We start from the raw sequence: 144,179 nt of genomic DNA on the forward strand, positions 1-144,179 counted from the left end.
GATATTTTGCTGTTTTGTTTTCCCATTTCATTCCAACTACACTTTATATGCAATTTCAAGTAGCTCAGAAATAGTTACATTCCTTAGCTCCATTTACCTTTTAAAATTTAGAGATGTCAAAAAACAGTATAAACCAGTATAATAAACATAAATCCATCAGTCTATTTTCCTAGATCCAAATCAGTTAATATTCTAGCAGCTTTTAAACACCTCTTCCAAATTCACATCTATCATAGCATTTTAACAATTTAAATGCTTTTCTAACAACATAAGCAATCATTCTAATGTGTAAAGATGCATCCTAAGGGGGAGCAAGGTGGAATTTTAGCAGTGGAACCGGTTCCCATTTTGTAATTATCTCACCAAACAAGATTCTTTTGGTACCAAATATGAATATGCAAACTAAAATACTGAGATCAGATGTGAAAACCATATACCAAGTTCAAATATGCAGATGGATCACAGTTACATCAATTTAAGACAGTATCTCAATTTCTGCATTGCACCTTTGGGCTGCTTACTGCTCAGCCAGGTGGAGGTACCTCTGTGTCTCCCTGGCAAAAAAATCAGTGCGCACTGGAGCCCTCAGCACCCGCCGAGCCGGACTGAGCAAGGCCTTTTTTGTTTTGTTTTGTTTTGTTTTGTTTTTTAGTGTCTCATCTGGTGCGCTGCAGCTGTTATTCCAAAACCAGGATTCTTTACATGGTGTGCATATGGAAAAGCCAAATCCAGCACATTGAGATGAGACACAGCCTGTCACAGAGTTGCGCAAGTCTGAATGCCGGAATAAAGGTAGCATGCTAGAGAAAAAAATAACAGCTACCTCACACAAAATTTTACCATCACATTCACGCAGTAAAGAACTAAATTACTCATGATCACAAAATGCACATTTTGAGTCAACGGATTCTCATGATTAAACAGACTGTGAACTTATCGTACCATGTAACAAAGACCTACCAAAATTGCAACATGCTTAAACCGATACCCACAAAGAAAACAGGTTAATGAGGAAAGCATCTTGCAGACTTTAGCAAGTTTACTGTGACCTGTGTGTTATCAGTTAACTCTCTCTCAGCTTGTTGACGTTCAAACCGTTCCAGCTGTAAAACTGTCTGCAATGATCTAATGATCTCTTGTAGAGATTTATGTTGTCCTGCTCTTCTCACCTTAAAAACAACATTAATTACAACAAGGTGTTATACTTCAAGATTCTATTCCCTGGACACTATTCCCAATCATTTAACTTATACCGCAGCCACCATTAATTACAATATTTTACAAGATCTTCCTTCCTTATAATTCCGAGTGCTTTCCTAAGTTTTAAAACACCTCCCAATACTGATTTTTCAGGAACACAACTGAAAACAATTATTCCTGACCCCATCTTGCAAGTGAAAACCTTGAGAAGGGGGAGGGAGGGGTGCTGCTTGCAGCACGACTGGGAAAAATGGGGAGAGAGTTTTACGGCGCACTTAAAAACAACTAGTAAAACAATTAACTCGCATTCCTAACAAGCTGCTTGATTTTCAGAGAGGCAATACACAGAAATAAATAATATGTACTGAAAAACTTGCAAATAACATGTTGATAGCAAACATTAGCATTCTCTACTGCTAATTTCAACACCAGTGCTTCCTTAGCTTCTAAGTTTTCAACCTCTTTATTGATGGCCTCTTGAAGATGGTCAATAAATTGCATGTAATTCTCACTGGGACCCTGATTAATAGCTGCAAATGATTTGGCTGCATTGTTGGTTTCAGGCACCTTTATCATAGTTTGATATGCGAGGTCTGTTGACTGCCTCAGGATTTCAGAAAGTTATCGTGCCTGTAGTTGTGGTGTGTCAATTCATGTCTCTTCCAGAAACGCACAGGGTCCCGTGGTTTAACTGTAATCGAAACTGGGGGTAAATCCTAGGTTTTTGGTAAGTTCAGTTTACGCTCTGAAACTCTACCCTTACCCTCGGGAATTCAGTGTGGGAGGGAGGCGGGGGCAGGTTGGGGGGACCCAAATCTGTAGGAATTACGTTATTTGGCTTAGTCTGGCTCACCACGGGGTGGTCCTCCCCACCTAAATCTCCAGGCAAGGGGGAATAGGGAAAAAAAAATGTCCATTTTTTTCTTCCACGACTGATAGCGGCGGGGCAGAGGGTTGAACTGTGATCAATGGCGGTGACGCAGACAGCAGAACAGCGGTTGATGATGGTAGAGGAGAGGTTCGAGCCGTGATTGATGACAGTGGAGCAATCGTCCGAACGTACTGCTCTGACCGGTGCTCCGAGGGCCCCTCCCGAGACCCTGCACAACCCAACGCTGTTTTTTCATGTGAGTCTTTCATAGCTTTTATCTGATCTCGGGGCCACACATATGTATACGACTCTTTCATAGTTTTTTTCTGATCTCGGGGCCACACATACGTACGCTCCTCCTTTATTCTTTTTAACTTTCCAAGAAAGTGCCGTGGATCCTTATCCGTGTCAGATAATATGGACTTGGACAGTTTTGACAAAGCTTAGTAACAGGGCGGGTCGGAGCAGTACTTAATCTTGCTTTTTTCTCCGAATCTGGCCCAGAAGAGCCAGGAAGACCATCCCCCTCCGCCGCCTCTGCCTGTTGCTGTTTTATCTCTTTCAGAGTATCTAATAACAAGCGCCACATCGTTAACAGTTCAGTTGCTTCCTTGGACCCTTGGGTAGCACTATCAAACAATTTATCTCCCAAGTCCATCCATTGTGACACACTAAATGCTGTCACAGGATTAACCTCTAAACCTTGTGATTGCCCCATAGTAACATTTTTCTTAAAGTCAGTTCCGGAAGGCTAACACCCTGCTTCTTCAGAAGCAGCTTCCATGTGGATAATATAGTACCCTCTTCTTTAGATAAGTTTCACCCCCCCTGTTCCCGGTAGCTCACCTACTCCTTAGCGAGGTGTCTTTTCAATCGATCCGGATCTACGCCAGCTCTCCTCGGCTGCTCTCATCAGCTGTACCAGGCTCCGTCTCCACAGCTCTTCTTCAGCTGTTCACAGCTTTCTGCTGTCACCTTGTTAGGCGAGATCCTCTTCAGGCAGGATCACGTCGGGGTCACCATATGTCGCGGTTGAGACGGACAAACGACATGGACCAGGTTCTTTCAAGATGAAAGTAATAGAGTGCCATTTATTGCTACAAGTGCATTTTTATACAATTCTACCAGTTCATGTGTCTTTTCACTATTGGTTACAAGTTACAGCACTAACATCTCATTGGTTAATTTTTCTATCATCCATGTTATTCTTCTATCCCCTTCTCTCTCATGGGTACGTCTCTCCTCTCTCCGGATACTCCTTTACTCCCATCCTCCTCAAGGGTAAATCTTAATATCTCAAGGCTGATCTCTACTCTCATATTTTCTGTCAAGGATTCCACAGACCTGCTGCAGTTTCCCACAGTCTACCTTGCCCAGCATCTCAGAAGACCCTTCTGTTGTTGGGTTGCTGAGGGTCAAATAACAGCAGATGCTGATTCCTACCAGGACAGTGCACTGTCAGCAATATTGCACCAATTGAGACTCTCTAATTCCCATCCATAAGCTGATTCATTGACTGGAGAGCCAAGGAGTGATCAGCAAGGCTCGTTCACCGTTTACCAGTTCCATATCACCGGTGCAGAAGTCCAATGGAGAGTGGAGGCAAAGAGTAGAGTATCTTGGCCTGAATGAAGTCACATGAATGAAGTGCTGCCATACTAGACATGCTAGAACTTCAATACGAACTGGAGTGAAAGGCAGTCAAGTGATATACCACAAATGATATTGCTAACGCATTTTTCTCAGTTCTTTCGGCAGGAGAGTGCAGGTGATAGTTTGCTTTCACTTGGAGGGGCATCCAGTACACCAGCACTACCAATTGCCGAAGACTGATCAAGAATGCATCTAAACAGGGTGAAGCTCCAGAACACCTGCAATACAATGATGACAACATCATGTGGGGCAATACAGCAGAAGAAGTTTTTGAGAAAGGGAAGAAAATAGTCCAAATCCCTCTGAAAAACAGACACTACGTGTCTGAGGGTGTTGTCCAGTCTCTTCTTGAACACTGTCAGGCTTGGGTCTGTAACTCCTCTTAATCTCCTGCAGGCTGAATGAACCAAGTCACTTTACAGCTCCTCTCCAAACCCTTCACAGGTCATCCCTGTTGCCCTTCTTATAGATTGGGACAACGTTTGCCAGCTTCCAGTCTTCCGAGACCTCTCCAGATTCCCAGGTGCATTGAAAAATCATGGAGAGAAGTGTCACAATGACATCAACCAGCTCTTTAAGCACACTTGGATGAATCCCATCAGGCCTCATTGACTTGTAGGGATCTAGTCTGAATACCAAAACCTGTACAAGTTCTGGATTGTTTGGGAGTTTATCATTCTTGCAGCCATGGTTTTCTAGCCCAGGGTTATGGGGGCCTCCAAGTCTATCATCAGTGTCAAAGACCGAGGCAAAGAAAGCATTAAACATCTCAACTTTGTCTATGTCCCTGTTAATAAGGTGACCATAGTCATCAAATAACAGCCCAATGTTATTTCTAGTGTGCTTTTTGCCATTAATATATTTCAAAAAGCCTTTTTTTTATTGTCCTTCACAGTACTGGCCAGATTCAATTCTAATTGAGCTTTGACAGCACAAATTTCCTCCCTACAATGGTGAGCAGCAGTTCCATCTGAATATGAGGAAAACTTCTTTACCTTGAGGGTGACAGAGCACTGGAACAAGCTGCCCAGAGAGGTTGTGGAGTCTCCTTCTCTGGAGACATTCAAAACCCGCCTCGATACATTCCTGTGCAATCTGCTTTAGGTGTACCTGCTTTAGCAGATGGGTTGGACTAGATGATCTCCAGAGGTCCCTTCCAACCCTAACCATTCTGTGATTCTGTGGTTCTGTAATGTTACTATAGATGAGAACCTATCTAATGTCTCTAACTTGCAAACAACATACACAATTTAGGGCAATCATTCTTTTGATTGCAGCAGCAGTAAACGAAATTCTTTTACTGGCTGTTTTATTAGAGAAAAGGAAGTTGCATTCATTAAGTGCTTGCTTACACACACACTTACACCTAGTTTTAATTCACAGCTTTGGTTTTCTAAAGATTGTGAATGTAGGGATAACTTATTCATGTGAACTAAAATAAAATTAATTATGAATTACAACTTATTGATTTTCTTTGGTGTACTTTAGTACACCAAAGTTTAATCTTTTTCTGCTTAAACAGTATCCATCAGAGAAAGTTGAATGGCAGTATCTGAATGGCAGTGTTTAACACTTCCATATAGAGTTTAGACTCAACCAATCTTTCTTCCTGTTTTGTTTGTACTTTCATTATGCTAGGAAGTAGTATTTATGAAATAACAAAACATGGTGAGATGCAAATTTAGGTCCAACTAAAAGGCATATGATCATGTATTTTTAAGCAGTCAAAGGAGAAAAATACTTTGAAGGCAATCCTAAAATTAAAAACAAAAATCCAGACTTGAAACAGATTATATGCATTGACGTGCCATTGTGAGGTTTTTGCATAGACAGCTATACTTCTAGCGGCTTTTACATTTCATATAAGATCATCATATAATATTGTTAAAAACTACTGTTTTAAAAATAATTTGGGTCTGTGGGGATGTCACTATTTATTGCAGGGCAAAAATAAAGTGTGGCAGATGCTCTCTATTAACCCTGCCCTCCCCAATAAGGAAAGGGAAAAGGAGGAAAAGGAAAAGAGACTTACAAGTTGGACAATTATAACAGGTTTACTATAATAACAAGAGAAAGAATGCAAAATATACAAAACCCATATTGAATCTCCCAAATGATTTTACAACCCCTCATTTGTCGAACATAGGAGGTCTATCAGCGACCTTGGTTACTATATCAATAAAATATAAACATGGGCCTTTTCTTCATACCTTTCCTACCATTAGCTCAGTAAAACTGTAAACAGCAGGTGTTATCAGCTCTGGAGAGGACACTGTCTGAAAAACATGCAGCCAACTTCAGAAAAATACAGTTACTTAGAAGAACTTAGGTGAAAGGAAAATTCACTAAAAGAATTTGCTTTAACCAAATCCAGGACAGGGGATGAAGACTCCAATGAGCACCATGAAATGAAGAAAAACTCAGGAATGCCTACAGTCTACTTAGGCCCCATGAGTATGATGGGAGTGGGACAGTGATACTCCATGCACCTTACAAGAGAATGAGAGGTGAGTACCTGCTATCTGCAGCCACAACATTTGACTTTGGATCAGGCTGCAGTGGAAGGCCACAGTGTGCATTAAATGCCTCTTACATCCTAAGTATCAAGTGAGGACAGGATATATTAACTATGTCTTATTCTTTCCCTTTTCCCCCACAATATAAGAACAATATTTCCTCAAAGGATGATAATAAGTGGTATTTGCCAGAGAGGCATCTTCTAACTGAGCTAAGATCTGTATCTACTGGACTGGGACTAAAAGACTTCTCAGCCCCTTGGAGCATATTAATAACAAAAGACAGGTACACATCTCAAATTCCTGGATTCAGCTCACAAGTTAACAGGGCAAGATATATGACACTTGGTCTGGTTCTGTCCAATCTTTATATAATGGAAAACATTTTCAAACTGGTAGTTATCAATTTCAGGGTGACCCTGTTGCTCTCATACTTTTGTGTCATGTATTTCTGAGGAGTGCTTACTTTAGAGCTGACAAAGATGCTAAAAGTTGACTGCTGTCTGCCCCATGCTATGTACACAGAGCACTTCAGAGCTCTCATCTACAGAAGTCAGCCAGAGGACTCTGCTTTTGTTGGTTCTTTGCTTTCTGTATGGCTGAGGTTTTCAACTCTGAGTCACCAATTTGCCTCCAGGCCAGAGTTTGTAATGCAAGTCTTGGTGCCAGGTTTTTGTACATTCTCTTCTGCCTCTAGTCAGGATGAGGAAACTTTCAGAATAATTATCCAGTTTTAAAGACAAAAAGTAACAAATGTGTATACAAGGAGCTGTAAGGTTCAATATAGGCTATTCCCTCATACAGTAAATGCAAACACCAGGCCCAAGTTTGGCAGTGATTAAGAAAATTCTGTAGAGCAAAAGAGAAATACATCTGTATTGGGGAAAACTGTTGTGGTGGGAAAGCTGCCCTCTACACATTACCACCCACAAAGCCATATGGGGATTCCATGGATAAATATGTGACTGCTAGCGAGAGCTGGGTGGGAAACAATCTCTATAGCCCAGGAAACATTTCAAGATTTCAAGTGTTCCCACTCTGCACCAAGGAGGCTGACCAAACCACTGCTACCACTGGAATCAGATGGGTGAGTGTTTGTGTCCAAAGTAAAATATGTTACAAAGCAAAACAGATTGTGACAAGATATGTTTCAAAATCCACAGAGTTAGGGAAAAGAAATCACACTTTCTCATTACTAGAGTCTGAGAGCAAAATAAGAATAGGAAAAACCTAATCAGAGTCCTGGTAGCCTGGCAAAAATAATATACAGGAGAATGGACAAAGCCCAGAAGAGCTACAGTACACTTCCCCTTTCTCTTTTCAAATGTAAATTCTTTAGTGTGATAGCATCTGGTCATTGGATAGCTTAAGACGGGGGTGAGGAAATCCCAAATGTCATAGGGCACATCCAGACCACCGTAATCAAGCTGGTGGCCTGCACCCTGCTACCTTCTTTCTCAATGGCCCTGTGACAGGAGCCACAACAAAATGTGATTGTTCCTGACATATGCTCTTGATGAAATCATAAATGTAATTCCATTCTCAGGTCAAAGGGATGTTGATGTGAGGTCCTTCAGTGCATCTTTGCTTGTCACTCACTCTAACCAAAAATTTTCGTCATGGATTGACAACTACATTAGCAGACTGTCCATGAAGTATTTGATACCAACAAATACTCTTGAAAGACAAATTCCATTTCATGCAACTTAAAAGCAATTAAAATATTTCCCTTACATGAAGGCAACATGTGGGAAACTGCAGCGGGTCTGTGGAATCCTTGACAGAAAATATGAGAGTAGAGATCAGCCTTGAGATATTAAGATTTACCCTTGTGAAGGATGGGAGTAAAGGAGTATCTGGAGAGAGGAGAGATATACCCATGAGAGAGAAGGGAATAGAAGAATAACATGGATGATAGAAAAATTAACCAATGAGATGTTAGTGCTGTAACTTGTAACCAATAGTGAAAAGACACATGAACTGGTAGAATTGTATAAAAATGCACTTGTAGCAATAAATGGCATCTATTACTTTCATCTTGAAAGAATTTGGTCCATGTCGCTTGTCCGTCTCAACCGCGACAGCAACATTCAGACTGACATGAGAAATAAAAAATATCCATGAGAGCTTCACAAGGCTACTAGGTGGGAGAGACAAATTCCCTTGGCATAATCCTATGATTTTTCATTGATAGTAAATAGCAGAACAGGACATAAACTGAGAATGATGCAAACAACAATGATGATAACAGGTGAATTTTCTGCATTTTAAACGGATATTGATGGCAAAAGCATCGAATTTAGAAGGCTTCATAGAGAAAAATGATGGCTTCACTTACTACACTATTACTCCAGCTACTATTCAAGACTGTTTCTCATGCAGACATGTAAGGTGATTATGTTATCCTGCTACATCACATTCAAAGCACTACAAGATTTTTATTGCTTCCTGTGCTTCCAGAAAATTAATTAGCTTATGTCACTATAGCTTTGAAAACTTGAAGTACAAACACTAAATATTATTCCATTCAACAGGTTGATTAGTATTATGCTTAATTTCACAACTTTGATACTTCAGATAATATACATGTAAAATTCAGGATGAAGAGGGTTTTTTTGGCTGGTGAAGTATGCTCGCTCTGTATTTCTTTGGCACACCTTGTACAGAAAACAAAACAATGCTTCAAAGTCTCCTGATCTATAAAAAGGAAGAACAGACTGAAGAACAGTCTTCCCTAAGGATAAAAGACACTGTGGAATGCTGTGTGAAGGTAATGCTGCAACATCATCTCAACTAAATGTTCCTCCTGTACATACAGGAAAGAAACAAGCAAAGCACATTGATGAACTTGAGTGTCTGATGTACACAATGCAAATATTTTAGTAGCAGTGAAACACTGTCCAACTCTTCTAAGCTTTCAGTCCAGTTTAGGAGGAACCCTAGGCTGTTACATAAATTTGGTGACATCTGAAAGAAGTGGTGTGCTCAGTGAGACAGACAGATTTTGCATGGGAATATGTTGTATTAGGAAAGTTATAAAGCAGCTGGAGATTTAATACAGAATCTGTGATGGACAAAATCCAGGGCTACAGGCTGTGCTACTGCCTTCCCTTAGTCACACCACCTGTACTCAACAAACACATGCAAGATATTAACAATGCAATAATTAGTACACATTCCTGTCTGCTACTTAAAACTTCATTCCCAGATGCTGCTTTGGTCTAATCTCAGTTTTATTACTTTTGATGATTCCCTGCACTTCTTTGTGGGAATGGCAGGATGTGCAGTTCCAGCTAAACAGCCTTTGACAGGTTATACAGAAGTATGTTTTTTATGAGTGTAAGGAGTGATAGCCCAGGCCAGTGAGAATGATATCTCGGGTTGGAAGACCGCCCCCGTATGTATGATGTGTGAATGTTGGGCCTGGGCATGTGAATGAGTGGGTCGGAATGCTGCCCACAAGATATGCATGGGAATGTGACTGAAAACAGTCACAATATGAGCGTGATGTGTTTGGGATAACATTTTTTGAAAAAACACCCTGTGTAACCTCTTGGTCCAGCCCCGTATCTGTAAACCTATAAATTGAAAACTGTTAATAAAAATCAGCTCAGCCTGGCTCAACTCTGCCTAGCTCTACTCTCGCTGCTACCAAGAACTCTGTGCTTGTGTGCCTCAGTCTGCATCTGTATGAATTGTTCCTCATTGCTGCACTACTTAACACCAGGCTCCACTGCTATTCATTAGACTCAAAAGTGGTTAGGCAGACACTAGCTGAAGCCAGGTTTCTAACAAGAATGCCCTTGCATTCATTTCATGTGGCTGAATTCCATAAATTACTCTAATTCCTTCCTCCAAATCCCCTAAAATGTATGTTTGTACATGTGCCCTTGTGGCCAAGAAGGCAATGGCATCCTGGGGTGTATTGGAAGGGGGGTGGTTAGTAGGGCGAGAGAGGTTCTCCTCCCCCTCTACTCTGCTCTTGTGAGACTGCATCTGGAATATTGTGTCCAGTTCTGGGCCCCTCAGTTAAAGAAGGACAGGGAACTGCTTGAGAGAGTCCTGTGCAGAGCCACGAAGATGATTAAGGGAGTGGAGCATCTCCCTTATGAGGAAAGGCTGAAGGAACTGGGTCTCTTTAGCTTGGAGAAGAGGAGACTGAGGGGTGACCTCATTAATGTTTACAGATATATAAAGGGTGATTGTCACAAGGATGGAGCCAGGCTCTTCTCGGTGACAACCAATGATAAGACAAGGGGCAATGGGTGCAAACTGGAATATAGGAGATTCCACTTAAATTTGAGAAGAAACTTCTCAGTGAGGGTGACAGAACACTGGAATAGGCTGCCTAGGAGGGTTGTGGAGTCTCCTTCTCTGGAGAGAGAGCAATATATGCTCTGAAGTTGCAATATATGTGAGCAGCGTGAAGTTATTTGGCATATCTTTCTGGAGAGCAGCTATAAATCCTTGAATGTGCAAAAAACTATGCACATTTGGACACTATCAGTGGATACCAAAAGGCTTAGCTTCCAGCAGCAAAATTTTAAAGTTCTTTTAATTTAAAAAAAATATGAAAGAAAATAGTTCATACAAATACAAGCTGTCAAGGCTTGGCTTGAATTGATCCAAACAAAATAGTACTTTAAAACATTGATACTTGGCTCTTTTCTTATCGCTACAGCAAAATATGCTAAGTAAAAGGGGGAAAAAAAAAAACATTACCTAGTTTGCAGTAACTGAAAATATTCACAGTAAAGCCAGAAATTGTAAAGCTTAGCAGATGTTGACTTTAACAAAAGGAAACATGTAGAGCGAGATAAGGACCAAGCAAAACAAGTCGATTCAATGTGAATCACGCTAAGCCATTTATTACAGAAACAAGTCTCCTTATATACGTAACTATATTCTAATCACGCGTCCACGCTCCAAACATGGATTCGTTAAATGAGGATCGTGGGCTGTCCATGCGCTGGAGTCCCACTGATGATACGTCCGATGATTCATGCCACACCAGGACCCCGGTGATTGAGGAACGCCCCTCTTTCTCACAGCAGACTCTGTTCTCGAAGTGGCCTTGAGATACCTTTGAGCCTGACTAATTCAGCAACAGATCTTTATCTATCAAGACACATCCACACTTCCCCCTTTCTTTTCCTGAATTAGTCAGGCCCCTTAAACCGCACGGTGCATCATTTTTGAAATATACTGCAACATAGAACACGTGATTAACAACATAATTACAATTACATATAATGCAGTTAAACCTTACGTAATAAGATCAAACAACTACCTGCCTATTCTTAAAACCTTAATTCTACTATGACAACCTTATTAACACACTATTTTAATAGATTCAAAATAACCAGACAAGTTAATACAATATATTCTCTTAAATTCCTAAAAGATTTATAACTGCACAGTTTATAGGGTAACATACTTAATATCATCAGCATATACTAATAATTGAATTAATATCTTAAAAGTTATCTTAACCTATTTAAAAGATCAATAGCTTAACCTTAATATCCCTTCTAAAACTTTATCAGTTGCTGAACTTAGATTACTATGATAGAGATATCTCATAATTTTACCTTATCTATGCATTGACTATCTAATCATAATATCACCCTTTTGGATCTCCTGCTGATTGTTCAAATTGCCATTCTCCACAGAAGGTACACCACCTGCTTGCTAATAGGCTTCTAGACCACCAGGTCTGCGAGCATCTGTAACACTGAATTAGGATCCATGGTTTACATCTGAAACAGTCCTCACAACTTATCTCCCTCCTGTCCATCTGCATCCGTTGAATCTTTGTTGAATCTACTTCAATCCTCGGCCTGTAATGACACAAACATAACCTTTTCCCCAGGTTATCAATTGATGTGGCCTTTTAAATTGACTAGTGATTTGACCATAACTAATGTAGGTTCTTTCTGATTTAGCATGGTTTTGGGTCATACTTGCAAAGTATTTCATCACATACAATGCTTTTGACAATTGGTTTTGTGGTGCTTCCCCTACTTCCCCCCCTTTTTCTTAAAACAAACAAACAAACAAAAAAATTCAGAACCAGATATGTGCGTTGGATCTTGACTACGTACTCAAAATCACAAATCAAATTTAGAGGTTCCTCCTTAAAAAGCTCTAAGTAATTTAAAGCTGTGCCAAGTTCTGCTAATTGGGTTGAACCTTCAATAATTTTTACAGAATGACGCCAATTGTTATCTTCACACCAAACCACTACAGCTTTATGAGACTTCCCAGAACCATCAACAAAAACTTTGCAAGTATGTAGGATCAGACCAAATACAAGTATGGCCTATGACCTGATGTTAAAGACTTGCAGGTTCTGCAGCAATTTACATTTAGGCGTGTCAAAAGCTGTGCTGTTAAGAAAACCAGCTAGTGCAATTTATAAAGACATAGATTACAAATAAAAAAAATCAGAATTAAATCTCACAAATGGTACATATATGACAAAAGGATCATGGCCTATTGAAACTTAAATTAATTCCCTGCATTTTCTTGATCAGAGTGACAATTGGTATAGAACAGTCGGTATATCAGTTGGCTAGCAATCTCATCATACTGTCCCACAATAGCCACAGGTTGGTTCTATGGTGTAGCTATAAACAGACAAATCTGCAAGTCCAATCGAATGCAGCCAGCCTGTAAGGTTGTCATAAATTTATTCCTCAAAGTTTCCAACTCCATTTTGGCTGTCATATTTATTGGATATTGTTTTCCCTTACCAGATCGAAGTCCTGTTTCAGATCTATCAGTGTAGTATTTGCTTTATTGAAACATTGGCTGTTAATACTAGTGGAAATACAGCATTTGAAATTTCATTGGAGATTTCTCACTTGCAGCAAGCAGATCTGCGCCATCCAAGAAGCTTCTTGTAGGCCATGCAACTAAACAGAATTCTCAGAAAACGGTATTTGAGCTTACAATTTACTTAACAAATCTTAACCTAAGAAAGGTATAGGACTTTCTGGCAACTATAAGAATTCATATATTAAACTTTGTTCCAAATTTGGCATTCCATTGGTCTCAAAAAATGGCCTTTCTTTCGTTCTCTCCCATGACCTCAAAAACTAGCATGGTGAATTTACTAAGAAGTCTCTTACAACTAATTACCACAGAATAAGTCTATCAACAAATTTTTGGTTTAATTTTCCAGTTTCATTAGAACTATGGGTCTGCTAAGGATGCCTTTAAACTTCACCCTCGGACTGCTCCAGTCAGTATTACATCACTGCAGTCGGGGGGAGAGAGAACCCCCCTTTCACTGCTTTAAAAGCAGGCAGCCAGGTTTTTCCATTTTTTTTTTTGTTTCTTTCTCTTCTTACTGCAGTTCAGATATAACCAAGGTCACGCAGCTGGCTTATCTCAGTTATAATGAGCTGCACACAGGCCTGGGATATTTTGCTCTTTTGTTTTCCCATTTCATTACAGCCATAATACACTTTATATGCAATTTCAAGTAGCTCAGAAATAGTTATATTCCTTAGCTCCATTTACCTGTTACAATTTAGAGATGTCAAAAAACAGTATAAACCAGTATAATAAACATAAATCCATTATTTTATTTTCCTAAATCTAAATCAGTTAATATCCTAGCAACTTTTAATTACAACCTCATCCAAATTCACAGCTATCATAGCATTTTAACAATTTAAATGCTTTTCTAACAACATAAGCAATTACTCTAAAGTGTAAAGATGCATCCTAAGGGGGAGCAAGGTGGAATGTTAGCAGTGGAACCGGTTCCCATTTTGTAATTATCTCCCCAAACAAGATTCTTTTCGTACCAAATATGAATATGCAAACTAAAATACTGAGATCAGATATGAAAACCATATACCAAGTTCAAATATGCAGATGGATCACAGTTACACCAATTTAAGACAACATCTCAATTTTTTGCATTGCACCTTTGGGCCGCCTACTGCTCAGCCAGGTGGAGGTACCTCTGGGTCTCCCTGACAAAAAAAGTCAGTTGCGCGCTGAAACCCATCCGCACCCACCGAGCTGGACTGAGCAAGGCCTTTTTTTGTTTTGTTTTGTTTTTGTTTTAATGTCTCATCTGGTGCGCTACAGCTGTTATTCCAAAACCAGGATTCTTTACATGATGTGCATACAGAAAAACCAAATACAGCACACCAAGATGAGACACAGCCTGTCACAGAGTTGTGCAAGTCTGAATGCTGGAATAAAGCTAGCATGCTAGAGAAAAAAAAAAAATAACAGCTACTACACGCAAAATTTTACGATCACATTCACGCAGTAAAGAACTAAATTACTCATGATCTTCTATATTATCACAAAATGTACATTCTGAGTCAATGGATTCTCATGATTTAACAGACTGAACTTATCGTACCATATAGCACAGACCTACCAAAATTGCAACATACTTAAACAGATACCCACAAAGAAAACAGGGTAATGAGGAAAGCATCTTGCAGACTTTAACAAGTTTTCTGTGACCTGTGTGTTATCAGTTAACTCTCTCTCAGCTTGTTCAAGTTCAAAGCACCCCGCCTGTAAAACTGTCTGAAATGATTTAATGATCTCTTGTAGGGATTTATTTTGTCATGATCTTCTGGCCTCAAAACCAACATTAATTGCAACAAGATTCTTTTTTCCAGACACTTTTCCCAATCATTTAAGTTATACCGCAGCCACCATTAATTACAATATTTTACAAGATCTTCCTTCCTTATAATTCCGAGTGCTTTCCTAAGTTTTAAAACACCTCCCAATACTGATTTTTTAGGAACACAACTGAAAACAATTATTCCTGACCCCATCTTGCAAGTAAAAACCTTGAGAAGCGGGGGGGGAGGAGGGGAGGAAGGCACAGGGCTGCTTGCAGCGAGAATGGGAAAAGTGGGATAAGGTTTTACAGCGCACTTAAAAACAACTAGTAAAAAAATTAACTCACATTCCTGACAAGCTGCTTGATTTTCAGAGAGGCAATACACAGGAGCACATAATATGTACTGGAAAACTTGCAAATAACACATTGATAGCAAACATTAGCATTCTCTGCTGCTAATCTCAAGAGTAGTGCTTCCTTAGCTTCTAAGTTTTCGGCCTGCTTACTGATGGCGTCTTGAAGATGGTCAATAAATTGCATGTAATTCTCATTGGGACCCTGATTAATAGTTGCAAATGATTTGGCACCTCTCTCATAGCTTGATATGCCTCAGGATTTCAGAAACTTATCGTGTCTGTAGTTGCGGTGTGTCGATTAGTGTCTCTTCCAGGAGTTGTGAGACACCTGCCCCCCTCGACGAATCCCCATTTTTCTGTCCTAAATGACCTATAGCTGTTACATTTCACACAGTTCTTTTGACAAATTATCTGACTCCAGTTCCTTGGACTCCTTGGTCTCCTTAGGGTCGTGTGATGGTATGGGAGGCCATCCACTCCGTAATTTTCCTTCCCCCGCCCCAGATTGCTGAATCAGTGCCGCCGGCACAACAGGGGATGGAGTGGGGAGGGGGTCAAAAGACACGATCCGGGTAAACTTCACAGTCATTTTTAGGTTTGTTATCAGGCTGCAACGCTGGAAAAATTCTGGCAACGGTAGCCCGCTCAGCCTTAAAGTCTTTTAAGGTGGAAATTTTAAGCTTCCATTTAGTTGCTAGTGATTTAGTTTCTTTATCATCTCCATTGCTGACCCTATTCCATAATTTCTGCCTTTTATCATCCCAAAGTTAACGTTTAAAAGCCTTCTCGTTTTCTCCTGGGTAGCCTTTAATTCTATACCGAATTAATAGTCCACATATGTTACTTTCTTCTTATTTAAGTCCTCTCATAGAGAGAATAGGCAGGAGGAGTTTAACTACGGCTTCTTCCTCAAAGGATTTATTTTGCCCCATAACTTCACTCTTCCCTCCTCCCGCTCCCAGCCGCTCACCCTTTTACGGTGACTTCTTCAACAACGCGGAACGTCCGTACGCCTCCGCCCGGTTCTCAGTCCAGCTGATCCGCCTCCGGCTGGGCCGCTCTAGGCTTTTCCCCAACTTCAGTGGTACGCCGTTCAGAGTATCACGTCGGGGTCACCAGATGTAGAGCGAGATAAGGACCAAGCAAAACAAGTCGATTCAATGTGAATCACGCTAAGCCATTTATTACAGAAACAAGTCTCCTTATATACGTAACTATATTCTAATCACGCGTCCACGCTCCAAGCATGGATTCGTTAAATGAGGATCGTGGGCTGTCCATGCGCTGGAGTCTCACTGATAATACGTCCGATGATTCATGCCACACCAGGACCTGGGTGATTGAGGAACGCCCCTCTTTCTCACAGCAGAGTCTGTTCTCGAAGTGGCCTTGAGATACCTTTGAGCCTGACTAATTCAGCAACAGATCTTTATCTATCAAGACCCGTCCACAGGAACAAGGCTGGTATTTTTGCCTACATAGAAATCTTTCTAGAACTTGAATTTTATTTTTTAATTTTTATTCAGTGAAACCCAAACTAGAAAACTAATGCTCAGAAGAATGGGTAGTATATGTCTAGGCTGACAGCACAACAGTTGCATGAGCCCTATACAACTGCAGTTGTTGATTTTCAGACAGCTTTATTTGAAAATGGCTTAAATACATTGTATTTTCAAATTTTATCCTACTTTCTTTTTTCCTAGAAGAGAGTTTAATTTCACCTTCAAACTTCAGAGATATTCCTAGCTACAATTTCAATCTGTCCCTCTCTTTTTCTGAGAAGTAATTTAGAAGAGTGTTGTCTCGCATTGCACAATCAATATGAATTTAATAATGGTGCAATGTTTTAACTTCTGTTACCCATAATGAGCAATTTTACAACACAGACATTTCACATCATCACAGAATCACAGAATGTTAGGGATTGGAAGGGACCTTGAAAGATCATCTAGTCCAATCCCTCTGCCAGAGCAGGAGTATGTTGTGTTTGAAGATACATCTTACACTGCTCTACTTACTGATGGGATGGAATAAACAAACAAAACCAACAAGCCACTCAAATTCCTCAGATTGGACAATGACTAATTAAGTGTTAATACCCAGGAAGGGTGGCGAACCAAACAAGGAATGAATGGAGCTCATTTGCCACACTCTTAATCAAAAAACTACTTATGAAACATATGACTGGTCATCTTGATAAGGGAAAAATAAAAAACAAACATAATTCATAAAAGCTAGGCTGTGCAGAGTTTGTCCAACTGAAAGTGCCTGGGCAACTTCAAGGAGACCAAAGGTGATCCTGCAGACTCCTCCATCCAAGTGATATTTATCCACAAGAAAATTATTCAAGTGACTACAACAATGTTTTGAAATAAAGAAAAAGATCTTTTAAATTGTACATGTACATGTAGGATTGAGTGCACCCTCAGTAAATTTGCGGATGACACCAAGATGAGTGGTGCAGTTGACACACCTGAGGGAAGGGATGCCATCCAGAGGGACCTGGACCTGAACAAGTTCAAGAAGTGGGCCCATGTGAACCTCAAGGCCAAGTGCAAGATCCAGGCAACTCCTGGTATCAATACAGTCTGAGGGATGAAGGGATTGAGATCAGCCCTGCAGAGAAGGACTTGGGGGTACTGGTGGATGAAAAATTGGACATGAGCTGGCAATGTGCACTCCCAGTCCAGAAAGCCAACCGTATCTTGAGCTTCATAACAAGAAGCATGGCCAGCAGATCAAGGGAAGTGATTCTGCCCCTCTACTCTGCTCTGGTGAGACCCCACCTGTAATACTCCATCCAGGGGTAATGGTTTTAAACTAAAAGAGGGGAGATTCAGACTAGATATAAGGAAGACATTTTTTACAATGAGGGTATGTATGGAAACTGTGGAAGAGTGGTGAGGAGGAGAAATGTAAACATGCTCAAGTGACCTGCCGCTGGGGTATAAAGAAAACACATACATCACACTAATTGTTTTACTGACCTTGTGTGCTTGACAAGTAGAATCTCTGTGTAAGATAACATAGGCCTGACAGAAACTCTAAGGCACCTTATCGTTGTGCCTGAGATTTCTGCTTTGTTGTGAGAAAGAGCAGAGCACACCAGGAGGCTCCATCTGCTCTAAGCCTTGAAATACAGGTGAACGCAGCCAGCCCAGTGATCTTCTACCAGGGCTGAACATTTTCAGTGCCTGCATCCCTGCTTGCATTGCCTCTGGCCGGGAGCTCAGATGCTACTTCGGAGATCCCCTGGTATCGAGGTAACTAAAATAAATTTGCTCTTCACAGTTACATCTGTGGTCTCTGGCTCTTCTTGCGACCCGCCTGCACCTGTGCTCACATTTGGTTGGCAGTTGCTAGAAACAGCCATGCTGTGGCTTTTTAAAAAAACATTGGGGACAGGGGAGGCCTTGAGGGTGACTCCCCATGTTTTGGGATGGCCCAGTACGGAGCCCTGGACCCCTGTGGCTTCTCTCCTATATGAAATGGCTCTGCCAGAGGCATGGCCAGAGATTGATGAAGGGGCAGTTGTTACCCCCCAAGTAATTGACACGGCCATGCTAAAGTTTCCATGGAGAGTGGCTTGTAAGTCTTCTCGCAAATTAGCGGGGAGATTGGGATGTCTATTTGCTGCTGGTCTTAGATCTCTTAACCATGAAGCTGTTGTATTACAGAGTAAAGTGGCAGACTTAGAGAAGGAAGTTGTGACATTAAAGGATGCAACCAAGACTTCAAAAGAGGCAAAGATGATTGTGCATGAAATAATTGCATCTCAATCAGAGTGATGCTCTGGGCTGCAGGATAAGGTGGACTGTTTGGTAGGGCGTATTGGTAATAAACAGCAGGATAAACATGGGACAAATAGAGTTTGCAAAGAACAAATTTATTTTAGTTACCTCAAAAGGTCAGGTGAATATGGCAGATGAGGCAGAACTTTGTAGACCAATTTGTTCCACTTTTGAAACATTGCTCATGCGACATGCAGTTGGGTGTTGTCGTGGAGGAAAATCAAGCCCTTTCCATTGACCAATGATGGCTGCAAGCGTTGCAGATTTCAGTGTATCTCACGGATTTGCTGAGCATCCTTCTCAGATGGAATGGTTTCACAGGGATTCAGAAAGCTGTAGTGCATCAGACCAACAGCAGAACACCAAACAGTGACCATGACCATTTCTGGGTGCAAGTTTGGCTTTGGAAAGTGCAATGGATTTTCTTTGCGGTCCAACCACTGAATTGGTTGTTACTGGTTGTCGTATACAATCCACTTATTGTCCCACGTCATAATCTGATTGAGAAATGTTTTGTTGCATAAAATAAGAGAAGACACTTCAAAAGGACGATTTTTTTTATTTTCAGTCAGCTCATTAAGCACCCACTTATCGAGCTTTTTCACCTTTCCAGTTTGCTTCAAATGCCAAACGACCTTAGAATGGTCGATGTTGAGTTCTTTGGCAACTTCTCATCTAGTTATAACAGGATCAGCTTTGATGATTGCTCTCAATTGGTCGTTGTCAGCTTCCAATGGCTGGCCACTATGGTCCTCATGTTCAAGTCTCTCATCTCCTTTGCGAAACTTCTTGACCCACTGTACGTTCGTTAGCAGTTCCTGGGACAAATGTGTTGTTGATGTTGTGAGTTGTCTCTGCTGCTTTACGACCCATTTTGAACTTGTGATTCTGTGATTTAGAGGCGCATGAGCAGATCCTGAAGGGGGTTGTGGGATTCAACAGCACCTGGCAGCTCTTGCTAGAGCGGTTGATGTGTTGTGGGCATTGCCATGGTAATGGCGATTGTCGCGGTTGAGACGGACAAACGACATGGACCAGGTTCTTTCAAGATGAAAGTAATAGAGCATCATTTATTGCTACAAGTGCATTTTTATACAATTCTACCAGTTCATGTGTCTTTTCACTATTGGTTACAAGTTACAGCACTAACATCTCATTGGTTAATTCTTCTATCATCCATGTTATTCTTCTATCCCCTTCTCTCTCACGGGTATATCTCTCCTCTCTCCGGATACTCCTTTACTCCCATCCTTCTCAAGGGTAAATCTTAATATCTCAAGGCTGATCTCTACTCTCATATTTTCTGTCAAGGATTCCACAGACCCGCTGCAGTTTCCCACAAGCGATCACACCCTTGTCCCAACCTTGAAAAAGCCTCAGGGAGGGCAGTGATGTGTTGCTGCCCACCAGGCACTGGGAAGTGAGACCAGCGTGTGAAGCGAGTGAGTACCACCCACACTGTGCTACAGCTGCGAGTGTGGTAGCTCGTGCAGCAGTGTGCAGAGGTTCTGTCCCTCCTTGCTTGGTAGACCATCTCACCTATTTGCAGTCTCTCAGACTGCAGCTTACCATGGTGTCCTCCAGACAGAGAGCTTGTCACAAAAAGACTGTGGCAACCCAGACGGAGGGCCTGCCCCAAACTGTAGCTGTTCAAGTCTCTGGCTGCAAGGAATGCCAGAGCCTGCTGCTGTTGGGGGAGGAAGGCCATCATTCCACCTGTGTGAGACCTGTGTGAGGTGTGAGCAGGTGCAAGATCTGCTCATCATGGTGGTGGAACTTAAGGAGGAGGTCAAGAGACTGAGGACCATCAGGGAGCGTGAAAATGAGATTGACTGGTGGAGCAACTCCTTGGTGTGCTATCCAGAAAGACCCCAGGGAGATACCCCCCAAAAGGTGCTGGATCCCCCACCCTGTCGGACAGAGGGGGGACACCTGGGACAGCCCTTGCCCTGTTGCTGTTGGGCAGAGGTAGGGGACCAAAAAGACAAGTTCCAGTTTGGTGTCACGGGCAACCCCTCTCCCTACCTGCTTTGCTTCCCCAGGTGCCCCTCCATAATAGGTTTGAGGTCCTGGATCTTGAAGGACAGGTATCACAGTATCACAGTATGTTTGGGATTGGAAGGGACCTCAAAAGATCATCTAGTCCAATCCCCTTGCTGGAGCAGGAATGCCTAGGTGAGGTCACATAGGAAGATGTTCAGGCAGGTTTTGAATGTCTCCAGAGAAGGAGACTCCACAACCCCCCTGGGCAGCCTGTTCCAGTGCTCTGTCACCCTTACTGAGAAGAAGTTTTTTCTCAAATTTAAGTGGAACCTCTTGTGTTCCAGCTTGATCCCATTACCCCTTGTCCTATCATTGTTTGCCAACGAGAAGAGCCTGGCTCTATCCTCATGGCACTCACCCTTTATATATTTATAAACATTAATAAGGTCACCTCTCAGTCTCCTCTTCTCCAAACTAAAGAGACCCAGCTCCCTCAGCCTTTCCTCATAAGGGAGGTGCTCCACTCCCTTAATCATCTTTGTTGCCCTACGCTGGACCCTCTCCAGCAGTTCCCTGTCCTTCTGGAACTGAGGGGCCCAGAACTGGACACAATATTCCAGATGGGGTCTCACCAGGGCAGAGTAGAGGGGAAGGAGGACCTCTCTTGATCTACTAACCACCCTCCTTCTAATACACCCCAGGATGCCATTGGCCTTCCTGGCCACAAGGGTACAGTGCTGGCTCATGGTCATCCTGTTGTCCACCAGGACCCCCAGGTCCCTTTCCCCTACACTGCTCTCTAATATGTAATTTCCCAACCTATACTGGAACCTGGGGTTGTTCCTGCCCAGATGCAGGACTCTACACTTTCCCTTGTTAAATTTCATTAGGTTATTCCCCACCCAAGTCTCCAGCCTGTCCGGGTCTCGCTGGATGGCAGCACAGCCTTCTGGCGTGTCAGCCACTCCTCCCAGCTTGGTGTCATCAGCAAACTTGCTGATAGTACACTCTATTCCCTCATCTAAATTGTTAATGAATATATTGAACAATACTGGCCCCAGTACTGACCCCTGAGGCACTCCACTAGATACTGGCCTCCAACTAGACTCCGCACCATTGACTACCACTCTCTGGCTTCTCTCCTTAAGCCAGTTTGCAACCCACCTCACTACTCTATTGTCTAGACCACACCTCCTCAGCTTAGCTGTGAGGATGCTGTGGGAGACTGTGTCAAAGGCTTTACTGAAGTCAAGGTAGACCACATCCACCGCTCTGCCATCATCCATCCACCTTGTTACATTCTCATAAAAGGCTATGAGGTTGGTCAAGCATGACTTCCCCTTGGTAAAGCCATGCTGACTGCCCCTAATAACCCTCTTATCCTTGATATGCCTTGTGATGGCACAAAGGATAAGCTGTTCCACTACTTTCCCAGGGACAGAGGTGAGGCTGACCGGTCTATAATTACCTGGGTCCTCCTTCTTGCCCTTTTTGAAGACTGGAGTGACAGGTAGATGAAGATGTGGTGGAAGGCCCACCTATGAGGTCACATAGCAAGAAGCAGTTGACTCCACACCTCAAGACTGCCTCTGATAAGAAAGAAAGAAGGGTAACTGTAGTAGATAATTCCCTTCTGAGAGGAACAGAGGGCCCAGTATGCAGAGTTGACCCTCATCATATGGAAGTGTGTGGTCTACCTGGAGCCTAGATCAAGGATATCATCAGGGCACTCCCCAGTCTGATGTACTCAGTGGACTACTACCCACTACAGATGGGGAGGAAGATGCATCCTGTCGTCTGAGGGGAATGAAGAAAGACTTCAGGGCCTTGGGACAGTTGGTGAAAGAGTCTGGGGCGCAAGTGATTTTCTCTTTCCTCCTTCCATTTTTGGGTTATGACGTGGGATGGAACAGAAGAATCCAGTCCATAAATGCTTGGCTACCAGACTGATGCTACAGGCAGGGCTTTGGATTCTTTGATAACAGCTGGTTTTATAAGAGATTCTGAGATGTCTGAGATTGCTGCTTTGTTGTGAGAAAGAGTGGGAGGCTGCGCCTGCCTGAAGCCTTGAAATACAGGCGAGCTCAGCAGGCCCAGTGATTGTCCAGCAGGGCTGAACTCGACCAGCGCCTGCGTCCCCGCTTGTGTCATCTCTGCCTGGGAGCTCAGGTGTGGTTTCGGAGATCCCCCAGTAGAGAGGTAACTAAAATAAAACTTGCTCTTTGCAAATGCATCCGTGGCCTCTGGCTCTTCTTGTGACGTGCCTGCGTATTGTGTACACACCAGTTCTCTCACATACCTAATACCTCTCTCCATAGTAGTCCATTTGGTTGAGTGGCATATGATATCATCTTTTAAAGGGTACCTGATTTTTACTGCTGACAAAATTCTCCTCCAGAGGCTTTGACTTTGTTTCTTCTTTGCAATTGCCTTATCAATGCCACCATATCTGGCCAGGGATCCCAACTGACTGGCTTCACTGACATCTAAGTCCAAACTATTAGCCCCATCGTCCCAGCATCAAATGAGCCAAGTGACAATTGGCTTGCTTTCACAATGGCTAAAGTCTTGTTTCACAGTCCTCAGCTCCTTCAGAGATAAGGAGCGTTCTATTAGCTCGTCCTTTGCTGGTCGCTTTGTTTTAGAAGGACCCACTGGTTGCTTTGCTATAGAATACAGGGGTAGCAGTGGATGGAGTTTAAGAAGGGCTGTACTAGGAGCTGTAGAAGGGCCCCCTTCTTCCTCCTCTGATTCTTCTTCATCATCACCTTGTTCTATTCCAGAAACAACCTCTCACAGAATTCTGTTACCCTCACAGTGAGGGTAACAGAACACTGGAACAGGCTGCCCAGGGAGGTTGTGGAGTCTCCTACTCTGGAGACATTCAAAACCGGCCTGGACGCCGTCCTGTGTAACCTCATGTAGGTGTTCCTGCTCCAGCAGGGGGATTAGACTAGATGATCTTTCAAGGTCCTTTCCAATCCCTAACATTCTGTGATTCTGTGATTTTCTGTGATTATGTGAATATGAAAATCTCTCAGATTTGCTTTTTGCCTAACATAATTTCCATAATCTAAAATAAATATAAAATAAACAGCATGTAGTAAGTCACTAGCAAAAAAAAATCAAGCGAGAAAAGCACATTAAAATGATGTATAACATAACCACATTTATTTAAGAATGTATTCCAATATCAAACAGCAAATTTCAACAATGCAAACCTAATAGATTTAAAAGATTGTTATGTTGCTGCTCTGAAGAAGCAGGAATGAGGTGAGACAGAAGTAAACTGCCATTCTTTAATCTCACTGTCTGACCTTTCAACCATTCTTCAGCTTATTCCTGAACACTCCAAAGCGTAAAGCTGCCTCTTCAATAAGAGTAAAGAAAATGGCATTTGAATGTAAGAAAACATTGTAACGAGATGGAGCTAAGCAGGTACTTGCACATTCACTTCTCTTTTTTGCAAAGGAGAGACTCAAGGTCTCCTCATCATGCTATCCTGGGCCTTGAAAAGCAAGTCTTATGGCAACATGGCACCCTGGAAAGCACTGAATCAGACAATGGAACTCATTTCTGAAAAAACTTTATAGACACCTGGGCCAAAGAGCATGGCATTGAGTGGGTATATCACATCCCTTATCATGTTACAGCTTCTGGGAAAATCAAACAATACAATGGACTGTTGAAAATTATACTGAGAGCAATGGGTGGTAGGACCTTCAAACACTGGGATACACATTTAGCAAAAGCCACCTAGTTAGTCAACACTAGGAGATCTACCAATTGAGTTGGTCCTGCCCAATCAAAAGTTTTACATACTACAGAAGAGAATAAAGTCCCTGCAGTGCATAGAAATAATATGTTAGGGAAGACAGTTTGGGTTACTCCTGCCTCAGGCAAAGGCAAACCCATGCGTAGGATTGCTTTTGCTCAAGGATCTGGGTGAGCTTTTGGGGTAATGCGGAAGGATGAGGAAGTCCAATGCATACCTCAATGCTGGAAAGTAAAATGTGGGAAAGCAAGATGTGTGGTTCCAGCCACCTGGATGATAAAGGAAGATCAATATTAACATGACCATCTGGATGGTCAAAGACATAATACTAGCATAATAATATATAAAGGGCCTTGGACAGATTATTTTGAAGTATGTTTCTCATAACTGTAAAAAGTTATAGCCTAGACTTGCAAGAATGGTATCTCGGGCCGGATAACTGCCCCCAAGTGCATGGGATGTGTGAATGTCCTTTTGTAAACATCTTAGTCCAGGCCCGTACCTGTAAATCCTATGAATTGTCAATGGTGAATAAAGAAGGTGGCCTAGGTCAGCTCTCTGTTTGGCCAGGCTCTGCGCTCCTTCCTGAACAAGATCTCTGTGTCTGCATGAATCTCTGTCTGTGTCCTGGTATGCATCTTTGCTAATCGCCGCAAATGGTGCCCCGTGTGAGTGTGTGACCCCTGGAGGCTCTTCATCGAGCAGTGTGTTTGGCGGCGACCATGCAATCCGATGGGTGATTAAATTTTATTTGTAGCTACATTAATCCCTATGGTATAGATAGGGGCAAGCAGTCCTCGTTGAATGAGAGAGCTGCGGGATTGAGTTAATATGGGGCAAGCCACTTCTCAGGAACATAAATTGTATTTGCAGGTTTTACTGCAGCTGTTACGTTCTTCTGGGTATCGTATGTCTGAGAAGCAGGTAGCTTCGCTCCTGGTATGGGTGAAAGAGCATTGTGCTTGGTTTCCGAGTGAGGGGACGTTTGACAGTAAAATTTGGAAACAGGTCGGGGAACAGCTACACGCACAAAAGAATTCAGTTCCCAGTAGTTTACATATTACTTGGAGATTTGTGTACTCTGCACTATTGCAGTTGCAGTTGGCAGAGCACATTCTGCAAGGGCAAACAGGGGAGGATGGACAGAAAAACACAAATGAGCAGGTTGCTAATTATTTGAGTCTTAACAGCACCATCCTTTTGAGTCAGGCTCTGTAGATCTCGAAAAAGAGCCAGTTCTATATCCATCATTAATGCCATCACAGCTGTGTAAAGATAAGGCCGGAATTTGTGTGGAGCTGGGTCAGGAGTCTAAAACTCTGCCCTCAGCACCTCCTTTGCCTGATTTTAATGATCCTTATACAGCACACAGTAACCCCTTCATGACTAAGACAGCAGAACACAAAGGGGTGATGTGAAATGCCGGGAAAAGGCTATGGAGCATGGCGATTTTTTTTTCACCTTTCCAGTTAGTTATAAACCATAACAACCACCAGAACATGACGGAATACCTGCTTCTGTGTATTGCCTTTCTGAAAATCAAGCAGCTTGTCAAGAATGTGAGTTCATTGTTTTATTGGTTGTTGTTACAGTTGTTTCTTTGTGATATTGTTTGTATAAGTGCACTGTAAGCCTTCTCCCCACTTTTCCCACTCGTGCAGCAAGCCACTCCGTGCTTCCCCCTCCTCCCTCCCTCTTCTCATGGTTTTTATTTACGAGATGGGGTTGGGAACGACTGTTTTCAGTCATGTTCCTAAGAAATTAGTATTCGGAGGTGGTTTAAAACATAGGAAAGCACTTGGAAATATGAGGAAGGAAGATCTTGTGAAATATTGTAATAAAAGGTGGCTGATATGTAAGTTCGATGATTGGGAAAAGTGTCCGAAGAACAGAACCTTAAAGTATAACACTTTGCTGTTTCTAAAGCAAGAAGAGCAGGACAAAAATCATTGATCATCGAATCATTTCAGACAGTTTTACAGGTGGAATGGTTTGAACTTCAACAAGCTGAGAGAGAATTAACTAACACACAAGTCAAAGAAAACTTGCTGAACTCTGTGAGATACTTTTCCTTATTAACCTGTTTTCTTTGTATCTGTTTAAGCATATTACAGTTTAAATAAATCTTTGCCTGTTACATGGTACAGTAAGTTCACAGACTGCTAAATCATGAGAATCCGTTGACTCAATATGGACATTTTGTGATTATACAGAAGATTTTGTGATTATACAGAAGACCATGAGTAATTTAGTTCTTTACTGTGTGAATGTGATGATAAGATTTTGTGTGTGACAGCTGTTACGTTTCGTTCTAGCATGTTAGCTTTATTCCAACAGTCAGACTTGCGCAACTCTGTGATAGGCTGTGTCTCATCTCGATGTGCTGGATTTGGCTCTTTTGTATGCACACCAAGTAAAGAATCCTGGTTTTGGAATAACAGTTGTAGCACACCAGATGAGACGCTAATAAAAGCCTTGCCCTGTCCAGCTTGCTGTGGCGGCGGGGGGGCGGGTTCTGACTGGGCTCCAGCACACACTGACCTGTTTTGTCAGGGAGAGCCAGCGGCACCTCTACCTGGCTGGGCAGTTCAAAGGTGCAATGCTAAAACTGAGATATTGTCTTGAATTAGTGTAATTGTGATCCGTCTGCATATTTGAACTTGGTATTTGGTTTTCATATCTGAGCTCAGCATTTTAATTTGCATATTTATATTTGGTACCAAAATAATTTTTTGGGGGGAGATAATTACAAAGTGGGAACCGGTTCCGCTACTAAAATACCACCTTGCTCCCCCTTAGGATGCATCCTTACACATTAGAGTAGTTGCTCATATTGTTATCTAATAATTTTGAAACCAGAAAAGAGTTTAAGTAGTTAAACTCTGATTCGCATTGAATTTGTGTGTTTGTTGGAGGTATGGGAAAGAAAACTAAATGCTATGATGGATGAGAACTCGGAGGAGGTTTTATTTAATAGTTGCTGGAATATGACCTGATTTTGATCTAGGCAAATTAAAGTAATCGATTGATGGTTAATATGCTGTTTATTGACATCTGTAAGAAATTGCAAAAGGTACATGGGGCTTAGGAACGTAACTATTGCTCAGTTAATTAGAATTGTATATAGAGTGTATTATGGCTGGAATGAAATGGGAAAATAAAAAAGCAAAATATCCCAGGCCTATGCTGTACTGTTTCAACATAAATTTCAGGCCTGTGTCAAGGTGCTAGATAAACTTAGCTCCCTGGCAGCTCTCAGGCAGCTCCCACTTAGCACCAGCAATTAACGTCACCTGCATGGCCTTGCCTGTATCTAAAATGCAGAAAGAAGAAAAAGAAATAAAAAAAAAAAAAAAAAGAAAAACCTGGCTGCCCACTTTCAAGGCAGTGAAAGCGGGTTTTCTCTCCCTCCAACTGCAGCAATGTTGTAATACTGAATGGAGCAGTCTGAGGGCGAAATTTAAAGGCATCCCTAGCGCATCTGTAGTTCTAATGAAACTGGGAAATTAAACCAAAAATTTGTTAATAGACTTATTCTGTGGTAACTAGTTGTAAAAGACTTCTTAGTAAATTCACCCTGACAGTTTTTGAGACTGTGGGAAAGAAAGAAAGACCATTTTTTGAAACCAATGGAATGCTAAATTTGGAACAAAGTTTTAACAGCTGAATTCTTGTATTTGCCAGAAAGCCCTATACCTCTTTTGGGTCAAGATTTGTTAAGTAAATTGTAAACTCAAATAACGTTTTCTGAGAATTCTGTTTAGTTGCATGTCCTACAAGAAGCTGCTTGGATGGTGCAGATCTGCTTGCTGCAAGTGAGAAATCTCCAAGGAAATTTCGAATGCTGTATTTCCACTAGAATGGGCAAGAAAAGATTTGGTAAAGCCAACACTACATCGATAGAAATGAAAAAGGACTTCGATCCAGTAAAGGAAACCAATATCCAATAAATATGAGAGGCAAAATGGAGTTAGAAACTTTGATTAATATATTTATGACAACCTTACAAATTGACTGCATTCGATAGGACTTGCAGATTTATCTATTTATAGCTACAACATAGAAACAACCTGTGGCTATTGTGAGACAGTATGATGAGAATGCAAACAGACTGATATACTTGTGTCCTGGTTTTGTTAAAAACAAGTTTCTCTTTCAGTGAATTTTGCCTGTCAGCTAAAGCCTTCATAGTAACTGCATTTTCCTGGAGAACCAGACACATGTTTTGGTAAAACCTAGCAATGGAATGCAAACTTATTGATAAGCATGGATGGACATCTCGCGAGAGGGGCGACAAGAAACAACTGACCAACTGTGTATAACATTCCATTCACGTGAATACTTCATATAAAATGGGAGATCACGAGGATCTCGGCCCTTCTTTTCCCTTTTCCTTCTGCTTATGGCCGACATTAGGAGAGGACTTTGCTAGTCGTCCCTGCGAACTGAGGCCTAGTGAGAGACTGAATCCAGCTCTGGTTGGCTGTGGAGTCTAATCCAGGACTTTGGGTGCCAGCTCTGCAGTTGCTGAGACTTTCAAGATTGGTTTTGTATATTTTGTATTATTTTCTCTATTCTTATTAGTAGCATTAGTAAAACATCTTTAATTTTTTCCAACTCTCTTCTCTCTGTCCTTCTTTTTTCCTCCCAATCGCCTCTCCTGAGTGGAAGGGGGGAGAGGGAGGGGCAAAAAGGGGGAAGTGGGGGGGAGAGGGGGTTAACAATACATCTGCCAGGGTTTTATTGTCACCCCGCAATCTTAACCCTCGACAGATAATTGGCGCCCAACTTGGGGCAAGAGAAAGGGGTAAATCTGGAGATTTTTGGCTTTTCTACTGCTCTGACATACCTTTCAATTTTCTTGGCACGGTGCCAACTCATAGAGTTGTGATACTCGTGCGTCTGTTTGCTTCGGATATTATTTAGTGGTATTAAGGCAAAGTGAATTCCACTGATTTAAAGATGTTATGGCTTAAGTTGTATCAGTTATTTTCTGCATTGTGCTCACTGATTCCATATCTGTGTTGGGCTTTCTTTTTAAATCGAAGTGTTCATTATATAACAACAAGGAACTGGACAATGCTCATGATGATACTGTGTGGTTTGGCACTGGTTTATTTCATTATACTGCAGCTGCTAATGAATTTCTACTCGCTTCTGCTTTACCTTGAAAAGCCTCCAGGAGAGATTAAAGAGCCGTACGGCTCTGTATTTGCTAATTGGTCAAGCGAACCTTTAGAAAGGCTGACTAACAATACTTACGTTTTTTCACTAGGACAGTTCACAAATGTTTTAGAGAATTTTGAATATCCTTGGAGTTTTGATAGAACTGTGATGGTGTTATCTGGTTTGCTGAATGTGTGTCAGTTTGTGCTTCTGTTAAGAGAAATGGCATTTAACAGGAGGTTTGCGTCTCTTTGTTGTCCTGAGATTTGCGGTGCGTCTTCAGAAGCTTTAGCAAAAAGCACTCCGAGCCGCTCGAGAAAGAGCAAAACAGTGAAAGCTGCCGTTGCAGCTGCTGCCCCCGCCACGGCGCCTTCGCAGGCTGAAGGTACAGCTCCTCCGCAGAGTGCCAAGGTCACTTGTGATAACACTAATTCTGCAGCCTTAAAGGCAGCCCCCCCTTCTTCACACACTGGGCACTGTTGCCGCTGTAACCATAGCGATCACTGTGACAGTCCTTCAGACTCTGGAAATGAATCAAATGATGGTAAACCCATATCAGCATCAGTTGCTGGTTGTAAGAAAGTCACTAGAAAGACTACCCGTGCAGCAGATGCCAGGGCATAGGGCCAACATCAACCCAAGGGGCACCATCAGGACAGGGAGGAGATGAAGTGACCACCACTCGGTCCTTTTCTCCAGGTGAGCTGAGAGATATGCGAAAAGACTTTAGTCGTCGTGAAGGCGAGAATATTTTAACCTGGTTGCTCCGATGCTGGGACAATGGGGCAGATACAATTGAACTGGAAGGTGGTGAAGCCAGGCAGCTGGGATCTCTGTCAAGAGATTCCACCATTGATAGGGCAATTTCAAGAGAGTCTAATGCCACTACTCTCTGGACCCGACTCTTGGCAGCTATGAAAGTAAGATTTCCCTACAAGGAAGACTGTATATCCAAGTTAGGGAAATGGAATACTATGGAGAAAGGTATTCAGTTCCTGAGAGAATTAGCTGTGTGAGAGATCATCTATTTTGGACCAAACAGCCAAGAGGGAACAGACCCAGATAGAATCAATTGTTCACAACCTCTGTGGTGCAGATTTGTACAAAGTGCATCACCTGCATATGCTAAGTCATTGGCAGGAATGCTCTGGTCATCTAGAGTTGGACAAGATATTACTGAAGTGATTGAGCAGCTCCGTGACTTTGAGGACAGCCTTGCTGGTTCTCTACGGGCTTGTGTCTCTGCTGTGGAGAGACTGTGTGAAAAATCTGATGACTGGTTTGAAAAGCTGTTGCAAAAAATCAAAGAACTCAGAGAAGACATGTACCATTCACGACCTGCACAAACCTATGTTTCAGCTGTTAGGAAAAGGCGTTTCCAATCTCGAGAGAGAGGACAGAGGCAGCCCACAAAAAGAGGTTCACTGTGGTTCTTCCTGCATGAGCAGGGAGAAAACATGAATAAGTGGCATGGGAGACCTACCTCAGAACTTCAAGAACGAGTACGTGAGATAAAAGGAGAAACTCCTAGGAAGGTGGCTGCTCCAGTTTACAAAAGGAGCAGAAGAGATTCTGATTCTCTTGAAGGAACCTCTAATTCACACCCAGAGACTGTGCAAAACAGAAATTAGAGGTGCCCTGCCTCCAACCAGGTGGAGGAAAGGGATAACAGAGTTTATTGGACTGTACAAATACGATGGCCTGGTACAACACACCCCCAGGAGTACAAAGCTTTAGTGGACACTGGTGCTCAGTGCACAATAATTCCTTCTAATTATAAAGGAACGCAATCCATCAATATTGTTGGAGTGACTGGGGGATCCCAGGAACTGACTGTTGTAGAGGCTGAAATGAGCCTAACTGGAAAAAACTGGCAAAAGCATCCCATTGTGACTGGTCCAGATGCTCCATGCATCCTTGGCATAGACTACCTTAAGAGAGGGTATTTTAAGGACCCAAAAGGGTATAGGTGGGCATTTGGTATAGCAGCTGTGGACACTGAGAAAATTGAACAGCTGTCTCATTTGCCTGGTCTTTCAGATGATCCTTCTGTTGTAGGACTGCTGATGGTTGACGATCAGCAGGTGCCAAGTGCTACCATGACGGTGCATCGCCGGCAATATCCCACCAATCGAGACTCTTTGATTCCTATCCAGAAGTTGATCCATCAATTGGAAAGCCAGGGTGTGATCAGTAAGACTCGCTCACCTTTTAACAGCCCAATCTGGCCAGTGCGTAAGTCTAGTGACGAGTGGAGACTAACTGTGGACTATCGTGGCCTGAATGAAGTTACGCCACCACTGAGTGCTGCTGTGCCTGACATGCTAGAACTGCAATTTGAACTGGAGTCAAAGGCAGCTAAGTGGTATGCTACAATTGACATTGCTAATGCATTTTTCTCTATTCCTGTAGCAGCAGAGTGCAGGCCGCAGTTTGCTTTCACCTGGAGAGGCATCCAGTACACGTGGAATCGCTTGCCCCAGGGGTGGAAACACAGTCCTACCACCTGCCATGGACTGATCCAGACCACGCTGGAGCAAAGTAAAGCTCCAGAACACTTGCAATATATTGATGACATCATCGTATGGGGCGACACAGCAAAAGAAGTCTTCGAGAAAGGTGAGAGAATAATTCAGATTCATTTGGATGCTGGTTTTGCCATAAAACGAAGCAAGGTCAAGGGACCTGCACGAGAGATCCAGTTTTTAGGAATAAAATGGCAAGATGGCCGTCGTCAGATCCCAATGGATGTGATCAACAAAATTGCAGCAATGTCTCCACCTACTAATAAAAAGGAGACACAGACTTTCTTGGGTGTTGTAGGTTTTTGGAGAATGCATATTCCTGACTACAGCCAGATTGTGAGCCCTCACTATCGAGTGACTCGTAAAAAGAACCAATTTGAGTGGGGCCCTGAACAACGACAAGCCTTTGAACAAATTAAGCGTGAGATAACTCATGCGGTGGCCCTTGGACCAGTTCGGACTGAACTAGATGTTAAAAACGTGCTCTACACTGCAGCCAGAGATAATGGACTTACCTGGAGCCTCTGGCAGAAAGCACCAGGAGAAACCCGAGGTTGACCCTTAGGTTTTTGGAGTAGAGGATAAAAAGGATCTGAGGCCAACTATACTCAAACTGAAAAAGAGATACTAGCAGCATACGAAGGAGTTCGAGCTGCTTCAGAAGTGATGGGTACTGAAGCACAGCTGCTCCTAGCACCTCGACTGCCAGTGCTGAGCTGGATGTTCAAAGGGACGATTCCCTCTCCACATCATGCAACCGAAGTTACGTGGAGTAAATGGATTGCACTGATCACCCAACGAGCTCGAATTGGAAGTCTCAACCGTCCAGGAATCTTAGAAGTGATTACAGACTGGCCAGAAAGTAAAGACTTTGGGATGTCTCCAGATGAGGAGGAAGTAAAACGTGCTGAAGAAGCACCACCGTATAATACTCTTTCAGAGACTGATAAGCAGTATGCACTGTTCACAGATGGATCCTGTCATCTTGTAGGAAAACATCGAAGGTGGAAAGCTGCTGTGTGGAGTCCCACACGACAAGTTACAGAAGCCACTGAAGGACAAGGTGAGTCTAGCCAGTTTGCAGAGGTGAAAGCCATCCAGCTGGCTTTGGACATTGCTGAACGAGAGAAGTGGCCAATACTTTATACTGACTCATGGATGGTAGCAAATGCCTTGTGGGGGTGGCTACAGCAATGGAAGAAAAGCAACTGGCAGCGCAGAGGTAAACCCATTTGGGCTGCCACACTGTGGCAAGACATTGCTGCTCGGCTAGAGAGCCTGCCTGTGAAAGTTCATCATGTAGATGCTCATGTGCCTAAAAGTCGAGCCACCGAGGAACATCTAAACAACCAACAAGCAGATCAAGCTGCTAAGATTAAAGTAGCTGAGGTGGACTTGGACTGGCAACATAAAGGTGAACTTTTCCTAGCTCGGTGGGCCCATGATGCTTCAGGGCATCAAGGTAGAGATGCAACATATAAATGGGCTCGCGATCGAGGGGTGGATTTAACTATGGACACTATTTCACAGGTTATTCATGAATGTGAAACTTACGTCGAAATCAAACAAGCAAAACGGTTAAAGCCTGTATGGTATGGGGGGTGATGGTTCAAGTATAAGTATGGAGAAGCTTGGCAGATTGATTATATTACACTTCCACAAACACGTCAAGGTAAGCATTATGTACTTACAGTGGTGGAAGCAACCACCGGATGGTTGGAAACATATGCTTTACCTCATGCTACAGCCCGAAATACTATCTTGGGCCTTGAAAAGCAAATCCTTTGGCGACACGGTACGCCAGAAAGAAATGAATCAGACAATGGTACTCATCTCAAAAACAGTATTATAGACAATTGGGCCAAAGAACATGGTATTGAGTGGGTATATCATATTCCATATCATGCACCAGCTTCTGGGAAAATTGAAAGGTACAATGGTTTGCTAAAAACTACACTAAAGGCACTTGGTGGTGGAACCTTTAAAAACTGGGATTCACATTTAGCAAAAGCCACTTGGTTGGTCAACACTAGGGGATCAACCAATTGAGCTGAGCCTGCCCAATCAGAAATTCTACGGACTGTAGAAGGAGATAAAGTCCCTGTAGTACACATGAAAAATATGTTAGGAAGGGCAGTCTGAGTTACTCCTGCCTCAGGCAAAGGCAAGCCCATTTGTGGGATTGTTTTTTCCCAGGGACCTGGCAGCACCTGGTGGGTGATGCTTAAGGATGGAGAAGTTCGGTGTGTACCTCAAAGGGATTTGAGCTTAGGTGAAAATATGCAATACTGAACTGCATGATATGAATTGTCATACTAACGGTGTTTAATAAGTGTCTTTCAGATCAAGACAGTGATGATGAAACAAGAGCTAGCTTCTTTGAGTGGCGCCTGACAACTTCTTCGAAGTTGATGTCTTTAACCCACAAACAGTGGTCATGAAATGCACTTGTACTATCTTTTCCTGCCCTGGGAGACTGTTGTGACAAAATGAACTTAATGAACTTTTCAAAGGATGGTCCACTGATTAAGATTAATTACTCCTGGGTATATATGTACATATGTGTATATATATATAGTAGTAGGGATTAATTAGATTGTATTGATAGATTGTATTGATAAGGTTTAAGCATTCAGTGAATGGCATATTATAAGGGGTGGAATGTCCTGGTTTTGTTAAAAACAAGTTTCTCTTTCAGTGAATTTTGCCTGTCAGCTAAAGCCTTCATATTAACTGCATTTTCCTGGAGAACCAGACACATGTTTTGGTAAAAACCTAGCAATGAATGCAAACTTATTGATAAGCATGGATGGACATCTCGCGAGAGGGGCGACAAGAAACAACTGACCAACTGTGTATAACATTCCATTCACGTGAATACTTCATATAAAATGGGAGATCACGAGGATCTCGGCCCTTCTTTTCCCTTTTCCTTCTGCTTATGGCCGACATTAGGAGAGGACTTTGCTAGTCGTCCCTGCGAACTGAGGCCTAGTGAGAGACTGAATCCAGCTTTGGTTGGCTGTGGAGTCTAATCCAGGACTTTGGGTGCCGGCTCTGCAGTTGCTGAGACTTTCAAGATTGGTTTTGTATATTTTGTATTATTTTCTCTATTCTTATTAGTAGCATTAGTAAAACATCTTTAATTTTTCCCAACTCTCTTCTCTCTGTCCTTCTTTTTTCCTCCCAATCGCCTCTCCTGAGTGGAAGGGGGGAGAGGGAGGGGCAAAAAGGGGGAAGTGTGGGGGAGAGGGGGTTAACAATACATCTGCCAGGGTTTTATTGTCACCCCGCAATCTTAACCCTTGACAACTTGGAACGGAATTTTTGCCCAGTTCTTTTCATAAAACTATTACTGAGCCCCTGGAATTGATTGTTACTCTGATAAAAAAAAGGCAGAGAACAGATTCAGGTTTTAGTAGGCCGTGATCCCTCTGTCATATATGTACCTTTTGTGAAAGCAGATTTTGATTTTTTTCATTCACAATCTCTGTCCTTGCAAATTGTGCTAGCTGATTTTCTTAACAGCATAGCTTTTGGCATGCCTAAATGTAAATTGCTTCAAAATCTGTGTGTCTTTGATATCAGACCACAGACCATACTTGTATTCAGTCCTATCCCAAATGCTCGCACAGTTTTTGTTGATGGATCAGGGAAGTCTCATAAGGCTGTTGTAGTCTGGCGTGATGATAACGATTGGCATCATTCTGTTAAAATTGTTGAAGGCTCAACCCAGTTAGTGGAACTTGGCGCAGGTTTGCATGCCTTAGAGCTTTTTAGGGAGGAACCTCTAAATTTGGTTTATGATTCTGAGTACGTAGTCAAGGTCCTACAGCGCATCTCCTCCACTTTTCTTAAAGAAATCTCACAACAGCAACTTTTTGATATGTTTGTATCTTTGCATTACAGCTTCGCAAACCCCCACTGTTTGTTACTCATATACGCTCTCATACAATTTACCAGGACCCATAACTGAATGTAATGCAGTTGCAGATTCTTATACTGTAGCTGCAGTCCACTTCCAGTCTGCCAGGGCTTCACATGCTTTCTTCCATCAGAATGCTGCTGCCTTAAAAAAGATGTTTGGTCTCACTCTCAAGCAAGCGAGAAACATAGTGCACTCTTGCCCAGAATGTCAAGGTCTGGTTACAAGCTCGCCCTCCCTTGGAGTTAACCCTCGCGGACTCTCAGCTAATGACATTTGCAGTCTGATGTTACACGTTTCATCTTTTGGCCATTTGAAATATCTACATGTTTCTATAGATACTTTTTCAGGTATGCTTTGTGCATCTGCGCATACAATTGAGAAAAGCAGAGATGTTCAGTGTCACTGGACCTGCTGTTTTGCTATGCTGGGAGTGCCACAACAGATTAAAACTGACAATGGTCCTGGATACACTGCTAGATCCACACAATATTATTTACAGCAGTGGGGTGTTTCACATGGCACAGGTATTCCATATTCTCCCACTGGACAGGCTATCATTGAACAAGCACATTCCCCATTGAAACAGATGTTATTAAAACAAAAAAGGAGGAATATGACATCTCAGGAACAACTAGACAATGTGATATATGCTTTAAATTTCTTGAATCGTACTATGCCTCCCTCCTCTATCGCAGCAGTGGAAAAACACTTCCGTGTTCCAGATTCACTGTCTCAGAGACCAAAGGTTTTATACCGGGATCCCCTATACAACAGTCAGTGGCAAGGGCCTGTAGAACTAATCACCTGGGGGAGGGGATATGCTTGTGTTCTTCTTTCAACAGGACTGAAGTGGCTTCCTGCAAAATATGTTAAACCTGACTATGAGCTGGACAAACATGATGCAGGACCTAATGCCAGAGATAAAGCATCTGTCCCTGCAGCAGAGGGCAACAAAGAAACAGAAGAGACCAAAGGAAGAAGCACTAGTGTATCAGAATGATACAGATTTACATTATTTGGACTGGGGACTAACTGGCAAAAAAACTTTCAATGCATTTGTTTTCCTTATTAGGATGGCTAACCAGCTTTCTCCAATATTTGTTAATAACCGTAATTGTTGTAATTTGCATTATTCTATTCTATTGTACGTTGATTTGTAATGATTTGCAACAAGAAAATGACACATAAGGTATGATGATCCACAATGGGCATTCAAACTCAGCAACAGAATGCCCCCTTTTGACTTTGGAGGCAAGAGGTGACTGTAGCACAACTCCAAAGTAGTTTGTCAGATGACTGTGGTCACAGGCTGGATTGTGAGGCAGTACACATTCCCCTGAAATCTGGAGCCTTCAATGAAGACACTGATGGCTCTTTAGCACCTTCTGTGCCCCACTGTGCCTGTCCCCACATATATACACCTAGAATGGTACCAAGGTGTTGTCAATCAGCTTCACCTCTACCAACTGATGGGTCAGGAGGGGTGGGACCCTCGGTCAATTGACAGGGTCCTTAACAAAGGAGGTGCCCAGACTAGCTGAGAAGCTTCTGGACTATGTTGTAATGCCCACAGCCACATCTGGCCAAACAATGAAACGGGGTTCCTGCTGAAGATACCCTTTGAGTGGTCTTCTGGGAGCTGTGGGTCTGTAAACTGGAGTCCTTTCCTTAGACAGGAATACCATCTATAGAAACTTCCTGGGATTAATGACACCTCACTTCTTTATTTGAGTGAGTGACTGTTTCTTGTGAGTACCCTGAAGTAAAAGGCCTCTAGTTTTGTTTCTTGTGCGTGACTACATGCACGTTGTGGATCCTCATTATTCTTATGATATTGGATTTAAATAATCTCCTTAGCTGATATCTGAACCTGTATTTTCTGTTATCAGAGTGCTAAATATGTGTAATACCGTTGAAATTGAATTATAGTGTTTATGAGTGATATGAAGTAAAATAACAGTCTTAGCTAATGTGCAAGACCTGATTTAGGATTTAGCCAGTACACTGCAAAATAATTACATAGCTTGTAAGAGTTAGGACTGTAAGACAAAATGGCTAACATTATCTAATAGCATAAAGTGATTAGAACCTAAAACTTCATTTTCAGCTCTCTATCTGTATATTTGGGTTTTTGTGGGAATTGGATATGCTTGTGTGATGTTTTTTCTTGTACTCCTCCGAATCATCTGGAGAATGATACAGAATGCAAAGAAGAACAAAGCCAAGGTCCTTACTGTGCTCATTGAGAACTTGATATTTAAAACAAAAGAGGAGGAAATGTTGGGAGGTAAAATGTGGGAAAGCAAGATGTGCGGTTCCAGCCACCTGGATGATAAAAGAAGATCAATACTAACATGACCATCTGGACGATCAAAGACATAATACTAACATAATAATATATAAAGGGCCTTGGACAGATTATTTTGAAGTACGTTTCTCATAATTGTAAAAAGTTATAGCCCAGACTGGTGAGAATGGTATCTCGGGCCGGATAACCGCCCCCAGGTGCATGGGATGTGTGAATGTCCTTGGGCCTGGTCTGTGAATGAGTGGAAAAACAAGTGAGACAAACATCACATGAGTTTAGTGTGTTCTTAATAACAATCAGTGGAAAAGCACCTTTTGTAAACATCTTAGTCCAGGCCCGTACCTGTAAATCCTATAAATTGTCAATGGTGAATAAAGAAGGCGGCCTGGGTCAGCTCTCTGGCCAGGCTCTGTGCTCCTTCCAGAACAAGATCTCTGCCTCTGTGTGAATCTCTGTCTGCCTCCTGGTATGCGTTGTTTCTAATCGCCGCACCTCAAGGGGATTTGATTCTGGGTGAGTATAGCCAATTATTTGAACTGTATGATGTTAATTGCTACATAATACTGTATGTCATCACTACTATGGTTGCTGTATACCATATCAACAGTATTATAGTAAGAATCACCCAGATAAATGAATAATGAACTTTGATAAAACTGAGCAAAGTGCAGTGATTGTGGAACCAGAACTGGCTTCAGCAACTAGCACCCAGCAACTTCCTTGAGATCAACAACTTCAGCCTGCAGATCATGGGCATGGACTGTGCCAGATATATCAGCTACGAGCTTCAAATCCAACAGTGACATGACTTGAGCTGGCTTTGGTGCCCAGTAACTCCATACAACACAGAACCTCTCCTGTCCTGAATGTCCACCATAGCAGATGGAGCCCAAAGTTGTGGACTAAATGAACTCAGTGGACATGATGTGGACATTTTACAGACATTTCTCAGGGGTGGTCATGACACCTTTTGATGTGAATGCTTTTCCTAATATTGAATATAAATTGCCCTTGCTACAAATTAATCTAACTAATTCGTACTCTGTCTTCTGCAGGGATGAAAACACTTGATCACCATCTTCTTTGTAATAACCTTTTATGTATTTGAAGCCTGTTATCATATCCCTTCTTCATTTTTCTCTTTTCCAGACTAAACAAGCTACAGTCTTTCATACTTGATTTGGAGGTCATGTTTTCTAAACTGCTTATCATCCGTATTTTTAACGTTATCTCCAATTTCTGTGTCTTTCAGAAAATGTGTCCCCTCCCCCAGAAGGGCTCACCAATACCAGGTAGTATGAAATAAAAACATCCTCATTCTAACAAGTGATTTGCTTTTAATAACTTTCTGGATTAACATTTGCCTCTTTTATAAATGAACATTCACTTGCATCTGTGCCCCCATCTTGTTTCCTGCATTTACCAAACCAATCCTCACCCATTCCCTATATGCATTCATGTAGTCAGTGGATGATAGGTAAGATGGGTTTCGACCACCTATGACCTCACTTCATATTAGTTTCACTGAGACCATATGTCCCTAATTTGCTCAAGCATGGAACAAAGGACTGCATAGAAAGCATCCAACCACTGCAGATTAATATTAACCCAGACTCTGATAATTCCAATCCAGAGCCAAAATTCATATAAACTAAGAATCTCCTCTCTATGTCCTCCAACCTTACTCTCCACAGGCTCCTATGTGGGAAACTGCAGCGGATCTGTGGAATCCTTGACAGAAAATATGGGAGTAGAGATCAGCCTTGAAGATATTAAGATTTACCCTTGAGAAGGATGGGAGTAAAGGAGTATCCGGAGATATGGAGTTGTACCCGTGAGAGAGGAGAGATGTACCCGTGAGAGAGAAGGGGATAGAAGAATAACATGGATGATAGCAAAATTAACCAATGAGATGTTAGTGCTGTAACTTGTAACCAATAGTGAAAAGACACATGAACTGGTAGAATTGTATAAAAATGCACTTGTAGCAATAAATGGCACCTATTACTTTCATCTTGAAAGAACTCGGTCCATGTCGTTTGTCCGTCTCAACCGCGACACTCCTATCTATCCACTCCTATTCCTGCTCTAACTGTTTAGTTAACAGGTTTGCTTCTTGAGATCCACAAATAAGAGTCAAGTTAAATTGGCTGGGTTTGAAGGTTGGCAAGAAGTATGAATTTCATTCTGTCATTCATCTTACGAAGATATGTCCAACTTGGGCCAATTTATAGCTGCTATTTATGCATATATCAAGCTGGTTTTTAATGTGAATAATATCCTGGAACCAAGGAGCAGAGCCTCCCAGTTGCGGACAGTGATATCAGAAGAAACAGATGGATGCAGTCTATTAATACATGGCTCCATGGCTGGTGTCACTGCTACAATTTGGGGTTTTTTGATAATGGGATGGCCTACATGGCACTGGGTTTACTGCCATAGGATGGAGTTCACCTTTCTCATAGAGGGAAGAGAGTCTTTGCACATGAGCTTGCAGGGCTCATCAACTCATCTTTGAGCTAGACATGATGGGGGAGGGGGATGATGTCAGGCTTGCCTGTGACAAGCAGTGGGATGAGACACCAAGTATAGAGGGGTGGGTTGTTAGTAAGGACCCTCAGCTGATGGCCTTGAGATGTGTTTGCCACACTGGAGCACACTTGAAGTCTTATGGAGATGAGCCAGGGACCCCTGAGGTAATAGAGGCCAACAGGAAAACACCTCTGAAATACTTCAAAGGAATTACAGGGTGTTCCTCTAAGAAGGTGATGTGGCCAACAGCCCAGCTGAAGTGCCTCTACACCAATGCATGCAGCATGGGCAACAAACAGGAGGAGTTGGAAGCCACAGTGCTACTAGAATGCTACAGCCTAGTGACTGCTGTTACAGACAGAGACATGCAGTCAGGAAATAAATTAACTTAACAAAATTTTGTGTAGAAAGATGAATCATGAACTAGTGATATGTGTGTATATACATTTCAAGACAGGTAAAAAGCAGTAGTAATTTGGGTATGACATAAATGGTATGAAATAAGGGGTGAAATGTCCTGGTTTTTTTAAAACAAGACTAGTTCTCTTTCAGTGAATTTACCTTTCAGATAAGTTCTTCTAAGTAACTACACTTTTCACTCCAGAGCTGATAATGGTAGCAACAGTATGCAGAAAAGTCCCAGGTTTAGACTTATTGCTACGGAAGCCAAGGTTGCTGATAAATTTTGCACATCTCGTAAGTGAGAGGGATGTATTTGAAAGGAGGGGCGGACAGAACAGGTGACAAAAATTGACCAACTAAGTATTCCATCCCATAAATGTCATACATCCTATAAAAGTGGGAGATCACAAGGGTCTTGCTCTCTTTGACCACGGCCAGCATCTGAAGAGGACCCTGCCAGTTCTGCTTGTGATCCGAGGCCTAGTTCCAGGCCCTGCATCCCTGAATCCAGTTCCGGTTTACTGCGGAGTCCAGCCCAGGATTTCCAGGTACTCGCCCTGCAGCTGCTGCAGCAATGCCAGCTCCGCTGTGGTCGTGGCTGGGCTACACTGGGAAATTCAAGATTGATTTTGTATATTTTGTATTATTTTCTCTCTTACTTAATAGCATTAGTAAAGCATTTTTAACTTTCAAAATTTTAAGTCCCTTTTCCTCCTATTACCTTTCCTTAGTGGGGAGGGCGGGGGGTTAACAGAGAGCATCTGCCACAGTTTATTGTTGCCCTGCAGTAAACGGTGACAGATTTATTGGTGCCCAAATAGTGTAGGGCAAGTGAGAAGGGCTAAGAGTGGTCTCTGACAGTTTTTCTAAACAGCTTTCCAGGTAGTGCGAGAGAACATTGGACTCATGATTTGAGCGGTCCAAGTTCTAATCCTCTGGTGCAAGGAGACCTCAGAAAACTCACTTGAGAGCTTTTTCTTTGAAAGTTTCAGAGGCGTGAGAAAAAAATAGATCTGTGTGCTTCACGGGTCATATGGTGATGATAAAGCAGATTGCAGTTATTATCTTGATTTAAAAGATGTTGCAAATCTGGTATTATTTGTATGATTTGTTCACTTGGCTGTATTCAATGATGCCTTTTTTGGGGTTGATGCTTCTTGTTAGTGTTTATATGCAGAACATCATCTCTGGAAGGTGGGATAAAGTTGATATAATAGCTTTGTTGCTGAGTTGTGTAGCATTGCTCTATATGGTCATAGTTAAGCTGATGGTGTATTTCTATTCATTGTTGTCATACTTCAGAAGTATGCATTTTTGACTCTGTGGCAGGAGGAAAAGGCTGCAATGTGGGAAGAACAAGTTAATAGGAAAGACTTGCACTTCTTAAATAGACCTGAGCCCAAGTCTGAAGTTTCAAGAGAAATCTTCACAATTCAGTGTTTTGTTCTATAAGAAATGTCAAATTGTTTGATGTGCAGGACAATAAAACAGACCTGAATATAAATTTTCTACTTCCTTGGCCGATCTAACCTGTTATTTAGTCTAAGCAGTAAGTTAATCACCAAATGGACCATAGGTGGGCCTAAGAGCATTGTAGAATTTTTATAATAGCCAAGGGCAGCCAACCACTATGAAGTACCAGAAGCAAAAAATTACAACCAGTTGTTACTCTTCTTTCCTAATGAAACTGAGCTTTTGCCAGTTAAATAAAAAGTATTGTCACCATTTACTGCAGGGCAACAATAAACCACGGCAGATGCTCTCTGTTAACCCCCTGCCCTCCCCACTAAGGAAAGGTAACAGGAGAAAAAGGGAGAGAGACTTGCAAATTGGAAAAGTTTAAAATGTTTTACTAATGCTACTAATAAATAGAGAAAATAATACAAAAATATACAAAACCACTCGCAATTTCCTGGGGTAGTACAGCGTTGCCCAAAGCTCTGAGAACAGTCTTCTGAGGGATAGATAAGGAAAACATTAGGTCTGTCAGTCACTGTGTTGTGGAAGACAGCAGCCATATTTTTTGTTGATTTGGTTTTGTTGATGTAAGATCAGCTCCTGAATCCTCAGCTCCCATGAGTACCCCACCCAGAAGAAAAACGTGCTTAGGAGGGAGTTTGAAACTGAGATGGTGGATCACAGTAAGAGTTACAACACATAGAGTTTAGGGAATCTTGACCAAAAAGAGAGAAGAGCCTGTGGGAATATAATGGAAGATTGATGAGGAGAAGAATTGTAAGGATGCTCAAGGGACTGTAGCTGGGATGTAGAAAAACACATAAATCACACTAATTGTCATTTAGCCTTGTGTGCTTCACAAGTAGAACCTCTGTGTTTAGATAACATAGGCCTGTGAAAGACTTAGAGGCACCTTATCGACCGTCCTTGAAATTCCTACTCTACTGCAGGCAAAGATAAAAGCAGTGTGGTAAACTGCACCTGTGTGAATCCCTAATATAAAGGGGAAAAGAGCAGGCTCGTTGATCTTAGAATCCTAGAATAGTTTTGGTTGGAAGGGAACTTCAAATGTCAGCTAGTCCAAACCCTCTGTGATGAGCAAGGACATCTTCAACTAGATCATGTTGCTCAGAGCCTTGTCCAGCCTGGTCTTGAATGTTTCCAGGGATGGGGCATCTACCACCTCTATGGGCAACCTGTTCCAGTATTTGACCACTCTCATTGTAAAAAACGTCTTCCTCACATCTAGCCTCCTTTAGTTTAAAACCATTAGCTCTTGTCCTATCGCAACAGGCCCTTCTAAAAAGTACAGGAGCAGAATCACCTCCCTCGACCTGCTGGCCACACTCCTTTGATGTAGCCCAAGATATGATCGGCTTTCTGGGCTGCAAGCGCACATTGCTGTCTCATGTCCAGTCTTTCATCCACCAGCACCCCCAAGGCCTTCTCCACAGGGCTGCTCTCAGTCCCTTCATCCCCCAGCCTGTATTGATACTGGGGGTTGCCCTGACCCAGGTGCAGGACCTTGCACTTGGCCTCGTTGAACCTCGTGAGGTTTGCATGGGCCCATTTCTCTAGCTTGTCCAGGTCCCTCTGGATGGCATCCCTTCCCCAGGTGTGTCAACTGCACCACTCTGGTATCATCCAAGAACTTGCTGAGGGTGCAGTTCATCCCACTATCTGTGTCGTTGATGAAGACATTAAACAGTACTGGTCCCAGTATGGACCCCCGAGGGACAGCACTTGTCACTGGTGCCCATCCAGACATTGTGCCATTGACCACTACTCTCTGGGTGCAACTATTCAGCCATTTTCTCATCCACTGAAGAGTCCACCCATCAAATTAATATCTCTCCAATTTAGAGAGAAGGATGGTGTGGGGGACTGAGTCAAAGGCTTTACAGAAGTCCAGATAGATGGCATCCATAGCCCTTCCTTTGTCCACTGATGTAGCTACGCCATTGTAGAAGGCCACTAGGTTGGTCAGGCAGGATTTGTCCTTGGTGAAGCCATGCTGGCTGTCTCAAATCACCTTCCTGTCCTCCATGTGCCTTAGCATAGCTTCTAGGAGGATCTGTTCCATGATCTTCCCAGGCACAGAGGTGAGGCTGACAGGTTGGTAGTTCCCAGGGTCCTCCTTTCTACCCTTCTGAAAAATGGGTGTGATGTTTCCCTTTTTCGGGTCACTGGGGACTTCACCTGACTGCCATGACTTCTCAGATACCATGGAGAGTGGCTTGGCAACTACATCAGCCAATTCCCTCAGGACTCTGGGATGCATCTCATCAGGTCCCATAGGCATATGCATGTTCAGTTTCCTTAGGTGGTCACGAACCACATCTTCACTTTAAAGCGAGTGGGACTTTGCTCCCCCAGTCCCTTTCTTGCAGTTCATTTTCCACTCGAGAAGTGTGGGAAGAGAGCTTGCCTGTGAAGACTGAGCCAAAGAAGTTGTTGAGTACCTCAGCCTTCTCCTTGTCCATTGTATACAAGTTTACCAGTCTTGCTCATCAGTGGGGGTACGCTTCCTTTGATCTTCCTTTTCTGGTTGACATACCTGCAGAAGCCCTTCTTGTTATTTTTCGCATCCTTTGCGAAATTCAGCTCCAGCTGCACTTTGACCTTCTGACCCCATCTCTGCATAACTGTCATGTCAGTCTCAGGGAAGTTACTGGACGCCACTCAATGAAGCTAGCTCAGGGATCATCACCACTGCATCAACCTGAAAGACACTTCTTGAACACTGTTAGTATCATGCAGCAACTACCCTCACACAGTTTGCAATTGAGTATTCTCACCCAGAATCAAATCTCCTTGAGGTACACATTGGACTTCACCATCCTTCAGCATCACCCACCAAGTATATCCAGGCCCTTGAGTAAAAACAATCCTATGAATGGGTTTGCTTTTACCCAAAGCATGAATAACCCAGACAGGTTTTCCTAACATGTTCCTTCCATGCACCACAGGGACTTTCTCCCCTTCTACCCTATGTAAAAGCTCTGACTGAGCAGGGCCAGCTTGATTGATGGATGCCCTGGTGTTAACTAACCAGGTGGCTTGTGCCAGATGCTTATCCCAGTTTTTAAAGGTTCCACATCCAATTGTATTCAGGGTAGTTTTTAACAAGCCATTGTATTGCTCAATCTTCCCAGACACTGGTGCATGATAGGTGATATGATATATCCATTCAATGCCATGTTCTTTGATCCAGTTGTTTATAAGACTTTTTAAAATCAATCCCATTGTCTGACTTAATTCTTTCTGGAGTGCAGTGTTGCTACAGGAGTTGCTTTTCAAGGCCCAGGATACTGTTTCTGGCAGTGGCATGAGACACAGGATATGTTTCTAGCCATCCAGTGTTTGCTTCTACCATTGTAAGCACATAGCACTTCCCTTGGCAGGTTCTAGGGAGTATAATATAGTCAATCTGCCAGGCCTCCCCATATTTAGATTTCAACCACCACCCCCCATACCACACAGTCTTTAACAGCTTGGCCTGCTTGATTGCAGCACGTTTCACAATCATGGATAACCTGTGTACTAATGTTCATTGTTAAATTCACCCCTTGGTCATGAGCCAATCTGTATGTTGCATCCCTTCCTTGCTGGCCTGAGGCATCATAGACTCATAGAATAGTTTGGGTTGGAAGGGATCTTCAAAGGTCATGTAGTCCAACCCCCCTGCAATGAGCAGGGACATCTTCAATCAGATCAGGTTGCTCAGAGCCCCATCCAGCCTGGTCTTGAATGTTTCCAGGGATGAGGCATCTCTGGGCAACCTGTTCCAGTGTTTTACCACCCTCAGTGTAAAAAATTTCTTTCGCATACCTAGCCTGAATCTCCCCTCTTCTATTTTAAAACCATAACCCCTTGTCCTGTTACAACATCACAGTATCATAGTCTCACAGTATGTTTGGGATTGGAAGAGACCTTGAAAGATCATCTAGTTCAATCCCTCTGCTGGAGCAGGAACGCCTAAGTGAGGTCGCACAGGAACATGTCCAGGTGGGTTTTGAATGTCTCCAGAGAAGGAGACTCCACAACCCCCCTGGGCAGCCTGTTCCAGTGCTCTGTCACCCTCACTGAGAAGAAGTTTTTTCTCAAATTTAAGTGGAATCTCTTGTGTTCCAGCTTGATCCCATTACCCATTGTCCTATCATTGTTTGCCACCGAGAAGAGCCTGGCTCCATCCTCATGGCACTCACCCTTTATATATTTATAAACATTAGTAAGGTCCCCCCTTAGTCTCCTCTTCTCCAAACTAAAGAGCCCCAGCTCTCTCAGCCTTTCCTCATAAGGGAGGTGCTCCACTCCCTTAATCATCTTTGTTGCCCTACGCTGGACCCTCTCCAGCAGTTCTCTGTCCTTCTTGAACTGCGGGGCCCAGAACTGGACACAATATTCCAGATGTGGTCTCACCAGGGCGGAGTAGAGGGGAAGGAGGACCTCTCTCAATCTACTAACCACGCCCCTTGTAATACACCCCAGAATGCCATTGGCCTTCCTGGCCACAAGGGCACAGTGCTGACTCATGGTCATCCTGTTATCCACCAGGACCCCAAGGCCCCTTTCCCCTACACTGCTCCCCTAGGGTTGTTCCTGCCCAGATGCAGGACTCTACACTTTCCCTTGTTAAATTTCATTAGGTTATTCCCCACCCAAGTCTCCAGCCTGTCCGGGTCTCGCTGGATGGCAGCACAGCCTTCTGGTGTGTCAGCCACTTGTCCCAGCTTAGTGTCATCAGCAAACTTGCTGATAGTACACTCTATTCCCTCGTCCAAATCGTTAATGAATATATTGAATAATATTGGCCCCAGTACTGACCCCTGAGGCACTCCACTAGATACTGGCCTCCAACTAGACTCCACACCATTGACTACCACTCTCTGGCTTCTCTCCTTAAGCCAGTTTGTAACCCACCTCACTACTCTATTGTCTAGACCACACCTCCTCAACTTAGCTGTGAGGATGCTGTGGGAGACTGTGTCAAAGGCTTTACTGAAGTCAAGGTAGACCACATCCACTGCTCTGCCATCATCCATCCACCTTGTTACATTCTCATAAAAGGCTATGAGGTTGATCAAGCATGACTTACCCTTGGTAAAGCCATGCTGACTGCCCCTAATAACCCTCTTATACTTGTCTGGAGCAAAACTACAGCAGCTGCTCTGTCACCCTGCACTTCACATGCCGCTGTGTTGCAGGCCTGAGACAGACTTCCTTAAAATATTAAACAGGGAACAGTCTTGATTTAAAAGAAGATGTGGAGAACACACTATACCCACTCTTTAAAGCTTAGTAAGCGACTTTGTGTAAAATATACTAGATTACTGTTACTCACTGGGCACTCTGCCTGTGTCCAAATAAAAGGTAAAAATTATTTATGGAGAACACATAACAAATAAAGGAACTGAGCCATTGTTTAAGGTCACTAGTCCTGCACAGTTAGAACACCAGATGCTTAAAGCATGACAAGGTGTACTAAGTTAGAGCTAGGTAACAAAAACTCAAGCTTGCAATATGCCAGCTGTGGCGGATGCACTTGACATCCCCCCAGCCAAACCAGCAGCAGTTTGGTGCAGACTCCAGAAGAGGGAAGGGCCTGAGTCACAGTCAGGCCAAGAACCCCTTCCAGGAGAACCACAGGGAAGCAGAACAGCACACTGAACGCCAGTGGCTTGTGGGTGCAGGGAGTCTCATGCATACTTTTCCTACTGTGTGCAATTTGACTATGAGTCAACCACTTCATTCTATAAATATGACAGCCTGGATGAGCCCACTTTGAGCTCTCCCTGCTAAATAAGTGAGCTGTATGGCAATGGTTTTACTACTCACAGGTCAGTGGATGAGCCCAATTCAAGTTCAATATTAATCATTTAGCTTAAGTAGATGCATACTAAATGGAATGAATTGTTTAGAGATATAAGGTTGTATGATTTTTAATATACTCTTTGATTCATGTTACTTGGTAGACAAAATGGCACCTTCAAGGATATGGACCAAAACCAATGTCTACAACTGAACAAAACAAAGGCCCACGTGGAGTTAGAGAAAAAGCATCCAATGGGGAGCAAAGGACCTGGTGGTGAAATATTGGTATTGGAATGAATCAATGTGTAAAGTCTGTAAAGTTTGTAGTTTTCTATGCTTGGGGGACCTCTGTGCAGGTACCCAGCTTTACCCAGCCCTCCTGCTATTCTACTCCATTAAATTTTTTATTTTCCTAAGAATTTTGTCTTCTGAAAGTCTGCTCTGCACACGGTTATCAGGCCTCACCTGAAAGTTTGCTGCTGGAGTTCTAAGATACAGACTCTGGAGTGAATGGTTATTCAGGGAGAGAAGAATCCTGACAGTTTGCACCGTGATGGATACAGGCCTTGCCTGAAAGTTTGTCTTCAGAGCTCCAGGACACAGACTCCAGAGCAAATGGTTATCGGGGGCAGTAAGACACCTGAAAGTTTGCTTTGTGAATGGATACAGGCACCTGGAGAGAAGGTAAGCAGCATTTGGCTTGGCATATTTCCCCCATGCAGTAAATAATAAAGTGAATCCGTCACCAAACTCTTTTAAGTCATGCTTCTCTTTAAGAAATCTAAACGTTGTTCTGCAGCGAGCAGAACCTTAAATTACTCCCCTGCGACACCAGTTTCCTCTTCATTTTGCTAAGTCTGTCATAATGACTAATAACTATGCTTTATCATATTGCCAGTGAAACTTGCAGGCCAACATGCCCCCTTTTCATATCTTTAGAGAAAGGGTGTCAAACTTGTCCCCACTGGGGCCACATCAGCCCCGCGTCTGCCCCCAAAGGGCCAAATGCAACTCTAGGATGGTATAAATGTAGGAGTAGATACATTTATACAGTCCCAAAACTACATTCAGCCACTTAAAAGCAACCGTGAGGCTGATGTGGCCCCTGGTGAAAACGAGTCCGACATCCTTGCTTTAGAGTAAAAGCAGGTATGAGAATAAACATGGGCCCACTGAGCTAGAAAAACTTCACCTTTGTGTTGCCAGTCCAAATTCACCTCAGCTTCTTTAATCTTAGCAGGCTGATCTGCTTGCTGATGGTTTTGATGTTCCTCAGTGGCTCAACTTCTAGGCACATGGGCATCTACATGACGTACTTTTACAGTCAGGTTCTGTAACCAAGTAGCAATGTGCTCCCACAATGGGGCAGCCCAAATAGGCTTGCCTCTGCACTGCCAGTTATTTTGCTTCCGCTGCTTTAACCACCCCCACAGGGCATTTGCCACCATCCACGAGTCAGTGTAGAGATAAAGTACTGGCCACTTTTTCAGCAAAGTCTAACATCAGATGTATGGCTTTTACCTTGTCGAGGTTTTGATTGCGGAGTGACAATACAACCATGGCAGATGGATTGTTAGCCCCCTCTCCCCCCTCTTCCCCCTTCAGCCCCTCCCTCTCCCCCCTTCCCACTAAGGACAGGTGATCGGGAGGGAAAGAAGGACAGAGAGAAGAGAGTTGGAAAAACTAAAAATGTTTTATTAATGCTACTGATAAAATAGAGAAAAAGAATACAAAATATACAAAACCAATCTTGAAAGTCCCAGCAACTGCGCCGGCAGATGAAAGAGCCAGCACCTGAAGTCCTGGATTGGACTCTGCAGCCAGCCAGAGCTGGATTCAGTCTGTCACTAGGCCTCAGTTCGCAGGGACAACTAGCAAGGTCCTCTCCTAATGTCAGCCATAAGGAAAAAGGGGCAAGATCCTCGTGATCGCCCACTTTTATATGAAGTATTCACGTGAATGGGATGTTATACTCCATTGGTCAGTTTCTTGGTCACCTGTTTCTCGTTGCCCCTCTCGTGAGATGTGAATCTGTCCTTACCTTGCATTCCATTGCTATGTTTACCAAAACATGTATCTGGTTTTCCAGGAAAATGCAGCTAATATGAAAGCTTTAGCTGACAGGTGAATCCACTAAAAGAGAAACCTGTTTTTTAACAAAACCAGGACATACTTCTGCAAACTGGCTTGACTCACCTCATCCCTCATCAGTCTCTGTGACTTGTCGTGTAGGACTCCATACAGCAGCTTTCCACTTCTGATGTTTTCCTACAAGACGACAGGATCCATCAGTGAACAGGGCATACCGCTTTTCATTCTCTGGCAATTCATTATATGGTGGGGGTTCTTCAGCACTCATCACTTCCTCTTCTTCTGGTGACACTCCAAAAACTTTGCCTTTTGGCCAGTCTGTGATCATTTCTAGGATCCCATAGCAATTAGGTTTTCCTATTCGAGCCCACTGTGTGATTAATGCAATCCACTTACTCCATGCAGCATTGGTTGCAAGATGAGTGGAAGGAACCTTACCCTTGAACATCCAGTCTAGTACTGGCAACTGGGGTGCTAGGAGGAGCTGCGCTTCAGTACCAACTACTTCTGAAGCAGCTCGAACTCCTTCATATACTGCCAGTATCACTTTTTCAGTTGGAGTACAGTTGGCCTCTGAGCCTTTATATCCTTTACTCCAAAACCTCAAGGGTCGACCTCAAGTCTCACCTGGTACCTTTTGCCAGAGGCTCCAGGTAGGACCATTGTCCCCAGCTGCAGTATAGAGCACATTCTTAAATACCTTATACTGTCTGGACTGGTCCAAGGGCTACTGCATGTACAGTCTTACTATTAAAGATAAAGGCAAAGAAGGCATTTAGTACTTTAGCTTTTCCCTCATCCTCTATCACTATGTGTTCCCCCACCTCCACCAGAGTGTGGAGATTCTCTTTAGCCATCCTTTCATTGCTAATGTATTTACAGAAGCATTTTTTGTTGCCTTTTATGCCAGTAGCCAAATCCATCTCTAGGTGGGCTTTGGCCCTTCTAAGTTTCTCCCTGCATAACTTCACTGTATCCTTGTAGTTCTCCTGAGTTGCCTGCCCCAAAGTTTATAAATTCTCCTTTTATTCCCAAGTTCCAACCAAAGCTCTGTATTCAGCCAGGCTGCTCTTCTAACCAGCTGGCTTGTCTTTCGGCACACAGGGACAGCTTATTCCTGAGCCTCTAAGATTTCCTTCTTGAAGAGCAACCAGCCTTCCTGGTCTCCTTTGCCCTTCAGGTCTGCCAACCAGCCTCCTAAACAGATCAAAGTCTGCCCTTCAGAAGTCCAAAGCAGCAGTTCTGCTGACCTCCCTCCTTACTTCTTCAAGAATAGAAAACTGTATCATTTCATGATCGCTATGCCCAAGGCAGCCTTCAACTGTCACTGTATGGGAATGTAGTGGAAGATTTGGCGAGGAGGTTGGTTAAATGTAAATACGCTCAAGTGACTTACAGCTGTTAGTAGAAAAAGCACATACATCACACTAATTGTTTAACTGATCTTGTGTGCTTGATGAATAGAACCTCTGTGTTAGATAATACAGGCCTGTGAGAAACTCTAGGCACCTTATCACTATGGCTGAGATTCCTGCTTTGTTGTGAGAAAGAGCGGGAGGCTGCGCCTGCCTGAAGCCTTGAAATACAGGAGAGCTCAGCAGGCCTAGTGATCTTAACAGGGCTGAACTGCTGCAGCACCTGTGTCCCCGCTTGTGTTACCTCATGCATGGGAGCTTAGGTGTGGCTTCGGAGATCCCCCAGTAGAGAGGTAACTAAAATAAAACTTGCTCTTTGCAATGCATTTGTGGCCTCTGGCTCTTCTTGCAACGTGCCTGCATATGTGCGCACAGTCACATTGTCCCCAAGTCCTTCTCTGTTCACAAACAACAGGTCCAGTGGGGCACCTTCCCTAGTTGGCTCACTGACCAGCTGTGTCAGGAAGTTGTCTTCCATACACTGCAGGAACCTCCTAGACTTTTTCCTCTCTGCTGTGTTGTATTTCCAGCAGACGTCTGGTAAATCAAAGTCCCCCACAAGAACAAAGGCTAGCGATCATGAGAGTTCTCCCAGCTGCCTGCAGAATATTTCCTCTGCCTCTTCATCCTGGTTGGGTGGTCTGTAACAGACTCCCACCAGGATATCTGCCTTGTTGGCTTTTCTCCTGATTTTTACCCATAAACACTCAATCCTATCATCATCCTCATCAAGCTCTAGACAATCAAAACACTCCCTAACATACATGGATACCCCACCTCCTCTCTTTCCTTTCCTAACCCTTCTGAAGAGTTTATAGCTATCCAATGCAGCGCTCCAGTTGTGGGAGTCATTCCACTGTGTTTCGGTGATGGGAACTGCATCGTAGGTTTTCTGCTGCACAATGGCTTCAAGCTCCTTCTGTTTGTTGCCCATGCTGCATGCATTGGTATAGATGCATTTCAGCTGGACTATTGATCCTTCCACCTTTTTGCAGTAAGAAGCCCTAATTCCTTTGTGACCATGCTCAGGTGCTTCTGTGGTTTCTAACACATATATAACCCTCGTGTCTTTGCTACCACACAGCTCTGCATCTCCTACCTCCACTGAGATGGCAGACCAAAGGGCCTCGCTAGCACCCCATCCCTCAAACATTTGCATGCTCCTCCTGGGTTTGTCTCTGCTGTGCCTTGTTTTCTCCCTTTCCCCTTTCAAATATAGTTTAAAGCTCTTTCAGTGAACCCTGCTAACTCCTCTCCAAGGATCCTTTTTCTTCTTTGAGACAGGTGCATCTCATTTGTCGACAGCAGGCCAGTTGTCATGTAAACCAACCCATGATTAACAAAAACAAAATTCTGCCAGTGACACCAGTCCTGCAGCCAGGTATTGACCTGCTGGGTCTTCCTGTATCTTTCTTCATCATTCCCTGCAACTGGAGTGACAGAGGAGAACACTACTTGTGTTTCTGATCCCTGAACCAGTCGTCCCAAGGCCCTGAAGTCCCTCTTGATTGCCCTCAGGTTTCCCTTTGAAACCTCATCCCTGCCTACCTGAAAAATCGGAAATGGATAATAATCTGAGAGCCATACCAGGGCAGGAACTTTTCAGTTCTGCCTTTGTGATGTGGTTCAAGCACTACAGTCAAAGCATATATACTCCAGTCAAGTACAGTTCACTTTATATTTAATCAAGTAAAGGGATACTATAGCAGTTTCTGTGAAAGCTCAAGCTGCTTACTAACCTGCTGCTCCTAATCATTCTCAATAGCATTGCAAAGCTTTTCCATTACATAAGAGCAAATTCAACCTCTGATTAAATATTAAATATTACACACATTAAAAATAAAATGTAGTCCAAAATGGTTGTGGTTTTATTTATGTATCATCTAGTTGTTTAAAATTTACATTATTTAAACTAGCATTCTGTCAAAAAAAATGTTTAAAAGAGCAAGAAATGAGAAAGCAAGCCTGAAAGCGAACTACTAATCATTAATAAATCAACCCCCCAATATGTTCCTTTATTTCCATAGCATATACATCGTATCCAGGTTCATGGCCTGAGAAGAGCCATAGGAAAAATGTTTGGAGCATGAACTGAAATTGCAAAGGTACTGAGGAATCTATTAAGAAGATATTTGAAGAGTATGAGCTATACTGTGTCTTCAGTTGCTGAGGGTAAGCTAGGGTATGCTCTAGGTTAGCTAGAGCCCCATTGGCTGTGATATAAGTGTAGATATAGAATCTACATGCAGACACTTGTGCTGGTTTGACTGAAATTGAGTTAATTTTTCTTCATGCAGTTAGAATCTTTTATTTTTTAGTAGCTAGCATAGTCTTGGATTTTGTATAAGAATAATGCGATAATGCTGCTTCTTCCCTGAGATAACGTTTTTCTTTCAGTACTGTATGGGAATTGCACAAGAATGTCAAGGAGGCTAACTGTAAATACTCTCAAGCGACTGCAGCTAGGGTGTAGAAAAAACACATACATCACATTGACCTTGTGTGCTTGACAAGTAGAACCTCTGCATTAGATAATATAGGCCTGTGAGAAACTCTAAGGCACCTTATCATTATGCCTGAGATTACTACTTTGTTGTGAGAAAGAGCGCAAGCCTGTGCCTGCTTGAAGACTTGAAATATAGGCAAACGCAGCAGGCCCAGTGATCTTCTACTAGAGCTGAATTCTGCAGCACCTGTGTCTCCACTTGTGTCACCTCTGCCCAGGAGCTTAGGTGCTGCATTGGAGATTCCCCGGTAGCGAGGCAACTAAAATAAATTTGCTCTTTGCACTTGCATTCATGGTGTCTAGTTGCTTCTTGTGATGTGCCTGTGTTGGTTTACACAGGGACACAGCATCTAGATTGACGTCCAGATTGATCAATGAAATATTCCCTACCATTAGCATCATGCTTAGTATAAAGCTGGAGCTGACTTTTATGGCTAGTTAGTTTGTGTTTTCTGGTCTGTAGTTTGGTTTGTTCCATGTGGGAATTCCATTCCATTGGGAGTCTGATGTTAGTTCAGCCTTTTGCCGTTCTGTCATTTTGCAGTTGGCTTTGGGGCCTTTTTGCGTTTTGCCTTTTTTACTCTCACTGGGAACTGGCTGTTTGGCATGACTGGAGTTTTATGAGGGATTGTACTGAATATAATTTATTTTATATATATTATTACTACTAGTAGTATTATATTATTTTCATTTTGTTGTCTTATTAAACTGTTTTTATCTCCACCCATGAGTTTCTCCCTTCCCTTTCAGTTTTCTCCCCTACTTGGGGGGTGGGTGGGAGTGAGAGAGTGGCTATCGTGGTCTTAGTTGCTAGCTGGAGTTAAACCATGACACGCCTATATGTAATGACCTAAATGTAGGTGTCTCAATCTGCAAGATTAATTCCACATTAAAAGGCTGAAGACCCAACTTTCATTCACCTGGGGATGAATCAAGTAGATCTCCTCTATTTAAGTCAGCAAAGCGATGCCTGTATAATCCTAGTTACATTTACATAGTCCATCAGGAATGCTGGCAAAGTTTACTGCTTATATTAATTCCCAACATTAAGAGGTGCTCTCTGATCAAGCAGTCTTAGAGTTCTTCAGAGCACTGCATCATCACATGCAGAAATAACTCTAACTGCAAATAAGAGCTGAATCAGAACCAGAGACTGAATCTGCTAGATATTTTCTGTGGCTTGAGTCTAAGACATTGGCACAACCTGTGACCAAGGAAATAAAATTACCTTGATCTGCAGCTCTAACCTATTTTCTAACAATTACATAGTCTTGACCAATGTGCAAAATTTCCAGTAGAAAATTAACCAGAATAGGTATTATAACTAAATGAGTGATCGTTGCCTGTTACAGTTTAAGGCAAGGCAGCAATAAACCGTGGCAGACGCTCCCTGTTATCCCCTTTATCGGAAAGATGATAAGAAAGATAAGGGGAAAGGAAGAGAGACTTCAAGTTGGAGAGTTTTAAAGGGTTTTACTAATGCTACTAATAAATAGTGTCTATATACAAAATATACAAAACCAATCTCAAGGGCTCGATGTGAAGTTGGCGTCACTCCAGCAGCAGCGGAGCTGGGTGTGCAGAGCTGGCGTGGCTCCAGCAGGTGCAGCTCAGGCCCCTGGAAGTCATGGGCGGGACTTCACAGCAAACCAGAACCTGGTTGCAGGGATGCAGGGCCTGAGGCCTGTAGGTCACAGGCAGACAGACAGGGTCCTCTCTAGATGCCGGCCATGGTCAAAGAGAGCTTGACCCTCGTGATCACCCTCTTGTATAGGGGGTATGACAATTATGGGATGGAATACTTCCGTTGGTCAGTTCTAGTTACCTGTTCCATCCACCCCTCCTCAAACACGCCCCTCTCACAACAGAATGTGGGAAAACTTATCAGTCTTTCTTAGCTACCATAGTAATAAATGTAAACACAAGCTTCTTCAGCATTCCATGGGTCTCTTATCAGCACCGAGTACAGCATCCTAGGAAAAATATGCAGGCTAAAACTCAGAAAAGTACAGCCATCTAGAAGAACTTAGCTGAAAGAAAAATCACTAAAAGAGAACTGGTCTTGATTTAGGACATTGCCCTAAATCTGTAACTATGTGTGAATCCATTAGGCTGCTAAAAACCAGCTTCTGGCAAAAGATGCCATAGATTCCTCTGTGGAAAAAGGCTTGGTACGGTTCGAATAACAGACAATTTATTTTATGATGATGGGTATTACTGAAGACACAGGACAACTTTTATGTTAGGAAGGGATATTAGCATGCCACCTATACCAGAGGTCCATCTCTAATTCCTGTTATATTTTCTGAGGCTTCCTGTGGCTACTCCTGGACAACTATTGGTGTTGCAGAACCAGTAGTCACCTGGATTCTGCATTGCCATTTCTCTTGCTTACAGTAGATGCGGTGTCTAACTTAAATCTGCTTGTAAGAATGTCTTGCATGTTTGTTAAAATATCTTCTCTAGTCAATATTTAAGCCTGATCTAGTTCTCCTTCTCTGGAAATGAACAGAACAAAGGTAAAAACATTGGCTCCAGTCTAATTGTTCCTGATTCACAAAGCTGAACTGCTCTACAGCACAGCTTCCTGATGAAGACCATCCTAATGACTGCTGGAAAAGGGTCTGAAATACTGCAACTTCCATGTTCTTAAGAGCAAAATCTCAAAGTATATTGAATAAACAGGCATAAAAGAAGAGGGAAAAATGTTCCCATTTACTAAGAATCAAGCATTTTGGAATACAAAGAAAACTGTTTTAAATAAACATGTAATATAACATTTTCTTGCGGGCAAAATAGCTATAATTTCCTGGAGTGGAGCCTAAATTCACTCTCATAAAAGTGACTCCAATACTATGAGAAAGAACTGGAAGCTGGAAATTTAAAAAAAAAAAAGCAACCACATTTCACCACATGTCTATCTTGTGGTACAGGAAGTGATGGGGAGACACAATATTACCTGAAATCCTGCCAAAGTTTGCAGAGGATCTGTCAGTTCCTAAAGAACAGGGTGTGCCTCAAAACCATTGCATGTTTCTTGTAGTCATCAAACAATGGACTTCATTAATATGAACAAGGGAGTGCTATTTCCACAGTTCAGCTTCTTGGGATTATAGCAGCTGACTCCTAAAAATATGTTCCAGCAAAGCGTGTCATAACTGACAATTTGTAATTGATATGATTTATGAGGATATATTATTTTCTATTAATTCTTAGGCTTCTCTCTACATGGAGCTGAAAATGTATCTTTCCCTGCAGGAATTCAGATGTTGTGACTTGAATTCCAAAGACAACACAAAGGAGCTGTATTCCCAAGTTGTTTCTATTACTTTGAATATTGATTATGTTCCCAGTGGTAGCAGCAGTTACAGTGGCTCAAAACAGGTCTTAGTTCATATTCATAAGTAAAAGAAAAAATGATTTTCAACAAACGTATATTCATAATACTTTTACTGGAACAAATCTTGCTTCTGACTCTGTGAAATCTCCCTGACATCACTGGAAGTGGTGTAAGTCCATTTCATGGGGGCAGGAAGTTATGGGTACCAGGATACAGATGTCAGGACACAGAAATTAGGACTGCATAAATCAGAGTTTGTGGAGGGCTGGACAATGAGTCACAGGGTTATGTATAATACTCATCCTTAAAACCAGGGCAAGAAAATAGCTATTGGAATTACTGCAGCTTCAAGGTTTCTTTTCACACAGCCTATTAGTTGGAAATAATTGAGATAATAGAATATAACAGACCTCTGAGGGATTTTCTAGGTTTATAAAGGATTGCTGTTTCATATCCATAACTAAAGTCCTTATTGCTTGTAGTCCAGCAGACTAGCTGAGAAAATCATATAGTAAGCAAGGCAAATTAAAGTGGACATGATCTTGACTCTCTTTTTTGCACTAAAAGAGAACTTTGGAATGAAAGGTTGAACCTGAACAAATGCTAATTCCCATAAAAGTTTTTTCTAATGTTCCAGAATTCTAAGTCACAAAAAATGAAAGATATGAACACTGGGAGGCACTGGTAGAAGAAAGGAGGCAAAAATACTACTAGGAGAAAAATGCAACCATTCAGAAAAAAGTCCTGGACAACAGCATGATACACAAGTAGTTGTACTGGGTATGTATGTCACTCTAGTACCCAAAGAATCCACAATCACATGTTACATGGATAGGAATTTTCCCAAGTCACAGATACCCAAAGAAGACCATATTAACTGATCTACAACTGATAATGAAAACACAGTTTGTGATTATGAATCACTAAAAGGGGAAAGTAATTAATAAACCTTCAAATAAGTCTTTCAGTCCTCCCACCAAAAAAAGGAGCATAACATAGTTCAGACAATACAGTCAGTACCATTCACCAGATGACACAACAGCTATATCCAGAGATTTGATTTAAATTGAAAAAAAAAAAAAAAAGAGTGAAAGAACATCATAAGTGTGTTCAAGAAGAGATTCAAAACAAAAGCTGGGAGAGCTATGACATATCCCATTGCTAATATTAAGCAATGAACATTTCATTACTAATATTGAGCAATGAACTGAACAAGAACACTGGCAGCTTCCACTCAAAACTTCATTCATTTGCAGAGAACATGGACATTACCCATAGACAGCCAGGTCACTGGTCAATGATCGCTGCCTTTCATAGACAGCTTTGTTAGCAGTGACATATGCTTCTCTGCCATGTTCTAGCATGGTAGTGATTCTTACTCATCTCACCTGTTTCTGCCCTTCCTCAGGTAACATACTAATGGACATTGTCTTGAAGCATCTTTCAGACAGAGCCAGAGGGGTTAGCATTTCATACTTTAACTGCAGTTCTGTCTCCTCCCTCCAACCCCTTCTTTCTCCCTGCAGCAGCACATTTCATATATTTGGTCTGTTGTTTTTGTTTTTGTTTTTTTTCCCATTTTTAAACTCCCTGCCTTGCCCCATTGGATGGGAGACATTTAATTTTGACAGTTCACTCAGATTTAATGAATACTGCATTTTTTCTTCCTTCCTACTTTCCTCCAAAGAAGACTAGCATAAACATAATCTTTTTTCTAGCTCTGCTGTGTATTCAGTTTCTCAAACTCTATATCAACCCTGTAACTCAGTGCTCAACATAATATCCCTTTCTCCACCTCATTAATTCTAGCTTTGCTTGTCTCCTTCCCATCCTCAGCTCTGCTCCTCCTACAAGTTCTTCTAAGTACCTAGTGAGATGCTGCACAGGGGTCTGGCCCCTTTTACTTGACGTGGGCAACTCCAGTTCTTCACATCCTTACCGTTATTCCCATCAGCACGCAGGAAAAGCCATCTGGGTCTTTTTGATCTTTTTGCTCTTCTACTCCCACCTACAAAAAATTCAGCTTCCTGTAGCATCCAAGTTTGGCTACCAAAATCTTAGTAGTGGCCAGGCAGAGCTGAGGAACAACCTTCCTCAGCCTTGCAAACCCCTTCCCCGCAAAGCAGAAGAGGCAACGCTGAGGGAGAGAGGGCTTTTTGCAGTGCTCTGGAGGCTGGTCACACACTAAGCCATCCTCCATCACTTGTGAAAAAAACATCAACATTAGCAACCAGGAAAAATGTCTTGCTTGGGAAAGTACTGAACTAAGAGTCCAACATTCTGAACAGAATTCACAAATAAATACAAGAATTCTGAGGAGATTAATTAGTTGTATACTTTGGTTTCTATCCTGAATAGGTGTTTTTATTTTTCAAAGAGGAAACCATGAAGTTCTGATTTGTAGCTTTTGTTATGCCAGTGTAAGACAGAGACAATTTGGAGTTCTCCTCAGTTATCATCTTTCAATTTTGATTATTTTTTTCCAAAAAGATTACTTAACTGGTCTAAATTTATAAGAGCAAACTTCAAATCACATAACTGTGTTTGGAAAGTCAATACTGTCTATACCCTCAAAGGCTTTAAGAAAACTCCATTCAATCATTTTCCATGAGAAATTTACCTACCTGCAGATGAATCTCTTAACAAAGCAGAAACCACTAATAAAAGCTGTAGCTGAACTACTCAGACAAAATAGCATACTCATAATTTTTGCCTATTCAGGTGGAGCCACATTATAGAGGGTAATGTGCAGTGATGGTCACTCATTATGTTGTCCCAAAACCAGGGTTCTTTACCCAGTATGCATACAAAAGAGCCAAATTTAGCACACAGAGACAAGATACTGTGTTTATTACAGAGTGCAAGTCTGGATGCTGGAATAAAGCCGACATACCAGCAAGAAAAAAGGCATTATATACAAAATCTTATTACTACGTTCACACCCTAAAGAGCCAATTGGTTACACATTTGCATATTGCATTACATAATCCTTTTAGCATATAATGAGCAACATTCAGCTAAAGGACACTTTATCCAACAGTCTTGAGATATGTGTTAAAGCAATACTCAACTAATTTTATGGACATCAAAAGGTATAAAGCTGCAATGTCAGTAGTGTTTGTAGTTCGTGATTAGGTGTTTTGCAAGTCACTCTTATCTTTGTCAGACTGACCTAAAACGGAAAGGATTTACGCATCTTTAGGTTAGCAATTGCAGATAGGATTCATTCTTTTAAGTGATGACAACAATTATACATATCACAAATAAAAATAGTCTCTGTAAAGCATACATTCATTCTAATTTATGGGGAAAGGAACTAAAAGAGGTCACTTTATCTGAAACCAGCAGCTGCAATTTAAAGCCAAGTGAAATCAATAAAGGTCTAGAGAATAAAAATTCAGCTCTGTAAAAATTTTTATAATCTTACAAACAACAACACTCATTGAAAATTACTGATCTTTTTTTCCAGGGTCTCTAGACACATAATATGTAAAGAAGGATTTTATCAAGGGTCAGATTAATCTCACCTAAATTTAGACAGTTAACATTTAGGCTCTTTCTCCAGTCAATGAAGAGTAATAAAGTATCCATAATGCTGTGCATAACACAGATGTGAGCTTGAATCGCACTAACTGGTGTGCAATTCATATCCTCCTGAGACAGGATGTCTAGAAATCACCTTCCCTGAAAAAATCCATGGTATTCCACTGACACTGAAGGAAGCTGTAGAATGTCAATCTGTTAGATACTCAAATTGGACAAATTAATCCATCATTCAATTTCCTAAATTCCACTAATTCTTAAAAGCCTTAGATACTTATATGATTTATGCTTAATTTTATTTAAACTAGGGCTCTTAAAACCTGGGTGTCATGCTATTTGCTTACTTCATGCAAGTGCAAGATTCTCCCTACTGTGCAGTGGTCTGCACTCTTAAATCTAATCACTAATACTCTGAGGGAAAACTGAGCTTCTGAGAAAAGGTGATTAACTTTATTTATTTAATTTTGTATTTTATTTTTTCCTTTAACAGATGGTGACCTTCTCTAAAGTCCAGGAATCCTCAAGCATGTGTTGACCTGTAACTAGTCATTTATCCCAGGGAAAGAGCATAATAGTTTGATTCTCTACTTTATACCGGCTAACCTACAAGTTTTTTCATAATGTTTCTACTCGCAGCAAACTGGACTTTTCACCATATGACAGTGACCTGTCATGGTTTAACCTGAGCTAGCAATACAACCATGATAACCACTCACTCACCCCCTCCCCATCTCCCCCCAATAGGGGAATGAATCGAAAGGGAAGGGAGAAACTTGGATGGAGATAAACATAGTTTAATAAAATACCAAAATACTAGTACACTACTGTGGGGGATTATGGTGGGTCTGTGGATTCCCTGATGGAGGACATGGAAACAGAAATTAGCCTTGAAGATATTAAGGCCTACTCATGAGAAAGATGGGAGTAAAGGAGTATCCAGAAGTATTAAGGTATACCCATGAGAGAGAAGGGAGTAAAACACTGATGACAGCAAAATTAGCCAATACGATGTTACTACTGCAACTTGTAACCAATAGCAAAAAGACACTTGAGCTGGTAAAGACTATATAAAAAGGCATTTGTGGCAATAAATGGAGACTGCTGTTTATACAGAAGAACTTGGTCTATGTCGTTTGTCTGTCTCAACCGTGACACACTACTTGTAAATACATATATAAAATAGAGATAAAAGATACTCAAGGCGATTCCTCACAAACTCTGTCCACAATGAGCAGCCAGTCCCAGGAAGAAGCACCTGGTCCTGAACAGCCAATCTCAAAGAGAAAAAAGAAGGAAAAAAGGCAGAAAGGCTCAGAGGCCTCTGCAAAATTGCAAAAGGCTGAACTAAATGTCCCGAACCAAACTCCCCTGGCTCTGACAAAAAGAGCAAAGAAAGAACGTGCCAGAGAGAAAACACCCGAGGCAGAGAGAGTGGAAGATCCCAACTCTCCTTAAATATGAAGCATGACACTAATGGGATGGAATACTCTTAATGATCAATCTGGATGTCAATCAAACTCTGCCCCATCCATGCCCCCCTTCCTTGATGCCTCACACCTGTGGGCAAAGCACTCAGAGTGTCCTTGGCTCTCAGACCAGAACAATTAAAAACATTAGCTCTGTGCTGGGGTGTTATCTGCTTGTTCTTAAACTAAGTCCAAATAATGAGAATGCTAGCTATGAAAAAGAAAGGTTTCTAACTGCATGAAGGAAAAATTGACTCATTTTCAGTCAAACCAGCACATGACCTCAGAAGGCAACAGCATAATCTGCTACATAAACAAGATTTTTTCAAGATAAACATAATGGTGGATCAAAGTTTGATGAGCTTTTCCGAAAAGAGGCACGTTAGTTTTGTATTTGTTACAGAATTATCCTGAGCTTGTTGCCTCACTGATTTTCTTTTCCTTCCATACTAGTTTTCATCTGTATTTTATATATTACTTCAAATCTATATTTGCTCCAGCAGAGATTAAATGTCTCAAAGATGGATTTAAGTGCACAATCTTTCCTATTTCTATGTAATTACATTGTCTTCCATGTTGCAGTACTGGTCTCAAAATAACTCCTGTGTTCCTCGCAATCAAAACTTCTGAGCTAGTTCAAGCTCCAGGAATTCAGCCTACAGAGAGCTCAAACTAAATAGACTCTGGTCCGATGGAAATCAGGCACTTTCCAAAAAGGTGATAATGGATAGGCGCCAGATGACTGACTGAGGACAAAACAAATGCTCCTGGTATGTGCCAATTAACAAAAAAAAACAAAAAAGAGAGAAAAAATTGGCATCAAAGGAAAATAGTAAAACCAACAGTAGCTCTTGTGTATGCTTTAAAGTTATGCACACCCACAAATTGTTGGGCACCATACAGGCATAACTAGGTGAATTTGAAAGGCTTGTGAAGTGCAAGAGGTCAGGCATATGGGCCATTCCTTCCTAGCCTGAAACCCTGGAGCCTGAGAACCCTGACTCACCCTTTAGATTCAGTTTTAAGAAGTACTTTCCAGCAGACCCAGCATCTGGATCGGCTGTTGTGTCTGTTTAAGAACAATATTTTGGCCCCATAATACAGAGTTAATGATCTAAGTTTCATATAATGTCTATATCATTGTGACTCAGTAAAATAAACTTTCATAACGTTTGAAGATTCCAAGGATCTTCCACTCTCTTGTTGGCAAGGTACCTTGAACGTCAAAATGAGCAGCTCCATAAATGATGGAGGCAGCAAGGCTCAGTTTCCAGGTTGCACAGATTCCCATAAAGGCTGAAAATCTCTTTTCCCTCCAGGGGCAAAAATCATTAACTTTCCTTCATCAGCTCTTCCAGGGATGGGAGTCCTACACCAGATTACAATAGGGTGGGTGCTCCTCACAGCAGCAGGACACAGCTCCTGCTTGCCCTCCATGCTGTGACAGAGAGCTGGCTTCCCTTCCAGGACAGGCCATAGACCATAGGGGAATCAGTGCAAATCAACCTACAATAGAATAGAATAATGCAAATTACAACAATTACGGTTATTAACAAATATTGGAGAAAACTGGTTAGCCATCCTAATAATGAAAACATGCATTGAAAGTTTTTTCACCAGTTAGTCCCCGGTCCAAATAATGTAAATCTGTATCATTCTGATATGCTAGTGCCTCTTCCTTTGGTCTTTTCTGTTTCTTTGTTGCCCTCTGCTGCAGGGACAGACGCTATATCTCTGGCATTAGGTCCTGTGTCGTGTTTGTCCAACTCATAGTCAGGTTTAACATATTTTGCAGGAAGCCACTTCAGTCCTGTTGGAATAAGAACACACACATATCCCCTTCCCCAGGTGATTAACTCTACAGGCCCTTGCCACTGACTGTTGTATAGGGGATCCCGGTACAAAACCTTTGGTCTCTGAGACAGCTAATCTGGAACACAGAAGTGTTTTTCCACTGCTGCGGTAGAAGAGGGAGGCATAGTACGATTCAAAAAAATTTAAAGTATATATTGCATTGTCTAATTGTTCTTGAGGCGCCATATTCCCCCCTTTTTGTTTTAATAACATCTGTTTCAGTGTGGAATGTGCTCGTTCAATGATAGCCTGTCCAGTGGAAGAATGTGGAATACCTGTGACATGCAAACCACCCCATTGCTGTAAAAAATATTGTAGATTCATCACGTAATAAAAGTTGGTATTTCTTATTTTTAACTCCCCTTGTCTTCCATATTATCGCTACAGTAATTCTACTCCAGAGAAGATCTATGTGAATTCTTGGAATATCCTTTTGTTATGAAAGCAGACAAACTCTGGTACTATATAAAAATAGGTGGGAACTGTTACTTTTACAAATAGAATCAAGTGATAATAAACAATTATACTGAAACAAATAGATTTTTAATAACCTACATAAAAGTACTCAATTTGAATGCTAAACATGGTGGTTTGGCATTTTGAAGTTTTTTCCTCACCAGTAATATTGATGTTATCTGGATGTTACCAGCTTTGCCAGCTTACTGAATAAATTCAGTGTCCTGGATAATACAAGCCCATAGCAAATATACAACTGTTGACAAATATCAATATGAACGTGCTTCAGTGAATGGATAATTTAGGCTAAAAATACTACTTTGCTCCAGTACATGTTATCTATAAATAAAGAAAAAATGCCACTTTGAATGGCATATGTGTGCATGTGTATAATTAAAAAGTCTTGAGGCCAGCAACGTTGCTTTTCAGCTGTTTTGCAAAAACACACAACCATGTGGGGAGTTCCTGATTGTTGTGTTGTAGGAATATGCTATCAATATAGGTAACTCATCTATCAATGAAAATAACTCTTAAAATGCTAGCAAAACCTAGAATATTTATTTGGAAGTACGTTGCAGAGACCCTAACCTAATCAGAGTATACCAGGCATAGAATAGTGATGTTTCAGACTTGTTAGTTCTTCACCATTGCAAAGTTCGTTTGTTTGGGTTTTTTATTTTTTACTTTAATGACTGAATTAATTTCATAAACTCGGTCCACCTGCAATAAAAATAAGAAATTTATCACACTTTACTATTACACAGATTTTTACCATGAGTTTTCACATTTGAATCAAAATGAAGTTTTGAGAAACTTCTTTTTTTCTGTTTTAGAATTAATACTCCTTAGCTTTCATTTATATTGTTCCCTGGATTTTTTAGATCTGAAAACTCACATTGTTTTTGCTTTTTATTAAGCATTTATTGTTTTAGAAATAATGTGTTGATTCCTTGTTTTATTGTACATTACTGTTATTACTATGTATGTCCTAATAACATTTGATTATTAGATCAGTTAATCTCCAGTTAGTTACCTGTGAAGATACTCCAAGGGGTACAGCATCCAAGGCATACTAGAATTTTCAGAAAAACTTTACCAAGACTTTGGGAAGGAAAGATCTCTATGTGATTCTCTGTTTGCATACAGTTGTCTATCTCAGAAGAAGTTGTGGATGTCTATAGTAGAATTGGTGACTAGATTTAGGTTTGGATTGCCAGTAGGAAATGTCAGACTTGTTCTCTGGCATGGGTATGTGATAATTATATGGCTGTTGCTCCATCAGAAGAGCATAATATTCTCACTTCATAGTTTTAGGAGTGAGATTTGTATTATCTTGGGTGGAATCTCCCCACTGCCTCCTTTTCTTTTTCTTCAACTAATTTCAAAAAGGAGGTTAAGCAGCCTCAGTGGTGTGTTTTATACTTTTAGCCAAGCAGGAGGGTGCCACTTAACCTCATACAACATGAATAGGTGATTTTTGTATGTGCAGCAGTCTTTGTACTTAATTTTGTAATAATTTTATTATAAACTTGTTGAATACGTATAATCTGAAGGGGAGGGGGGCAAAGAAAGCTTGTTCCTAAGAAGTCTGAAGAAATCAAATCAATTATAAATTATTGGTGACTATGTTCCTAAGTGGAAATGTTGTGAAAACTTCTCAGGAAACTGGTAATGAACACATGTATTGAAACAGAGCCTGAGAGCTGATTTGGCTTGTGGATATTTTCTGTAGTCTTTCTGGTTTTTATCTTTATGTAAGATAGGGATTTTAGTATCCGCTTAGCCTTTTCATTGTAATGTCTTTAAACTCGTGAACTGGCTTTTAGTAGAAGAGAGGCATATCTATTACCTTTAAGTTAGTGACTCTTGCGTTTTTGTTGTGATCCAGTCCTATAGCCATCAAATATAAAGGAGAAGGATTAGACAGTGTTGGCCTGACTGAGGAATCACTGAAATTAATGGAAAATTTCTAGTTGACTTTCACAATTTTGAATCATACATTTGTGATGAATGTGTAAACTTATAGCGTCCTGTTAGCCAACTACTATTTATAACCAAGAGGAATTTGCTTTACTTTCCCTCAGTTGATACAGTATATGGTACTGTCTTCTCTGTTAAATCTTAAAATCTGCCGGTGAGAAACATGAGTGGTTTATGTCTAGAAGTTACTGGACTAAATCTAATTGGTTTTAAAAGTATCTAGTGTTACTAATTTAGCAATATACAACATATAATAATGTTTGAATTATTAATTTTTCTCTTCCATTTGTTCTGTTCCCTGGCATAGTTACTAAAACCTAGACTGCCTTTGGAGTTGCATATTTAGTATAGATAGATAAACATGATGCTGAGTTTAGCCTCTGTGGTTAACCTTTGTCATGGTCCACTTGGTGATGGACTCGTGATGGTTTGTTTACCTTGATCTCGATGCCAAGGTGTTATAATTCAATCAAACAGTGTTACTTTTTTATTTTGCCTGTAAGTGGCACGCAATAAAGTAAAGAAAAAGAGAAAGCAAAACAAAAGGGGGAAAGAGGGTTGGTTACCACCATGGGTCCAAAGGCATCCCTATGGTCCCAGATCCCGAACAGCATCCTGCCAGTCCTCTGTCGTGATCCATGATCCTTTGGTGGGGAGATGTCAGCGATGTCCAGTCAGGAACCATCTTTTATGCTTCTTCACCCTCCCTCACTCCCATGGATCGAAGCCAATCTCCACCTTTGTTTCTCAATTCAGACTTAACTGCACAGGCTTGAAGAATCTCCACTTTGCCTGCCAGAACCCGTCTGCACTTGCATGGCCTCGCGTTCAGGGGCCTCTTACTTGTCCGTTGGGTGACCTCAAGACCCTCGGTGAGCCTCTGTGCATGCTCTTCTTCGTTGGCCTTAGTAACAGGGAGGAGGTGAGGGGCAAGTTTGGCTGAAGCAGCAGGTGAAAATCCATCTTCTGGACAGCAGCTATTGTCCCCAGGTCAGAGGGACCCGTGCAACACAATTTTCTCCAAGTCATTGTCTATCTATTCTTGATGGCAATGTTCAGGCAGATACTGTTCTTTGGACCAACTCCTACAACCTTTTAATTACAAAATGGGAAGAGGAATATGAATACAGGGACATCAGTATACTAAATGGGATTGGAGCCCCTTCCAGAAAAATGACATTTTCCTCCAAGACTGAATTTTTATCAGGTGAGGATGAGGGGAAGCTATCTTCCTCTCTGATAATGGAGGATTTCATAACAACCTGATGCCTGTCAGAAAGAGCAGCTTCTTCTTTATACTAGCCACAGCAATTGCATCCCCTGCAGTCTGGCTGGAGAGTTTTCAAACAGGTTGTTTGAAGAGATGCCAGTTCAACTGTATGTGACTAAACTGCAGTTGTGCACAATTATGTCACAGTTCTGTGGAACAAAATAGTTTAACTTTATTGTACAGAACCTTTACTGGGCTATTTGAAATTGCCTAGTAAAAGTTGATTTCCTTTAGAGAAATACAATATTTGGCAAGTTACATGGAGGCTTTTTAGCTTTTATTCTTTGGCTTCATAAGCTCTGAACTGTTAGAATCGTAGAATAATTTAGGTTGGAAAGGACCTCTATAAAGTTCCTCTAGTCCAATCCCCAACTCAAAGCAAAACCAACTTGGATCAGGTTATTGAAGGCTTTATCCTTATCAGTAGTAACAATTTGCCACCATTTCCTTAAACCCATATCTTTTTTCCTATTTCTGGTAGGCCACATCAAGTAACTTTGTCTTCAATATTATTCACTGGGAAAATATTCTACTTAATTAAACATCATATTAAATCTTTCAAGTTTTTCTTCTGTTATATTGATGTGTCCCTCATTAGTTTAAGTTGTATACCCTTGCAACATGGGTCTTTGAAGAATTTTGGAAAATCTGCTTTTTTTCCCCACATATTCTTCACAGATCATGAAATTAATGTCAACACTTGATTTTCAGCAATGTGTATCTGTCTTTTTCCATGGTTTGTATCCAGGGCTTTTATCTTTCACAGATCCATGTTGCTTCACAGTAGAGGAGGCATTTTGAAGACAGAAAGTAAAGGATATCTCCTCATTAAGGGAAGGATGGTGGAGAGAATATAATTATAAACCTTAACAATGTATTTATGTCCACTAAGTAAAGAAAAAGTTGTTTATCATTTTTAGCTCGATTTTTCATTACGGTAGATATATTTTAAATATTTTTAATGTTAAATAGTAGATCCGTTGAATTTTTATTACCCTGTATGTTACCCTTATGTCTTGAATCACTAATTATAAGTCAGTTCTTTAGCAATCCCTATTCAGGCTCCTGCTTGCACTTCTGAGATATCATATGTGATATTTTTCACAATCTTTTGTTTAGTGTGACAAAGTGAATTATTTGTACTGTATGCTGCTTCCTATGCTATTCCTCTCACATGCTATCATTGTAATAATTCAGAATAGCCTTGACTTTAGAAACGCTTACGTATGTTCATTTATGAATGGACAAAAAATTAGCAGCCTTCTGTTCCATCAGCAGGAGCATAAACATCGATAAAGTGGTATCGTTCTAGCTCTGCCTTTCTTCAGGAACCAGGTGTGTTTACTGTCTGTTTTTTAACCTCGGTAAGTGCAAATTAATGCAATACTATTTGAATAGTTTCATTTCATGCCTTGTAGTCTTTCATCCATTGTCAAGATATGCAAATTTTCTGACTTTAAAAGATCAGTTTTCCTGGCTATGTTTTTATTCATGGGAACACTACACTGTATTGTATTTTTGTAATTTCTCCCCCTCCTACCTATTTTGGTGCAGTTTTGTGCTCAAAATATTTTGTTTCCAGTTTTCTTTTTTTTTTTTTTTTTTTCCTTCTACACTTCATATATCTGCAGCATGGTTTGTGTGCATATCAGGAAAGGGTGTTGAGCCTCAGTTTGGTAGTTTTATTCTTATCAGGTATACTTACTTGTTAGTTTGTTAGTTAATCTTACACTCAACTTCGCAAACTGATTTATTTTTAATGTTTTTTGATGTGTTTTGCTGGGAGACCCTAATCTCTATAAAAACATGTTAACTAGTTCTTAAGATTATAGGACTACTGAAGCTTTCTGATACATTGAGATCTATGCTCTCTAAAAATGTTTAAGTGAACCATGTAATAAACATCACTATCAAATATGTAGAGTATCGGGAGTTTCTCAAGACTAAGGGCTATATGGCTACTTCTGGAGATAGTAAGTGTAACAATTTTATTTTAGGTTCCTTTTATGTAGCTGGTATATTCTTTCACTGCTACAGGATTCTTCCTTTGAAGATGGATATGATGGCTATCTGACTTTGGCAGAATATGTACAAGACTTCCTAAATCACCTCACCAAGCAACCAGGTTGTTTTGAAACTGAAATAGAGAAGTTTGCTGAAACACTGAATGGCTGGGTCACTACAGATGAAACTTTGCAAGAACTTGTTGAACTCTTATATCAGCAGGTAGCCTGTGTATTTGGTCTTATAATATGGATGTTATGCCTCTGTTACCTAGTGTCCAAGATATGCATCCTACTATTATTTGTTATATCATTGCATCTATGTAGTATTTTAATGGTTTGAATTTTTCTTTTTGAACTGAAACGTATAGGGAAAGATTTTTCTCAATAAACTGAAATGATAGCTCAAGTGTGGGATGCTTGTCTGATAAATTTCCCCAGTTTACTCTGTTTTATTTGCTGTGTGTTTGAATCTCCCGGGTCACATACTAGAATTGAAATTACAGCAGTTACTTAAAGGAGTTATATTTGAATTGCTGGATTTATATAGCAGAGACTGGAGAAACTCCTAATGTCAGTTGTATGCTTTTATTCTATCCTACAAAAAATTCTTCATAATACTTGGATATTTTTAATTCCTTGGTATTTTAAAAATATTAATTTATACCTACTGTCCACATCACCCTTGGGGAAATACTCTTTTACTGACAGGCTTCATTTTTCATTTGGAATTATACCTGTTTCAGAACAGGATAATTGGAAAAAAGGAAAGCTAGTCTGCTAGTAACTAGGTCCAGTCCCATTGATGGCTATAGAAATGAGGACAGAGACATTGAACTGAACTCTGTACTAATTGGGGGAGCCATTGGAAAGAACAGTTTAATTTGTGTTACTAAGCAAATGAGCTGATGTTACGGTCTTCTGGGCTTGCTGCAAAGAATTAAGTCACACTTGTGCTTGCTTTTTATTACATTTGGTGTCTGTCAAGGGTTTAAATTGCGGGGTGACAATAAAACCATGGCAGATGGATTGTTAACCTCCTCTCCCCCACACTTCCCCCTTTTGCCCCTCCCTCTCCCCCCTTCCCACTAAGGACAGGCGATCAAGAGGGAAAGAAGGACAGAAAGAAGAGAGTTGGAAGAATTAAAAATGTTTTACTAATGCTACTAATAAGAATAGAGAGAAAATAATACAAAATATACAAAACCAATCTTGAAAGTCTCAGCAACTGCAGAGCTGGTACCCAAAGTCCTGGATTGGACTCTGCAGCCAACCAGAGCTGGATTCAGTCTCTCACTAGGCCTCAGTTCACAGGGACGACTAGCAAGGTCCTCTCCTAATGTCAGCCATAAGCAGAAGAGAAAAAGGGACGAGATCCTCGTGATCTCCCACTTCTATATGAAGTGTGGAGGGATCTTGATAGATAAAGATTTTATACTCTGAATGGCGTACCACTGAGGTCGGGGAAAAGCCTGGAGCGGCCCAGCCTGAGGCAGATCAGCTGGACTGAGAACCGGGCGGAGGCGTACGGACGTTCCGCATTAATTTTGTTGAAGAAATCACCGGAAAAGGTGAGCGGCTGGGAGCAGGAGGAGAGAAAAGTGAAGGTATGGGGCAAAATATATCCTCTGAGGAAGAAGCTATAGTTAAACTCCTCCTGCATATTCTCTCTATGAGAGGACTTAAATATGAAGAAAGTAACATCCGTAGACTGTTGGTTTGGTGTAGAACTAACAGCTACCCGACACAAGCTGAAAAAGCTTTAAAAATTGAACTTTGGGACGATATAGGGCAGAAATTATGGGATAAGATTAGCGACGGAGATAAAGAAGCTAAATCACTAGTGACTACATGGAAGCTTGTAATTACCACCTTAAAAGAACTTAAGGCTGTACGGGCTGCGGTTACTGGAATTTTTACAGCGTTGCAGCCTGATAAGAACTCTAAAAATAACAGTGAAGCTTACCCGGTTCGTGTCTTTGATTCCCTTCCTGCCCCAACCCCTATTGTGCCGTCGGCACCCCCGATGATGCAGCAGTCTGGGGCGGGGGGAGGAAAATCACTCAGTAGATGGCCTCCTATACCATCACACGACCCTAAAGAGACCAAGCAGTCCAAGGAACTGGAGTCAGATAATTTGTCAAAAGAACTGGTGAAAGCTGAGAATGCTAAAGTCGTAAATAAGTGTAATATCAGTCCTTTTACTGATTCGTGTCCGCCTTTACCGCCTTCTACCCCTCAAACTCCTACAAAAGAGCAGAAGGAGTCGCTGGATAAGAACTGGGCAAAAGAACTGTGTGAAAGATCAGATCAGCTATTAGCGAGTGAATCCAACAGTCAGCAATGCGCTCGTGCTGATCGTGACGGGAAAAGGGATGTGCTTGGGGACTCAGGTTATGCGAATAATTATGATGCTAGAAAGTATTGGCGAGAATGTGCACTGTTCCGAACTCCCCTGTTACTAATGATTCTCCAGCACCGTTCAAGTCCGTGTTATCTGATGACTCGGAAGGGGATGAGAATTTGAAGCGTTTTTCTTGAAAAGTTAAGTATGTGTACAAGTTGCCCCAAGATCAGATAAGAACCATGAAAAACTCAAGCAAAATTAGACCTATCCAATGTAACAGCTATAGATCATTTAGGACAGAACAATGGGGATTCGTTGAAAGGGGCAGGTATCCCACAACTCCTGGAAGAGACACAAATTGACACACCACAACTACAGACACGATAAGTTTCTGAAATCCTGAGGCAGTCAACAGACCTTGCATATCAAGCTATGAGAGAGGTGTCTGAAACCAACAAAGCAGACAAATCATTTGCAACTATTAATCAGAGTCCCAATGAGAATTGCATGCAATTTATTGACCACCTCCAAGAGGCCATCAGTAAGCAGGTCGAAAACTTAGAAGCTAAGGAAGCACTAGTGTTGAGATTAGCAGTAAAGAATGCTAACGTTTGCTATCAACATGTTATTTGCGACTTTTACAGTACATATTATGTGCTCCTGTGTATTGCCTCTCTGAAAATCAAGCAGCTTGTCAGGAATGTGAGTTAATTGTTTTACTAGTTGTTTTTAAGTGCACCGTAAAACCTTCTCCCCGCTTTTCCCATTCACGCTGCAAGCAGGCCTCCCTCTCCCTCCCTCCCTCTTCTCAAGGTTTTTACTTGCAAGATGGGGTCAGGAATAATTGTTTTCAGTTGTGTTCCTAAAAAATCAGTATTGGGAGGTGTCCTGGTTTTGTTAAAAACAAGTTTCTCTTTCACTGAATTTTGCCTGTCAGCTACAGCCTTCATACTAACTGAATTTTCCTGGAGAACCAGGCACATATTTTGGTAAACCTAGCAATGGAATGCAAACTTATTGATAAGCATGGATGGACATCTCGCAAGACGGGCAACGAGAAACAGGTGACCAAGAAACTGACCAACTGTGTATAACATTCCATTCATGTGAATACTTCATATAAAAGTGGGAGATCACGAGGATCTCGTCCCTTTTCCCTATGGCAAACATTAGGAGAGGACCTCGCTAGTCGTCCCTGCAAACTGAGGCCTAGTGAGAGACTGAATCCAGCTCCGGTTGGCTGCAGAGTCTAATCCAGGACTTTGGTTGCCGGCTTTGCAGATGCTGAGACTTTCAAGATTCCAACTCTCTTCTCTCTCTCCTTCTTTCCCTCCTGATCGCCTGTCCTGAGTGGAAGCGGGGAGAGGGAGGGGAAAAAGGGGGAAATGGGGGGGAGGGAGAGGAGGTTAACAATACATCTGCCAGGGTTTTATTGTCACCCCGCAATCTAAACCCTCGACAGATAATTGACGCCCAACGTGGGGCACGAGAAAGGGATAAATTTGGAGACTTTTTGGCTTTTCTACTGCTCTGACGTACCTTTCAATTTTCTTGGTACGGTGCCAAGTCATAGAGTTGTGATACTTGCGCATCTGTTTGCTTCGGACACTGTTTAGTGGTATTAAGGCAAAGTATTGGGAGGTATTTTAAGACTTAGGAAAGCACTCGGAATTATAAGGAAGGAAGATCTTGTTAAATATCGAAATCAGTGTTGGCTGCTGTATAAATTAAATGATTGGGAAAAGTGTCCAGACAATAGAATCTTGATGCGATTAATGTTGTTTTTGAGGCCAGAAGAGCAGGACAAAATAAATCCCTACAAGAAATCGTTAAATCATTTCAGACAGTTTTACAGGCGGGGCAATTTGAACTTCAACAAGCTGAGAGAGAATTAACTGATAACACACAGGTCAGAAAACTTGTTAAAGTCTGCAAGATGCTTTCCTTATTAACCTGTTTTCTTTGTGGGTATCTGTTTAAGCATGTTGCAATTTTGGTAGGTCTGTGCTATATGGTACGATAAGTTCACAGTCTGTTAAATCATGAGAATCCGTTGACTCAAAATGTGCATTTTGTGATAATACAGAAGATCATGAGTAATTTAGTTCTTTACTGCGTGAATGTGATGGTAAAATTTTGCGTGTAGTAGCTGGTATTATTCTCTCCAGCATGCTAGCTTTATTCCAGCATTCAGACTTGCGCAACTCTGTGACAGGCTGTGTCTCATCTCGGTGTGGTGGATTTGACTTTTCCATATGCACATTATGTAAAGAATCCTGGTTTTGGAATAACAGCTGTAGCGCACCAGATGAGACATAAAAAAATCCAAAATAAAACAAAACAAAACAAAACAGAAAAAAAAAAAAAACAAAAGGCCTTGCCCAGTCCAGCTCGCTGCGGTGGCGGGGGGGCGGATGCCGATGGGGTCCAGCGCGCACTAACCTATTTTGTCAGGGAGACCCAGAGGTACCTCCACCTGGCTGAGCAGTAAGCGGCCCAAAGTTGCAATGCAAAAATTGAGATATTGTCTTAAATTAGAGTGACTGTGATCCATCTGCATATTTGAACTGGGTATTTGGTTTTCATATCTGAGCTCAGTGTTTTAGTTTGCATATTCATATTTGGTACCAAAAGAATCTTGTTTGGGGAGATAATTACAAAATGGGAACCGGTTCCACTGCTAAAATTCCACCTTGCCCCCCCTTAGGATGCATCCTTACACATTAGAGTAATTGCTTATATTGTTAGAAAAGCATTTAAATTGTTAAATTTAAATTTAAATTGTTAAAATGCTATGATAGATATGAATTTGGAAGAGGTTGTATTTAAGAGTTGCTAGAATATTAACTGATTTGGATTTAGGAAAATAGAATAATGGATTTATGTTTATTATACTGGTTTATACTGTTTTTTGACATCTCTAAATTGTAAAAGGTAAATGGAGCTAAGGAATGTAACTATTGCTGAGCTACTTGAAATTGCATATAAAGTGTATTATGGTTGAAATGAAATGGGAAAACAAAAGAGCAAAATATCCCAGGCCTGTGTGCAGCTCATTGTAACTGAGAAGTTTCCCAGAGCCTCCTACTTCGTACAAGCCATAATGCCAGCTGCGTGACCTTGGTTATATCTGAACTGCAGCAAGAAGAGAAAGAAAAAAAAAAAAATGGAAAAACCTGGCTGCCCGCTTTTAAAGCAGTGAAAGGGGAGTTCTCTCTACCCCCCACTGGAGCGATGTAATACTGAATGGAGCAGTCTGAGGGTGAAGTTTAAAGCATCCTTAGCAGACCCATAGTTCTAATGAAACTGGAAAATTAAACCAAAAATTTGTTGATAGACTTATTCTGTGGTAATTAGTTGTAAGAGACTTCTTAGTAAATTCACCATGCTAGTTTTTGAGGTCATGGGAGAGAACGAAAGAAAGGCCATTTTTTGTGACCAATGGAATGCCAAATTTGGAACAAAGTTTTAATACATGAATTCTTATATTTGCGAGAAAGTCCTATACCTCTCTTAGGTTAAGATTTGTTAATTAAACTGTAAGCTCAAATAACGTTTTCTGAGAATTCTGTTTAGTTGCATGGCCGACAAGAAGCTGCTTGGATGGCGCAGATCTGCTTGCTGCAAGTGAGAAATCTCCAAGGAAATTTCAAATGTTGTATTTCCACTAGTATTAACAGCCAATGTTTCGATAAAGCAAATACTACATTGATTGATCTGAAACAGGACTTCGGTCCGGTAAGGGAAAACAATATCCAATAAATATGACAGCCAAAATGGAGTTGGAAACTTTGAGGAATAAATTTATGACAACCTTACAGGCTGGCTGCATTCGATTGGACTTGCAGATTTGTCTATTTATAGCTACAACATAGACACAACCTGTGGCTATTGTGGAACAGTATGATGAGATTGCTAGCAAACTGATATATCGACTGTTATATACCAATTGTCACTCTGATCAAGAAAATGCAGGGAATGAATTTAAGTCTTAATAGGCCATGATCCTTTTGTCATATATGTACCATTTGTGAAATTTAATTCTGATTTTTTTTTTTGTTTGTAATCTATGTCTGTATAAATTGCACTAGCTGGTTTTCTTAACAGCACAGCTTTTGGCATGCCTAAATGTAAATTGCTGCAGAACCTGCAAGCCTTTAACATCAGGTCATAGGCCATATTTGCAGTTGGTCTGATCCTACATACTTGCAAAGTTTTTGTTGATGATTCTGGGAAGTCTCATAAAGCTGTAGTGGTTTGGTGTGAAGATAACAATTGGCATCATTCTGTAAAAATTATTGAAGGTTCAACCCAATTAGCAGAACTTGGCACAGCTTTAAATTACTTAGAGCTTTCTAAGGAGGAACCTCTAAATTTGATTTGTGATTTTGAGTACGTAGTCAAGATCCAACACACATATCTGGTTCTGAACTTTTGTTGTTTTTTTGTTTGTTTGTTTGTTTTTTAAAAAAGAGGGGACGTAGGGGAAACACCGCAAAACCAATTGTCAAAAGCATTGTATGTGATTAAATACTTTGCAAGTGTGACCCAAAACCATGCTAAATCAGAAAGAACCTACATTAGTTATGATCAAATCACTAGTCCATTAAAAAGGCCACATCAATTAATAACCTGGGGAAAAGGTTATGTTTGTGTCATTACAGGCCAAGGATTGAAGTGGATTCAACAAAGTTTCAACGGATGCAGATGGACAGGAGGGAGATAAGTTGTGAGGACTGTTTCAGATGTAAACCATGGACCCCAATTCAGTGTTACAGATGCTCGCAGACCTGGTGGTCTAGAAGCCTATTAGCAAACAGGTGGTGTACCTTCTGTGGAGAGTGGCAATTTGAACAATCAGCAGGAGATCCAAAAGGGTGATATTATGATTAGATAGTCAATGCATAGATAAGGTAAATTTATGAGAGATTTCTACCATAGTAATCTAAGTTTAGCAAATGATAAAGTTTTAGAAGGGATATTAAGGTTAAGCTATTGATCTTTTAAATAGGTTAAGATAACTTTTAAGATATTAATTCAATTATTAGTATATACTGATGGTATTAAGTATGTTACCCTATAAACTGCGCATTTATAAATCTTTTAGGAATTTAAGAGAATATATTGTATTAACTTGTCTGGTTATTTTGAATCTATTAAAATAGTGTGTTAATAAGGTTGTCATAATAGAAGTAAGGTTTTAAGAATAGGCAGGTAGTTGTTTGATCTTATTACGTAAGGTTTAACTGCATTATATGTGATTGTAATTATGTTGTTAATCACGTGTTCTATGTTGCAGTATATTTCAAAAATGATGCACCGTGCGGTTTAAGGGGCCTGACTAATTCAAGAACAGAAAGGGGGAAGTGTGGAGGGTTCTTGATAGATAAAGATTTGTTGCTGAATTATTCAGTCTCAAAGGAATCTCAAGGCCTCTTCGAGAAGCTGAGAACAGGATCTGCTGTGAGAAAGAGGGGCGTTCCTCAATCAGCGGGGTCCTGGCGTGGCATGAATCATCGAACGTATCATCAGTGAGACTCCAGTGCATGGACAGCCCATGATACTCATTTAGCGAATCCATGCTTGGAGCGTGGACGCGTGATTAGAATAAAGTTGCATATATAAGGAGGCTTGTTTCTGTAATAAATGGCTTTAGCGTGATTCACATTGAATCGAATTGTTTGCTGAGTTCTTTATCGCTCCAACAGTGAAGTATTCACTTGAATGGAATGTTATACACAGTTGGCCAGTTTCTTGGTCACCTGTTTCTCGTTGCCCCTCTCGCAAGATGTCCATCCATGCTTATCAATAACTTCGCATTCCATTGCTATGTTTACCAAAACATGTATCTGGTTCTCCAGGAAAACGCAGCTAATATGAAGGCTTTAGCTGACAGGCAAATTCACTAAAAGAGAAAATTGTTTTTTAACAAAACCAGGACAGTGTCTCACTTTCCCAAGTTGCTTTCAAATTCTACCTTGAAGAATGTAAACTTTATTCACCTTTTAAGTGCAGATACTTGCAGAATTTTTTTACTATGAAATAATCTGAGATATGTAGAAACTGTGTGACTGGTCATTGTACAGAACTGTAGTCTTAATTTTGTCATTATAATACAGAATTGATGCACATTTAATCCGGAACAGTTTAGTTAGACATTAAGTTTACCTGTGCTATGTTTGGCAGCATCATTTTCCCATCCTTTATTTAAACACATGGAGAGTAATTAACAAAATATGAAAATATTGTTTATAACTTTATTGGAAGAAAAAATATGAATTTATGCTATTTTTAACTTCATATTCGTTAAACAAATTTACTCTTATTTAATGTAACTCTTTTAATGTTGCCTCTTCTTCTTTCCCCCTATTTAAAACAAGTTGAATGTTGGCTGTGCCTTCCTTAACTGAGAATCATTGAGTGTTATCAGTCTGAAATATGAGTTTTATGTGAAAAAATAAAACTTAGCTCAGTGCAAAATGCTGTCCTAGTATCCAGAAACATATGATTTTAGCTTTCTTTTATGTCAGGATATTATAGTGTTTGAGCATCAATCAGTTATGCTTATTCTTCTGTCTTGAGCTTCTGCTCAAGTATTTGTTTCCTCATCCTGTTTTATCACAAAAATTCAGTTAAAATTGCTGAAATGTGTTTAAGTATCTGCTTCAGTGATGTTTGAGCAGATTTACAGATGCTAGGTTTGTGAAGGAAAAAGGCTAAAATGAAATAAACCCAAGTCCTTTACAGTCTTCCCTTCATCTGAATATCAGGTATGTTAGCTTGTCTATAAGAACTAATTATCTATTTCCCCCGTTCTTCCTAATCCATTTGTCACGACAGAGTGAAATGCCAGTTCTCTTGTTTTCCAAAAGCTGAACACTCTGACTTTCATGGCTCGACTGTTGTCTAGTTAATACAGTGGCTTGTTGCTGTTAGAAGTTTCTCAAGATATGTATTGGTAGACTAGCCTTTATGCTTCGATTGTGAGTTATGAGTTGGAGATGACATGGGATTACCAAGCAACAAGAACTCAGGGAAGACATTATTTCATTATTATGATTGTTTATTAAGATGATGTGAGGTGGTTTTCTTTGGTCTCTGTGTGCTATACCAGGTTATAATACCTGAAACTGAATTGTTTCAGTATATGATGCAACCACAAATACAAACCAACTAATTGGGAAGATAATGGCTCAAAAAATACAGATGAAGTTTGAAGAAGCTGTGGGTTTTGGTTGTGTGGTGTTTTGTGGTGATTTTTTTTTTTTTTTTTTTTTTTTGTTTTTGTTTTTAGGAAAGAGAAGTGTAATTTAAGTGATGTGTTTTGCCTTACAAAAAGGGGGGGCACCTCTTCTAGTCCAAGCAACCGAACCAAACCAAAGCATCAAAAAGCTCGTTAGCTATTTCACATGCCTCTTAGTGGAAACTAAAGTCAATTTGACTATCTTAATTACTTAAATTTGTTGAATCTTCTAAACATTTGTTGAATTTTCTAAATATTTGTTGAATCTTCTAAAGATAACACGGTACCTCAGGAAATTACATACCAGTCAGTCTCACCTCCATCCCTGGAAAGCTGATGGAACATCTCATTCTGGATGTCATCTCCAAGCATGTGGAGGAAAAGAAGGTTATCGGGAGTAGTCAGCATGAATGCACCAAAGGGAAATCACATTTGACCAACTTGATAGCCTTTTATGATGGTATGACTGGCTGGGTAGATGAGGGAAGAGCAGTGGATGTTGTCTACCTTGACTTCAGGGAGCCTTTTGACACCGTCTCCCACAACCTCCTCATAGGCAAGCTCAGGAAGTGTGGGCTGGATGAATGCATGGTGAGATGGATCATGAACTGGCTGGATGGCAGTGCTCCAAGTGTTGTGATCACTGGTGCAGAGTCTGGTTGGAGGCTTGTAGTTAGTGGGGTTCCTCAGGGGTCAGTGTTAGATCCAGTCTTGTTCAGCCTATTAATCAGTGACCTGGATGAAGAGACTGAGTGCACCCTCAGCAAGTTTGCTGATGATACCAAGCTGTGAGGAAGGACTGACATAACAGAAGGCTGTGCTGCCATTCAGCGAGACCTGGACAGGCTGGAGGACTGGGCAGAGAAGAACCTGATGAAGTTTAACAAGGTCACGTGTAGGGTCCTGTACCTGGGGAGGAACAACCTCAGGCACCAGTACAGGTTAGGGGTGGACCTGCTGGAAAGCAGCACTGCAGAGAAGGACTTGGGAGTTCTCGTTGACAACAGGTTGACTATGAGTCAACAATGTACCCTTGTGGCCAAGAAGGCCAACGGTATCCTGGGGTGCATTAAGAAGAGTGTGACCAGCAGGTCAAGGGAGATTATCCTCCCCCTCTACTCTGCCCTGGTGAGGCCGCATCTGGAGTACTGTGTCCAGTTCTGGGCTTCCCAGTTTAAGAAAGACGAGGAATTATGGGAGGGAATACAGCAGTAGGCTACGAAGATGATTAGGTGTCTGGAGCATCTTTCTTATGAGGAGAGACTGAGAGAGCTGGGTCTGTTCAGCCTGGAGAAAAGAAGGCTGAGTGAGGATCTCATCAATGTTGATAAATATCTGAAGGGTGGATGTCAAGAAGGTGGGATTATACTCCTTTCAGTGGTGCCCAACAGTAAGATCAGGGGCAACGGGCACAGACTGAAGCAAAGGAGGTTCCATCTGAATATGAGGAGAACCTTCTTTACCTTGAGGGTGACAGAGCACTGGAATAGGCTGCCCAGAAGAGGGTGTGGAGTCTCCTCCTCTGGAAACATCCAAGACCTTCCTGGATGCATTTCTGTGTGATCTACTCTAGGTGAACCTGCTTTAGCAGGTGGGTTGGACTAGATGATCTCCAGAGGTCCCTTCCAACCCCAACCATTCTGTGATTCTTTCCAGCAAACTTATGGACTTAGTACAGTTATATTGAGTGCATGTTTGCCTGTAGATTGTAACTAGCTATAATGCATTGACATGCTAATGGTAAGATGCTTTTTTCAAACGCATTAGAAGCAGAAGCATGCAAGCACATCTGTAGTGCTGAGAGATGATCAAGATGTAAAAGAAATGTTCAAAGATGGTAAAGCCAAAGTAGAAGTTTAATGAATTCTTAGTATCCCTGGGTTTTTTTGGCACAGCTGATCAAGTTAGTTAGACCAGAGCCTCTTTTCACTGATGCCGTATCTGAGAAATTATCTCAAATTCAGTTCTTGTGTGAAGAGAGTTCAAAACAAATGAACAGTAATAAATTGCTAAAATAAGGGGACGTTCTGCTTTAAGTTCTAAGAGAGATTTAACATAGACACTAATGAATTCCCAATTACTTTTCACAGAATCACAGAATGTTAGGTATTGGAAGGGACCTCAAAAGATCATCTAGTCCAATCGCCCTGCCGGAGCAGGAACACCTAGATGAGGTTACACAGGAATGTGTCCAGGCAGGTTTTGAATGTCTCCAGAGTAGGAGACTCCACAACTCCCCTGGGCAGCCTGTTCCAGTGTTCTGTTACCCTCAGTGAGAAGAAGTTTCTTCTCAAGGTTAAGTGGAACCTTTTGTGTTCCAGTTTGCACCCATTGCCCCTTGTCTTATCATTGGTTGTCACTGAGAAGAGCCTGGCTCCATCCTCATGACACTCACCCTTTACATATTTATAAACATTAATGAGGTCACCCCTCAGTCTCCTCCAAGCTAAAGAGACCCAGCTCCCTCAGCCTCAGTGGGCGTTACCGCGGCGAGGACAGGTGATTTAAAATCTGTTGTAACCCGACACCGGCACTCGGTTCCTGAGATCAGCTGATCGGAGGCAGCTCGGCAGGTCCTGATTAAGCGAAATCTTCGAGGTACAGAGAAGCCTTTGTTTGTTTGTTTGTTTGTTTGTTTTTCTGTTTTTCTCAATCGGGCACTTTCGATCTCGAGAGACCCGGAAGCTCCCAGCAGCCCTTGCGAGAGCAGCTGACATGGAGTGGGCGTTACCACAGCGAGAGTGATCACGCCCCTGCCCCTTGCCTTGAAAAAGATTCCGGGAGGACAGTGATGCATTGCTGCCCACCAGGTGCTGGAAGGGGCAATTGGCTTGTGACATGGGTGAGTAGCACCCACGCTGTGCTGCAGCAGCGGGAGTGGTAACTTGTGCACTACGGTGTAGAGGTTGTCACTTTTTGCTAGTTAGACTCTCTCACCTATTGCCACTGTCTGCTGCCGACCATGGTCTCGACCAGAAAGAGAGCTTGTCTCAAAAAGACTGTAGGAACTCAGACAGACTGTCTGCCCCGAACCATGGCTATTCAGGTTTCTGGCTGCAGGGAGTGCCAGAGCCTGCTGCTGCTGGGGGAGGATGGCCAGCATCCCACCTGTGTGAGGTGTGAGCAGGTGCAAGATCTACTCTACATGGTTGCAAAACTTAAGGAGGAGGTCGAGACACTGAGGTCCATCAGGGAGTGTGAAAAGGAAACTGGCTGGTGGAGTAAATCCCTGGTGTGCCACTCAGAGAGGCTCCAGGGGGATGCCCCCCAAAAGGTGACGGACCCCTTGCCCTGTCGGGCAGAAGGAGAAGACCTGAGGTAGCCCCTTCCCTGTCACTGTTGGGCAGAGGTAGGGGACAGAAAAGATGATGAGGGTTGGAAGCTAGTACCAGTTTGGGGCCATGGGCACCCCCCCTCCCTACCTGCTTTGCTTCCCCAGGTGCCCCTCCGTAATAGGTTTGAGGCCCTGGATCTGGAAGAAGAGGTAAGGTGAGGATGTGGTACAAGGCCCACCTACGAGGTCACATAGAAAGAAGCAGTTGACCCCATACCTCAAGACGACCTCAGATAAGAAAGGAAGGTAATTGTAGTGGACAATTCCCTTCTGAGAGGGGCAGAGGGCCCAATCTGCAGAGCTGACCCTCATCGTAGGGGAGTGTGCAGTCTACCTGGAGCTCGGATCATGGACATCACCAGGATGCTCCCCAACCTGGTGCACCCAATGGACTACTACCCACTGCTGATCTTCCAGACAGATGGGGAGGAAGCTGCATCCCATAGTCTGAAGGGAATGAAAAAAGTTTTCAAGGCCTTGGGACAGATGGTAAAAGAGTCTGGGGCTTAAGTGATTTTTCTTTTCCCTCCTTCCAGTTTTGGGTGATGATATGGGATGGAATAGGAAAATTCAGTCTGTAAACAATTGGCTAGAAGACTGGTGCTACAGGCAGGGCTTAGGGTTCTTTGATAATGGCTGGTTTTATAAGACACCAGTCTGAACAGTGATACGTGGGGAAGTTTTATCTCACAGGGGAAAAGGATGCTGGGACAGGAATTAGCAGGGCTCATTTGGAGAGCTTTAAACTAGACTCGAAGGGGGAGGGGCTTGTAGCTGGGCTTGCATCAGTGGGACAGCACTCTAGAATTCATGAAGGCTGGGAGGCCTCCCATACCCCTAGGGTGAAATCAGTGTACTCAGCTCGCTCTCTGAAATGCCTGTGCACCAATGTGTGCAGCATGGGAAATAAGCAGGAGGAGTTAAAAATCTGTGTTCGAGCAGGAGATTATGATCTGGTGGCAATTACGGAGAAATGGTGGGACAGCTCATATGACTGGAATGTGGTCATGGATGGCTATGTCCTTTTCAGGAAAGACAGGCCAGCCAGGCATGGTGGTGGAGTCGTTCTTTACGTGAGAGAGTAACTACAACGTATTGAGTATTGTCCAGGCACAGATGAGGGGCAAGTTGAGAGTCTATGGGTGAAAATTAAGGGGCAGGCTGGCAGGGGTGATACCTCTGTGGGTGTCTATTACAGGCCACCAGATCAGGGTGAGGAAGCTGATGAGGCCTTCTACAGGCAGCTGAGAGAAGCCTCACAATCACAGGCCCTGGTTGTGGTGGGGGATTTTAACTTCCCTGATGTTGGTTGAAAGGACTAATCAGCCAGCCAGCCACAGTCTAGGAGGTTCCTCCAGTGTGTTGATGATAACTTTCTGATTCAAAGGGTGGAGGAGCCGACTAGGAGAGGTGCACTGCTGGACCTCATCCTCACTAGCAAGGAGGGTGGTCTGGTTGAAGCGGTAAAGGTTGAGGGCTGCCTTGGTTGTAGCGATCATGAAATGGTGGAGTTCAGGATCTTGTGTGACAGGAACAGAATAGCAAGCAGAATTGCAACCCTGGACTTCAGCAGGGCAAACTTTGGCCTTTTCAAGCAATTACTAGGGGAAATTCCATGGGCAAGGCTGCTTGAAGGTAAAGGGGCCCAAGAAAGTTTGTTAGTGTTCAGGGACCGCTTCTACCAGGTACAGGATCAGAGCACCCCAACATGCAGGAAGTCAAGGAAGGGAGCCGGGAGGCCTGCACGGTTAAACAGGGAGCTGCTGGGTAAGCTCAAGTGGAAGAGGAGAGTTCATAGATCATGGAAGGGAGGGACTGGCCCCTTTGGAAGAATATAAGGCTGTTGTCAGAGGATGTAGGGATGCAATTAGGAAAGCTAAGGCCTCCTTGGAATTAAACCTGTCGAGAGGGGTCAAGGACAACAGAAAGAGCTTCTTCAAATACATCACAGATAAAACTAACACCAGAGGCAATGTAGGCCCACTGATGAACGAGGTGGGGTCCCTGGTGACATAAGATACAGAGAAGGCAGAGGTACTGAATGCCTTCTTTGTCTCTGTGTACTCTGCTGTAGGCTGTCCTGAGGAGCCCCGTACCACTGAGGACCCAGAGGAAGTCAGGATAATGGAGGAGTTGGCCTCGGTTGATGAGAACTGGGTCAGGGAGCAATTAGGCAATCTGGACATCCATAAATCCATGGGTCCGGATGGGATGCACCCACGGGTGCTGAGGGAGCTGGCTGAGGTCATTGCTGGACCACTCTCCATCATCTTTGCCACATCTTGGGAAATGGGAGAGGTGCCTGAGGACTGGAGGAAAGCAAATGCCACTCCAGTCTTCAAAAAGGGCAAGAAGGAGGACTTCAGTAACTATAGACTGGTCAGTCTTACCTCTATCCCTAGGAAAGTGATGGAACAACTTATCCTTAATGCCATCTCAAGGCATATCAGGGATAAGAGGGTCATTAGGGGCAGTCAACATAGTTTCACCAATGGTAAGTCATGCTTGACCAACCCCACTGTCTTTTATGAGGATATAACAAGATGGATGGATGATGGCAGAGCGGTGGATGTGGTCTACCTTGACTTCAGCAAGGCATTTGACACAGTCTCCCACAACATCCTTACAGCTAAACTTAGGGAGTGCAGTCTGGACGTTTGGGTAGTGAGATGGACTGCAAACTGGCTGAAGGAAAGAAGCCAGAGAGTCGTGGTCAATGGGGTGGAGTCTAGTTGGAGGCCTGTATCTAGCAGAGTGCCTCAAGGGTCAGTACTGGGGCTGGTATTATTCAATATATTCATCAGTGATTTAGACGAGGGAATAGAGTGTACTATCAGCAAGTTTGCTGATGACACTAAGCTGGGAGGAGTGGCTGACACGCCAGAAGGCTGTGCCGCCATCCAGCGAGACCTGGACAGGATGGAGATTTGGGCAGGAAAAAATTTAATGAAATATAAGAGGGGCAAGTGTCAAGTATTGCATCTGGGTAGGAACAACCCCAGGTTCCAGTATAAGTTGGGGAATGACCTATTAGAGAGCAGTGTAGGGGAAAGGGACCTGGGGGTCCTGGTGGACAACAGGATGAACATGAGCCAGCACTGTGCCCTTGTGGCCAAGAAGGCCAATGGCATCCTGGGGTGTATTAGAAGGGGAGTGGTTAGTAGGTCGACAAAGGTGCTCTTTCCCCTCTACTCCGCCCTGGTGAGACCCCATCTGGAATATTGTGTCCAGTTCTGGGCCCCTCAGTTCAAGAAGGACAGGAAACTGCTGGAGACAGTCCAGTGCAGGGCAATGAAGATGATTAAGGGAGTGGAGCATCTCCCTGTGGAGGGGTTTTGATAGATAAAGATCTGTTGCTGAATTAGTCGGGCTCAGAGGAGTCTCAAGGCTGCTTAGAGAAGCTGAGTGCAGAATCTGATGTGAGAAAGAGGGGTGTTCCTCAATCACCGGGGTCCTGGTATGACGCGAATCATCGGACGTATCATCAGTGACACTCCAGCGCACGGACAGCCCACGATCCTCATTTAACGAATCCATGCTTGGAGCATGGACGCGTGATTAGAATATAGTTACGTATATAAGAAGACTTGTTTCTGTAATAAATGGCTTAGCGTGACTAACATTCAATCGACTTGTTTTGCTGAGTCCTTATCTCGCTCTAACATATGGTGACCCCAACGTGATACTCTGAACGGCATACCACTGAAGTTGGGGAAAAGCCTAGAGCAGCCCAGCCGGAGGCAGATCAGCTGGACTGAGAACCGGGCGGAGGTGTATGGACGTTACGCATGAATTGTTGAAGAAGTCACCATAAATGGTGAGCGGCTGGGAGCAGGAGGAGGGAAGAGTGAAGTTATGGGGCAAAATATATCCTCTGAGGAAGAAGCCATAGTTAAACTCCTCCTGCCTATTCTCTCTATGAGAGGACTTAAATAAGAAGAAAGTAACATATGTAGACTATTAATTCGATATAGAATTAATGGCTACCCGGGAGAAAACGAGAAGGCTTTTAAACGTTATCTTTGGGACGATAAAGGGCAGAAATTATGGAATAAGGTCAGCAATGGAGATGATAAAGAAACTAAATCACTAGCGACTAATTAGCACCTTAAAAGACTTTAAGGCTGAGCGGGCTACTATTGCCAGAATTTTTCCAGCGTTTCATCCTGATAACAAACCTAAAAATGACTGTGAAGTTTACCCGGATCGTGTCTTTTGACCCCCTCCCCACTCCATCCCCTGTTGTGCCGGCAGCACTGGAGCAGCGGTCTGGGGCGGGGGAAGGAAAATTACCGAGTGGATGGCCTCCCATACCATCACACGACCCTAAAGAGACCAAGCAGTCCAAGGAACTGGAGTCAGATAATTTGTCAAAAGAACTGTTGGAAGCTGAGAATGCTGAAGTCGTAAATCTGAAATCCTGAGGCAGTCAACAGATCTTGCATATCAAGCTATGAGAGAGGTGTCTGAAATCAACAAACCAGCCACATCATTTGCAACTATTAATCAGGGCCCCAATGAGAATTACATGCAATTTATTGACCATCTTCAAGACGCCATCAGTAAGCAGGCCGAAAACTTAGAAGCTAAGGAAGCACTAGTGTTGAGATTAGCAGTAAAGAATGCTAGTGTTTGCTATCAACGTGTTATTTGTGAGTTTTACAGTACACATTATGTGCTCCTGTTTATTGCCTCTCTGAAAATCAAGCAGCTTGTCAGGAATGTGAGTTAATTGTTTTACTAGTTGTTTTTAAGTGCACTGTAAAACCTTCCCCCCCCTTCACCTTCTTCTCCCCCCTCCCCCTCCTTCCCCTTCCCTCCCCCCCCCTTCTTAAGGTTTTTACTTGCAAGATGGGGTCAGGAATAATTGTTTTCAGTTGTGTTCCTAAAAAATCAGTATTGGGAGGTGTTTTAAAACTTAGGAAAGCACTCGGTATTATAAGGAAGGAAGATCTTGTTAAATATTGTAATTAATGGTGGCTGCGGTATAACCTAAATGATTGGGAAAAGTGTCCGGACAATAGAATCTTGTTGCGATTAATGTTGTTTTTGAGGCCAGAAGATCAGGACAAAATAAATCCCTGCAAGAGATCATTAAATCATTTCAGACAGTTTTACAGGCGGGGTGCTTTGAACTTCAACAAGCTGAGAGAGAGTTAGCTGATAACACACAGGTCACAGAAAACTTGTTAAAGTCTGCAAGATGCTTTCTTTATTAACCTGTTTTCTTTGTGGGTATCTGTTTAAGTATGTTGCAATTTTGGTAGGCCTGTGCTATATGGTACGATAAGTTCACAGTCTGTTAAATCATGAGAATCCGTTGACTGAAAATGTGCATTTTGTGATAATTCAGAAGATCATAAGTAATTTAGTTCTTTACTGTGTGAATGTGATCGTAAAATTTGCGTGTAGTGGCTGTTATTTTTCTCTCTGACATGCTAGCTTTATTCCAGCATTCAGACTTGCGCAACTCTGTGACAGGGTGTCTCTCATGTCGGTGCACTAAATTTGGCTTTCTTGTATGCACACCATGTGAAGAATCCTGGTTTTGGAATAACAGCTGTAGCGCACCAGATGAGACACTAAAAAAACCAAACCAAACAAACCAAACAAAAACAAAAACAAAAAAAACAACCCCAAAACAAAAACAAACAAACAAACAAACAAACAAAAAAAAACAAACAAAAAAAAGGGCCTTGCCCAGTTCAGCTCGCTGCGGGTGGGCTAGTGCTGATAAGGACCTCCAGAGCGCACTGATATTTTTTGTCAGGGATACCCAGAGGTACCTCCACCTGGCTGAACAGTAAGTGGCTCAAAGGTGCAATGCAAAAATTGAGATATTGTCTTAGATTAGTGTGACTGTGATCCATCTCCATATTTGAACTGGGTATTTGGTTTTCACATCTGAGCTCAGTATTTTAGTTTGCATATTCATATTTGGTACCAAAAGAATCTTGTTTGGGGAGATAATTACAAAATGGGAACCGGTTCCACTGCTAACATTCCACCTTGCTCCCCCTTAGGATGCATCCTTACACATTAGAGTAATTGCTTATATTGTTAGAAAAGCATTTAAATTGTTAAAATGCTATGATAGATGTGCATTTAGAAGAGGTTGTATTTAAGAGTTGCTAGAATATTAACTGATTTGGATCTAGGAAAATAGAATAATGGATTTATGTTTATTATACTGGTTTATACTGGTTTTTGACATCTCTAAATTGTAAAAGGTAAATGGAGCTAAGGAATGTAACTATTGCTGAGCTACTTGAAATTGCATATAAAGTGTATTATGGTTGAAATGAAATGGGAAAACAAAAGAGCAAAATATCCCAGGCCTGTATGCAGCTCATTGTAACTGAGATATGCCAGCTGCGTGACCTTGGTTATATCTGAACTGCTGCAAGAAGAGAAAGAAAAAAAAAAAAAAAAAATGGAAAAACCTGGCTGCCTGCTTTTAAAGCAGTGAAAGGGGGGTTCCTCTCTCCCCCCGACTGCAGCGATGTAATACTGAATGGAGCAGTCTGAGGGTGAAGTTTAAAGGCAACCTTAGCAGACCCATAGTTCTGATGAAACTGGAAAATTAAACCAAAAATTTGTTGATAGACTTATTCTGTGGTAATTAGTTGTAAAAGACCTCTTAGTAAATTCACCATGCTAGTTTTTGAGGTCATGGGAGAGAACGAAAGAAAGGCCATTTTTTGAGACCAATGGAATGCCAAATTTGGAACAAAGTTTTAATACATGAATTCTTATAGTTGCCAGAACGTCCTATATCTCTCTTAGGTTAGGATTTGTTAAGTAAATTGTAAGCTCAAATAACGTTTTTTGAGAAATCTGTTTAGTTGCATGGCCTACAAGAAGCTGCTGGGATGGTGCAGATCTGCTTGCTGCAAGTGAGAAATCTCCAAGGAAATTTCAAATGCTGTATTTCCACTAGTATTAACAGCCAATGTTTCAATAAAGCAAATACTACATTGACTGATCTGAAACAGGACTTCGGTCCGGTAAGGGAAAACAATATCCAATAAATATGACAGCCAAAATGGAGTTGGAAACTTTGAGGAATAAATTTATGACAACCTTACAGGCTGGCTGCATTCGATTGGACTTGCAGATTTGTCTATTTATAGCTACAACATAGAAACAACCTGTGGCTATTGTGGAACAGTATGATGAGATTGCTAGCAAACTGATATCCCGGCTGTTATATACCAATTGTCACTCTACTCAAGAAAATGCAGGGAATGAATTTAAGTCTTAATAGGCCATGATCCTTTTGTCATATATGTATCATTTGTGAAATTAAATTCTGATTTTTTTTTATTTCTAATCTATGTCTTTATAAATTGCACTAGATGGTTTTCTTAAAAACACAGCTTTTGGCATGCCTAAATGTGAAATACTGCAGAACCTGCAAGCCTTTAACATCAGGTCATAGGCCATACTTGTATTTGATCTGATCCTACATACTTGCACAGTTTTTGTTGATGGTTCTGGGAAGTCTCATAAAGCTGTAGTGGTTTGGTGTGAAGATAACAATTGGCATCATTCTGTAAAAATTATTGAAGGTTCAACCCAATTAGCAGAACTTGGCACAGCTTTAAATTACTTAGAGCTTTTTAAGGAGGAATCTCTAAATTTGATTTGTGATTTTGAGTACGTAGTCAAGGTCCAACACATATATCTGGTTCTGAAGGTTTTTTTTTGGTTTTTTGTTTGTTTGTTTTTAAAAAAAGGGGGGAAGTAGGGGAAGCATCACAAAACCGATTGCCAAAAGCATTGTATGTGATGAAATACTTTGCAAGTATGACCCAAAACCATGCTAAATCAGAAAGAACCTACATTAGTTATGGTCAATTCACTAGTCAATTAAAAAGGCCACATCAATTGATAACCTGGGGAAAAGGTTATGTTTGTGTCATCACAGGACGAGGACTGAAGTGGATTCAACAAAGTTTCAACGGATGCAGATGGACAGGAGGGAGATAAGTTGTGAGGACTGTTTCAGATGTAAACCACGGACCCCAATTCAGTGTTACAGATGCTCGCAGACCTGGTGGTCTAGAAGCCTATTAGCAAACAGGTGGTGTACCTTCTGTGGAGAGTGGCAATTTGAACAATCAGCAGGAGATCCAAAAGGGTGATATTATGATTAGATACTTAATGCATAGATAAGGTAAAATTATGAGATATCTCTAACATAGTAATCTAAGTTTAGCAAATGATAAAGTTTTAGAAGGGATATTAAGGTTAAGCTATTGATCTTTTAAATAGGTTGAGATAACTTTTAAGATATTAATTCAATTATTAGTATATACTGATGATATTAAGTATGTTACCCTATAAACTGCGCAGTTATAAATCTTTTAGGAATTTAAGAGAATATATTGTATTAACTTGTCTGGTTATTTTGAATCTATTAAAATAGTGTGTTAATAAGGTTGTCATAATAGAAGTAAGGTTTTAAGAATAGGCAGGTAGTTGTTTGATCTTATTAAGTAAGGTTTAACTGCATTATATGTGATTGTAATTATGTTGTTAATCACGTGTTCTATGTTGCAGTATATTTCAAAAATGATGCACCGTGCGGTTTAAGGGGCCTGACTAATTCAGGAAAAGAAAGGGGGAAGTGTGACGGGGTTTTGATAGATAAAGATCTGTTGCTGAATTAGTCGGGCTCAGAGGAATCTCAAGGCCGCTTCGAGAAGCTGAGTGCAGAGTCTGCTGTGAGAAAGAGGGGCGTTCCTCAATCAACAGGGTCCTGGCGTGACGTGAATCATCGGACGTAGCATCAGTGAGACTCCAGTGCGCGGACAGCCCACAATACTCATTTAACGAATCCATGCTTGGAGCGTGGACGCGTGATTAGAATATAGTTACGTATATAAGGAGACTTGTTTCTGTAATAAATGACTTAGCGTGATTCACATTGAATCGACTTGTTTTGCTTAGTCCTTATCTTGCTCTAATATCTCCCTTAGGAGGATATCACAGAATCACAGAATATTAGGGATTGGAAGGGACCTCAGAAGATCATCTAGTCCAATCCCCACACCGGAGCAGGAACACCTAGATGAGGTTACACAGGAAGGTGTCCAGGCGGGTTTTGAATGTCTCCAGAGTAGGAGACTCCACAACCCCCCTTGGCAGCCTATTCCAGTGTTCTGTTACCCTTACTGAGAAGAAGTTTCTTCTCAAATTTAAGTGGAACCTTTTGTGTTCCAGTTTGAACTCGTTACCCCTTCAACTTATATTGGTACCTGGGGTTGTTCTTGCCCATGTGCCAGACTCTACACTTGCTCTTGTTATATTTCATTAAATTTTCCTCCGCCCTTATCTTCATCCTGTCCAGGTCTCTGGATGGCAGCACAGCTTTCTGGTGTGTCAGCCACTCCTCCCAGTTTTGTGTTACCAGCAGACTTGCTGACAGTGCACTGTATTCCCTCATCCAAATAATTGTTGAATATGTTGAATAGTACTGGTCCCAGTACCGACCCTTTAGGGACTCTGCTAGATACAGGCCTCCAACTGGACTCTCTCCCATTGACCACAACTCTCTGGCTTCTTTCCTTCAGCCAGTTCGCAGTCCGCCTCACTACCCGATTGTCCAGACTACACTTCCTCAGTTTAGCTGTGAGGATGCTGTGGGAGACTGTGTCAAATGCTTTACTGAAATCAAGATAGACCACATTCACTGCTTTACCATCATGTATCCACCTGGTTATGTCGTCTTAAAAGGCTATGCGAATGGTTAAGCATGACTTCCCCTTGGTGAATCCATGTTGACTGCCCCTAATGACCCTCTTATCCTTGATATGCCTTGAGATGGTGCCAAGGATAAGTTGTTCCATCACCTTTCCAGGGATGGAGGTGAGGCTGACCAGTCTATAGTTACCTGGATCCTTCTTCTTGCCCTTTTACTTATTTGTTTTGTTTTAATGCACTAATCGCTCCTTGAGAGAGTGTGTGTCCTTGAGAAAGTGTCTTAATGGTCTGAATGTCTACTGTTGAATTTTTTTTTTTTTTTTGTATAATCAGTTTGTGATGTTCAGGCATTCTTTGGTGTAGATTACATGGAGAAGTAGAATTGAGGACGTGGCATAACGATGGTTGTTTTCTTTAAGCCACAAAATTACAGTATAATGAACTTATAATTGCTGAAATGCGTATAGCAAAGCATTAAAGAGATACAAAAGCTAACATGAGAAATAGTAATTATTCATCTTCTGCTCTTCAGTTGTGTAGTCAGCTGTTGTTAAGCACAGTTTTCCAATAAGCTTTTAAATGTATTTCCTTATAACAATTTCTATGAATAATTTATTTTTCCACTTTTATTTTGGAAGGCTACATCTGTCCCAAATTTTTCCTACATGGGAGCGCGGTTATGTAACTATCTATCTCACCATCTAACTGTTAGTCCACAAAGTGGAAACTTCCAGCAGTTGTTACTTCAAAGGTCAGTATTAGCCTGTTACTTTCTCAGGTTGTTTTTCTCTTTTGTACGTAACTCTTAACATAGAGTGCAAAGAGGTACGTATTTGAAACAGAAGTTTAAATTGAGGATTATTAAAGTATAGATACATACTGGATAGTGAATATTTTTATATTTTTAATATGGAAAGACGACTCTATTCAGGGTTCTGTAGGCTCTTTTGAATTGAGTGTATTAGACTGATACCAAATGACAGGGTAAATTTGAAAGCTAGTAAATTTTAAAAGTATACTAAATGTACATATATGTACTGTCCTTGTCCTTTGATTCTTGCTAGGACTTATTTCATTGTGTTTTTTCTTTAATTATTTTTTCTGGCTGGAGTTGCTGTGTAAGATTTATTCATTGATTGGGTAACTGACTTCACCCCTATGAAGTAGATGGATAAAATCCAGAAGGGTAAGTTTATTCAAGTTTTAGTTACTACAGAATGTGAGGGCTTACGGTTTAATAGTGATTAGACTTCATAGTTGACAAAAATACAACATTTTTTAAATGGATGTTTTTCCTTTTAAATCTTTCTGTATGATATTTGAAGGAGTAGTACACTTTAATAATTAATAATTCTTTAGAAATTAGCCTTTTTTCTTTAAGGACTTTGCTTTCTAAGCTTCAGACTTGCTTCTTATTTTAGAAGTTTCACTTAGTCCACTTATGTTTAGGAGCAAAAGCATAATAAACTTAAAAGATCATCAAAATGCATTGCTGTTATTTGGGAGGGGTACCTTTATAGAGAAGCTGAATTTCTTTTCTTTTTTCCTTTTTTTTTCCTTATCCCAAAGGAGATGAGCCTTTCTGCCTTTGAAATTTTCCCTTTTATCTTGTGGTTTGTTTGGTTTTGTTTGTGGGTTTGTGTCTGTGTGAGTGGGGTTTGTTTTGTGTTTGTGGGTTTTTTTGTGTTTTGGGTTGTTTTGGTTTTTTTTGGGTTTTTTTTTTGGGGGGGGGAGGAGTTGTCTCTCTCTTTTTTAGGTTTTTTTTTTTTTTTTTTTTTTTACTATGTATTTTACTTGAACAATACCATGAAGGAAATCCCTGTTAATGTTGGATTATCTGGTTCCTGATTTTAAAGCTAAGCCAATAGATGGCATTCCTTTTACTGCCCTGAAGCCATAAATTTAAAATTGCTTATCTTTTTATTGCTAATATGGTTGGAATGGTAGGGGAAAATAAACAAGCTAACAATATGAATACAGAGAACTCCTGTTTCTCAGCCCAGTTTTCTACTTGAAAGTTTTTATTTCAAGCTCTTAGATTTTTCAGTTTCTCAAGTATTTCTAATCTGTTATGTAACCATTGAGAATACATTGGAGGTTGTCTTGCTTTCCTTTTTATTTAAAATATTTTTAATTAGTTTTTGAACTGCTATGTATATTTTTGTATATTTTTGACACAGTTATTGAATACTAGAAAATTTCCTCACTGCCATGTTATCTTAATCCTCAGTATTTGCATTTGTATCTAAATTGTGCATTACTGTCACTTAAAATGGTGGGATAAAGAATTTATTGAATAAGAGTAAGGCATCTAAGATCATGTGGGCAGCACTCTGAAAGAGGGAAAATGTCTTTGAGTATACCTACTTTATTTCTGTTGATGTTTGGCTGCCTATGTTAAGCTTCCTGGACCTAATATATAAACTGTGTAACTGTCTTTTTACATGTTGCAATTTACTCTTTTTAATTTTGCTGTCTCAGATATCTCAGCTCTTGAAAACACAATCATGTAATCATATATATTCATCTAGAAGGACAAAAATCCCCATTGTCTCTCAAGTCCTCTTACTTCCTTCACAAATCATACTTCCTAGCATTCAGCATTTAACAGTTTTAATGCAGTGAATAAGTTCTTAGCATTCTATTAAATAAGTAGCTTGTTACGTATGTTGGGAAGTCTACAGATAATATGATTTTTGGTTTAATGTTTTCAGGTGTCGAATGGAGTATGAAAACAGAGATGAAGCTGCCAAAGGAGGTGAGACTACTCAAAAACAGTGTCATGCTGTTGTGTTTTTCTTAGCTGAACTTTACCTTAACCTAGAGGTAAGAAGAAAGCTGCATGTCAAATGGTTCTTCAGTAATTTTTGTTGTGTTTAGGTAAACACTAAAATGGAATATCATTTGAGGTATGTTTTGGTTTGTTTTATTTTTTAAGGGAGAGGGAAATAAAGTAAGATAAATTTAGAACACTTTGATTGTATTGTGTGTCCCAGAAATAGATAAAAAAGGACAAGATCATCAGAAGAAAAATGTATTAATATAAAGAAAAAAGTGTAAGAATTCATAAAAAGAATCAACCATAAACCACCTTTGGAATTAAACTTTTGGTATTTTCTTTTGTCTTGTAAAACCACCAGATTACTACACTTAACCATCATAGGAAATATTACAACCTAGCAGAAGCAGATCAGGATCAATAACCCATGTAATTCAGTATTCAGCCACTAATAGGAACTATTATCAAATGCTTGAGGGAGGTGTAGGATTCTTCAAAATGGGCAATTCAAAATGCAGACCTTTAAAGAGATTTCTTCTGAAGGTTGAGTCCTTGGCTTATGCATGAAGCATGAAATCTTGTATTTAGATCATTTTTTTTTAATCTGATATATACAAAAAAGTGTATATACACAAAAAATTCTTTGACTCATACCTGTGAGTTCAATAAGTTCACTGACTGCTGTAGTGTCCTTAATTTTTTTTTTTTTTTTTCCCACTGGATTATTTCAAAGGTTTGATTTAAGCCGACGCTATAAAAATGTTCTGCTGTCATGAGGAAAGAAAACTCTGACTTTTCCATTTTTGTTCATAAGTGGGCCTTGAAATTTAATTTTAACTTGCTAGAAGTAAAAAGGAAGCTTTCCAAAGGGTTTGGGGGGAGGGTGAGTTGCCCAGTTTGGAGTACACCATTTATTTTTAAATCATTTCCTATAATTTTTAAATATCTAGAGTGCCTTATAGAAGTAAGCTACTCTACAGCTGTAGAGAATGCATAATATAAGATGATGGGAAAGAGTATGGGATTCTGAGAATTTGAGATTATGTGGACCACTTGCCAGTCATTTTGCAGCTTTTCTTAGCAATCTATGAGCAAAGGAACAAAATGCTAGACAAGCATCGTTATGTATACGTTAGAATTGTAAGGGTGCTACTTAAAGTCTGTGTCCTAGAATAGTTACAGTATTTGGCATATTCTTCCAACTGAAGAGCTCAACTGTGTTAATCACAAACCACATCATACAGCATTTGGGAGAAAAAATGTGACTAAGTTAACTTCAAAACTTAAGTCTTTTAAATGTGTGGGGGGTTTTTTGTTTGTTTTTTTAAATATGTTTTGCAGATTAAAGGAACAAAGGGACAGGTAATGCGAGCAGAAATTCTTCAAGAAGGCCTTTGGGAATTACTAAATGTGCTCTTCCCTAATCCTGTGGATAGTAATTTGATATGTGCAGTGAAACTGCTGAAGGTGAGACAGTAGTTGTAAAGGGAAAAAAAATATAGTTTATTATTTTCAAATATATCATCACAGTCCTGAATGAAAGAGGGAAGCTCATGAGCACTACTTGTTTATACAGTTATATGTAGATCATAATATATTTTAACTACAAATACTAAGATACTTTGTTTTTTTTTATTCTTGAGATTTTTTTCATCTGGGATAAGTAAAAAATAGAGTATATGACAGCTAACAGTGGAAAGTGAGGAAAATGAGATATGGTCATATACAGTTCCTGCTGATGAAGCGTTGGGGAAAAAAAAAAATAGAAAAAAAATGAAGTGAAAACCTGTTTCTTTGTGCCACAGGCTAGAATGGATTCCTGGCCACAAATTCAAGATCCAGGCTAACGGGTAGCCACATCACATAATTCCTTCTGTAGGTCAGTACTATAGTATGTGGTCAACAGCTCTAATTAAATGAAGTAATATGGAGAGGTTTCTAATTATGAGTAATTAGAAATTCAGAAATTATTAGGTAGAAGGAGCAAGGGATTGTTTTGTCTCAATCAGCATGAACATTATCAGAGTTAAGTAACTGTTTGTCATTCTTGGATGTCCAGCTCATATGCTTCCATGCCATGCAAATGCTTTAACTGGATGCCTCAAAAGAGAAATAAGTAATGCATAAAGGTATTGGGTTGTGCTTCTAGACATAAAGCGTAGGTGGCAGTGTCTTATGAAAGTATTTCTTGTCATAAAGATGAGAATTTTTGTATATCTAAATGAAGTGCTTCAAGATTGGGAAGAGAAAGTCAAGAGGCTTTGGGTAATAGGAAGACTGGGGTTGTATGGTGAGATTTTTGGGTGGTTTTTTTTGTGTGTTTGGGTTTTTTTGTTTTGTTTGTTTGTTTTTTTCAAAAAGCCTTACTAGATGGAAAGGTGTGCAGGGAGTATTATGTTTCTTTTTCAGGCAATGGATTTACCTTCGTATCTTTGGGAGCTGTGGAGGAAACAAAACTGCAAATGAGGAAATATTTATGGGGTTTTATGCATTGCATCATTAGTGGAGCAAGATGTACTTTTTTTCTTCTTAGTACCATTATGAAAATGAGCAAACAGAAAAGTAATGTATTACTCTAAAAGTAAAATTCAAAGTCATTTGTGTACATATAAGAGCAGTAGAACTGAAGCCAAGATGCAAAGGAGTAAGCACTCCCTTTAGCTTTCCTTCTGCCACTTTTGGTGTGGGAGAAAACTATAACCAACTTGAATTGTGGAGGTTTGGGTGTGTTCTCTGTTCTGAAGGATGCTCAGCAGTTAGGTTTTATCACTTGAGGGTTGGGTTTTTTTGCAGCAAAAGGTTCTTTATATCAGTTATTTCCTACTGCATTGTTACTACTGTAGACATATATTTCTCTTTCAGGATGAAGACAAGCCTCTTTGCTTTTAAGTTTTACTTAAAAAAATTGTCAGACTCTATGCACAGAGAAACTTATCTTCACAAGCCATCGTTATACTCATAGTTGGGAAACAGTTTATTTTAGGAATTAAGGTCAAAAGCTAAACAGTAGTTTTGTGGAGTTTTGTTTCTATTTTTTGTGGTTGGTCAGTTTTTCTTCATTTGTCCCTCTTCCTCCCACTCTGTAATTTTTTCAGACTCTTCTATCTTAAATTCCAATTCTGGGAGCGTTAGGGAGTGGGTTAAAGATAAAGGACATGAATCCATGGAACAGTTGCACTTTCTCCACTTAGCAGTAGGAAAACAGGTTTTTTCCATTTTTTTTTTTTTTTTCTTTCTCTTCTTGCTGCAGTTCAGATATAGCCAAGGCCATGCAGCTGGCGTAATCGCTGATACGAAGTGGGAGGCTCTGGGAAACTCCTCAGTTACAATGAGCTGCACACAGGCCTGGGATATTTTGCTCTTTTGTTTTCCCATTTCATTCCAACCATAATAAACTTTATATGCAATTCCAAGTAGCTCAGCAATAGTTACATTCCTTAGCTCCATTTACCTTTCACAATTTACAGATGTCAAAACACAGTATATTAAACATCAATCCATTATTCCCTTTTCCTCGATCCAAATAAGTTCACATTCCAGCAACCTTTAAATACATCTTCATAACTTCATACAATACCAAGTTCACATCCATCATAGCATTTAGGTGTCTTTTTTTTTTTTTGGGAGCAGAGTTTAACAATTTAAATTCTTTTCTGGTCTCAAAATTACTAGATAACAATATAAGCAATTACTCTAATGCATAAGGATGCATCCTAAGGGTGGAGCAAGGCAGAATTTTAGCAATGGAACCGGTTCCCATTATAAATATGCAAATTAAAATATTGAGCTCAGATGTGAAAATCAAATACCAAGGTCAAATATGCAGACAGATCACAGTTACACTTATTCAAGACAATATCTCAATTTTTGCATTGCACCTTTGAACCACTTACTGCTCGGCCAAGTAGCGGTACCGCTGGGTCTCCCTGACAAAATAGGTCAGTGTGCTCTGGAGCCCAACTGGCACCTGCCCCCCCGCCACCGCAGCAAGCTGGTCTGGGCAAGGCCTGTACTAGTGTCTCATCTGATGCGCTACAACTGTTATTCCAAAACCAGGATTCTTTACTTGATGTGCATACAAAAAAGCCAAATTTAGTGCACCGAGATGAGAGACAGCCTGTCACAGAGTTGTGCAAGTCTGGACATTGGAATAAAGCTAGCATGCTGAAAAAAAAAGAAAAAATAACAGCTACTACACACAAAATCTTAACATCACGTTCACGCAGTAAGGAACTAAATTACTCATGATCTTCTGTACTATCACAAAACGCACTTTTTGAGTCAACCGATTCTCATGATTTAACAGTCTGTGAACTTACTGTACCATATAACAGGCAAAGACTTACCAAACTATAATATGCTTAAACAGATAGCTACAAAGAAAATAGATTAATAAGAAAAACATTGTGCAGACTTCAGCAAGTTTACTGTGACCTGTGTGTTATCAGCTAACTCTCTCTCAGCTGTCTGAAATGATTTAATGATCTCTTGTAGGGATTTATTTTGTCCTACTCTTCTCGCCCTAAAACCAACATTAATTGCAACAAGGTGTTATACTTCAAGATTCTATTCCCTGGACACTTTTCCCAATCATTTAACTTATACAGCAGCCACCATTAATTACAATATTTTACAAGATCTTCCTTCCTCGTATTTCCAAGTGCTTTCCTGTGTTTTAAAACACCTCCCAATACTGTTTTCAGTCGTGTTCATAAAAAAATCGTTAATTTCTGACCCCATCTCGTAAGTAAAAACCATGAGAAGAGGGAGGGAGGGGGGGAAAGCACAGGGCTGCTTGCAGTGTGAGTGGGAAAAGTGGGGAGAAAGTTTTACGGTGTACTTATACCACAAGGAAACAACTCTAACAACAACCAGTGGAACAATTAACTCACATTCCTGACAAGCTGCTTGATTTTCAGAGGAGCAATACACAGAAGCATTTAATATGTGCTGTAAAACTCGCAAATAACACATTGATAGCAAACACTAGCATTCTCTGCTGCTAATTTCAACATCAATGCTTCCTTAACTTCTAAGTTTTATACCCTGAGTTCCCAGGAGCACCCCCTTTCCCGTCACGATTATCATGACTGCATTGCCGACTGTCGGATTCACTTGCTGTTAGCTGATCTAATCTGTCACACAGTTCTGTTGTCCAGTTCTTATTCAGTGACTCCTTCTGTTCTCTCGTGGAAGTTGGAGGGTTAAAAGGCAGTAAAAGCAGACGCTTGTTTATGACTTTAGCATTCTCAGCTTTCACAGGTTCTTTGGGCAAGTTGTCTGGCTCCAATCCTCCCGATTTGCTGTTCTCACCAGGGTTGGGCAATGGTACAGGAGGCCACCCGCTCGGCATTTTTCCTCCCCCCGTCTCGGACTGCTGAACTATCGGGGGTGCCGAAAGCACAGCAGGGGATGGAATAGGGAGGGTATCGCAGACACAAACCAGGTAAACTTCACAGCAACTTTCAGGATACTTATCAGGCTGCAACGCTGCAAAAATTCCGGCAGCAGCAGACCGTTCAGCCTTAAGATCTTTTAAGGTAGTGATTATAAGCTTCCATGTAGTTACTAATGATTTAGCTTCTTCATCTCCATTGCTGACTTTATCCCATAATTTCTGCCCTATATTGTCCCAAAGTTCAAGTTTAAGTTTTGAGTCACTAATGCTTGTAACAGTCTTTTCAGGTTTTAATTGCTTCACTGTAGTAATTATCAGTTTCCAGGTGGTTACAAGGCCGAGAATATATTTTTCACGGTGACTAATTGCCTTCCACAACACAGTTCCCATTTTTTCCCAAGTCTCTATTTGAAAAAACTCCTAACAGTTCAGCAGGAAACCCATTGCCTCTACACCAAATTAATAGTCTTTTGAGGTTACTCTCCTCATACTTCACCCCTCTCCTAGAGAGAATACGCGAGAGGAGCCACAGTATTTCTTCTTCTTTAAATATATTCTGCCCCATCTCCTCTCACCCCCAGCTACACCCCGCTTTTCTAAAAAGCGCTGTAATAAATTTAGGGCTACCTCAGGATCCATATTGCCGGCACTTATACTCTATTTATGCATATAGATATCACGAAATATATCCTTACCCTATGATTATCGCTGATGCTTCCCTGATTCTAGCACCAGTTGCTGATGCCTCCCTGATTCTGGCACCAGTTGCAGCCCATGATTATCACTGATGCTTCCCTGATTCTAGCACCAGTTGCTGATGCCTCCCTGATTCTGGCACCAGTTGCAGCCCTTTGTGGTAGCCCCTGCAGACGGTGAACCCCTTTTGGACGGCTCAGGTCTTTGGAACGACACGCCGTATAACCAGCGTTCGGTCGTTCTTGACCCCCCGGTTGCTGCGGTTACTGGTGCTTCTCTGCATCCGCCGCTCCCATAATCATAATAATCCCTTTTTGTCGAGGGTCCCTGTTCGGGCGCCAGTTGTGAGTCCCCCCGCTCTGTCTTTTTTTTTTTTCCTGGAGTATTGTCATCCATCCTTGTTGTGGCACTGTGTTGCTTCTCGACTTTGAATCAGGGGTTCTTGGTGTTGTTTATTTTTGCTTCTGTCTTGTTTCCTAGGTTTTGACGTAGTCAAGATCCAACGCACGTATCTGGTTCTGAACTTTGTTTGTTTGTTTGTTTGTTTGTTTGTTTTTTAAAACAAAAAGGGGGGAGAAGTAGGGAAAACACCACAAAACCAATTGTCAAAAGGATTTTATGTGATGAATCACTTATATCTAAGTGGAGCAGCCTAAATTTGCCCTATGATGAAACACTTTGCAAGTATGACCCAAAAACATGCTAAGTCAGAAAGAACCTGCATTAGTTATGGTCAAATCACTAGCAAACAGCAGGAAAGTCAAAAGGGTGATATTACACTTAGATATTCAATGCAAAAATGAGGTAAAATTATGAGACATTCCTACCATAGTACCTACTGCACTCCTCCCTAGTCTAGCAGCTGGTAAAGCTTTAGGAGACATATGAAAGCTAAGCTATTGGTCTTTTAAACAGGCTAATCTAACTTCTGACATACTAACTCAATTAATAGTAGATGTTGATGGTATTAGGCATGTTATACTTCAAAATCGTGTTGCTTTAGATTTTTGTTGTTATTGTAGAGACATGGGTGTGAAGAATTTGATGGTCTCTGCTGTATGGACCTAGAAGATAAATCGAGTTCAATCCATAAGGAAATTCAACAACTTATGGACCACTCCCAAAAGATTCAAAAGGATATGGGGTTTTTTGGCCTAGAAAGTTTCACAAAGTGGCTGAGACTGGGAGGATGGATCAAAGGCCTCTTGCAAGGTTTGTTAGTTATTCTGATTGTTGTAGTTATTGGACTTCTGTGTCTAAGTTGTGCCTTATCTTGTATTAAAAGAATGTTTGAGCGTGCATTGGGACAAACTCTGCTCGTACAAAAAGAAAGAGGGGTAATTGTTAGGGAGTGGCTTAAAGATAAAGGACATGAATCCATGGAGCAGTTGCACGACCAGAGTTTGTTCTAATAAGAGTTTTGTTCTAATGTTTGTTCTAATAAGAGTTTTGTTCTGATAAGTTAGCGGTTTGACATGATTTAGGAGCTTAGCCTAACTAGGCCTCAATGCCTCAATAGGCCTCAGCAGAAACTGCTGATCATGAGGGAACGGCAAGGACACTGCGACCTTGGCAGAGTTTCATAAATAACTTTAAGAAAACATGCATAGCTAGTGAGCCGCAAGTAGGAGGACCATGCAAATGTAATCGTTAGAGCTTAAGCCAATTAGTGAGTGACAAGTAGGCATAATTATTGTAGACTCTATAAGTATACGCTGTTTGAACTAATAAAGGGAACTATGCTTTATCACTCACATTGAGTCGTCTCAGCTTGTTCCTCCACCGCTCGCATGGGAGCTTCTTTTGATATGGTGAGTAGGGAAGAGAGGTTTTGCAATTTAAACCCTTCAAATGAAGTTTGAACACAACCTCACATTTGCTATAAAGCAATGTGCTTAAACATCCAATGAGCATATTCACTCCTGCTGTCAATCCTTATGTTGAAAGTCCTTCCCTGAGGCAAGGCCTGCTGAAGGACCTTTAAAAAAGACAGTAGATAAATCAGGAAGCTTTCTAGTGCTGCTGTTTTCTGATTGTTCTCCAAAGAAGATGGAGGGCTCACTATTTCTGTGAATATTCACAGAAATACTTACTTAGCTGCAGTGTCCATTCCAGAAAAAAAGACAGTTTTGTGGTTTTTTTTTTGTGGGGGTAAATCGTTGGTTTGTTTATTTTAATGCATGAGGTTTCTGATGTCTCAAAGTATCTACAAATGTTGGAGTGTATATGTAGCTAGACTGGGCTACCTCATGAAACCTTGATTTCACTACTCAAGCAATAAATGTCTCCTGTTGTCCTTTCCATTTAATATAATGATAGATACAGTTTTTTTACCTATTTGCTTTACAAAATATTTATTTTTCTTGGTGCTGTTATTTAATTACCTAGGATCAAGGAAGGACTGCAGCAGAAAACTGGGAATGTGAAACAAGTGCTGACCAAGATGCTTGCTTTTATCTTTGCATTTTATTCCTTTGTATCATCAGATGCCATTCCAAACATTTTTTGGATCATGTAATATTTATGCTGAGTAGATCAGGAATTGCTATTAATTTCAACCATAGTGGCAAACTAATTTTTCCTTTTTTCTTTTCCTCCTGTGCAATTATTGAGCTTTCATCCACAAGAGTTTTAGACTGTATGCTGCTAAAGCATTCTCAGCAGCAGCTTCAGTGTCCCATCCCACATCAGCAGGGTGAGGGCAAAGGTTAACCTTTTAATACTCTGTGCAGTAACTCAAAGTGACAACAATCAGCTGTGAGGTTGTATTAAATAATGACTTTACTAGAAACCACTCAGTGGAATTTCAGCGAATAGGGGTGCTTCAGTGCTGTCACACAGTCTTGCAGATTTTATGTATTAAAACTCAGGCTGGTATGGTCAGATAATTCTTGGCTCCTCTTGTATATATCTAGATGAAATTCTCTGGCATGTCTGATGCTATGTTGACTGAAGTCTTTCTAAAGCTTACTAACCTATTGTTATTCTCAGGTAAGCCTGTGGCATCATCTGCAAAAATATGATCTCTTTTTTCATAGCATGTACTTAAAGCAATTAGGATCTGTCAAATACTGTTAGTCCTTTCAAACACAATTCAGAATGTTGCAATATTTCTGTGTTAATGCGACCCAAGTAACAGTATGGTCAAATGCATTATCCCTGTCCCATTGATAGACAACTTCAGAAAGATGAAGAAGTGTAATGATTTTTAACAAGAAATCACTGTAATATTAAAAAAATATTACATGTATCACTTTGTAATGTGACTCTTTCACAGTGTAATTGAATCACTGGAGAGTAGTTTCAAAATCATGTTTCAGGACTGAAAGGGAGGAAGTGACTATGAACTTCTAGGCAACATAAACATTGGAGATACCATACTGTCTGTAGTCTAAAACAAGCTATTAGGTTAGTGCAAAAGGAATTGCACCTTGGTACCACCCTAGGTGTGTATGTGGGGACAGGCACAGTGGGGCACAAAAGGTGCTAAAGAGCCATCAGCTGCCCCATTGAAGGCTCCAGATCTCAGGGGCATGTGCAACTGCCGCACTTATTACTTGCTGTTTATTTTCTATTTATTTTAGACTATGGAAATGATGTTAGACAAAAAGCATATTCAAGTGATTTTGAGTTCAAAATGAGTTGTAAAGCAGCAGAGACAACTTGCAACATTGACAACGCATTTGGCCCAGGAACTGCTAACAAATGTACAGTGCAGTGGTGGTTCAAGAAGTTTCACAAAGGAGACAGGAGCCTTGAACATGACCAGCATAGTGGCCAGACATCGGAAGATGACAACGACCAATTGAGAGCAATCATCGAAGCTGATCTTCTTACAACTACACGAGAAGTTGCCGAATAACTCAACGTCGACCATTCTGCGGTCATTTGGCATTTGAAGCAAATTAGTAAGGTGAAAAAGCTCAAGAAGTGGGTGCCCCATGAACTGACCAAAAATCAAAAAAATCATCCTTTTGAATTGTTGTCTTCTCTTATTCTATGCAACAACAACAAATCATTTCTCGACTGGATTGTGATGTGCGACAAAAAGTGGATTGTATACAACAACTGGCAACAACGAGCACTTCCCAAAGCCACACTTGCACCCAAAATAGGTCATAGTCACTGTTTGGTGATCTGCCTCCGTTCTGATCCACTACAGCTTTCTGAATCCTGGAGAAACCATTCCATCTGAGAAGGATGCTCAGCAAATTAATGAGATGCACCAAGAACTGCAATGCCTGCAGCCAGCATTGGTCAACAGATAGGGCCCAATTCTTCTCCACGACAACGCCCGACCGCACATCGTACAACCAACGCTTCAAAAGTTGAACAAAAAGATGTAGGAGATTGGGATATTCAACCCTCAGGTAGTCCCACAATGCATCTAAATGTTATGGATTGTTACAGAATCTCTTCTGTTGACAGTTTCTGAAAGTTTTATAATTTATTTAAAAAACAAAATAAATTACTAATCCCTTGTCTTTTGTTGACAGGCTCAGTTTTAGAAGATGCCTGGAAAGAAAAAGGAAAGAATGATATGGAGGAAATTATTCAGAGAATTGAGAATGTTGTGTTGGATGCAAACTGTAGCAGGTGAAAAGATAAATTTATGTGCAGTGGTTTTTATATTGGACAGAACACCTTAAAAACCTTCAAGAATAATGAATATGTCCAAAATGTTACCTTAAAAACTTTCATTTATGAAAAGTAAGGTGATATTTGGGTTACTTCCCATGTAGCAAAGAATAAATTGGGATGGTGGTGTGTGTTTCATTTTTGGTTTTGTTTTGTTTTTACTAGAGATGCATGTTCCACTTAATGAGATAGTAGTGGTTTTTTGGTTTGTGGTGGTTTTTTTGTTGTTGTTTTGGGGTTTTTTTGTTTTGGTTTGGGGTTTTGTTTGTTTTTTAAAAAAATCCACAACTTTTAGCTGTTAAAATCTCCCTTAATGCTTTAGTCTCTAAAAACATGTATAAATACAAAAATACAATAGTTATATCTCATAGTTTATACTTTTAAATCTGAATTTAACAGCATTAAATATAGTATACAAGTATCTATAAATGTAAGGGCAAAATAGAATATGCCTTTTTTCTTTTTTGTTTTTTTTTTCTTCTTGGAGAACATACCTTTTTGGCAGGTTCTTACTACAGGCTGGAAAAGAATGAGTGGTTAATGTATTCTGCTTCTCAATTTGCAGTCAACTGCATGCATGAGGTTATCTTATTCTGCTGTATTTCATCTTCATTCTTGCAAACTTACTAAAAACTTATAGAGGTTTCAGACATTGTGACCTGATTTCTTGCCATATGGAGGGAGGACGGCAGGTAGCTGGTAGGATCTGTTGGTTGTAATTTAGCTGCTTCCCAGGGAAGATGAGGAAAATGTTGATTAAGGAACTAGAGGAAATAGCACAAGCCTGAGGCTTCAAAGATACAGAAGCATGAACTTCTTTTAATAGAGGAAATAACTACAGATTTTTTTTTTCTTTAATGAGACTCACTGAACTCTTTTCCATGGACTTGCTTAAAAGAAGAAAGCAATTTCTCTTATTTTAGGGATTAAAAGGGTGGTGGCATCTAATGTATTGGAGACATTACTTTTCACTGTTGACTATGGAATTTCAATGTGATTTAGAGAGCTAAAGTTAGGAGCATAAATTAGATTATTGTTATCCTGGATTGTTATTAGATGACTGTTATCCTCAGTACTGTCCTTTTATTAGAAAATTATTTGTTCCTCAACTTGTGTTGCAAGTTTGGTATCTTGATTTAAAAACTATAGCAATTTCTGTTTCATATGGACTCCTTCACCACAGAGGAAGTGGAGAGAGTGAGTCTCTCATAACTGAGGGACACATAAAGCATATAGACTTGCAGGAAAAAACCCAACTCAAAATTATCTGCAGGCTGGACCAAACTTTGTCCTTCTTGGAGCTTTTTTTGAAATATAGCTATCTAGTATATGTAAGACATAGCCCAATTATTGCTTAGCACAAAACATTCTAGTTTTTGTGGTGCTTTTGTTTATTTCAGAGATGTGAAACATATGCTTCTGAAACTAGTAGAACTATGATCAAGTAACTGGGATGGGGTTCATGAAACATCTCCACATACAGAAGCTACCCCTGAAAATGACCCAAACTATTTTATTGTAAGAATGCACTGACACTTCAGTTCCTTAATTTAATGTGGATTTAACTTGATTCATAGACAGTTGCTGAAAGTTACAAAAAGCTGTCTCTCTGAATGCATATAACTTAATGTATAACTTTTTTTCTTAGAATGAACCAACGTTTTACACTTCTGATGGTGTTCCTTTCACTGTAGCAGATCCAGGTATGTCACAAGCTTAGTATACCTATCTTCTCAATCTTATTTGAAAAGTTTTAATTAAGTTTATGTCCTGTTGCAGTACATTAAAAGTTGTTCTTAAAATATCTGAAATTCATACTTCAAAGACAAAATTATGTATGAATTTCTGGCTTTGTGTAATACATGCCTTATTGTGTATTAAAAGAAGGTAAATGTTTGAAATGGAGAATGTGCATTTGAGTTCATATAGTTCAGAAGTTTTTGTGCTATAGTCCTCAGCACTTGGTCTCTCCAGGAAGCCAGAAATCTTCAAGTCTTTTGTTTGTCTGTTGTTAGTATTAAAAGGGTTTGTTTCTTCCTCTTTGTTTTCTATCTAATCTAAGCGCAACATGGCATGACATCATTTGAGGTAAAGACATCTGTGACTACCTTTACAGTTCTCTGGGAAGATAGGTGTCATTCTTAGAGGTTGACTGATGCCCTGAGAAAACACTGTAGTAGGAGTTTTTTCTATAATATGTTTCATGCCATTTATGGTTTCATTAAATATGCTATTTTCAAACTGTAGAGATGTATGTTAATTTAGAGGATTAGTCTTATATGTTACTTGGTCTCATTTTTACTATAGCAAGAAAAATACCAGGAGCTGCTTGAAAGAGAGGATTTGTTTCCAGATTATGAAGAAAATGGAATAGATTTATTGGGACTTGGAGATCAGTATGTTTTATTTTTTGAGTGATAGTTGTGGGTTTTTTTAACAGTAGTTACTTTTACTGCAGACTTAGGAATCCAATCTTGACAAAAATGAAGCAAAATAATATAATTATTATTTAACCCTACAATGGAAGTTATGTATTTGTTCAGGTGTAAGTTGATTTCAAACGAATTTTATATTTATCCAACTGAGTAGGGCAATTGAATTTCAGATATTTTTGCACACATACAAACATATTCTCTTTTGCATTTAAAAATTTGCAAGCAAAATGAAGCACCAGACAGACATTCAAGTGTTGGTAGTAAGGCAACCTGAATTCATCTGACTGATGTGCATATACATCCTAGCTAGAGATAATTACAAAATTTTCAGTGTACTTCAAAGGGAGGGGGTTGTAAAGTTTCTCTCCTCAGGATAAGTAGTATTCCCTCAATTAAATGGCTATTTGGTATTCCTGCAGAACAAGAAAAGCAGCCTAATGGCAAAAGGGGATGCAATGGATGGGAATATACTTTTTCTGACACTGGTTTATAAGAATTTGATAGGAAACTAGTGAAAGAAATAATACAGTCTAAAATAAATTGCTCTGAGCTTTGTACTCATATGGTTGAAGGACTTTGAGTTCATGATTTGATACCCAAAAACATTTTCATTGTTGTGTTTGTGTGATAAGAGTGCTGGCCTGGATCAGTATTTTTGTTAGTAAATTAGAAAACTTTTAGATGGCACCTAGCCGAGGGGAGTTGCAGGAACTTTGGAAGACAGAGACGTCATCAGAAGTCAACAAGCTCATATTGTGGAAAAAAAAATACCCTTGTGTACTGCTGTGCTTAAAACAAATTTGGTGCAAAATGGAGACAGACAGCAGTTAAATACAGCAAATGTGAACAGTGATGTGTGGAAGACTGCAAGTCAATCTTCATGCAAGATGACGTGGAACCTTCTTTGTTGAAGGTTTAAGAAAAGCTTAAACAAATCTATCCTGATTCTCTGTCAGCTATTTCTTATGACTGACATGAGGGCGAAGGATTCTATGTTGAGTTCCTCCTCAAGACTACATTTCTGCAGGAAAGGAGGAACAAATAAAATACGTATGTAGACTGCTTCTTAAATGCCAAGGCACAGAAGATAATAAACTGGGCACCTGAAACTAATACACACTTTTTGAGAGTCAATAGTTGCTGACTGTTTTTAAGACTGTTTAGAATTCTATACACTATTGTGTTCAAGCTACAATTCCATTGTCCTAGTTTATGGTGACAAACGCTCCAGTTGGACCTAGAAAAAACAAACAACACTCAAGATATTTCCCAATAACTGTGAGGAGAAAGCTGTTAAGTGATCCCCATCACTTCCCAGCTTTATTTTGAAACTGTGGTAGTCTTCACTCTGTGTATGTCTCGGGAAAGTAATTTAGGGTTCTGCTTGCTGCAGAACAATGTTTAGATTTCTTAAAGGGAAGTGCAACTTAAAAGAGTTTGGTGGCGGGTTTACTCTATTATTTACTGCATGGGGGAAATATGCCAAGCCAAATGCTGCTTACCTTCTCTCCAGGAGCCTGTATCCATTCATGAAGCAAACCTTCAGGTGTGTTCCCTCCCTGATAAAAGTTCATTCTGGAGTCTGTGTCTTGGACCTCCGGAGACAAACTTTCAGGCAAGGCCTGTATCCATCGTGGTGCAAACTTTCAGGATTCTTCCCCCCGATAACAGTTCGCTCTGGAGTCTTAAATTTAAAGCTCCAGTGGCAAACTTTCAGGTGAGGCCTGATAACTGTGTGCAGAGCAGACTTTCAGAAGACAAAATTCTTAGGAAAAAAAAAATTAATGGAGTAGAATAGCAGGAGGGCTGGCTCAAGTTGAGTACCTGCGCAGAGGTTCCCGGAACATGTAAAGATATAAAGGTCTATGATTTTCCAAACCATTCATACCATGATTCAGTCTGATAGCGATGTTTAATTTGGGGTCTTCATGCTTCTCATCGGATCTTCTCTGATTCCACGTGGGCCTTTGTTGTGTTCAGCTGTAGACGTTGTTTATTGTCCATAACCTTGCAGGTACTGTTTTGTCTGAATAAATCCTTTCTTCTCAGCGAAGTGCAAAATAGACCTTATCTTGCAAGTGTTCAGTGTAATTTGAAGTTGCTTTTGGCAATATGAGCAGAAATTTACAGCTTAAAATTATAGCAAATGCAGCTTATCAAGTAACATGAAGTAAAGAGTATATTAACAATCATACAACCTTATGTCTCTAAATAATTAATTATATTTAGTGTGCATCTACTTAAGATAAATGATTAATATTAAAGTTAAATTGGGCTCATCCACTGACCTCTGAGTAGTAAAACCATTGCCATACAGCTTACGTATGTAGCAGGGAGAGCTCAAAGTGGGCTCATCTAGGCTGTCGTATTTATAGAATAAAGTGGTTGACTCATAGTCAAATTGCATCCAGTAGGAAAAGCATGCACGAGACTCCCTATGCCCACAGGTTTTCGGCATTCAGTGTGCCATTCTGCTTCCTTGTGGGTCTCTGGGAAGGAGTTCTTGGCCTGGATACGTCTCAGACCCTTTCCTCCTCTGCAGCCTGAACCAAACTGCTGCTGGTTTGGCTGGGGGGGAGGGGGGGGGGGTCGAGTGCATCTGCCACAGTGTAATACTGATTATCATTAATGGGATCCAGTCATTTCTCTGACCTAAATGAGTCAGAACTTTTCAGAAACAATGGTTATCATGTAATAGAAGGTAACACAATGCAGATGCAAAAGGAAGGTGAATTAAGGTTGCCTTCTTTCATATATCAACAAATAGGAATACAGGTTTTCTATATAAATAGGGCTCATTGACAGGGCTTTAAACTAGATATTATGAGGGAGGGGGATGTAATCGAGCTCACCTGTGACATGCTGTGGGAAACATCACTTCTTCAAAACCCAAGACTGATGCATCCCTATGAGGAAGAAATCAAGTGAAGGAGTAAGAGGCCAGCATGGATGAATAAGGAACTTGAGTCAAAACTCAGGTGGAAGAAGGATGTTTATGTAATGAGGAAAAAGGGACAGACCACCAGGCAGAAATATACGGAGGCTGTTAGAGTATGCAGTGATGCGGTGAGGAAGGCTAAGCTCCACTTGGAAGTAAATCTGGCCAGGGATGTCAAAGACAACAAGAAGGGCTTCTTCAAGTATATCAGCAGCAAAAGGAAGGTTAGGGAAAATGTAGGTCTGCTGCTGAATGAGGAGGGTGCCCTGGTGACGGATGATACAGAGAAGGCAGAGTTACTGAATGCCTTCTTCGCTTCTGTCTTTACTGCTGAAACTGGCCCTCAAGTATACCAGACCATAGAGATAGAAGAGAAAGTCTGGCAAAAGGAAGACTTTCTCTTGGTTGAAAAGGATCGGGTTAGAGATCATTTACGCAAACTGGACATTCGCAAACCCATGAGCCCCAATGGGATGCACTCACAAGTGCTGAGAGAGTTGGCAGATGTTATTGCAAAGCCAATCTCCATCATCTTTGAAAGGTCTTGGAGAACAGGAGAGATGCCTTAGGACTGGAGGAAAGCCAATGTCACTCTGGTCTTCAAAAAGGGCAAGAAGGATGACCCAGGAAACTCCAGGCCTGTCAGCCTCACCTCCATCCCTGGAAAGGTGATGGAGCAACTCATTCTGGACATCATCTCCAAGCATGTGGAGGAAAATAAGGTTATCAGAAGTGGTTAGCATGAGTTCACCAAAGGGAAATCATATATGACGAACCTGATTGCCTTCTATGATGGTATGACTGGCTGGGTAGATGAGGGAAGAGCTGGGTCTGTGCAGCCTGGAGAAGGCTGAGAGGGGTTCTCATCAATGTTTATAAATATCTGAAGGGTGGATGTCAAGAGGATGGGACCAGACTCCTTTCAGTGGTGCCCAACGATAGGATGAGGGGCAACAGGCACAGGCTGAAACATAGGAGGTTCTATCTGAATATGAGGAAAAACTTCTTTGATGATGACAGGCTGCCCAGAGAGGGTATGGAGTCTGTGGAGTTTTGAATGCATTCTCTGGAGGCATTCAAAACCCTCCTGGATGCATTCTTGTGTCATCTACTCTAGGTGAACCTGCTTTAGCAGGTGGGTTGGACTAGATGATCTCCAGAGAGATGCCTTCCAACACTAACCATTCTGTGATTTTCTGATTTTTCTGAATAATGTTCAACCAACACAGTTTTGCAGTATTTGAACTGGGATGTTAAATAAACAAATTTTCCTATGTGTTCTATTTTTTTTTTATTTTTTTTTTTTTTGTGAATACATCATTGCAAATGCATTATTAAATTTTTGAAAGCTTGCATTGCATTATTGCATTTTTCTTTTATCTTGGAAACTACTTCTATCTTTAACCTGTGGACAGCATAAGATCTAAAATGGCAACAAACACTTCAACAATTTGTACATATCTATGCTGCTTTGAGGTTTCTGTTTGGCTTCCTAGTACACATAAGGTTTTTTTCTTTTTTATCCAATTTTATTAAATGTTATAATCAACTACTGTTTATAAAGCTCTGGTTTATTCTTGACACCTACATAAATATTTCACTGTTTCTGAAAATCTGTGCATAAGCTTAACATTTTTCGTGTGGTTTTTTTGTTTGTTGGGGTTTTTTTTAGGTATTTTGATGACCTTGATGACAAGATGGATCCAGAAATTGAAGAAGTGTATGAAAAATTCTGTCTAGAATCAGAACATAAGAGAAAACAGTGAGATGTTACACATTAATGTTAGTTTATTAAACAAGTTCGGGTATGGTTAAAATACAGAGGGATGCAAAACATTTATACCAAAATAAGGAAGTTTAGTTTCTTCAAGTACTAAAGTTATACAATTTCCATTTTGTTAAACAGAATCTGCCAAAAATTGTAAACTTATGTCCTGTAACTTAAAATGTTGTGTATATATCATAGTTTATTTTATGTACAGGTACATGAACAATGTTTTGGCTGCAATAACATTGATGTAAAAAGTATCATAATGGAAATGAAAATTTGATGCGGAACTGTCCCATAAAATTTCCCTTGGGAATAACTTGATCTAAATTTAATTGGTTGTTTGGTTTAGTATACATTTGGACATATCCTTTTTGCCATATACAAGATTTGGGTTGTTTTTGTGGGGTTTTTGTTGTTTTTATTTTTGTTTGTTTTTAGCTAAGGAACATATGATCGACATATGGATTTTTTTTTTTTTTCTGTAGATCAGAGTCATGAGAAGTGGTTTATGTAGGGTTTGTTTCATGGGGTTTTTTTTGTTTTGTTGTTTGTTTGTTTGGAGATTTTTTGTTTTGTTTTAGTTTTTTTTTCAGGTTTTGTTTGGTTTATTTTGGTTGGTTGGTTTTTGGTTTTATTTGTTGTGGTTTTTTTTACCTTGTCCTTCCTCTTCGAAAACATATGAGTGAGGTCTGGACACTTTTCCCTGGAATAAGCATGTTATATGTTGATATGTAAAAAAGCAAGCAGTATTTTGGAAGTTGGGTGCTTTCAAGACCCTTGGTTCAGGTAAGCTTATTTTCAACTTCTACAAGCAAAATCTATACTTTCATTTGCTGTGTTCTTCAAGACTACATGAATATAGTTGTGTTTTAACCCATGCTTATCCAAGAGTATGTGCAGTGCTTGATATATTTTTTGAGGGTATTTAACATGTCCAACCTTCCAGCAACCCTTGTAACTTCCTCCATTCTTCTAGTTATTTTATATGCTTTGTATTAATTTTTTTATTTGAGTAAATTCATATATTTTATAAATGTTGACATTCTGAAGCCAACTCCTCTTTTTTGACCCCATATAATGTTAGTCTCTCTAGGATACACCATTGTTGTTGTTGCCAAACTAAATTTTACTTCTTCCTGTTACCTGTTTTTGGTTAGACTGAGTAGAGCCCCTGTCAAGGGTTTAGATTGTGGGGTGACAATAAAACCCTGGCAGATGTATTGTTAACCTCCTTCCCCCCACCCTTCCCCCTTTTGCCCCTCCCTCTCACCCCTTCACACTGACAGGCAATCAGGAGGAAAAGAAGGACAGAGAGAAGACAGTTGTTGGAGAAATTAAAGATGTTTTACTAATGCTACTAATAAGAAAAGAGAAAATAACACAAAATATACAAAACCAATCTTGAAAAGTCTCAACAACTGCAGAGCTGGCACCCAAAGTCCTGGATTGGACTCTGCAGCCAACCCGAGCTGGATTCAGTCTCTCACTAGGCCTCAGTTCGCAGGGACGACTAGCAAGGTCCTCTCCTAATGTTGGCTATAAGCAAAAAGGAAAAGAAGAAGGGAAAAAAAGGGATGAGATCCTCGTGATCTCCCACTTTTATATGAAGTATTCACGTGAATGAAATGTTATACACAGTTGGCCAGTTTCTTGGTCACCTGTTTCTCGTTGCCCCTCTCGCGAGATGTCTATCCGTGCTTATCAATAACTTTGCATTCCGTTGCTATGTTTAACAAAACATGTATCTGGTTCTCCAGGAAAATGCAGCTAATATGAAGGCTTTAGGTGACAGGAAAATTCACTAAAAGAGAAACTTGTTTTTTAACAAAACCGGGACATTCCAACCCTTATAATATGCCATTCACGGAATACTTAAACCTTATCAATAAAATCTACCAGTACAGTCTAATTAATCACTACTACTATATATATATATATATATACACACATATGTACATATATACACAGGAGTAATTAATCTTAATCAGTGGACCATCCTTTGAAAAGTTCATTAAGTTCATTTTGTCACAAGAGTCTCCCAGGGCAGGAAAAAATGGTACATCTAGTGCATCTCATGACCACTGTTTGTGGGTTAAAGACATCAACTTCGAAGAAGTTGTCAGGCGCCACTCAAAGAAGCTAGCTCTGGTTTCATCATCACTCTCTTGATCTGAAAGACACTTATTAAACACTGTTAGTATGGCAATTAACATCATGCAGTTCAGTATTGAATATTTTCACCTGAAATCAAATCCCCTTGAGGTACATACCGAACTTCTCCATCCTTAAGCATCACCCACCAGGTGCTGTCAGGTCCCTGGGCAAAAACAATCCCACGAATGGGCTTGCCTTTGCCTGAGGCAGCAGTAACCCAGACTGCCTTTCCTAACATATTTTTCATGTGTACTACAGGGACTCTATCTCCTTCCACAGTACGTAGAATTTCTGTTTGGGCAGGCCCGGCTCGATTGGTTGATCCCCTGGTGTTGACCAACCAAGTGGCTTTTGCTAAATGTGAATCCCAGTTTTTAAAGGTTCCACCACCAAGTGCCTTTAGTGTAGTTTTTAGCAAACTATTGTACCTTTCAATTTTCCCAGAGGCTGGTGCATGATATGGAATATGATATACCCACTCAATACCATGTTCTTTGGCCCAATTGTCTATAATACTGTTTTTGAAATGAGTACCATTGTCTGATTCAATTCTTTCTGGCGTACCGTGTTGCCAAAGGATTTGCTTTTCAAGGCCCAAGATAGTATTTTGGGCTGTAGCATGAGGTACAGCATATGTTTCCAACCATCCGGTGGTTGCTTCCACCATTGTAAGTACATAACGCTTACCTTGACGTGTTTGTGGAAGTGTAATATAATCAATCTGCCAAGCTTCTCCATACTTATACTTTAACCATCACCCCCCATACCATACAGGCTTTAACCGCTTCGCTTGTTTGATTTCAGCACAAGTTTCACATTCATTAATAACTTGTGAAATAGTGTCCATAGTTAAATCCACCCCTCAATCGCGAGGCCATTTATATGTTGCATCTCTGCCTTGATGCCCTGAAGCATCATGGGCCCATTGAGCTAGGAAAAGTTCACCTTTATGTTGCCAGTCCAAGTCCACCTCAGCTACTTTAATCTTAGCAGCTTGATCTGCTTGTTGGTTGTTTAGATGTTCCTCAGTGGCTCGACTTTTAGGCACATGAGCATCTACCTGACCAACTTTTACAGGCAGGCTCTCTAGCCGAGCAGCAAGGTCTTGCCACAATATGGCAGCCCAAATGGGTTTACCTCTGCACTGCCAGTTGCTTTTCCTCTGTTGCTGTAGCCACCCCCACAAGGTATTTGATACCATCCATGAGTCATTATAGAGATAAAGTACTGGCCACTTTTCTCATTCAGCAATATCCAAAGCCAGCTGGATGGCTTTCACTTCTGCAAATTGACTAGATTCACCTTGTCCTTCAGTGGCTTCTGTGACTTGTTGTGTGGGACTCCACACAGCAGCTTTCCACCTTCGATGTTTTCCTACAAGATGTCAGGATCCATCTGTGAACAGTGCATACTGCTTATCAGTCTCTGAAAGTGTACTATAGGGTGGTGCTTCTTGAGCACATGTTACTTCCTCCTCATCTGGAGACATCCCAAAGTCTTTACTTTCTGGCCAGTCTGTAATCATTTCTAAGATCCCTGGGTGATTGGGACTTCCAATATGAGCTCGTTGAGTGATCAATGCAATCCATTTACTCCACGTAACTGCGGTTGCATGATGTGGAGAGGGAACTTTCCCTTTGAACATCCAGCTCAGCACTGGCAGTCGAGATGCTAGGAGGAGCTGTGCTTCAGTGCCAGTCACTTCTGAAGCAGCTCAAACCCCTTCATATGCTGCTAGTATCTCTTTTTCAGTTGGAGTATAATTGGCCTCAGATCCTTTGTATCCTTGACTCCAAAAACCTAAGGGTCGACCTCGGGTTTCTCCTGGTGCTTTCTGCCAGAGGCTCCAGGTAAGTCCATTATCTCCAGCTGCGGTGTAGAGCACATTTTTAACATCTAGTCCAGTCCGCACTGGTCCAAGGGCCACCGCATGAGTTATCTCACGCTTAATTTGTTCAAAGGCTTGTCGTTGTTCAGGGCCCCACTCAAATTGGTTCTTTTTACGAGTCACTCGATAGAGAGGGCTCACAATCTGGCTGTAGTCAGGAATATGCATTCTCCAAAAACCTACAACGCCCAAGAAAGTCTGTGTCTCCTTTTTATTAGTAGGTGGAGACATTGCTGCAATTTGGTTGATCACATCCATTGGGATCTGACGACGGCCATCTTGCCATTTTATTCCTAAAAACTGGATCTCTTGTGCAGGTCCCTTGACCTTGCTTCATTTTATGGCAAAACCAGCATCCAAAAGAATCTGAATTATTCTCTCACCTTTCTCAAAGACTTCTTTTGCTGTGTCGCTCTATACGATGATGTCATCAATATATTGCAAGTGTTCTGGAGCTTTACCTTGCTCCAGCGTGGTCTGGATCAGTCCATGGCAGATGGTAGGACTGTGTTTCCACCCCTGGGGCAAGCGCTTCCACGTGTACTGGATGCCTCTCCAGGTGAAAGCAAACTGCGGCCTGCACTCTGCTGCTACAGGAATAGAGAAAAATGCATTAGCAATGTCAATTGTAGCATACCACTTAGCTGCCTTTGACTCCAGTTCAAATTGCAGTTCTAGCATGTCAGGAACAGCAGCACTCAGTGGTGGTGTAACTTCATTCAGGCCACGATAGTCTACATTTAGTCTCCACTCGTCACTAGACTTACACACTGGCCAGATTGGGCTGTTAAAAGGTGAGCGAGTCTTACTGATCACACCCTGGCTTTCCAGTTGACGAATCAACTTCTGGATAGGAATCAAAGAGCCTTGATTGGTGTGATATTATTGACGATGCACCGTCGTGGTAACAATTGGCATCTGCTGATAGTCAACCATCAGCAGTCCTACAACAGAAGGATCATCTGAAAGACCAGGTAAATCAGACAGCTGTTCAATTTTCTCAGTGTCCACAGCTGCTATACCAAATGCCCACCTATACCCTTTTGGGTCCTTAAAATACCCTCTCCTGAGGTAGTCTATGCCAAGGATGCACGGAGCATCTGGACCAGTCACAATGGGATGCTTTTGCCAGTTTTTTCCAGTTAGGCTCATTTCAGCCTCTACAACAGTCAGTTCCTGGGATCCCCCAGTCACTCCAACAATATTGATGGATTGCGTTCCTTTATAATTAGAAGGAATTATTGTGCACTGAGCACCAGTGTCCACTAAAGCTTTGTACTCCTGGGGGTGTGTTGTACCAGGCCACCGTGTTTGTACAGTCCAATAAACTCTGTTATCCCTTTCCTCCACCTGGTTGGAGGCAGGGCACCTCTAATTTCTGTTTTGCACAGTCTCTGGGTGTGAATCAGAGGTTCCTTCAAGAGCATCAGAATCTCTTCTGCTCCTTTTGTAAACTGGAGCAGCCACCTTCCTAGGAGTTTTTCCTTTTATCTCACCTACTCGTTCCTGAAGACGCGCTGCAAATCTCAGGACTAAAAAGAGACACAAACCTTCTATTGAACCCCATTTCTCTTAACAGTAACACAAACTGACACACATTCAGCAAACCAGATAACGCCATCAAAGTTCTCTCAAAGCTCCAAGGATATTCAAAGTTCTCTAAAACATTTGCGAACTGTCCTAGCGAAAAAGCGAAAGTATTGTTAGTCAGTCTTTCTAAAGATTCACTCAACCAATTAGCAAACACAGAGCTGTACTGCTCTTTAATCTCTCCTGGAGGCTTTTCAAGGTAAAGCAGAAACGAGTAGAAATTCATTAGCGGCTGCAGTATATTGAAATAAATCAGTGACAAACCACACAATATCATCATGATCATTGTCCAGTTCCTTGTTGTTATATAATGAATACTTCGATTTAAAAAGAAGGCCCAACACAGATATGGAATCAGTGAGCACAGTGTAGAAAATAACTGATACAACTTATGCCATAACATCTTTAAATCAGTGTAATTCACTTTGCCTTAATACCACTAAATAATGTCCGAAGCAAACAGATGCACGAGTATCCCAACTCTATGAGTTGGCACCGTGCCAAGAAAATTGAACGGTACGTCAGAGCAGTAGAAAAGCCAAAAATCTTCACATTTACCCCTTTATTTTTGCCCCACATTGGGCGCCAATTATCTGTCAAGGGTTTAGATTGCGGGGAGACAATAAAACCCTGGCAGATGTATTAACCTCCTCTCATCCCCACTTCCCCCTTTTGCCGCTCCCTCTCACCCCTTCCCACTAAGGACAGGCAATCGGGAGAGTTGGAAAAAATTAACAATGTTTTGCTAATGCTACTAATAAGAATAGAGAAAATAATACAAAATATACAGAACCAATCTTGGAAGTCTCAGCAACTGCAGAGCCGGCAACCAAAGTCCTGGATTAGACTCTGCAGCCAACCAGAGATGGATTCAGTCTCTCACTAGGCCTCAGTTTGCAGGGACGACTAGCAAGGTCCTCTCCTAATGTCGGCCATAAGCAGAAGGGAAAAGGCAAAAAGGGACGAGATCCTCGTGATCTCCCACTTTTATATGAAGTATTCACATGAATGGAATGTTATACACAGTTAGTCAGTTTCTTGGTCACTTGTTTCTCGTTGCCCCTCTCGCGAGATGTCCATCCATGCTTATCAATAAGTTTGCATTCCATTGCTATGATGTTGACCAAAACATGTGTCTGGTTCTCCAGGAAAATGCAGATAATATGAAGGCTTTAGCTGACAGGCAAAATCACTAAAAGAGAAACTTGTTTTTAACAAAACCAGGACACTCTTAAAAATGCTCCAGTAACCTCGGGAGTATCTGAGGAGATTCAGAACCAAGTATATCCGTGAGTATGGGCGTCAGAAATGCCAGGCAGAGCTAAAAATGCCTCTCCAATAGTAGTTTGATTCAAACCAAGGGCATGACCTGTAAGAATAATCAATACTCCCTTAGAGCAGAGGACAGAGAGGGAATTTGAACAATAATTGACTGATTTATTAGAAATGGGTTATTAACAGAATGTGAATCTGAATATAATACTCCTATTCTACCAGTCAAGAAAACAGATGGAAGTTATCAAATAGTGCAGGACCTTAGAGCTATTAATCAGATTGTTGAAGATTTGCATCCCGTAGTAGCAAATGCCTACACTCTCCTAACTGAACTGACCCCTGAATTTACGTGGTTTACCATATTGGACCTAAAAGACGCCTTCTTTTGCCTGACTTTGAGCCCTTGTGCTGTTACAATATGTAGATGACTTGCTGATAGCCACTGAAACAGAATGGCTATGCGTAAAATGGACAGTCAGCGTGTTAAATTTCCTTGGACTTAATGGCTATCGAGTCTCTCCACAGAAAACCCAGGTGGCCCAACAGCAGATGAACTACCTCGGATATGAGATAACAGCTGGACAAAGGACCCTAGGAACAGCGAGGAAAGAAGCCATTTGTCAGACTCCTCGACCACAGACAGCTAAAGAGCTCCGTATGTTTTTAGGAATTACAGGATAGTGCCGCTTAAGGATATACAACTATGGACTCTTGGTAAAACCTCTCTATGAACTATTAAAGGCTAACCCAAAAGGCCTCACTTGGAATGGAGAGGCGGAAAAAGCATTTCAGCAACTAAAGAAGAGTCTAATGGAGGCCCTTGCCTTGGGGTTACCAGATACCACTAAATCATTTGGGCTCTTCTCTCATGAGAAGCAAGGAACAGCGTTAAGAATTCTAGCCCAAAATTTGGGGCCATACAGATGGGCGGTGGCGTACTTCACTAAACAACTAGATGAAGTGAGTAAAGGATGGCCTAGCTGCCTAAGGGCAGTAGTTGCGCTGGTATTAAACATACAAGAAGCACGTAAATTCACACTAGGCCAGAAAATCACAATACTAGTATCCCACACAGTATCTACAGTATTAGAAGTAAAAGGGGGACGCTTGCTCTCCTTGCAGAGGTTCCTTAAGTATCAAGTTGTTCTGGTGGAACAGGATGATGCAGAAATAGTAGTAACTAATATTGTCAATACAGCCTCTTTCCTTAGCAGGACTCTGGGAGAACCAGTAGCATACAACTGTCTGGACACAACTGAAGCAGTTTACTCCAGCAGACCTGACCTGAAAGAGGAGCCGTTAGAGGATGCTGAGGACTCCTGGTACACCGATGGAAGTAGCTTTGTCCAACAAGGCCTCTGTAAAGCAGGATATGCGGTAACTACCACTGATCAGGTAATAGAATCTGCGCCCTCGCTCCAAATACCTTGATGCAAAAGGCAGAAATAATAGCCCTAACTCGAGCACTGGAATTAGCTAAAGGAAAAAGGATTAACATTTGGACAGACTCTAAGTATGCCTTTGGGGTGGTCCATGCTCACAGAGCCATATGGAGAGAAAAAGGACTTTTATCCATCCAAGGGAAAAATATAAAACATACTGAGGAGATTCTTAAGCTCCTAGATGCAGTACAGCTACCTGATAAAGTAGCTATCATGCACTGCAAAGCTCACCAGAGAGGGAACACAGTGCAGGAGCTGGGCAACACCATGGCAGACCGTGAAGCGAAAAGAGTGGCTGAGGAAGGTGTGGTAGAAGTGCAGTCTTTGGTCCCAGACAGTAAAATACAAATTGAGTGTGAACCCAGGTATTCTAGAGAGGATCAGAAGTTAGTAACAGATCTAGGTGGAAAGGTAGAAAAGGGAAAATGGGCGAAGACTCCACAAGGCAAAATAATAGTACCTTTTGCACTATTATGTGCCATAGTTATGGCCAAGCACAAGAAATCTCACTGGGGAGCTGAGGCCTTATATAAGTATTTGAATCAACACATGGTCACCCAGAACCTTTGCACCACTGTTAGGCAAGTAACAGAATAACGTGAAATATGTTTACAGAATAATCCTAAAGCTGGTCGCAAAATGCAGTTAGGACAAGTAGGAAAGGGAAATTACCCAGGACAATAATGGCAGATTGATTTCCTGGAACTCCCAAGAAAAGGGGGGTTACGATACCTGTTGGTATTAACTGATACCTTTTCAGGTTGGCCAGAGGCGTTTCTGTGTCGAACTAACAAAGCTAGAGAGGTAACCAAAGCATTATTGCATGAGATCATACCCAGGTTTGGTGTACCAGTAACTATATCCTCAGATAGGGGATCACATTTTGTGGCCAAGGTAACGCAACAAGTTAGCCAAGTATTAGGGACAGATTGGCAATTACATACTCCCTATAGGTCTCAATTGAGTGGGCAGGTAGAGAAGATGAATCATTTGATTAAACTATAAATTGTGAAATTAGGACAAGAAGCTGGACTGTCATGGCCACCATCGTTACCTCCAGCGCTCTTAAGAATTAGAACTAAGCCAAAGACTAAAGAGGGACTAAGTCCTTTTGAAATGTTGTATGAGACCTTATAGTGTGCAAACAGGCATATCAGCACAGACAGGAGAAGAGACATTATCTAATTATATAACCAGTCTGCAAAAACAACTTTGTGAAGTAGAGAAATTGGTTCTAAGGACCAGAGCTCGTGGTCTGGATGGACCGGTACATGACATAACACCTGGTGATTATGTGTATGTAAAGTCCTTTACAGACTCACCCCTGGAGGAGGGTCCATTGCAAGTGCTGCTGATGTCACACATGACAATCAAAATCAAAGAACAGACCTCATGGATCCATCAAACTAGAGTAAAGAAAGCTCCTAAATCGCAATGGAAGTTTGCTTCTATGGGACCTCTAAAGCTCTGCTTCCAAAGAAAATAATCGGAGCTCTAATAATATTAATAACAAGCTGTAGCTTAGTGAGAGCAGCTTTTACTGCAAATGTATATCTTGCTCTCATGCAGAGTATTGTGAAATAAACTAATGTAAGTAATTGTTGAGTGTACGGGCAAGCCAATGATTTTAACTCCCCTCTCGGAGTCCCTGTGAGCAATTGGACAGACTTAGACCCATACAGATAACATAATACTTCTGCATTCTGTCGGACAGAGAGCAGCACGCTAGAATAAGTAACCTATACACTGATCTTGGTAAATGCTACCGTGCCATACATAAGGTATAACACCTCAACAGTGCGGCGATTAGGAACGACGCATACCAGGACGCAGACAGAAATTCACGCAGAGGCAGAGATCTTGTTCAGGAAGGAGCGCAGAGCCTGGCCAAGCCGAGAGCTGACCCAGGCCTAGGTTGCTTTCTTTATTCACCATTGACAATATATAGGATTTACAGGTACAGGCCTGGACTAAAATGTTTACAAAAACGTGCTTTTCCACTGATTGTTATTAAGAACACACTAAACTCATGTGATGTTTGTCTCACTTGTTTTTCCACTCATTCACAGACCAGGCCCAAGGACGTTCACACATCCCATGCACTTGGGGGCAGTTATCCGGCCTGAGATACCATTCTCACGAGTCTGAGCTATAACTTCTTAAACTACGAGAAACGTACTTCAAAGTAATTTGTCCAAGGCCCTTTATATATTATTATGTTAGTATTATGTCTTCGACCGTCCAGATGGTCATGTTAGTATTGATCTTCCTTTATCATCCAGGTGGCTGGAACCGCACATCTTGCTTTCCCACATCTTACTTCCCATCATTTCCCCCTTTTTTGTTTTAAATATCAGGTTCTCAATGAGCGCAGTAAGGACCCTGGCTTTGTTCTTCTTTGCATTCTGTTTCGTTCTCCAGATGATTCGAAGGACTACAAGAAAAAACATCACACAAGCATATCCAATTCCCACAAAAACCCATATATGCAGATTGAGAGCTGAAAATGAAGTTTTAGGTTCTAATCACTTTATGCTATTAGATAATGTTAGCCATTTTGTCTTACAGTCCTAATTCTTACAAACTATGTAATTATTTTGCAGTGTACTGGCTAAATCCTAAATCAGGTCTTGCACATTAGCTAAGACTGTTATTTTACTTCATATCACTCATAAACACTATAATTCAATTTCAACAGTATTACACATATTTAGCACTCTGATAACAGAAAATACAGGTTCAGATATCAGCTAAGGAGATTATTTAAATACAATATCATAAGAATAATGAGGATCCACAACGTGCATGTAGTCATGCACAAGAAACAAAACTAGAGGCCTTTTACTTCAGGGTACTCACAAGAAACAGTCACTCACTCAAATAAAGAAGTGAGGTGTCATTAATCCCAGGAAGTTTCCATAGATGTTGTTCCTGTCTAAGGAAAGGACTCCAGTTTACAGACCCACAGCTCCCAGAAGACCACTCAAAGGGTGTCTTTGGCGGGAACCCCGTTTCATTGTTTGGCCAGATGTGGCTGTGGGCATTACAACATAGTCCAGAAGCTTCTCAGCTAGTCTGGGCACCTCCTTTGTTAAGGACCCTGTCAGTTGACCGAGGGTCCCACCCCTCCTGACCCATCAGTTGGTAGAGGTGAAGCTGATTGACAACACCTTGGTACCATTCTAGGTGTATATATGTGGGGACAGGCACAGTGGGGCACAGAAGGTGCTGAAGAGCCATCAGTGTCTTCATTGAAGGCTCCAGATTTCAGGGGAATGTGTACTGCCTCACAATCCAGCCTGTGACCACAGTCATCTGACAAACTACTTTGGAGTTGTGCTACAGTCACCTCTTGCCTCCAAAGTCAAAAGGGGGCATTCTGTTGCTGAGTTTGAATGCCCATTGTGGATCATCATACCTTATGTGTCATTTTCTTGTTGCAAATCATTACAAATCAACGTACAATAGAATAGAATAATGCAAATTACAACAATTACGGTTATTAACAAATATTGGAGAAAGCTGGTTAGCCATCCTAATAAGGAAAACAAATGCATTGAAAGTTTTTTTGCCAGTTAGTCCCCAGTTCAAATAATGTAAATCTGTATCATTCTGATATGCTAGTGCCTCTTCCTTTGGTCTCTTCTATTTCTTTGTTGCCCTCTGCTGCAGGGACAGATGCTTTATCTCTGGCATTAGGTCCTGCATCATGTTTGTCCAACTCATAGAAAGGTTTAACATATTTCGCAGGAAGCCGCTTTGGTCCTGTTGAAAGAAGAACACAAGCATATCCCCTCCCCCAGGTGATTAGTTCTACAGGCCCTTGCCACTGACCGTTGTGCAGGGGATCCCGGTATAAAACCTTTGGTCTCTGAGACAGTGAATCTTGAACACGGAAGTGTTTTTCCACTGCTATGATAGAGGAGGGAGGCATAGTATGATTCAAAAAATTTAAAGCATATATTGCATTGTCTAATTGTTCCAGAGGCATCATATTCCCCCTTTTTTCTTTTAATAACATCTGTTTTAATATGGAATGTGCTCGTTCAATGATAGCCTGTACAGTGGGAGAATGTGGAATACCTGTGACATGCGAAACACCCCAGTGCTGTAAAAAATATTGCGTGGATCTAGCAGTGTATCCAGGACCATTGTCAGTTTTAATCTGTTATGGTACTCCCAGTATGCCAAAACAGCAGGTCCAGTGACACTGAACATCTCTGCTTTTCTCAATTGTATGCGCAGATGCACAAAGCATACCTGAAAAAGTATCTATAGAAACATGTACATATTTCAAATGGCCAAAAAATGAAACGTGTAACATCAGACTACCAAATGTCCTTAGCTGAGAGTCTGCGAGGGTTAACTCCAAGGGAGCGTGAGCTTGTAACCAGACCTTGACATTCCGGGCAAGAGCACACTATGTCTCTCACTTGCTCGAGAGTGAGACCAAACATCTTTTTTAAGGCAGCAGCATTCTGATGGAAGAAAGCATGTGAAGCCCTAGCAGACTGGAAACAGACTGTAGCTACAGTATAAGAATCTGCAACTGCATTACATTCAGTTATGGGACCTGGTAAATTGTATGAGAGCATATATGAGTAACAAACAGTGGGGGTTTGCGAAGCTGTAATGCAGTTTGCAATGACACAAACATATCAAAAAGTTGCTGTTGCGAGATTTCTTTAAGAAAAGTGGAGGTGATGTGCTGTAGGACCTTGACTACGTACTCAGAATCACAAACCAAATTTAGAGGTTCCTCCCTAAAAAGCTCTAACGCATACAAAACTGTGCCAAGTTCTACTAATTGGGTTGAGCCTTCAACAATTTGCCAATCATTATCTTCACGCCAGACCACTACAGCTTTATGAGACTTCCCTGAACCATCAACAAAAACTGTGTGAGCATTTGGAATAGGACCGAATACAAGTATGGTCTGTGGTCTGATATCAAAGACACGCAGATTTTGAAGCAATTTACATTTAGGCATGCCAAAAGTTATGCTGTTAAAAAAATCAGCTAGCGCAATTTGCAAGGACAGAGATTGTGAATAAAAAAAAAATCAAAATCTGCTTTCACAAAAGGTACATATATGACAGAGGGATCATGGCCTACTAAAGCCTGAATCCATTCTCTGCCTTTTTTGATCAGAGTAACAATCAATTCCAGGAGCTCAGTAATAGTTTTACGAAAAGAATTGGGCAAAAAAAATCCATTCCAAGTATATCAGTCTGTTTGTATTCTCATCATACTGTCCTGCAATAGCCACAGGTTGTTTCTATGTTGTAGCTATAAGTAGACAAATCTACAAGTCCAATGGAATGCAGTCAGCCTGTAAGGTTGTTATTAATTTATTCATCAGAGTTTCTGACTCCATTTTGGCTGTCATATTTATTAGATATTGTTTTCCCTTACTGGACTGAAGTCCTGTTTCAGTTCTATCAGTGTAGTGTTTGCTGTACCGATACTTTGGTTGCCCATACTAGTGGAAATACAGCATTTGAAATTTCCTTGGAGATTTCTCACTTGCAGCAAGCAGATCTGCGCCATGCAAGCAGCTTCTTGTAGGCCATGCAACTAAACAGAATTCTCAGAAAACATTATTTGAGTTTACAATTTACTTAACAAATCTTGACCCAAAAGAGGTATAGGGCTTTCTGGCAAATACAAGAATTCAGCTGTTAAAATTTTGTTCCAAATTTAGCATTCCATTGGTTTCAAAAAATGGTCTTTCTTTCCCACAGTCTCAAAAACTGTCAGGGTGAATTTACTAAGAAGTCTTTTACAACTAGTTACCACAGAATAAGTCTATTAACAAATTTTTGGTTTAATTTCTCAGTTTCATCAAAACTATGGATCCCCTAGGGATGCCTTTAAATTTCACCCTCAGACCGCCCTATTCAGTATTACAACATTGCTGCAGTGGGGGGCAAGAGAAAACTCCCCTTTCACTGCTTTAAAAGCAGGCAGCCAGGTTTTTCTTTTTTTTCTCTTCTTGCTGCAGTTTAGATACAGGCAAGGCCATTCAGGTGGCGTTAATTGCTGGTGCTAAGTGGGAGCTGCCAGGGAGCTAAGTTTATCTTGCAGCTAGACACAGGCCTGAAATGTTCAAAGAGTACAGCACACGCCTGGGATATTTTGCTTTTTTATTTTCCCATTTCATTCTAGCCATAATACACTCTATATGCAATTCTAATTAGCTGAGCAATAGTTACATTCCTCAGCCCCATTTACCATTTGCAATTTCTTACAGATGTCAATAAACAGCATATTAACTATCAATCGATTACTTTAATTTTCCTAGATCCAAATCAGGTCATATTCTAGCAACTTTTAAATACAACCTCCTCTGAGTTCACATCCATCATAGCATTTAGTTTTCTTTCCCATACCTCCAACAAACATACAAATTCAATAAGAATCAGAGTTTAACTAAATTAAATTATTTTCTGGTCTCAAAATTATTAAATAACAAGAAAAGCAATTACTCTAATGTATAAGGATGCATCCTAAGGGGGAGCAAGGTGGAATTTTAGCAGTGGAACCGGTTCCCATTTTGTAATTATCTCCCCAAACAAAATTCTTTTGGTACCAAATATAAATACGCAAATTAAAATGCTGAGCTCAGATATGAAAACCAAATACCAAGTTCAAATATGCAGATGGAACACAGTTACACTAATTCAAGACAATATCTCAATTTTAGCATTGCACCTTTGGGCCGCTTACTGCTCAGCCAGGCAGAGGTGCCGCTGGGTCTCCCTGACAAAACAGGTCAGTGCGTGATGGAGCCCAATCAGCACCTGCCCCCCCACCGCTGCAGCAAGCTGGACTGGGCAAGGTTTTTATTAGTGTCTTGTCTGGTGCGCTACAACTGTTATCCCAAAACCAGGATTCTTTACTTGGTGTGCATATAAAAGAGCCAAATCCAGCACATCGAGATGAGACACAGCCTATCACAGAGTTGCGCAAGTCTAGATATTGGAATAAAGCTAGAATGCTAGAAAGAAAAGTAACAGCTGTCACACACAAAATCTTACCATCACATTCACGCAGTAAAGAACTAAATTACTCATGGTCTTCTGTATTATCACAAAATGCACATTTTGAGTCCATGGATTCTCATTATTTTACAGTCTATGAACTTACTGTACCATATAACAGACAAAGACCTATTAAACTGTAATATGCTTAAACAGATATCTACAAAGAAAACAGGTTAATAAGGAAAAGTATCTTGCAGAGTTCAGCAAGTTTTCTATTACTTGTGTTTTATCAGTTAATTCTCTCCCAGCTTGTTAAAGTTCAAACCATTCCACCTGTAAAATTGTCTGAAATGATTCAATGATATCTTGTAGAGTTTTATTTTTGTCTTGCTCCTCTCGCTTTAGAAACAACAAAGTGTTATACTTCAAGGTTCTATTCTCCGGACACTTTTCCCAATCATCAAACTTACACAGCAGCCACCATTTATTACAATATTTCACAAGATCTTCCTTCCTCATATTTCCAAGTGCTTTCCTATGTTCTAAAACACCTCCCAATACTAATTTCTTAGGAATATGACTGAAAACAGTCGTTCCTGACCCCATCTCGTAAATAAAAACCATGAGAAGAGGGAGGGAGGAGGGGGAAGCACGGCGCAGCTTGCGGCGCGAGTGGGAAAAGTGGGGAGAAGGCTTACAGTGCACTTATACAAACAATATCACAACGAAACAGCTGTAACAACAACCAATAAAACAATTAACTCACATTCCTGACAAGATGCTTGATTTTCAGAAAGGCAATACACAGAAGCAGGTATTCCGTCATGTTCTGGTGGTTGTTATAGTTTGTAAGTAACTGCAAAGGAGAAAGAAAAATCGCCGTGCTCCACAGCCTTTTCACGGCATTTTGCATCACCCCTTTGTGTTCTGCTGTCTTAGTCATGAAGGGGTTACTGTGTGCTGTATAAGGATCATTAAAATCAGGCAAAGGAGGTGCTGAGGGCAGAGTTTTAGACTCCTGACCCAGCTCCACACAAATTCCGGCCTTATCTTTACACAGCTGTGATGGCATTAATGATGGATATAGAACTGACTCTTTTTCGAGATCTACAGAGCCTGACTCAAAAGGATGAGTGCTGTCAAGACTCAAATAATTAGCAACCTGCTCATTTGTGTTTTTCTGTCCATCCTCCCCTGTTTGCCCTTGCAGAATGTGCTCTGCCGACTGCAACTGCAATAGTGCAGAGTATAGAAATCTCCAAGTAATATGTAAACTACTGGGAACTGAATTCTTTTGCGCGTGTAGATATTCCCCGACCTGTTTCCAAATTTTACTGTCAAACGTCCCCTCACTCAGAAACCAAGCACAATGCTCTTTCATCCATACCAGGAGCAAAGCTACCTTCAATTGGGGCCAGACATTTGTCTTGAGGCCATGCGAACGGCCCGGTTAGCAATAGCGGCAGTAAAGACCTCCCCCCCCTCGCCGTCATATATGACTATAAAGCAAGGTAGAGGTGAACCGTTTGCACAATTTATTGACCGCGTAACTGCAGCGATAGAACAGGCAGATGTACAGGAGTGGATGAAACCAGCACTGCTGAGGCAGTGTGTTTTAGAGAATACTAACCAATCTACAAAAGCCATAATACTAACATTTCCAGGAGATGCAACAATAGAGCAGATGTTAGATCGCATGAGTAGAGTGCCGGTGGGGCCACAGGCGATGTTAGTGGAGGCAGTGAGGGAACTAGGGAAAGTATTAATTAATGGAAAACCACTGCTAATCGGACGTTCATCAAGTGGAATAAAGGGACTTTTTATTCTACCCAGGATTATTGATGTGGACTTTAAAGGGACAATATCCATATTTGTTCAAACGCTATTTCCACGGGTGCATATCCCAACGGGGAGCAAGATTGCCCAATTAGTTCCCCTTCCTCACCTGACTGAGGACATGGAGGCCTTGTCAGCTGCAGATAGAGGGACAGCTGGATTTGGATCTACAGGAGGTCTTGCTATGCTGACCATGGATATGAATCGCCGACCAGTGACCACAGCCATTCTGTGTGTGGGAGGCAAACAAATCACTCCGGATGTATTACTGGACACTGGAGCAGATCTTACCATTATCGATAACAACCGCTGGCCTCATAACTGGCCGTTGTTACCTATGGCCAGGGGGTTGAAGGAGTTGGCGGTCATTCCTCAGTTTTGCGTAGCAAAGATCACGTTCAAGTTGTTATCGATGGAAGAACCGCGTCTGCCTATATTACAGTGATAACTCTGCCTCAGGGAGTTAATGGACTGATTGGTCGTGATGCGCTAGACCAGTTAGGTGTCATTCTTACCACCAATCGACCTTTTTAGCAGCGGTCACTGCAACATGGGCTTTCCCAATCCCACTTCGTTGGTTAACTGATAAGCTAGTTTGGGTCGAGCAGTGGCCGTTGAAGAAGGAAAGCCTTGAAGCAGCACATCAGCTTGTAAAAGAACAGCTAACGCAAGGACATCTCCAGTTATCTACTAGCCCCTGGAACACACCCATATTTGTTATCTGGAAAAGGTCTGGAAAGTTTCGTCTATTACATGATCTCCGTGCTGTAAACGCCCAAATGCAAGCTATGGGAGCATTGCAACCCGGTTTGCCCAACCCAGCCATGCTACCTGAACATTGGCATCTTCTAATTGTGGACTTCAAGGATGCAATCATCCACATAAGGAGTCACATGTGGTCTCAGGGTCTGGGTGAAGGAAACCAGAGAGCAGACCAACTAGTGACGCTCACCGTACCCATAAGTGATTTTGTCAAGGCTCGAGAAGCCCACAATGCCTTTCACCAGAATGCTAAAGGACTGAGAAAACAGTTTAATATCACTACGGAAGAAGCAAAAGGGATCATGAGAGCATGTCCTGAATGTAGTCATCATGGACCAGGTCTAGGCATTGGGGTGAATCCTCGCGATCTAGGCCCATGCGAGCTTTGGCAAATGGACGTCACCCATGTGCTGGAGTTTGGTTGACTTAAGTACCTGCATGTCACTATAGATACATATAGTCATTTTGTATGGGCAACTCCTCAGACCAGAGAAAAGGCGATACACGTAATCAGACACCTAACAAGCTGCTTTGCAGTAATGGGAGTGCCTCAAAAATTGAAGACAGACAATGGTCCAGCATATACCAGTGAAAAAATGAGGAAATTCTGTCAAATGTGGGGAGTTTTACATATCACTGGTATTCCTTACTCCCCGACGGGTCAAGCTATTGTAGAGAGGTCTAATCAGACTATAAAGAGGTATTTGCAGAAATTTCACGATGTTAGAGACATACAGGAAAGAGTCACAGTATCACAGTATGGGAGTCTCTAAGACTTTGTTTGTAATGAACTACCTGTGTATATTTGGGGACTCTGAGGCAGTGCCTGCGAAGTGCCACTCTGGGGTCCCTATGTTAGTAACAGAACCAGTTATACAAAATGTTCCTGAAAGGATGAATCAGTTTTGTAAACTGTCCCTGAAAGGCTGTTCAAGCATATTGTGTTCGAGTATACTCTTATCTTAACAACCTAGCTTTATCTTAGCCTAAATACGCATAGAGTGAGGAGAAGTACATGCAGTATCTCCGGAGGTTGAGCAAGTCAGCAGTTATCTAGCTATAGAAGTAGTACGCCTGTGCAGTACCCAAAGGTGAAAGGGACAGAAGTGATGAAGACTACTTACTTCATCCTGAAGACCCCCTGAAAGACCACCAGAGGACACTGCACATGATCAAAATAGTTCCAAGATGTTGCAATCGATGTTGCAACCAATGTTGAGTAACCGTTACGTATCTTAATGAATATATGAATATGTATGTGAATGGACTGTATAAATACTGTGTAATTTAAACTGACCAGCGAAGCCAGCTTTGGGTGCGAACCCCTGGTTTCCCAGTGCTGAAATAAAGCACCGCATATAACTACGCCTGTGGTTATGTGTCCTGATTGCTAACACCTAGCACCAGTAAACCACACGGCATGAAGGTCTACTATCGAGACTTGTCAACAGGGAAATGGGAAGGGCCTGCTGAGGTACAATTTATTGGCAAAGGTTATATGTGTGTTCTTACACCCTCAGGCCCGCGATCCCAGCCAGATGGACTAAGGCAGTTCTGGATAGCCAACCGCCAAGATCATCTGAGGATAAAGAATCTGTATAAGTGTAATTATCAGAGACTGATATCAGAATTTTCTTAAAATGTGGCAAATTCTGATCATAATGTTAAACGTTTATACAGTTATAGGGTTTGTGAGTAGGTCCTCGTTTGACCCTCGGGAAAATGTTTGGGTAACTCTTGGGAGAGCCACAAATACCACTACCTTCTGTGCAAGCTTGGCAACGCCAAGTACACCTTTTGTTACTTGCTTACTTGGTGTACCATTGAATGACAATTCCTATGGCCTCTTTAACCAGTTGCTCTCTGAGCATCAGCAGGAATACAAACGTCCCCCTCTAAAAAAGAGTGGGCTCCAATACTTTCTCGACCAACCTTTTGACTGGCAGAAGCTTCCTTATGGTCCTGATCCACAGGAAATTGAACTAGTAGACTCCTTAAATGCTTCCTACTGTATTTTCCTTAACAGCTCAAAAAACAGCTGCGCAGTAACTGGAAGTTGGCACTGCAGTCTCACCGTGACTCCAGTCTCCCCAATAGGTAATGAGAAACAATGGGAGAACCGGTGGTGTCAAAAGGTCCTGCATAATAGGAGTCACCCAGTTAGTGTCTCCCATTTCCCTAACGTCTACCTATGGGGTGGTTTCTTATTTGTGGCAATCGTGCTTGGAATGGCATCCCGGCCCGAATAATAGGAGGACTGTGCACGATCGGTCAACTTAGTCTTGCTTTACCACATCATCACCCAAACAAATTGAACCCAGTGAGATGGAAAAGAGAGCTTGCACAGATCCTTGATAACACCTGTGATGATAACGTACAACTCTGAAATAAATGGGAAGTGATATTTGCGTCCTTCTTTACCCCAGGCGTTGCTGCTGCCCCAGCACATAGAAACTTAGAGACGTTATCTTGTTGGGTAGTGAAACAAGCCAACCTTACCAGTAGAGTGCTTTCAGATTTAGCAGAGAGCATGAGTAGTGTGCAACATGCTGTATTACAAAATCAGATGGCCATTGATTTTTTGCTCCTAGCCCATGGCCATGGATGTGAGGACTTTGATGGTATGTGCTGTATGGATCTAGAAGATAAGTCACGATCAATTCACAAAGAAATTAAGCAGTTAATGGATCATTCACAGAAAATCAAAGAAGATTGACTCATCACAAAGTGGCTGGGACTGGGAGGATGGGTCAAAGACCTTTTGCAAAGTCTGTTAGCTATTGTGATTATTGTAGTTATTGGGCTTTTGTGTTTAAGCTGTGCTTTATCTTGTATTAAGAGAATATTTGAGCGCGCGTTGGGACAAGCTCTGCTTGTACAAAAAGAAAAAGGGGGAATTGTCGGGAAATGGCTCAAAGATAACGGACATGGATCCATGGAACAGTTGTGCGAGCAGAGTTTGTTTTGATAGAGATAAGTTAGTAGCTTGACATGACTCAGGAGCTTAGCATAACTAGGCCCCAGCAGAAATTGCTGATCATGAAAGAAACGGCAAGGGCACTGTGACCTTGACAAGTTTCATAAACAACTTTGAATAAGTGAGACCTGAAAGAATGAGGAACTTGCATAGCTGGCTAACCACAAGTAGGAGGACCATGCAAATGTAATCATTAGAGCTTAAGCCAATTAGTAAATGACTAGTAGGCATAATTAGTGTAACCTGTGCTGTTATTGCTAATAAATTGAACTATGCTTTATCACTCACGTTGAGTCGTCTCAGCTTGTTCCTCCGCCGCTCGCAGCTACCTGCTTCTCAGAAGTACGATACCCAGAAGAATGTAATAGCTGCAGTAAAACCTGCAAATACAATTTATGTTCCTGAGAAGCAGCTTGCCCTATACTAACGCAATCCCGCAACTCTCTTTTAACGAGGACTGCTTGTCCCTATCTATACCATAGGGATTAATGTGGCCACAAATAAAATTTACTCACCTGTCGGATTGCGTGGTTGCCGCCAAACACACTGCTCGATGAAGAGCTTCCAGAGGTCACATACTCACACGGGTCACCATTTGTGGTGATTAGGAACGACGCATACCACGATGCAGACAGAAATTCATCCAGAGGCAGAGATCTTGTTCAGGAAGGAGTGCAGAGCCTGGCCAAACAGAGAGCTGACCTAGGCCTAGGCTGCTTTCTTTATTCACCATTGACAATTTATAGGATTTACAGGTACAGGCCTGGGCTAAGATATGTACAAAAAAGGTGCTTTTCCACTGATTGTTATTAAGAACACACTAAACTCATGTGATGTTTGTCTCACTTGTTTTTCCACTCATTCACAGACCAGGCCCAAGGACATTCACACATCCCATGCACTTGGGGGCGGTTATCCGGCCCGAGATACCATTCTCACCAGTCTGGGCTATAACTTCTTACAATTACGAGAAATGTACTTCAAAGTAATCTGTCCAAGGCCCTTTATATATTATTATGTTAGTATTATGTCTTTGACTGTCCAGATGGTCATGTTAGTGTTAGCAAAAAGGACACATAACCACGGACGTAGTTATATGCGGTGCTTTTATTCCAGCGCTGGGAAACCAGGGGTTCACACCCAAAGCTGGCTTCGACCACCGATTCAAAACTTACTACATTTATACAACTTAGTTACATACATATTCATCACAACTCTTAACAACCATTAGCATATTCCACACCTATTCTAACACAAACTGTCTATCTAAGCGATGCTAAGTAACATTCGCATGTTTATCAGTTATTTCTAAGTTACCTGTTTTAAGAGAATGTGTCATAAATCTATGTCAATTTGAAGAATAGGGTACGGTTATATAAGACCATGCTTGAATGCACATCTCCCTGGACACAGTCCGAAAACTTCAAAATAAGGTAAAAATCTTGGATACAGCATCTTAGATACAGTTTACTAAACCAAGAATCTTAGATACAGTTACATAGTTTACAAAACTAAGAATCTTAGATACGATTTGCAAAACAGAAAACTAATTCAACCATAAGAAAACTAATTTCAACTATAAGATGCAAAACTAATTTCAACTATAAGATGTAAAAACTAATTCAACTATAACATTAGTATTGATCTTTCTTTATCATCCAGGTGGCTGGAACCGCACATCTTGCTTTCCCACATCTTACTTCCCAACACAGGAGAGAATCTAAAAGAATTTACAAATCTTACATCTCTGGGGAACTGGTCAGAAATAGCCTTAAAAAAGAGCAGCATCACACCCAATAAGCTATACACAAGAGAAACAGTAAGAGAAAGTGAAAAGAGGTGGGCTGATTATTTGTATGGCAGATGTACAACCAACGCTGTACTGGCCATAGAAACTACTTGTAATCTACCTGATGGATGCTAGTGGTTGAGATTTAAAGGCTAGGAAAACATAATGGCCTTAGATATCATCACAGCCAATATAGGCAAAGTGTGTACATTAATTAATACTAGTTGTTGCACTTATATAGATGAATCCAAAGAAATAGAAACTGATGTACAGAAAATTTGGGAACATGCAGAAGTCGTACACCAGGTAGCACAAGATTATACCACATGGGGATTCCGAGAGTTATGGAAAAAGCTCACTTCGTGGCTGCTGAATTTTGGATGGCTCAAACAGTTAATTGTATTAGGGACAGAAGTGATGAACACTACTTACTTCATCCTGAAGACCCCCTGAAAGACCACCAAAGGACACTGTACATGATCAAAATAGTTCCAAGATGTTGCAATCGATGTTGCAATCAATGTTGAGTAACTGTTACGTATCTTAATGAATATATGAATATGTATGTGAATGGACTGTATAAATACTGTGTAACTTAAACTGACCAGAGAAGCCAGCTTTGGGTGCGAACCCCTGGTTTCCCAGCGCTGAAATAAAGCACTGCATATAACTACGCCCATGGTTATGTGTCCTGATTGCTAACACCGCCACGGGTGTGAGTAAAACTTATCACAGCATTGCGAGTATATTTATACTATTCCGTGCACATATGCACGTGTAACTTTCCGTGCTCAATATAAGCACGTGTAAAATTAATCCTTGCAGAATCGCGGGTGTATTTTCCTTCCGTGCACACTTGCACGTGTAACTTCCTGTGCACATTTGCACACGTACTTTCCGTGCTTAATACAAGCACACATAACTTTCCGTGCTCAATACGAGCACATGTATAAATTATTTCCTCGCACAATCGCGAGTGTATTTTCCTCCCGTGCTTCCACGTAAGCACGTGTAATATTCCGTGCACATTTGCACGTGTAACTTTCCATGCACATTTGCACGTGTACTTTAAATTATTTCCTCGCACAATCGCGAGTGTATTTTCCTCCCGTGCTTCCACATAAGCACGTGTAATATTCCGTGCACATTTGCATGTGTAAGTAAATTAACCCTTGCAGGATTGCGAGTGTATTATAAATTTACCCTCGCGGAATCGCGAATGTACACTTCCTGTACTCACTACGAGTACGTGTATCTCTTTAAAAATAATCCCACACCGTGTTTAGGCAAGTGTGTACTTCTCCGGGACTCAGGGCCGGCTCCGGCATTGTTTTGAGTGAAGCCACGTGCATGCACACTGTGGACCACCTGTTGTATTAGTTGCTGCCCCTTAATAATTTTCCTCAACTGATATCCGAACCTTTATTTAAGTCACTTTGGAGTGCTAAAACCCTGTTTCTCACCGGTTTAATAAAAGTTGTTTTGGACCCTGTTGTCCCTTAAACTAACCTCGGGGTACCTCCGTGACACACAGTTAAGGAGAAAAATAGAGTAAACTAAAAAACAGTACTCATTTTGAGAAAGAGAAGTGTGTTTGTGCCTGTGTGTGTAAAAAAAAAACAAAACAAAAAACAAAAAACAAAACAAAAACACCCACAAAAAACCCCAAAGTATCATTCTATCAAAAAGGGTCCTCAACTCTCTATGTAGCCATGTCTTTATTCCCTATTATTTTTTTTGCTGTTGTTGTTGTTTTGTTTTTTGTTTGTTTTTGTAGGAAACAATTATTTTGCAAATATAATAGGCCCAGGCAGGATCTCTTGGCAAAGCATATTTTAATAACGATTTTGCAAGACCGGGTGTTCTACCTAAAGGTAGGCACACCTAATCAGGCAAAAAGCCCCTGCTTATATCTTCCCAAAATCCCGGCCGCAGTTTCCCTCCCCTGTTCCCCATTGGTTGGGTACTTCAGGGTTTACAGACTATCCCTACGCACACAATACCCTTCCCCTTATCAGTCTGTTTAAGATATGGATTCCTGGTACTTTGGCTACACTTCCCCCTAAATTAACTTATCAATACAGGTATCAGTATGTATACAGGTGTCAGTACATATTCCGGGAAGAGACTGTGTATTACATTAAGAATTCATAGTCCGATGTCTTTCAGTCCTTCCCCCCTAAATTAACTTGTAAATACAGGTATCAGTATGTATGCAGGTATCAGTATATATTCCAGGAAGAGACTGTGTATTACATTAAGAATTCATAGTCCGATGTCTCTCGGTCCTTCCCCCCTGCTAGGGTCAGGCACCAGGTCCTCAGTTATGTAAAAACAACAGTTCTTCGTTAAATGTTCCTTACATTTTCTTCTTGTCACTTTTTAAACTATTTTTTCTTTCTCAGATCTAAAACAGTTCCAGGGGCTGAACAACCCCATTGCTGACAGGGAGTAATTTGATTAAGTTCATTTTTCCTGACCACTTAAATATTATAATCTATCTTCTCATACCTTTAATTCCACTAATACTTCTTTCCTAAATATTATCTTATCCCACAAATAGATGTGAGGACTTAAGGATTTTACTTAGTTCTAGAGAGTTTGTTTGTTTGGGAATCAGGGACTAAAGATACCTGAATATGCTGGTTTTACTGTTCTTACAGTTGTTTGTTTGGAAACTTCTGAGGTTGTTGTTTTTAAAACTGAAGCTTCTAGGGTATTTTTTAAAATGTTGTTGTGTACACATACACAGGCACGTCGCAAGAAGAGCCAGAGGCCACGAATGCATTGCAAAGAGCAATTTTTATTTTAGTTACCTCTCTACTGGGGGATCTCCAAAGCCACACCTGAGCTCCCAGGCAGAGGTGACACCATTTTATATTTATTTTAGACTATGGAAATTATGTTAGGCAAAAAGCAAATCTGAGAGATTTTCATATTCACATAATCACAGAAAATCACAGAATCACAGAATGTTAGGGATTGGAAAGGACCTTGAAAGATCATCTAGTCTAATCCCCCTGCTGGAGCAGGAACACCTACATGAGGTTACACAGGACGGCGTCCAGGCCGGTTTTGAATGTCTCCAGAGTAGGAGACTCCACAACCTCCCTGGGCAGCCTGTTCCAGTGTTCTGTTACTCTCACTGTGAGGGTAACAGAATTCTGTGAGAGGTTGTTTCTGGAATAGAACAAGGTGATGATGAAGAAGAATCAGAGGAGGAAGAAGGGGGCCCTTCTACAGCTCCTAGTACAGCCCTTCTTAAACTCCATCCACTGCTACCCCTGTATTCTATAGCAAAGCAACCAGTGGGTCCTTCTAAAACAAAGTGACCAGCAAAGGACGAGCTAATAGAACGCTCCTTATCTCTGAAGGAGCTGAGGACTGTGAAACAAGACTTTAGCCGTTGTGAAAGCAAGCCAATTGTCACTTGGCTCATTTGATGCTGGGACGATGGGGCTAATAGTTTGGACTTAGATGTCAGTGAAGCCAGTCAGTTGGGATCCCTGGCCAGATATGGTGGCATTGATAAGGCAATTGCAAAGAAGAAACAAAGTCAAAGCCTCTGGAGGAGAATTTTGTCAGCAGTAAAAATCAGGTACCCTTTACAAGATGATATCATATGCCACTCAACCAAATGGACTACTATGGAGAGAGGTATTAGGTATGTGAGAGAACTGGTGTGTACACAATACGCAGGCACGTCACAAGAAGAGCCAGAGGCCACGGATGCATTTGCAAAGAGCAAGTTTTATTTTAGTTACCTCTCTACTGGGGGATCTCCGAAACCACACCTAAGCTCCCAGGCAGAGGTGACACAAGCGGGGACGCAGGTGCTGGTCGAGTTCAGCCCTGCTGGAAAATCGCTGGGCCTGCTGAGCTCGCCTGTATTTCAAGGCTTCAGGCAGGCGCAGCCTCCTGCTCTTTTTCACAACAAAGTAGGAATCTCAGACATAGTGATAAGATGCCTAGAGTTTCTCACAGGCCTATGTTATCTAACACAGAGGTTCTACTCATCAAGCACACAAGGCCAGTAAAACAATTAGTGTGATGTATGTGCTTTTTTTACAGACAGGTGCAAGTCACTTGAGTGTATTTACATTTAATTAATCTCCTCACCAAATCTTCCGCTATATCCCCATACAGTTGTCCAGTTGTGGGGTACTTAGCTTTGTCCTATGAAAATACTCAAAATTATTTTGTAAACTAACACAGGACCTGCACTATTGCAAATATAAATAATTTATAATACATTCTGTCCTAGTAATTCTTTTTTGAAGACAATTAAGTTGCACTGGAAAATAACTGGTTGCTCATATTGTACCAAAATTACAATAAACTGATCAATTAGCCCTTTGCTAAAAAGGGGGTTTTTTTGGGTCCTGCAAGTTGAACTTTGTGGGAGGATTTTCTGGACTTCATCACTGGAGAAATGAGACGCTCTTGGAAGTAGATGTGTTGTAAGTTCCCACTCCATGAGATACAGAGCACTGACCTAAGCAGACATGATATAATGGCAACTGTAGTGCTTTGCCTCGAGGAAGCACAAATGACAGAGGTGGTTGTAAGATATACATTCAAAATGTGCTCTTTGTGGGGGGATTTGGATTTTTTTGCCTTTTTTTTTTTTTTTGAGGTGAATTTACACTGGAGTGGGGAACATAACAGATGAGAGCACGCATATTTGAACCATATGGAAAAGCAACAGGATTAGCTCCTTGCAGCTGAAAACACGACACAACTTTTGCATGGGCAGTCTTGACCTCTGACGTTATTCCAGAGCCCCATTAGTTGGAAGTGCTTGCTTTTCTTACTGGTTTTTACTGTGAGGTGGGAAAGAAACACCATCCTTTGGAACTCTCATCTAACAATGAGAAAATCTCCAGCATAGCTCTTCTGTGTGTTTGGATAAAACTAGTAGATAGCTCTCTTTTAGGACACTTGGCAAATATTATCTCAACCACTGACTGTTCCTATAAAGCAAGTAAAGGGCTTTTTTTCCTTTTCCTGGTGTTTGTTGGTTGGGTTTTTTTTTGTATTTTCTGTACTTTATTATGGTTACCCAGGTTAAACGATACTATAAGCAGGCAGTAATGGAACTGAAAATATTGTCCAGCTTCCTGACTTTCTTTCCTGAAGCATAAAACCCTTCTCCCTGTATCAAGGAAATTAAGTTGTTGAGAAATATAACTCCAAAATAAAAATCCATATGTCTCTTGCTTGAAATATGAGAGGACTCTACCTGGTGTTGGAAGCATACGATAATAGCAACTTTATTCTGTTTATAAAATAAATACATATTTGCACACTCAGTACCCTTGAAAATTAATTGAAAAGCGCTAACATTTTCTAATAAATTGTACATTTGTGTTTGCGAGGGCCAATTATCATGGACTCCACACAATCCAATATGAATTCAAGCGAAGCCAACTTATTACAGACACAAGCCTCCTTATATATGCAGTTATGTCCTGATCACGCATCCACACTCCAAGCATGCATTAATTGATTGGATATTGTCTATGTTCACGAGCTGTCCACGCGCCTGAGTCTCACTGCTGACAGGTCTGTTAATTTACGTCATGTTTTCAGCTTTCCAAGGTGGCCTTGAAATTCCTTTGGACCTGACTAGTTCAATAACAAATCTCCATCCAATAGAAACCCATTCACACATTAACTTCAAGAAAATCCATCAAATCTCCCACATCTGATAACATCCAAGGATGTTTCATTGCTTCCAGCATTCATTAGATAACAATATGAGCAACAATTCTAATGTATAAGGATGCATCCTAAGGGGGAGCAAGGTGGTATTTTAGCAGTGGAACCGGTTCCCATTTTGTAATTACGACCCAAAAAAAATTATTTTGGTACCAAATATATATATACACAAATTAAAATACTGACCTCAGATATAAAAACCAAACACCAAGTTCAAATATGCAGATGGAACACAGCTACACTAATTCAAGACAATATCTCAATTTTTGCATTGCACCTTTGAACCACTTACTGCCCAGCCAGGCAGAGGTACTGCTGGGTCTCCCTGACAAAACAGGTCAGTGCGCGCTGGAGCCCAACCGGCATCTGTCCCCCTGCTGCTCTAGCAGGCTGGACTGGGCAAGGCTTTTATTGGTGTCTCATCTGGTGTGCTACAACTGTTATCCCGAAACCAGGACTCTTTACATGGTGTGCATACAAAAGAGCCAAATCCAGCACACTGAGATGAGACACAGCCTATCACAAAGTTGCGCAAGTCTGGATATTGGAATAAAGCTAGCATGCTAGAAAGAAAAATAACAGCTACTACACACAAAATTTTACCATCACATTCACGCAGTAAAGAACTAAATTACTCATGATCTTCTGTATTATCACAAAATGCACATTTTGAGTCAACGGATTCTCATGATTTAACAGACTGTGAACTTATCGTACCATATAACAAAGACCTACCAAAATTGCAACATGCTTAAACAGATACCCACAAAGAAAACAGATTAATAAGGAAAGCATCTTGCAGACTTTAACAAGTTTTCTGACCTGTGTGTTATCAGTTAATTCTCTCTCAGCTTGTTGACGTTCAAATCGCCCCGCCTGTAAAACTGTCTGAGATGATTTAATGATTTCTTGTAGAGATTTATTATGTCCTGCTCTTCTCACGTTAAAAACAACATTAATTGCAACAAGGTGTAATACTTCAAGACTCTATTCTCCAGACACTTTTCCCAGTCATTTAACTTATACAGCAGTCAACACTGATTTCAATATTTCACAAGATCTTCCTTCCTCATATTTCCAAGTGCTTTCCTATGTTTGAAAACACCTCCCAATACCTATTTCTTAGGAACACAACTGAAAACAGCCACTTCTGACCCTATCTTGTAAGTAAAAACCTTGAGAAGAGGGAGGGAGGAGGGAAAGCACAGGGCTGCTTGCAACGCGAGTGGGAAAAGTGGGGAGAACATTTTACAGCACACTTAAAAACAACCAGTAAAACAATTAACTCACATTCCTGACAAGCTACTTGATTTTCAGAGAGGCAATACACAGAAGCATGTAATATGTACTGTAAAACTCGCAGATAACACCTTGATAGCAAACATTAGCATTCTCTACTGCTAATTTCAACACCAGTGCTTCCTTAGCTTCTAAGTTTTCAACCTGCTTATTGATGGCCTCTTGAAGATGGTCAATAAATTGCATGTAATTCTCATTGGGACCCTGTTTAATAGTTGTAAATAATTTGGCTGCTTTGTTGTTTTCAGGCACCTCTATCATAGCTTTATTTGCAAGGTCTGCTGACTGCCTCGGAATTTCAGAAACTAATAGCGCCTGTAATTGTGGTGTGTCAATTAGTGTCTGTTTCAAGAGTTGGGGGAT

The 144,179-nt window shown here is 41.1% G+C and overlaps 1 protein-coding gene across 1 annotated transcript; it reads left to right on the forward strand.

The window, feature by feature from the left end:
• Window positions 1-26,252: 26,252 nt before the first annotated feature.
• On the forward strand, window positions 26,253-114,893 carry LOC308051415 (polyadenylate-binding protein-interacting protein 1-like; the record flags this gene model as incomplete). Its single annotated transcript, XM_080361842.1, is given in 12 exon segments — window positions 26,253-26,312; window positions 70,845-71,033; window positions 94,081-94,193; window positions 96,157-96,268; window positions 97,563-97,688; window positions 106,805-106,911; window positions 108,354-108,390; window positions 108,394-108,471; window positions 108,602-108,653; window positions 108,656-108,660; window positions 109,261-109,349; window positions 113,999-114,893. Coding segments are annotated over 12 exon segments (1,062 nt in total). The 3' UTR covers window positions 114,093-114,893.
• Window positions 114,894-144,179: the final 29,286 nt, after the last annotated feature.

This window comes from Nesoenas mayeri (assembly GCF_963082525.1).
Source record: "Nesoenas mayeri genome assembly, chromosome: W".
In the NCBI taxonomy this organism is placed as follows: domain Eukaryota; kingdom Metazoa; phylum Chordata; class Aves; order Columbiformes; family Columbidae; genus Nesoenas; species Nesoenas mayeri.